This window comes from Leptodactylus fuscus, chromosome 2 (assembly GCF_031893055.1).
Source record: "Leptodactylus fuscus isolate aLepFus1 chromosome 2, aLepFus1.hap2, whole genome shotgun sequence".
In the NCBI taxonomy this organism is placed as follows: Eukaryota; Metazoa; Chordata; class Amphibia; order Anura; family Leptodactylidae; genus Leptodactylus; species Leptodactylus fuscus.
Genome location: NC_134266.1, coordinates 232655683 through 232799861, shown reverse-complemented (window position 1 = coordinate 232799861; position 144179 = coordinate 232655683). Strand labels below are relative to the sequence as shown.

Here is a 144179-nt window from a genome sequence, read left to right as displayed (position 1 = left end):
AAAAAAAGAAAAGAAAAAAGGAAGAGATGGTTGAGGCACGCAGAAGCAGCGAAGGGAATATTTCACATGTCCGTGTCCCCCACCACTCGAGCCTCCTCATGGATGTCCACCTTGTAGATGCACCAGAGCCCTCGAGACAAAGTTCTGTGATGCACTGACTTCCACATACTCACAGCCTGAGTGTATAACAGAACTTCACCTCAAATGCCGACCGCCCTTAGATCACTTCCTACTTACCATAATGAAGGGTTCACTTATTTACAAGAACAGCTTTTTCATACATTAGGCTTCAGAGGAGAATGGATCCTGGAGAGAAAAGTCCTGCAAGCACTTATGTCTGGTGTCAAGCTTAGTATTACTTTAAAGAATTCGGTATGACCGCCATAGACTTCTATAGATGACGTATCTCAGCTCTATGAGCATGTGTAAGAGGTCTAGCTATTCTTTTATATAACCATTACACTTCCAGGAAAGCTGCCATGAGAAAGATGCAATTTTGGGGATAAAAATGAAGAGTCTCCTAAAGCCCATTCCCGGCTGCTGCATATGGAGTATCTGTAGAACATTCTTCAGACATCCATACTTCTTCCAAGTGTAATATTCGGAAGAGTCACACACAAAGCTATGAATATAGAGCAGGTGGTGGAGAGCGGTTCTGGGCACTGAACTGAAGAAAATGAGTCCATAAACAATATGCGGCAGAAACGGATGTGTAGATATTAGTTTAATGTTAATGCGAGGTTCAACTTTCTACTCTGCCATTCTGGAAAGTACTACAACTTATTCCTGAATTTTCTATACTGTAAAATTAGCTTTTATTATCTATTTCCATGATGTAACATGCCTGAAGAATATTTTCTGGGAGCTTTGCTTTGTACTATTCTCCTATAAATCCTACTAGAAATTTAAAGGGATTGTCCAGATTTAAATTAAAAATAAATAAATGCAAAAAAAAAAAAAAAGTAAATACAGATGTAGCAGACATTTTTTTCTCGATAACACTTAGGAATAGCCTTAAGAAAGGCTATTCTTCTCCTACCTTTAGATGTCTTCTCCACGCTGCCGTTCGGTAGAAATACCGGTTTTCTTCGGTATGCAAATGAGTTCTCACAGCACTGGGGGCGTCCCTAATGCTGCGAGAGAAATCTCCAGCAATGCCTCTATCTTCGCCTGGAACGGGCTCTTCCGGCGCTGGGGGTCACACTTCTAGGCACGCGCAAGTCAGCTCTGCCATCGGGCCTCAGGCAGTGCCGTCTGCACATGTGCGCGGCCATTTTCTTGTGGCTGACCCCAGCTTACTGTGTAAGCGGTCACAAGAAAATGGAGACTTACACCAGGCGGGCATGCGCAGACGGCTCTGCCCGAGGCCCGATACAGGTTTGAAGCTGAAAGAATACACAGGAAGAGGCCATTCCAGAAGAAGATGGAGGCGGCACTGGAGAGTTCTCTTGCAGCATTGGGGACCGCCCCCAGTGCTGCGAGACAACTCGTTTGCATACCGAAGAAAACCCGGATTTCAACGGAATGGCGGCGGGGAGAAGACAACTAAAGGTAGGAGAAGAATAGCCTTTCTTAAGTCTATTCCTACGTGTCAACCAGAAAAAAAAAAATGTTTTAATGGTAGAAACCCTTTAACTTACCGCAGCATGATATCTGATTAGAGGAAACAACAATAAACTGAAAAGTCATTGGAAAAACATTTATAATGGCTTTTCACAGGATTTTGTTGTCTTCTGTGATAAGCTATCATGCTGCAGCAAGTTAACCAACTGTAGGAGTTTGGATTAACTCTGCTACATCTGTACATTACAAGTTATACAGAAGCCAAGTTATATAAAATACCCATCAGATATTATAAGCGTGTACAATTTCCATCAAGAACTCCGGCTAAGCATTTTCCGGGCCAAGCTCCAGCCCTGTGCAAACCCCATTCATTACCAGGAGGCTTTTGTGTTAATGAATCAGAAATCTTCCCATTACTAATAAAGCGGGCGCAGCGATAGACTCCTTTTAATCATTTCACAAATCTATCGCTGGTGGGTCAGGACAGCTCCAACGTATGATTAATCTGACTCTGGCGATGGAAGATGAGTGATCTGGATGTGATGGGGGAAAGTAAGTAATTAATTCTTATGTGCGCATTATTTACTAGCGCTGCAATTACCTCTCAAAGGCTGATGGGAATAAATACTGACCTGGCCATTAAAGGCTGGACAGGCTATGACACTGGTGGATGACAGAGCAATAACCGTGTCTGGGGCTTCACATTACTCAGTTACATACCTGTAATGCAGACTTCATCGCCTCCTCCTATAGCCTACATGATCAGGTAGGTAAAGTCATAACTGGGAACACTACTTAAAAGGGATCAGTCAGGTCTAAAAAGCCTCCAAAATCAATTATAGTGTCTTGACGGGACTTTTAATAGGAGCAGAAACATACGTTTGTGGGTAGAAACTGAAAGTAACGCAGATCACCAGAAGAGGGGGAGGATTTTCTGAATTTGTCTACAGACAGCCTTAATTCAGAAAGACGAAAAAAAATAAAACCAATCTTGGCTAAGGGGGACGTTGTTGTGTGGCTTTTACAGATGAGACCCAGAGCACTGTTCATTGGCAATTCTAGAATTCTTGGGTCCGCCTACAGTGCACTTACAGGTTGAAGTGCATATCCCTAAAAGGATTATTTTTGCATTGCTTCATCTGTTTGTGGTCACAAAGATATGTTTCTAATCCTAGTAAAGGCCCCTACATGGCCATTATATTGGCTTTAGAGAGATTTTGGATCAGACAGACCCCCTTTAAATGATGACGTATCTAAGAGTTGCTGATGGCCTATGAACAGTGACTCAACCCAAAAGGAAACTATTAAAAACATTTGGTCTATGAAAGAGATGTAACAATAAGGTTTATATATGTAAACTGCACTTATATCCAGGGCCGCGGAGTCAGAGTCATGGCGGTGGGCAAAAAGGGGCCGACTCCAGCTTCAAAAGAAAATGATTATATTTGCAATTAATATTGTAGAATTAGATAGTTTGCTGCATATTTACTTTTATACAGAATCAATCACTAGCCTTTTGTGAACCACGGGAGCTTTACAGCATCTGTCTGACCTTGTCTGTCTGCCTATTGTGAAGGGGTTGGAGCAGGAGATGGGCTGTGGAAAAGAGATGGAGCTCTGCATTGTGCCATCCCTCTGTTAGTCCCCCTATACATTTATGAATACATTAACAAGTAGGTTTAACCAGTTGGGGGGGGGGTTGTCCCTAAGCAGTCTTTACATTGATCATTCTGGATTGAAATTCTAGAAGTCTTGTGAACTAGAATACAAATCTAGTGTGGACTTAAGCTATAACTCTGCCAGTGAGGGTGACAAAGCCTGACCAATAAAGAAGTTTATTGAGCCTAACTAGAAGAGAGATAATATGTTTTTTATAAGGGTGTGTTCATGTTTGCCTTAAAATGCCATATGGTATGGAGGTATTCCATCTGAGCATTTATGGTTATACCCATTGACGTGCCATAAATGGGGGTTCCACCTCTATGCAGCTTCCAGTGAATGCTGAAATGGGAATACCCCTTTAATATCAGTGAATAGCTATAATAGGTTGTCGCATCAGGACCAGCAGCTACCACTCCGATTTCCCTGATGGTGAACTGATCACCCAGGATCAGGCCTTTGGGACTCCCAGCCATCAAGAAGACAGCGCCGATGCACCCATATTCAGCAGTGCAAACACCTTAGCCATCATCCACTTAATAGAAGGACCCCAGAACAAGAGACGTTCTTTGATGATGCTCCATACATGCACATGATTGATGCAGTTGATCACTGGCCTCAGGAAGGGTGTGATGGACATATATTAGGCCTCATGCATGCAACAGCATTCAGAGGGGGATACCAAGGAAAATGGAACATGTTCACATTCGGCAGTGGAAACGCCTTAGCCACCATCCACTTAATGGAAGGGCCCCAGAAGAAAAGACTTTCTTTGATGCACCTCCATACATGCACATAACTGCTGGCCTTAGGAAGGGTGTGCGGACATATATTAGGCCTCATGGACACAACAACATTCAGAGGGAGATACTGAGGTCCTATCCAGCTCGGTGAAAACAGAACAAAATCCAACCCACCTCGAAATCAATGTTTCTCAGAAGGTACTCAGATGTTATCCAAGTGCCTTCTGTTCAAAATCGGAACAGCCTCGGCCTGTCCTCAGTCATATGCATGAAGCCTTACTGGCAGAAAAGTCAGTGTGTGAACCATATTGCCCGGGCTGAACTTGGCCATGTGCATACAGTATAACTCACTGCATCAGTCAATCGGGGTTCAGTGAGTTCCGGAAGAGCCTGATCACTTCTGTACTAAACTGACATAAAGCGGTCAGTTTATCCGATACAGTAGCGACTGGACCCTGGCCATTCAGGAGATCACTGCATAACTGACCATGATACAATGAGTTTTCTGCACAGGGCCAAAAGGAGTCTGAGAAATATGGTCCACATGGAGGGATCAGTTACAGAAGTCATGTGTCCCCTCCCCTCTCCATAGAGTTCTATTGCACAGATTTGATCAGGTGATAGGAAGAGGCAAAAAGTAAGGAAACAGGCACTTTTCTTGTATAAAGTAAATTACAAAATTTGTTAACTTCACCTGAACTTATGGGAAAAAATAAATGCTTCGTTATGTTTTAATCCCAGGTACACATCACACAGCAGACAAGAAAACCAGAACACAAACTGTAATATCAAAGGTGTGATTACAAATTACCCCATGGTATAGTCAAGGAAGGTAAGATGTAGGGAGCAGTCTGGTCCTCTCAGAGTAGAGCTGAGGTGCCTGCTTTACATTCCCTGTCAGACTAGGTTCACGTCTGCACCAGGATCTCCGCCAGGGGACCCAAACGACGAGAGCAGCGCTGCTAAAACAGCTGTTATCATGGATCACATCCATTTCTGTGGTCTCCAACGGATGTGAACTTAGCCTGACTGATCAATTACATGATATTTTGTGACTATCTTCAGTCTAAATGCTACACTAATGCCTCCAGTCTGTACCAGTCACTGCACTGGTCGCCTGCCCATTATAGAATACATTCTAATCTCATCACCTTCATCTCTGTCTACAACCCTACCCATGGTCCTTGCCCTGCCAGTAATCTAAGGCTATCATCCACTAGAACCTGAACCTTCCACTCTTGCCTCCAAAACTTCTCCCAAGTTGCACCAGTTGTCTGAAATGCTTTACCCCTGACAATCAGATCAATACTCAACTTCCATAGGTTCAAGTGTACTCTAAATACACACCTTATGGGCAAACCTACCACATTTTCTAATCTAACCCTCCCCTGTTCACTCCTCTACATTATACATAAGTGTATCCCTGTTTGCCCAGACACTTCAGATCTGACTGATGACCAGCTCATACAGTATTATTTATTAATATAACTCTCTCTGCACCACTGTATGGCCACGTCCACCTTATAGATTGTAAGCTCTTGTCAGCAGGACCATCAGTCCTATGGTGTGAATGGAGATATTACACAGTAATGTTCCATCTCCTCCCAAAGCCAATGATCTGTACAGTGATGCATAATATGATGCAGATCATTTATTGTATGGACCTACAGCCCCGCACAGCTCAGCTACTCCAGATCGCTGTAGTCACACACTCAGTTTCATCTTTTAAAGTGCAGAATTCCTTTAAGAAGCAATGTCTTTAGATATAGCCGGGCACCCCCTGATATACATTACAGCTCATACTCCATACAGCAGTATACTCTGTACCTGCACAGTCACCTGTGAAGAGACCTGCCAGCTGCTGAGGACATGGCCACCGCCTGCCGCCTCTATCATACAGTCACACACCATCCCAGACGCCATGTTCTTCCACAGCCCTGACGCTCCTCACACACACACAACACACCAGTCACCTTTCTATCCACATTCTGCGGCCTCACTCACCAGCAGCACCGCGTCCATCTTCCTCAGTCTTGCCGACGTGGAGCAAAAAACTGATTGGTTACCGCAGCTGTCAATCTGCAGAATAAGCTCCGCCCTGCCTAATTTCTCATTGGCTAAGGTCAGGAGGAAACCGGAACTATGCGCGCTCGGCTCTCCTATTGGTCTACACCTCCTGGCTCTGACAGAAAAAAAAGCACGTCTCTCCTAATAGACGGGCGGAAGTTGCGGTGATTGGTGCTCAATTTCTTAGGTGGGTCTCTAGTCCTTTGCTGATTGGCGGACGTATCGGGTAAAGCTCCGCCCATCATTTTCTGTTACGTTCGCCTCCGGTTTCTTTGGAATTGGTTGAGTTTCTATGAAGAAAGAAAGTTATAGCTTCTGATTGGTCAAGATTGTAGACCAATGGGAAAGGTTCCCTGTTGCTATGGTAACTGCTGGTTGAAGACGTGGCTTCCGCAGTTAGGTTCCGGCTAGTGTTGGCGCATCCGCCTGGCAGTAATTCAGTCAAGCAGACTATTATATGACATGGGCAACAGACTTGGTTACTAGATAGGCCAAACCCTGCTTACCAGGCCGAGGAGGGGCTCATATAACGTCTATTACATATCCTGGGTTACACCTAAAAAGTGGGCAGTAGTCAGCATAGAAAGGCCCAAAGGGGTATTGCAGTGTCACAAAGCACCCATAGGAGGCGCAGCTTCACCACAACGGTTTTGCGCCTTGCTGTATGCATCCAAATGTGGGCAAGTATGATTTAGGCTGTATTCACACTTACAGTGTATGAATACAAAGCAAAAACAATGGAATGCAAGGACCAAAGACTGCCAACAGACCCCACTGCTGTGCTGCGCCTCCTGACAAATATGGCGGATAATCAGTAACGTGAAGCTGCAGCGCCCAAATGCAGAATCTGTACTAATAATAATAATACGTTTTATTTATATAGCGCCAACATATTCCGCAGCGCTGTACAATTTGTAGGGTTCAAATACGGACAAAAAGATACATTACAAAGAAATAGTCACTGCACACAATGGGACTGAGGGCCCTGCTCGCAAGAGCTTACAATCTATGAGGTAGAGGGGGTGACACAAGAGTTAGCAGGGGCGGCATTGCTTATACAGTGGTCAGACAATTTTGTAATAGAAGTTACTGTCATTACACAAACATAAATCTTTATGAGCCGTCACCAGTCGTGTCCTTTAATATGTGGATGGTGCTTGGACATATAAAGTTAGCCTGAGATGGCATCATATCATGTGGGGTAATGTGGGAGCGGGGACAGAGGAGGGTTCATTTTATGGCTTCTAGTTACGCTACGGAAGGGTTTACATTAGGAACTGTGATAGGCCTGTCTGATAAGATGTGTCTTTAGTTTGCGTTTGAAACTGTGGAAATTGGGAGTTAATCTGATTGTCCGGGGTAGAGCATTCCAGAGAAGTGGTGCAACTCGGGAGAAGTCTTGTATACGAGCGTGGGAGGTTCTGATAATAGAGGATGTAAGTGTTAGGTCATTGAGTGAGCGGAGAGCACGGGTTGGGCAGTAGACAGAGATGAGGGAGGAAATGTAGGGAGATGCGGCATTATGGAGAGCCTTGTGGATAAGGGTGATAACTTTATATTTTATTCTATGATGAATAGGCAGCCAATGTAGCAACTGGCACAGACCAGAGGCATCGCTGTAGCGTCTAGCCTGATAGATGAGCCTGGCCGCTGCATTCAGAATAGATTGTAGAGGGGAGAGTTTAGTGAGGGGAAGACCGATTAGTAAGGAGTTACAGTAGTCAAGGCGAGAATGAATCAGAGAGACAGTAAGTGTCTTTAGTGTATCTCTGGTGAGGAAAGGGCGTATTCTGGAGATGTTTTTGAGGTGGAGGTGACATGAACGTGCGAGTGATTCAATATGGGGAGTGAAGGAAAGGTCTGTGTCAAACATGACCCCAAGGTAGCGGGCCTGCTGCCTAGGAGTTATAGTAAGGCCTGAGACTACAATGGATATATCAGGGACAGATCTGTTAGATGGTGGAAACAGTAGTAGTTCAGTCTTACAGAGATTTAGTTTCAGATAGAGCGAGGACATGATATTTGAGACAGCAGAGAGACAGCCACTGGTGTTCTATATTAGTGCAGGGGTGACGTCACGGGAAGATGTGTATAATTGGGTGTCATCAGCATAAAGATGGTACCTGAAGCCAAATCTGGCGATGGTTTGTCCATTGGGGGCTGTGTAGAGAGAAAAGAGCAGGGGGCCTAGGACCGACCCCTGAGAAACCCCAACAGCAAGAGAAAGAGGGGAAGAAACAGAGCCTGCAAATGATACACTGAAAGTGCGGTCTGAGAGATAGGAGAACCAGGAGAGCGCCGTGTCATTGAGGCCGACTGAGCGGAGCATAGTGAGGAGGAGATGATGGTCAACAGTGTCAAAAGCTGCAGAGAGGTCCAGAAGAATAAGAAGAGAGAAGAACTATAATGTATCAATTATAGGACAAATCTACACATATTAGATGGAGATATTTTATGAGCCACCTAAGGCTCATGGGCCTGGGTGTGACTTTAGTTGAATACTTCGCAAAGGTGTAACTTAAGGGTGTGCAGAGAATGCTGTCGCGCATCCAGGACCCTTAGGAGTCCCATAAAACTGAACTGAGTTATCTGGGTGGCCACAAAAAAGGATGTTGTAGTAATCTAGACAGGAGATAATAGGCATGGACTAGAATTTTTGTAGACTCCGGGATTTAGCAGAAAGGAGAAGTATAATGTGTAGCCTCAGATTCAGTCTTAACTTGCCTTCTTGTCATAGATTTAGTCATATTTGCAAGAAAGAATAGTGCAGAACACCTCACTATTTGCTTTAGTCCAAAGACAGACATTGTGTTGGATTCCAAAGGGCCCCAATACAGTTCAGTGGGGTCTGCTGGTTGCTGTTGTTGTCTGTCATGTGACTGTCACAACTTAATATATTATTATTATTGTTTACTTATATAGCACCATTATTTTCATGGTGCTTTACATTTGAGGGTTTACATACACTACACAAAATATACAGGTAGATATCATACTAAGAATGACCAATTGGCACAGTGGGATAGAGGGCCCTGCTCGCAAGGGCTTACAATCTATGAATATAGTTTTTCTGCTCTTTGTGACAACAGCAACACCCTCTTTGCTCCAAAGAGCTTATTTGGATATTGACAAAAATCACAATATTTTGTCAACTTTGGCACCAACTCACAAGTCAAAAAATAGTAATTGATTGAGGTGACCTGACATATCTACAGTGGGGAAAATAAGTATTTGATGCACTGGCGATTTTGCAAGTTTTCCCACCTACAAAGAATGGAGCGGTCTGTCATTTTTTATCGTAAATACACTTCAACTGTGAGAGGCATTATCTAAAAAAATCTAGAAAATCACATTGTATGATTTCTAAGTAATGCATTTTCATTTTATTGCATGAAATAAGTATTTGATCACCTACCAACCAGCAAGAATTCTGTCTCTCACAGACCTGTTAGTATTTCTTTAAGAAGCCATCCTACTCTGCACTCATTACATGTATTGCTTCCATCTGTTTGTCCTCCTTAACTTTATAAGACACCTGTCTATACACTCAATCAATCACACTCCTACCTCTCCACCATGGCCAAGACCAAAGAGCTGTCTAAGGACACCAGGGACAAAGTTGTAGATCTGCACAATGCTGGGTGTAGCCCATCCCAGGACAATAGGCAATCAGCTTGGTGAGAAGGCAACAAAAGTTGGCGCAATTAATGGAAAATGGAAGAAACACAAAATGACTGCCAATCTTCCTTGGAATGAGGCTCCATGCAAGATCGTGTCTTGTGGGGTGAGGATGATTCTGAGAAAGGTCAGGAATCAGCCCAGAACTACATGGGAGGACCTGGTCAATGAGCTGAAGAGAGCTGGGATCACAGTCTCCAAGATTACCGCTAGTAACACAGTATGCCGTCATGGATTAAAATCCTGCAGGGCATGCAAGGTCTCCCTGCTCAGGCCAGCGCATGTCCAAGTCCAATTGAAGTTTGCCAATGACCATCTGGATGATTCAGAGGTGGCATGGGAGAAGATCATGTGGTTAGATGAAACCAAAATAGAACGTTTTGGTATCAACTCCATTCACCATGTTTGGAGGAAGAAGAAGGATGAGTACAACCCCAAGAACAACACCCCAACTATGAAGTATGGGGATGGGAACGTACTTTGGGAGTGCTTTTCTGCAAAGGGGACAGGAAGACTGCACCATATTGAAGGGAGGATGGATGAGGCCAAATTGTGAGATTTTCGCCAACAACCTCCTTCGCTCAGTAAGAACATAGAAGATGGGTCTTGGCTGGGTCTTCCAGTATGACAATGACCCGAAACACACAGCCAGTGCAACAAAGGAGTGGCTCCATAAGAAGCATTTCAAGGTCGTGGAGTGGACAGCCCCAAACCCTGGAAGATCTGTTTGGAAGAATGGAAAAAATCAGTGGTACCGCACACTATTTTTGTTTTATGTGGTGCTAACAAAAATGGTCCTTCGACCCCTTAGTATCAGTAAGGAATAAATTTGTTGCACACACTGTTTGAATTCGTGAAAAGAATAGTGTTTTATTTATACAAAAATTGTTAACACCATTGACACATTGCAAAAGAATGCTGATAATGAACTAGATCCGCAATCTTATTTGACGTTTCGGTTCTTAGACCTTCCTCAGAAATTATCTTTATGGTGTAGAGGTAGAATTTCAGGCAAAAGCACGGGGTGGGTGTGATCTAGTATGATGGAGCTAGCATAGCAGGAGGACAGGAGTAGTGTCAAGGCGTGGTGTGTGCAACAAATTTATTCCTTACTGTATGGAAGAATGGGCCAAAATCCTTGCTGCAGTGTATGCAAACCTCGTCAACATTTACAGGAAACGTCTTACCTCTGTAATTGTAAACAAAGGTTTCTGTACCAAATATGACCCTAGGCTGTACGGACCGCCTTTCTGACAGTGGGGAGATGTCTCCAGAACCGGGGCGCATACCTGGAAAGTCGACAGTGTGCTGAACTCTTATGTCACTTTCAGGAACGTATCATTGGAGGTATAAAAAAAAGTTACAAACATGAGGTTGGTGACCTTTTTTACATCAGAGGTTTGGTGTACCCCCGATAATAAATCTCTACCAATGAGTTCATGGCCAGAATTGTTCCAATGTGACTTCAGTATCTATACTGAATACCATACTCTTGTGACAACAGGTCTGATATGAGAACCATATGTATTCCGCATCTTGTTTCTTAAGCTCAAACAGTTTTTTGGCACTAAATAAAATTTTGGAGTGGAAAGAGGATGTAATACGTTCTGGTTACAACGTCTGAGAGCTGAACTGCGGTCTGCCATGGAGAAGTTAGAAAGTTATTGTAAATTGCAAAATTACTACAAACGTTCTCAGAGCTAAATCAGGGTCCATTTCACAATTACCTTGAATTCTGAACAACCCGGTGGTCACAGCTGCTTTCAGCCTTGTATTATTTGGAAATCAGCTCTACTGCAAATTCAAGGCTCAGTTTAAGGTGCAAATGCTTCTTTTAAGCTTGATATGCTATTTGGACACAGGGAATGAATTTACTTGCCAAAATATCTTCTTTTGGTGCATCCTACCTTACCACGAGTAGCCAATATCAGAGGTGGCCAACAGTTTGGGCAGTCAAGGCAGGCGCTATCTGAGGACCTAGAGCAAAATGTCTTTTTAGCTTGTACGAAGCTTCAAATCTTCTGCTTTACCTTAACAAAAACTAGCTTTTTGGTTCACATTAAATTCACAATAAATGGATCATACATGGTAAAATATTTGGTGTCCTTTTTTATCTTTCTTCCGATTTCCTGTCCTCTCTATTACAGTAAAAACTAGTGTTTCACATTCTATTCTTGAGCCCTGAAGTTGAGGTGAACTTAATTAAACAGAGACATATACCTTCTAAGGCCAGGGTTCTATATTGCTAAATTCAGTGTTTTACATCGCCTGCAAAGTGGATGGGATTCTGTCTAATCCCAACCACACATTCCAGAAAAAATCTTGCATTTTTAAAATTAACAGCATGTCAATTATACCTAGGTTTTAACATTAAGAATTTTATTGAAGAAAATTTTTTTATACGGGTACATTCAAGGGAATAGTAAAACAATGGTAACAAGGGAATAAGGGAAAGGACAGGTATGGTGAGATGGAAGGGAGGGAAAACAAGAAACGGCATGTGGAAACAGGAGGGGGACATGGGGGGGAGAAGGGGAACAAGAGCTCTGATGCAGCAGAGCCACATAATTATTTCAAAATAAGAATAAAAAGTAAATGAAGACACAATCCAAATGTCATGAGAAAACTAAGCTAACAACCTGTATGAAGAAGAGGTAAGTCGGTGGTGAAAAAGAGAAGAGGAGGTCATGGGGACATAGAAGGAAAAGTAGGACGGAGATCAGCGGAATAGTAAAAATGGTTCCACAAGAGCCACGTACGCTGGTGTACACTGTCATCACATTGCAGTTCTGCCAACAGAGTTTCCATGGGGCGTATATTCAGAATTTCCTAGAGCCAAGGGATGGAGGAGTTGTGGATTTCCACAGAATGCTACTAGCAGGAAACCCAACAGTCTGCGGACATGCTTTCGGATCTTACCGGGAAAAATAGGAGCAGGGTAGGGTGATCCTGCAGGGCGACACCAGTAATCTAAACAACCCGACAGACACCTGACCAAAAGGGGCGAAGGAGAGAACATCCCCACCAGAAGTGTGTCATCGTTCCCCGACTAGCATTACATCTCCAACTCTGGTCCGTAACAGAGGGGTAAATCTCATGGAGGACAGAGGGAACCCTGTACTATCTAGAGAGGATCTTATAATTCATTTTCTGAGCCTTGCAGAATATGGAAAACTTATGGCACGCCTGGAAAGCTGAAGACCACACGTCTGGTGGGAACGAGACTCCCAGCACTCTTTCCCAACTATGCGTAAACGTGGGGAGATCATTAGCAGAATCCTCCATGAGCATACCATAAATGAGAGAGACCATGTGAGAGGGAGCACTAGGTGCGAGGCATAAGCACTCAAAAGGTAATGATGGCATATGGAGATTATGGTATGTCTTAAGCGTAGTGTAGAAATGGGTGAGTTGAACATACTGCCAGTGAGCGGTAGCAGACTCAGGATGGGAGAACTGGGCAAGCAGCTCAAGATGTGAGCAATGGGAGGGACCTGAGAGGACCGCCTGGAACCTAAGGGTGGGTCGGCCCGTGGAATGAGAGAGAAAAAAGGAGCAAAGGCCGGGAGGGAAGTCTGGGTTGCCCGATATCGTAGTCATAGGGCTGTCATTACAGAAGAGCTTCCACGCCATAGCGGCGACAAGAGCCAAGGGTCTGTTGCGTGACGTAGGGGAGTATTTAAGTCGAACTGTCCAACCAAAGGTGTTTGTGTAGTCATGGGAGGGCAGTGAGAGGAAAGGAGCTCAAAGATTCTTCCAGGGCAATCTAGAGCTTGGAGCACACACAATGATTCTAGTCAAGGATAAGTGTCACGACCGCCGCCAGGAAATACTTAGAGCATCTGGCAATGCCAGCCCCTCTTTCCCTTTAGGCCGCACCAGGACACTTTTAGCTAAGTTACGAACACGTAGGCCCTGAATATCCGGGTTATTCCTAATGGCCACCAATAAGTGCTCCATCACCAAAGAATATAGGAGCGGTGACAAGGGGCAGTCTTGTCGGGTGCCATTACGAATGGTAAGGGGGAGGGAAAGTGAGCCATTTACCTGAATTTGCGCACAGGGGGATTTATAGAGTGAGATAATGCAGGTGAGCATATTAGGACCAAGACCTATCTGCAACAGAGTGGCCTCCAAGTTCCTCCAGTCCACTATATCAAAGGCCTTGATCAATGAGATTGGTCTGTAACTTGGGCAGAGTAAGGGGTCCTTACCCTCCTTAAAAATAACTGTGATGTGTGCATGTAAAAAAGATGGGGGAAGTGGGAGTCAGGGGAGATGGAGTTGAAGAACTTCAGTAGGAGAGGCGCTAATTCAGGTTGCAGGAACTTATAGAACCGAGCCGTGAAGCCGTCTGGGTTAGGGCTCTTGCCCGCCAGTAAGGAGGAGATGCCTGTTTCTAACTCTTGGGCCGAGAACAGTGCCTCAAGGTGAGAGATATGCTCAGGTACAAGCAAGGGAAGGGCTGTGCTGGCAATATACTGTGAGAGGGAAAGAGGCGGATGAGGTGCCAGATTAACTGCTGTTTATGCTAGAGCAAGGATTTCAATTCCTGACGTGTTGCTGTCAGAGAGGCTAGAGTAGTTTGTTGGAGGGGCTGCTTATGTTGTACCTCCAGTGCGGCTAAATCTCGGAGGAGCAAGTGAAATCTCAAGCCAGCCTCCTTTTTAAAGGGGTTGTCCCATCACAGGGATCCTATCTATACTGCTTGTTAATGTGGATTTAAGACTTTTCCTAAATACACTGCTTCAGCAAAACTGCTTTCTTTGGCCACTATCTTACTTTATTCAATTCATTGTTGACACAGCCCTTGACTTATCTGCTCAAAAGTCAAGTGATGTATCTGCTGCTCTCAGGGGAGGGAGGAGGGGCTAAGTGCAGGGAGCGAGCCTGTGTATCTAGCTATTCCTGTGTCTACACCACGTGACCTAGCTTCCTGCTTTCAGATAGAGGAGAGGAGCTGCTTTCATTTCTGAATGTCTTCTGTTCTCCCAGTTATCAGGCTAGCTAATTCAATTGTGTTCATTATGGCAGAGACAGGCAGTCTCTGTATGTAACACAGAATGGAGTTGCTCCTGCCTGTACTTCATAGTCCAATATTGTGCATATAGTGTTTAAGGACCTTTTGATGACATCACAGGCCCTTCAGCCGCCCCATAGGATCTTAGTATGTGATGGGCGGAGCTACATACATATTTGGGGCGGAGCTAAACAGCAGGTTGCACGTGAAACCCCGCCCACCAAATGATGGAAGAAAGAAGATTTTACAGCAGTGAAGATTGGTGAGTATGCGACGTGGGAATACCCCTTTAAGTCGCGCTCCATGTTTCGTCAACACCCCCTGAAGCACGTATTTTAGGGCTTCCCACTGTATTAGCAGGGTGGTGGTGTCACATGAATGATCCTGCACAAAATGAGAGAAAGAGAGTTTAAGATCAGCCAATTTGGGTCCAAAAAAAGACTTTAACCCCTTAGCGACCTTTGACGTACTATTACGTCATGGACGCGAGGTACTTCGCGCACCATGAAGTAATAGTACATCATGGTGATTCCGCCCGCTCACTAGCTGAGCGGGCGGAATCGGAACGGGGTGATGGCTGTTACTGACAGCTATTACCCTTTTCCATAACCTCCGGTCAGTACTTTTACCGATCGGAGGTTTTAACCCTTTGATTGCGATGGTCAAACATGACCACCGCAAACAAAGGGTGCCGCGATCTCTCCCCCCCCCCCCCCTCCGGCACCCCCTGCGGCGAGATCGGGGGGTGCCGGTATCTGTAATACGTAGTCTGGGGTCTGGTTAGTGACCCCAGACAGCCCTGAGCACTCACTTACCTGGTGATGCTCCCGGCGTCTTCTGGAAGTGAGTCTGTGCCGTCCGCACAGCTCACTTCCTGTTTCTCGAGTGAGACACGTGCAGGCTGTCACTGCAGCCTGTGTCTCAGTCTAGAGTAGAGAATCAGTGATGCAATCATCACTGATCCATGTGCCCCATAGGGACACAAGAACAAGTAAAAAAAAAGTGTAAAAAAAAAATAAAGTATTTGAAAACAATTAATAAAGTTATAAAGTCCCAAAAATCCCTTTTTTCTATAAAAAATGAATTATGTAAAAAAAACACAAAAAATTTATAAAAACAATACATATTTGGTATTGTCGCGTCCGTAACAACCTGTACAACAAAACTGAAACAATATTTAATGTACACAGTGAACGGCGGTAAAAAATAACGGAAAAAACCCGCCAGAAGTAATGATTTTTCGCCATCTCACCTTACAAAATGTGCTATAAAAAGTGATCAAAAAGTCATATGCACCCCAAAATAGTACCAATAAAATTCACAGGTTGTCCCGCAAAAAATAAGCCCTCAACCAACACTGTCAAGCGAAAAATAAAAATGTTACGCCTCTCAGAAGATGGCGATGCAAAAATCACTGATTTATGTCCCCAAATGTGTTTTTGTTCTGCAGACTTAGTATCGCATAAAAAAATAACATAAATGAGGTATCGCCGTAACCGTACCGACCCGCAGAATAAAGGTCACATGTTACTTATACTGTACGCTGCATGGCGAAAAATGTAAAAGGTAAAACTCAATACCAGAATTGATTTTTTCTCTTTTAAATCCAGCAAAAAAAGAGTTAATAAAATGTAATCAGTAAGTTTTAGGCACCCCAAGATGGTGTCATTACAAAATACATCGCATCCCGCAAACAACAAGCCCTTATATGGCCACGTCAGCAGAAAAATAAAGAAAATATAGCCTCTACCAATGTGAAGACAAAATCACGCAAAATCGCCAAATCATTAGAACACAACTGGGTGCGGCAGGCAGGGAATGTATAAGCTGTGCGAGCGAATTTCAGGGGACACCCTATATTTACAGCTTATGAGGGAACATATACCAGAAGTGACCCCCAAAGTGACCCCAGTGTGACTTCCCCAATCATAGGAGCTACTGGGGGTACAGTAGGGAATTTAGTGTCTGCAATGTCCTCCGCACCGCTTATACATTCCCTCTTCGCCATCCGCTGTGCAGTTACGTCCGGGATACTAATACTACACTACACCCCCTGATAAATTCTTTTAGGGGTGCAGTTTTCAAACTGCGGTCACTCCTTTGGGGAATCCACTTTTCTGGTACCTTACAGGCTCTACAAACATGACATGGCGTCTAGATACCAAACATCTGAATCTGTACTCCAAAAGCCGCATCGCGCTCCTTCCCTTCTGCCCCCTGCTGTGTGCCCAAACTGCAGTTTATGCCACATGTATGACACATGTATGACACTGGTGTAACCGGGGTAATGTCATATGTGAGTATAAACTGATATTAGGGCACATGTATGACACTGGTGTACCCCGGATAACGTACGTAATGTCATATGTGGGTATAAACTGATATTAGGGCCCAGCCAGACACAGAAGGGAAGAAGGTTATTTGGTTTTTGGAGCACAGACTTAGACGGTTTGGTTTTTGGATGCCATGGCACTTTTGCAGAGACTCTAAAATTTCACCTACAAAATGGGGTCACTTCTTGGGGAATTCCAGTTTACTGGCACCTCCAGGGCTCTGCAAAAACAACATGGCACCCAGAAAGTCCCTCTAAATCTGTACCCCAAAAGCTATAAAGCGCAGTGCTCCTTCCCTTCTGAGCCCTGCTGTGCGCCCAAGCAGCAGTTTATACCCACATATATAATTTTTTTGCCCCTCGGGAAGGCCCACTTAATAGTTTTAGGAGTGCAGGTCTATGACAATATAAAGTGGGTGCAATGCATTGGATACCAAAATGGCATATTTCTTTAAAAATTTCAAATTTTGGGAAGCATTTTTAGTCTCAAAATCATAATACCACTTGATACATTCCTTGATGGGTGTAGTTTCTAAAATGGGGTCACTTTTGAGGGGTTTCTATTGTATTGATACTTTAGGGGCTCAGCAAATGCAACATGGCACCTCAAAACTATTCCAGCAATATATGCCCTCCAAAATCCAAATAGCGCTCTTTCCATTCTGAGCCCCACCATGTTCCCATACAGCAGATTATGATCCCATATGGGGTATTGCCGTGTTCAGGGGAAATTGTGTAACAAACTGTGGGGGGCTCTTAATTCTCTAACTACTTGCAAAAATTAAAAATATGGCGCTAAATGGACGATTTATTGGAAAAAAAGTAATTTTTCATTTTCACATCTCAATGGTAAAAAAATCTGTGAAACACCTGTAGGGTCCAAGTGCTCACTAAACCCCTTGATAAATTCCTTGAGGGGTCTAGTTTTCAAAATGGGGTCGTTTTTTTTTGGGGGGGGGGGTTTCCACTGTTCTAGCACTTCAGGGGCTCTCCAAATGCAACATGGTGCCTGAAACAGATTTCAGCTAAATTTGCCCTCCAAAATCCCAATAGCGATCCTTCAGCTCTGGACTTTACAGTGTGCCCATACATCACTTTACATCCACATGTGGGGCATTTCTGTAGTTGGGGCAAAGTGCTTGACAATTTGTGGGGTGCATTTTCTTTTTTAACCCCTTGTGGAAATGCATAATTTGGGGTTAAAGCTACATTTTATAGCAAAAAATGTCACTTTTCCTTTTGTTGGGCCAATTCTGTTACACTCCTGTAGGGTCAAAGGGCTCACTAAACCCCTTGGTAAATTCCTTGAGGGGTATAGTTTCCAAAATGGGGTGACATTTTGGGGGTTTCCACTGTTTTGGCACATTGGGGGCTCTGCAAAAGGGACATGGTGCCTGAAAAGTATTCTAGTAAAATCTGGCCTACAAAATCCAATTAGCGCTCTATCCATTCTGAGAGCGACCGTGTGCCCGTACATTAGGGTACCAGCACATATGGGGTATTGTCGTGTTCAGGAGAAATTGTGTAACAAAATGTGGGGTGCAGTTTCTCCTTTAACCCTTTGTGAAGATGAAAAATTTGGGGCTACAGTGACATTTTGTTATAAAAAAAGTAATTTTTCATTTTTACATCTCAATGGTAAAAAAATCTGTGAAACACCTGTAGGGTCCAAGTGCTCACTATACCCCTTGATAAATTCCTTGAGGGGTCTAGTTTCCAAAATGGGGTGACATTTTGGGGTTTTCCACTGTTTTGGCACCTTGGGGGCTTTGCAATCGGGGCATGGCGCCTGAAAAATATTCTAGCAAAATCTGGCCTACAAAATCCAATTAGTGCTCCATCTGTTCTGAGAGCGACCGTGTGCCCGTACATTAGGGTACCAGCACATATGGGGTATTGTCGTGTTCGGGAGAAATTGTGTAACAAAATGTGGGGTGCAGTTTCTCCTTTAAACCTTAGTAAATGTGTAAATTCTAGGGCTAAATGAATATATTAGTGACAGAAATTGAAAAATGTAAATTTGACTTCCATTTTGTTTTAATTGTTGTGAAATGCTGAAAGGGTTAAGAAACTTTCTAACTGCTGTTTTAGATTCTTTCAGGAGTGCAGTTTTTAGAATGGGGTGACTTTTGGGGGGTTTTATTAGAGAGGCCTTTCAAGTTCCCTTCAGAACTGAACTGGTCCCTTGAAAAATGTGTTTTGGAAATTTTCTTGAAAATTTGGAAAATTACTGCTTGACTTGTAAGCCTTATAATATCTGAAAAAAATGAAAGGGTGCTTAAAATTTGATTGCTACATAAATCAGAGACATGGTTAATTATATTTATGAAAAAATTTGGGTAGTATGACTTTCTATTTGAAAGGCTTGCAATTTCAAAGTTTGAAAACTGCATTTTTTTCAAAATTTTCACCAAATTTCCTATTTTTTCATAATTAAAGACAAAACATATTGACGAAAATTTACTACTGACATGAAGTACAATGTGTTACGAAAAAACAGTCTCAGAATCACTTGTGTAAGTTAAAGCGTCTCAAAGTTATCGCCATTTAAAGTGACACATGTCAGATTTGAAAAAAGAGGCCTGGTCCTTAAGTCACTTTTGGGCTGTGTCTCTAAGGGGTTAATAAATTAGCACCTGCAGTGTGTGAAACAGAATCTCAAACCTATGCCATGTAGGAGAAGATTCTGGTATAAATTTCAGCAAGTCTGCTTGGTCATGATGGCCACACCCTTTCCACTAAGCCCATGTCTTGACATGCCAATTTTTCAGTAAAGTGGGGTGCAAATAGACAGAAAGTTGCCCTTTTTGGCCATGCACCAAAAATTGCAACTTTTTATCTCCAGAAACCAGCATAAAATAAATTATGAATTGTGGTTTGGCAGTCTCAGACAATTGCATGCTCTTGGTTGGTCTATCTAAGGGCTAGTTCACACGTGAACAAAGGGGCGGATTTTGACAGCGGATTTCGCTTCAAAATCCGCCCCTTTACAATGGTGGTCTATGTAGACCACCGGGCTTTTTTTTTCCGCTAGCGGCGGGCCGCCGCTAGCGGAGAAAAGAAAGGACATGCCCTATTTTCAGGCGGAAGCCGCGCGGGCTCAGCTGCGCGGCTTCCGCCCCCGGCAGCTCCCTCCTATGTCGGCTCATTCATTTGAGCCGACAGCGGAGGGGAAAGCCGCGACTGCGATTGTCACGGCAGGCGGGTTTTGACAAGAGAGAGACACGGCTCACCGCGTCTCTCTCGGTGTCAAAACCTGCGTGGGCAGTTCACGTGTGAACTGACCCTAAGGGTGGGGTAGAATCTCAGACTACTCTCTGTATACTGGGACATATTTATTAAGACTGGCATTTTGAACGTCAGATTTTAATAAAGGCCCTGACAGGTGCAAGGTGTGACTACTGATTCATTGAAAGGCTCTGGCCACCAAATAAATCAGGTGCAATTTTTATGCACCAGAATGGGGATCTACATCAGTTAGGAACTGGCAAAGATTTTGTGTAAAATTCAAGGCAGAAAAATTAGTTATACAGTAAGTTGCAAGAAATATATGGGGCTGAGGGTTATCCAGACGTCCAACTCCACCCACATTTACAGAAAGTGGCGAGCGACACACATAACCGAGGATGTGGTGCACATTTGGTGCTGGAAAAGAAAAAGTGCTTTGATAGTCTTAGACACCCTTCCATCTGATCCATCACATGAAAGTTGTGATAGAAATCTTCAGGTCAGAATGGAAAATTATTGAATTTCGAGACCAAAGTTGTTACCTAAAGGAAATATGTTATCAGGAAAATCAACATCAAACCATTCACAGTGCATTGTAGGGGACCTTATTCTGATTACCATTATACCTTTAGTTAGCACAATAGATGTGGCAGTTCCAGTGGCGTAACTAAAGTCTTGTGGGTCCGAGTGCAAACTTTTGTCCGGGGCCCCCTACCCCCTTCGTAGAGCTAATTCTTGATAGTTGCAGTTATGGGCACTGAAGCAATATCTCAGATACTTGAAAGGGGTATAGCTTTAGTACCCACCACTGCAGTTATCAAGAATATGGTGAGTGAGCAGTGCAGCGCCTGGCATGTAAACAATACTGGGACAGATTGCATGCTTCACAGTAGACCCCACATAGTATTACATGCTCCACAGTGGACCCCACACAGTATTATGTGCTCCACAGTGGCCCACACACAGTATTATGTGCTCACCAGTGCCCCCCCCCAGTATTATATGCTCATAGTGGCCCTACAGAGAATTATATGCTCCACAGTGGCCCCCACACAATATTATATGCTCACAGTGGCCCCCACACAGCATTATGTGCTAACAGTGCCCACACCCCACCAGAGCCTAAATTCCCCATTCCCCCCTCTTGCTCAAACACAGCCTACACCCCATACACCCATCTTGCTCATACACAGCCTGTACCCCCAATCCCCCCTCTTGCTCACATGCAGCCTGCACCCCCATGTCCCCTCTTGCTCACACATGTTCTCTTCTCTCCTCCTTACCTTCCATCAGTCTCGTTCCCAGCAGCTTTCACATTGTCCTGTACAATCCCGAATACTTCCACACAAGAGTCTGCACATATCCTAGTGGGCTAAAGGACCTTTGATACAGTCATCAAAGGTCCTTTAACCCACTAGGATTTAGCATCTACCGCAGGAAGAGCCCTGGAGCAGATGCTCAACCTAGGACAGGTAAGTATATGTATTTTTTTATTCTTATACACATCCCCTGGGCTGGCATTTAATGGTAAGGTGCCCAGTCAGGCCCCTTTCCATTAATAATATGTATAGCGGTCAGGGAACAAGGCTTTCCCAGACAACTATGGTCCGGGGCTCTGGCCATTTCCAGCTGGCCGTGAGCCCCGTACCCGTCCAGGCCCGGTAGCAGTCGCCCTCCCTGTAACCACGATTGCTATGCCACTGGCCCGTTCCTTTATATGGTTCTAGTGCAATGGGGGCATGCCAGAGCCTCCAAAGGCTTCAATTGGGAAATGCCAGGTATTTGCAGGAATCTAACAAGCCACATCATAGCTGTTGGATAGGAAGATGCTGTAAATGAAGTGTACAGGGTTGTTATGGTAAATTTTAAATGTAGGCATGAATCAAGTAAATGGCTAAAGTTTTGGATTGCTTCTTACACAACAATTACCTCAGGGTTGTTGCCACTATCTAAGGAAATCTCATCACAGAGAATTGTCTTTATCTGATCTTTTGTATCTGTATCTGGTATAGATCCTCTACAACTACCTTTAAATGTCAAGTCATAAACTTATATACTTAACACTCAGAGGTGCATGCTTGATTTATTCTAAGTTGAAAAACTGGTGTAAGAATACATTCACATGGGGCAAAAATACATCAGATATCCAATCGCCAATAATTGCTAAGCTGTCAAGCAGGCACATACACCATTACAATGGACTTAGTTACCAGATCGGGATCGTAAACACCATGTACGCATGGCTCACAAGGAGGGCATGTACAGTAGAACGAAGGAGATACTTAGTAGCTCCTAAATGGCTCTACTGTGGACAGGCTAGAGCCAAGAATCATGGCTTTAAAATAAGACCAAGATCATGTCTGTAGCCAACCTAGATTCTGAGATATTACTGGTTAAAGGGGAGCAGCTTATACTTGCAGCTTTCACTTCAACCTATGTAGCTGCAGGGAGAGAAGGTTTCACAATTCTCCTGTCTCTGTCACTTCAGATGACCCCAGGGGAAGGACTACCTTGGATTTTTATCAAAACCTCTTCCCCCTCCCTGCCTTTAGCAATTAGAAAGAAACGCACAACTGGTATCACCACATTCATAACAACTAGAGATGAGCCAACACTACTCGAAACGGCCGTTTCGAATAGCACGCTCCCATAGAAATGAATGGCAGCGGCCGACACGCAGACTTTGCTGGCGGCCAGCCGCTTAACCCCCCGCGCAGTGCCTCCCATGAGGCGACCTGAAGCAACCGCTTCAGGCGGCGCTATGCCAGGGCCCCAGGGAGGGCGGCATTTTTGCTTACCTAAGCCAGTCCAGGACAAACTGTCCTGGACTGGCTTAGCACCGAGCGGTGGATTGGAGAGGCCGCTGGAACAGCGCTGCTCCAGCTGCCTCCCCTAACGCTCAGGCAGAGAGCAGGTCCCCTCCGTGCCTGCTCTCTGCCTGCGAACGCCGCTAAGCCCCCCCCTTTCACTTAGCCCCGCCCCTCCGCTTAGCTCCGCACCCTCCTCCGGGAGGGGCGGCTTTCTGTCATTCGCCTCGGGCGGTGAAAGGGGTAGGTTCACTCCTGCCCCCACGTGCCGGCTACATCCATTCATTTCTATGGGAGCGTGCTATTCGAAACAGCCGTTTCGAGTAGTGTTCACTCATCTCTAATAACAACCCCTAAAATAAACTTAGTACATTATTTATTCAACATGATAAATACCATAAACCTCAAAATTCAGAGACCAGAATTGATGTTTTCTGTTCTTCTCACCTCTCAAAAACAAAAAGTAATAAAAACTGATTAAAAAGTGTTATGTACCCACAAAATACAAGGTCTTGTAGAGCTACATTCAAATAAAATGTGAAAAGTTGTGAAATCAGGAATGCAGAGAGGGATAAAATATTACTATTTAAGGCTAAAATGCATTAGATTTCTAAAGATGTAAAATGTGCCAGCAATATTTATATGAGCCATAAATTCTAAACCTGTAATAAAAAAGTAACATTTTCAGGTTTTTACAAATTTAATGTGACTGTTAGGAAGTTAAATTGAGCTGTAAATGCATAAAACATACAGAAAATTTTGTTACTGATGTAAACACATGAACCCTGCATACTCTGCCACCGGCCATGCCTTATATCCTGAAGGCACTAAAGTATAATACAACAAGTCTTGTTGATGTGTAGGTGTAAGTACACAGTCCAAGCACAATAGTTCAGGACTAGAACGAACCTGGTAGACAGTTGCTTATAGCACCATTGGGCAAGGAGCACAATTTATAGGTGATACAAACACTTAGGCTACATTCACATTGTGCAGAGTCTCTGTTCAGAGTCCCTGTCACAATGTTCATCAACAATCACTGGACAAAAAAGTGCTGCAAGCCTGACTTTTTCTTTGGCGATATCATTTACAAAAAATGAACATCGAAGAGACACTCGATGGGCCCCATTATAGTCATGTCATGTAGTTACCGTCTGTCACATTGACCTTCCGAGACTGGAATTAGAGGCACATGCCCTAATAGAGGAATGTTTGAAATGTCCTTAAAAACAGGAAGTAAAGCACAGTAGGTAGCATACCGCAGGTCATGTATAGTAGACAAAAATAATTTACCGGGTTGGAACAAGATACACAGGTTATATGTGTTTTATTCAGTGGGAGTCCCACGGCTAGAAACTACACTGTTGGGTTTGCTTGTTGGGGTGGCAGCAATGGTGTAACTAAAGACTTGTGGGCCCGGTGCCATCTTTTGTCCGGGGCCCCCTACCTCATCCCTACAGTGAATTCTTGATAGTGATGGTTACGGGTGCTAAGGAGTTTAACCCTTCTTAGTGTGGTTAGAGTAATTTGTGGTCTCCTTGGCTTATGGGCCAGAAGGAAACTGCAATCTCAATACTGATGCCAGTGCTTATGGGCCCCCTAAGGCTCCTGGGGCCTGGTGTGACTGCACCCTCTGCACCCCTTGGTGGCTGTCATCATGTAGGCTTCTTCCATTCTTCTCTATGTGCCTACTGAAAGTCAGCAGAGTACAGTGCTTGCCTATCGTCGCCATCAATATACATGAAGCTTGTATAAAATTCTTTATGTCTATTATATTTTACCATAGTGGTTTCTCTGCTAGTAGATACTTTATGCGGAAGACTGAAACTTAAGATAAACTCTTCAGGGAGAGCTTGTGGGACTTGGTTACAAATGTGGTCAATGTACAAGAAGTTTATATTCCTATAAAACCACATTACATCCTGAGTGGCAAATTCATTGTGCAATGTATTCTCTGGCGGAAGGACATGTGAGTCTCCAAGAGTTCTGGGCTGTATGCAGGCAACCTACTGCAATGATGCAACCACCAGGAGAGAATATGCTCTTTCCATACATTACTGCTTAACCATGTAACATATTGTCCACCAAATAACACCATTAGATTAGATGTCATGGTGCATATGTCACCAGTTTTCTAGATTAACTATATACACAGGTATATGGTAACACAAACTGCGACATATTAAAACTCAGACACATACACTCCCAGTCAGGCACAGATAAGCGCGCTCTGAACTAATGGGCTTTAACTGTGCTGATAATATGGCTTTATCTATGGCTAGCAGTGTGAACATGCCACCCCAATGACGGGCTCTAGACACAGGTTAACATACTGCAGCAGTAGTAGTAGTATCCATTAACACCAAGCAATAAACTGCCATGTCTATGACCAATACATGTAACCATCTGCCACACATGCATATAAGTTTATTCTACCAATACACATATTAAAAAGTGCAATGATATTAATAACTTATTGGGAACTTGTATACATTGTGCTTTGTGTATATGCATGTCATTGCTAGTTTTCTTCTTTTTCACAATATTGCCTCTGTTCCTGTTCCTGATTGTATCATATGATTGATTGCCTGACTTGCTGACTTATACCTGCTCCTAGGGTGAATCGGCAGACAGCTTCTCTAAACACATCAATGAGATTTGCATTGTCTTACACTGGGGCAGATGTATTATGCGTGTAACCAGATTTCTGACATACAACACATGAATTTTTATTTATTTTTTTTAATCAGGTTTATTTGAAAAGATGTGTAACTTTTCTGTATTGTACCACTTCCATTACTTTTCTGGAAGGAGACATGGCAAGGGGTGTGGCATGGTCAGGGGAACATCTCCACCCTCGTCTAATGAAAGAAAACCAACAATGGTCACAGAAACAACTTGAATCTGACAAAGTAATAATAAATAAAAATTCTATGAAAATGAACAAATGAAAGTCAGACATTGTTTTTCAACCATGCTTCAACAGATTTTTTTTTTTAAATCAAGGAGTGTCAACTAATTAGCATCACAGGTGTCTACATTCTTGTAACAAAAGAGCCCAAAAAAACTTCTAAAGGGGGCATTCACACAGAGTATTTTGGTGCGGATTCTGATGCGGACTCCTCATGGAAAAAAAAGCCTCACATTGACTTCATTGGGTTCTGTTTTCCACGCAGAACCCATTGAAATCAATGGGAGGCTTTATTTCTGCGCAGATGCTCATGCGAATTCTGCATCAGAATCAGTGCACGGAAACTCCATGTGAATACCACCAAAGAGATTAAAGGTGATCTTCAAGCTGAAGGGACATCAGTGTCAAATCGCACCATCTGTCGTTGTTTGAGCCAAAGTGGATTTCATGGGAGACAGCGATGGAGGACACCATTGTTGAAAACAAATTACAAAGCCACAAAGCTTCTGGGAGAATGTCCTATGGACAGATGAGACAAAAATCGAACTTTTTTGGCAAGGGACATCAGCTCTATATTCACATATGGAAAAATGAAGTATATCTTGAAAAGGACACTGTCCCCTACTGTGAAACATGGAGGAGGCTCTGTTATGTTTTGGGGCTGATTTGCTGCATCTGGCACAGGATGTCTTGAATCTGTGCAGGGTACAATGAAATCTCAAGACTATCAATTCTAGAGAGAAGTGTGCTGCATAGTGTCAGAAAGCTCGGTCTCAGTCGCAGGTCATGAGTCTTGCAAAAGGATAATGACCCAAAACGCACAGCTAAAAACACCCAAGAATGGCTAAGAGGAAAACATTGGGCTATTCTGAAGTGGCCTCCTATGAGCCTTGACCTAAATCCTATTGAGCATTTTTGGAAGGAGCTGAAACATGTCGTCTGGAAAAGGCCCTTCAAATCCGAGACAACTGGAGCAGTTTGCTCATGAGGAGTGGGCCAGTATACCCGGTGAGAGGGGCAGAAGTCTCATGGACAGTTACAGGAATCGTGTGATCGCAGCAATTGCCTCAAAAGGTTGTGCAACAAAATATTAAGTTATAGGAGCCATCGTTTCTGTCCAGGGCTGTTTCATGACGTTTATTTAAAAAAAAATTCTGTTGAAGTGAAAAGCAATGTCTGACTTTCATTAGTTCATTTTCATAGAATTTTTAATTACTATTACTTTTGTCAGACTCAAGTTATTTCTGTGACCATTGTGGGTTTTTCTTTCATTAAACGAGATACCAACAATTTTGTCCACGTGTGTAAGCGATTCCAGAAATCTGCAGTAGCTACAAGCTACCATAAATTTCAGAGCAGGCACACAGCCTATGATATGAAGACTAGCATTGAAAATTCCACTCTTCATAATTTGCCTCACTGACGCTAAATTCACACTAGTTTTTTTGGTCTCCATTGTTTGTGTCCGCCAGGGGACCCAAATGACGGAGAGCTGGACCACTAAAATAGTGGTTACATGCGGACCCCACTGACTATAATAGGGTGCACTGGGTGTCCGCCATTTTCAAGTTGAAAGTAGTGGAGAGAAAAGTTCTCCATGCATTCTCTCTACCGATTTTGTGCGTTTCTATGGCACAGGTGTGAACCCAGCCTGAGTCAGTCCTCACATCAGGGGCTCCATGAATCAGAAAGTATGATTGCTGTTCAAGTGACACAACAGTGGATCTGATCTGAGGTTGTATTGCATAAAAGAAGCATCAGATGAGCAAATTAACCATAATAATATAACCATATTTAAATTTGTACACAATTAAAAGTTCAACATTGTTGCAAATATAAATAATCCAAAATTTTGGAGGGTTTTAAATATTTTCTCTAACCATCTTAGTGGTGACAGTCTGTTGTCTTGATCGATTGCTAATGGATATGACCATGAATGCAGGAGCTTTATAAGGTATGGTATTTGTCAGAAACCCGGCCATGATTTCCTTATTGTACATGTAGTGTCACTGCCTCATGATCTATCAACACTAAGGAGAACATTGCTGGGTTTGTGACAAGTACCAGACCATGGAAAGTTGCAAAAATATTTAATTTTTGATTCTCTACAAATTTAAATATTGTTTTATTCATGGGAAAACCCTTTAAGTGTTTCTTGTGGAAGGACCTAATAGGAACATAGCCATAATACAGTTGAGTTTTGCAGTTTACGGTAAAATCGATTCAATATTCACATGCTCAAAAAGAAATTAAAATTAATTGTAATATTTTGGAAAAATATAAAAATAATAAACAAAATAATTTAAAAATTTATATTCTTCATTTTACAGATACAATGAATTTAACAAAAAAAAAAAAAGAAAAGAATTGTTGGTATTGAAAATGTCCAAACCAATTCAGTATAAAATGCCATAATGGAAAAAATTAAACTGCCCGATGTTTGTTGGCTTATTGCTGTCTACATTATGTAGTTGGCTTCAGGAAAACTGATGCTGATAGATGGAGTATTCCACTGGGCCCGGGAGATCTTCCAGGACTCCAGGAGGTCAATTCTCTCTTTCGAAGCCTCCCAGACATTCCATGACAATTGCCAAGTATGAGTTAGGGCATTATTTACACAGGGAGCAAATGGCACAGCCTGGCTTCTAAAAACAACAAAGCACAAGTATGAAGAGACAGCCAGAAACAAATATTATTGGCATGAAATCAGAAATGAATAACAAATTACCTAAAATTATACACTATATGGGACATCTACACAATACACCTACAGGACCTTTTAATGACATCCCATTCTATATCCATAAGCATTAATATAGAGTTGCTTTCTCTTTTCCAGCTGAAAAAGCTTCCACTCTTTTTTAAGGCTTACTATAAGATTTTTTTTTTCCATTGATCCAGAAGAGGTCAAACATGTTTGTGAGGTTGTACAATGAGGACCTAGATCGTAATCTCCTTTAAGCGAAGGTCCAACGTTGCAGAAATGCATTGTTCTTTGTTGCAGATTTTGCTGCATTTTTTTGTAACCAAAGTGAGGAGTATATTTAATAGAAAGGAAACATCTAACTGCTCGTTCACATCTGCGCCTGGGCCTCCGTTATCCATGTTTCCGTTTCCTGCATGAAACAGGGCAGGAGACGGAAACCTGCAGGCATCTTTCAAACCCATTCATTTGAATGGGTTTGAAAAGTGTCCGGCCATGAGCACCGGTGAGCGTTTTATGCTCTCCGCAGCGAAACCGGGTTTTTTTTAACCGGACACAGAGTCGGACATGCAGGACCCTGTGTCCAGTTTTAAAAAAACGGTTTCGCCGCAGAGAGCATAAAACACTCACCGGCGCTCACGGCCGGACTCGGCATGACAGGTTTCCGTCTTCTGCATGCAGAAGACGGAAACTGAAAGCGGAGACCCGAACGCTGGTGTGAACCCAGCGTAAGAGTTTCCTTTAAATTTCTATTCCATTTCAAGCCACTCCTGCAGCAAAAACTGCAACAAAAAATGTCTTTTTTATGCCACCATTCGGGCAGAGCCGACTGCACATGCCCATGGCTATTTTTTTGTGTCCACTTACGCGAGCGTACTGCGCATGCGCTGTATGCTCCTGTAGTTCAACGGAGCACAGAGCATAAGTGGCCACAAAAAAATGGCCACGGGCATGTGCAGTCGGCTCTGCCCGAATGTGGTGTAAAAAAAGACATTTAAAGGTGGGAGAAGAATAGCCTTTCTTAAGGCTATTCCTACATGTTAGTGAGAACAAAAATAGCATTTTAATGATAGAATCCCTTTAAAGTGTGTCTGGAAAATAACAAAATAGCAAAATGGTCATGCTCCAAAAAATGCACCACTTTTATGCCACAAACCTGGCATGCTCAGTTTAATAAATTTCCCACATCATGTTTTATTGTAACAATTTGCTACCCTTACTTTCTATCATTGAACCCTTAGTAATATATCTGCAAATGATGTCCTATGTTATTAATGTAAGATCTACCTTCTTTCTGAATCTTCCTGGTACGAAGGATGCCCACCTCACAGATGGCATATTTCGGTATGGTGCAGCAACAGGCATGCTTGTTTCACCACCTAATATTTGTAATTTCCTAGTCTTTCATCAGGTTAGAACCTAATATCTTCCTATTATGGAGCAGCTACTGGTTACATACTAATTCCACTTCACTTTTCTATAATCTATTAACAATAACAACCTTGCTGCTGTGCATGCACCTCTCAGATCCCTCCTTGTGTATATTCTTATTCATCTTTCTCCATACTTGTTATTGGTGACCTTAATGTTATAAATATCATATATCCATACATTATCCATCTTAAAGGGAACCTGTCAAGTAGTTTTACCAACATAAACTTGCCCCATCATATGCAGAATGAAGTACTTACCCTTCCATTGGTGCCCTCTGTAATCTTTCTGTTATAAATGTTTCAAAACAAAAAAAAATTCATATGTAAATTATCCTAAATAGTCAGGTGGGCGGGGAGCAACTTCAGCCTAGTCACCACATCCACTTGCTAATCGTGATTGACATCTCTCTCATGATGTCAGGGAGGGAGGGGACTATGACGTAGAAGTCAGTTACACCCAGGAGGTGTCATTATCCAGCAGACCACGGGACAAGATCCCTTTAACAGACTCTCTCATAACTTTAATGGGGCAGTGTTGCACTACCTAAGTCACTGCTACACTTTGTATGATGAGCAAGCAGCCCGTTCCTGTCATGTATATGTTACCAGGAGGCGCACTGTCTTGCCACAGCCGATTTGCAGGGTTCCTGGCAGTCAGACCCAGGGGCGTAACTTGAAGGGGTGCAGAGGGTGCAGTCTCACCAGGGCCCAGGAGCCTTAGGGGGCCCATAAGCACTGCCATCAGTATTGAGATTGCAGCTTCCATCTGGCCCATAAGACAACGAGACCCACAGATTACCCTAACCACACTAAGGCTGGATTCACACTGAGTTTTTAGACTGGATTTTGAGGCGGAGGCCCCCTCAGAATACAGTCCAAAAAACGTCTAGCTGAGACTGGATACTAGTTCAGAACACCGGCATCCAGTCGCGGCATTGCGCTACCGATTAGGCCCAAATGAATGGGCCTAGTCGGGAGGGAGTGTTCGTACCGCGGAATCCACCTCAAGAAAGGGAATGTTGCTTCTTTTTTTCCGCGATCGGGAACAAACTGCTCGCGGAAAAAGGAACCCATTGAATTCAATGGGAAGCGGTTTTTTGAGCTGGATTTTGACACGGATTCCACGCCAAAATCCTGACCAAAAAAACACAGTGTGAACCCAGCTTAAGGTTGATTAAACTCAGCATACGTAACCATCACTATACAGAATTCACTATAGGGATGAGGTAGGGGGCCCCGGACAAAAGATTGCACCGGGCCCACAAGATTTTAGTTACACCTCTGGTCAGACCCCTGCATATATCACATTGATGGCCTACCCCAAGGATGGGCCTTGAATATTACAAAGTGGATAACCAGTCACACCTCCATTAGTACCTTGTAGTACATCTCATTTGTTGTCCAACGAAAATTAAGATTTATTACCAATTTAAATTGTGTGCTTTGAGTCAAGGGAAAGGAAAACTAACAGAACAAATAAAGCCATTAGTGTTAGCAGGGCTGAAGGATTTCAATCCTGGTATAGGGGCTGTGTTGCATTGTGGATAGCTTGACTTATTCTATAAGTTCCTTGTCCCTTTGACTTGTAATTTTTGGGAATTATAAGTACATCGTTGGGCAAAACATGAGATTCACTGTGGAGTACTGATGGTGGTTTTGGGGCTGGAATTAAGCTGAAAGGTCCCTTTAACGGGAGTCTAAAGCCACCAAAATTGTTTCTAAACCACTTACATGTTGTTGTAAGGAAGGTTAGTGGTATACAGTTAAGGTGGCCATATACTTTTGGCAGCAAGTTATCTCATGTGAGAACAACGAGTAGGGTATGTTGAAATCCAACCTGTCTGATCCTTCTTTTCCTTGTCATCTACCTTTAGGGAACAGTCAGGACATACTAGATATTGGGCTGCTGTTTTTGACCACTATAAGTTAAGGCTTTGTTCACATTGCATTATTAAAGAGAACCTTTCACCACCTACACTAACTCCAACTCCTTGCATTGCTTCGTTCGCAGATTCTGGCACAGTTGAACTTTTTTCTCTAGCCCCACTGTTTCTAAATAATAATCCTTATCAGTATGCTAATTAGTGTCAAGTGGGTGGTCTCGAGCTGTTTGTTCTAGTCCTGGACCACCCACTGGACAGTAGACAGCATAATTGGGTGCTGAAATGAAAAGCATTGTTTGCCCAAAACCAGAAAGAGCGAGTGAGAAAAATCCAACTGCAGCCAAAGCAGTGGTGCGGCACCTGTGGAAGGAGCTGGAATTGATGGACGTGGTGATAGATCCTCCTTAGGGATACTGAAAATATATATGTTATACATTTGGATCCAAGAATTGCTATTGGTTCATATTTTGATGATTGCCCTCCAGGATATCAGTGAACTTTTGATAACTTTTTTATACGTCACTGCAAGTATCTGTAGTGCATCATATCAAGGCAATGTCTGAATACTGGTCATATAAGGATGATTATTTGCAGCATTACTGCGGCTCTGAACTGCATAGGGGAGCTAACATACAAGTTCTTTTTTATCTGACTTGAACAACTGTCCCTAATCTTTACCCATGGCCCTCAGTTACAGGGAAGGAGGTAGCTGCGATCAGGAGGGTGGGGGAAAGAGGGTGGGGAGAGGATGCCACTGTCTGAAGTTTGTGGTTTTGCAGTAGCAAGTGTGGATAAACAGGGTAGGACTATGTACAGAGGCCACTTCCAGTGATATGACAGGATGGGGACAGGAAGGTAAGAAAAGGAAAAGGAGCGCATGAAAATGTGAGGGAGCACATGCGACAAGGAGACTATGAATTTTAAGGTGAGAAGATGGGTCTTTTAGACAGTGGTCATTGAAACAGGTCTGAAATAAGAAGAGAACAAAGTGGTAGAGATAGGACAGAAGAACCTCAGATGGCTATTCAACATAGAGAACTTGGCATGATCGACACAGAGGAATAGATATTTTTGAAGGCAACCAAGTGATGAGATCTTCTATAGATCTGGAAGAAGATCACAGATTGGACTCTATGAAATCCAGATTTCTACATTGTATACTACATGTGGTCAAGTCAACCGCACATCAGGTAAGACCATGAAGTTAATTTGTTTTTTTACTGCAGATGCTGACAGTATAATACAGGAGATGTGACTCTGTAATTGCTATATGTCAACATATGTATGATCAAATATGTGAGAGTTGTGCTGAGTTGTGGTATGGATTCATTCCAGTTTTGCTTTCAATAATTTTAGCCTATGTTCACACCTGTGCTATAGCTTCAGCAACTATGGAAGTCACGGTGCTGACTTATAACGGGGCCTGTCCAGATTCTGGACAAGTGTCTTCTTCTTTGACCGCAAAAATGGGGCTTAGTTCTGAAGTCAAAAGTGACAGATACTCTCTAGGAACCCCAGGAATGATGTTGTAAATGTATATGTGAACACAGTCTTAAGAACAGTTGTACAGCTTGTGTTAGGAGATCTGTATTGTACTGATATCAGTGACGTTACCTGTGTCACGTCCAAATAAAAGCTGCCGCAAATGCATACATAATATCCTATTTGGGAAGTTAAGGAGGGTTCGCTGTTCAGGATTCTTATTCTTGGCCAGAAAGGAAAGCCTTAACAAAGAGCATCTCTCACTCTGGAGGACCTGTCTTGTCCTACATTATAAAGCCAACCCAATGATTAGCATGGTCACTGTATATTGCTTCATTTGCCCTGTGACGGCACAAGCTATCTGGTCCACAAGGTTGGATCTGCTCTTGTACACCAGAATACTAGCACAGTACATTATAGCTGGAGTTGCTGATGGACAGGGTTATATCATGTTCCCCTTGACCATTTTTGATTGTGAGTGGCATGCCATCAGAAAAGAAGACATAGAAAACCAACCAACGGTTTTACATACTAATGACCAATCTAGAAGATAGGTGACTTGAATTTGATCGTTGGGGATCTGACACTTTAACCTTACACCGATCATCCTATTTGGTTGCCTCCTGGCACTAGATACTACTAAGCTGGAAGCAGCCTTGCTCCTATTACTTAAATAGGAGCAGAGCTACTTTCAGCAAAATTCTTCTCTGTAGCTTCTGGTGCCCTGTTCATGCATCTCCCACTTTTCATGAAGGTGGTGTGCACAGTGTAAACCAACGAAACGTTGCACATTTTTGAGCAAAAATTGGCTTGCACAAAAATTTTTCAACATATTAGTATACTGGCATAGGGAGCAAAATAAATTCCCCCCATTATATATATGTGAAATGGCCAATCTCTTTAATGCTATTGTACATGCCAAGGCATTAGAACAAGATTCAGTGTAGTTAAGAGCAGCCCACAGCCATCAAGGACTTTAAGGCTAAGGCCCCACGGGCTGTAATCGCAGCGCTAAAGCGCTGCGGAAAGAACCGCGGTGTGAACGTACTATGGTTCTTTCAACAGAAAGTTCGCTGAGTTTTCCTCCACGGACTTTCTGTTACAATTATATCTATGGGAAAGCCGCCAGCGTTTCCGTAGATATAATTGACATGCTGTGATTTTCAAAACCGCAACGGTTTTGAAATTCGCAGCGTGTCCGCACTGCGCTTTTTTCCACAAAGTGGGCATGGGATTCGCATGAATTCCATCCCCTTTGCTTGCACTGTAAAACGCCGCGATTTTTCCTGCAGCGTTTCCGCCGCGGGCAAATCGCGGCGTTTACGTCCCGTGGGGCCCCGGCCTAAAGGGGTTATCTGGTTTCTAACACTGATGGCTTATCCTTAGGATAAGTCATCAACATAAGATCTATGGGGGTCCAACACAATGGTTAGAATGTAAAGTCCTGCATTATAATCATTTCGTGTGAAATTAGAGGTACACTTGTAGAAATTTATCAGAACGAAATTTTGGACCTGAAATTAAACTGTTCACATTTACTTCAAAGTCATTCCAGTCTGCTCAACAGTGTCTATTAGGAGAACTAAATGTTTACCTATTAAAGAGGGAGTCTGTCAGCACAAAATTAAGATATAAACTAATCCCAGTGCCTTGTAGGGCTGTCAGCACAGTTTACAATGATGTATTGCTTATTCAGGACAACTGCTCCATTCTTGTAAAAATCTGCTTTTTTTTAAATCCCTGTGCAAATGAGCAGAAAAGAGCTTTATGGGAGTTTTTTTTCCATCAATGAGCTGCATTATTTGCTGCTCCTAACTACTAGTTGACTGACATCTCTTTCCTCAACCTAAGCACACAGTACTAACTGTACTATGCATGTCTGATAATGATACCCTGCACCTTCAGCTGCCCCCATCTGAAGCCCCTTCCTTCACCTCGGGGTGCATAGTATAGTTAGTACTGTAGGCTGAGGAGAGAGATGTCTGTCAACTAGTAGTTAGGATCAGCAGATAGTGAAGCCCATTGATGGAAAGTAACGCCCCGAATGCCATTTTCTGCTCCTTTGCATAGGAATAAAAGGACAATTTTTACAAGAATGAAGCAATGATTCTGAATAAAAAAAATAAATCATGGTAAATTGTGCTGACAGCCCTACAATGTGCTGTGATTAGTTTATTTCTCAATTTAAGACAAAATACACCAAGCTTTATAACGGTTTTTCCCTTTTTTCTGGTTCATAATCCTACATGATTTTTCTTGCACCTATGGTATTGCTATGTGCTATATGTTGTCCCTGTAGCAGATATATTTGCATCCTTCTTAGTCAAGTCTTGAGTGTGTCACAACATTGCTAAAGGGTTATGTAATAACTGAAACCCTTGAATTTCCAGTACAGAGTGCAGGAGACTACATGCTCTAAGGCAGTGTTTCTCAACCTTTTCTCCCCCTCGTGAAAAAGTTCCAACCGAGTGCCCCCAACAGACACTGTGGTGGCCATCATATAACAGATTCTGCTTCTGATCTTAAATGGGAAAGAATAACTAGCACACCAAACATATCCTTTGCCTGTGAGGGCACCTGTGGTAGATGCACACTAAACGTTCTGAGGGCTTTTGTTTCCGACCTGCTTTTTACTCATCAGATCAGAAACTATTTGTCTGTTCAGCACAGACTACCCCCTTAACCCTGACCTAACGTCTTCTGATGCCTGCCATTGCTTGGCAGCCACTGTGTCTCAGTATTTGAAGATGATGAGGGGTTTCGGTGGCACTAACCCTCCAGGAGCCTCAGAACTTGAGCATAAATCTATCACTTCCAGAGCAATGGTTCTCAGCCATGGCCTGTACCCCCAAGACTGCCAAGCGTACCCTCTGGGGTACATGTACCACAGGTTGAGAACCACTGCTCTAAGGTAAATGAAGATGGCCAGTCTCTTATCAGACAAACCACACACAGAGAATATTGACAAAGTTCTAAAAAGGTCAGTAAGTGAAGAATATCCACGTTGCGTAGCAACATCTCTGATACAACCTCAATATAAGTTTATACACCAGTGATATGCATGTCTTTAGATATACTTTAGAGCAGGGGGGGGGGGTCAAATTAATTTTTGCGTGAGGGCCATATCATATTTTTGTCTTTAAAGGGCCATCAGTAGTTGGCAACTGCATATACTGTATAAGTGTAGTTACATTTATAGCTCGTTGAAAGCAACAATAAGGCTGATCTTAACATATACTTATTACACCTACGTAATAGTGTCCTAATTATCTCCCCCTTATAGGTCCCCCCCATAAGTAATAGAGGCCTTTTTGTCCTCCCACATAGATACTGGGATACAGGTAATAGTTCTCCCCACCCTACATCATATTACATCACATACAGTCCAGGTCACCCAACTCAGGTGAATTTCATACTTACCTCTTCTTACTCCAAAGTGCTGATGTGGTGCCCGGTTGTGCACATTTTGTATTTCCCTGTCGGCTACCCTGTTACTTGCTGCAAGCGATACCATAGAGAGGACCACAGCATGGCCAGAAGGACATTTAAAGAGGTACATAGCTGGACGCCACATCAGTGCTTTGCAGGAAAAAGAGTATGGAAGGCCTCATGGAACTTAGTTTCAAGGGTGACCACTGTGACCCCTAGAGCTGTTTGCTCTGTCTTTGGCTGGAAGGTCCACAGTACTCCCCAGCTATACAATACTGCGAACCGTCCGGCTAAAGACACAACAAACTGATGTCATATAGTCTTGGGCTACAGGACACAAAACACAGGGCCAAGGGCCTTGTTTTTGACACCTGTGGTTGAGCATCAATATCAGATGGGTGGGGCCTGTCTACAGGCATCCCCACCAATCAGCTGCGGCATTCAAACAAGCGCTGCAGCCCAGTTAAAGCATGCCATGCACAGCACCGAACATTGCATAGTACTTGTTACTGCAGGTCAGTTACATTATTTGAAAAGGAATGAGCTGCAGCAAGACCGTATGACTACTGAACATGATGTCACTGACCTGAGAAGAGGAAATGGTGGTTGCCTGAGCACAATCTCTTGAGACATCTTGTAGTCAGTGGAGCTGCAACAGGTCTAACCTCCGCCAATCTCATATTGATGACCTATCCTAAGGAAAGGCCATCAATATCATAATCCTGAAAAACCCCTTTAGGCTGAAGCCCCACGTTGCAGAAATGCAGATTTTTTTGTTGCAGATTTTTTCTGAGGTTTTTTGAGCCAAAGCCAGGAGTGGATTGAGCAGAAGGTAGAATTATAAGAGCTTCGTACGTATTTCCCATTCCTTACGTAGGCTTTCCTAGCTTTGGCTCAAAAAAATGCAGCAAAATCTGCAACAAAAGAAGCTGCGTTTCTGTAACGTTGGGCCTCAGCCTTAGACTAGGTGAGATTTCAGCATGGCTCCCTGGCCCTGTCACTAAAACAAGGGAGGGGAGAAAGAGAGGAAATTAGAGCATTGTGGAGCAGAGCAGTTGGGAGAACAGGGGCTGCCCTTGGTGCTCCATGCTATTGATTTACATATTGTAAGATAAATGAATATCTCGGCAACCGATTTTTATGGGTAAAGAGCATAACATTCAGGTGAGTCTGACCTATCTAACTGTATGGGTGGCCTTAATATGCTCCACCCCGGTTGACAGACTCCCATTAAGCAATTATATTATCAGAACCTAATTTACAAAAAAATAATTTGTAATTAAATAATGAAATAATTTATTTGTACAATGGTGCAATAGGTTTCTCCAAATGCTATTAAATCCATGAGGTACAACTAATTCAGAGAGTTCCATAGGTACTATAGCTCTCTTTTGAATAGAGCCGTGGTAATACATGCAATATACCAGTCCATTGAACGTCTATGGGGCTGCTGGAGATAGACAATGGCTGTGTGCAGCTATCCTGTTAGCTCCATGGACCTGCATCATTCAGTTGGGAACATTGGACGGCTGTTTTTGTTATCAATGGAGGTCCCAGTATTCACCCCCCAGGAATCAGACCTATTGCTATCTATCCACTATATAGGTGACATATGCTTTTTCATGTATAAGACTTTTCTGGTAATAACTTTTCTGAACTATGGCCATTAGACTGTCTCAAGATCTGAACCACTAACATTCAATAGAGCGCTCAGCCGACTGCTATTACCTCTGATCCCTTCCTTACACATTGTGAACAGTGTTGCTCTCCCCAGACCTCCTGCGTGACCCCCTCCTTACAGATAGACATCATACAGCATGTTAGCCAGCCTATGTGTCCATATAATTTACCGGCTAGATCAGTGATGGCCAACCTTTTGAGCTCGGTGTGTCAGAATTCATTAAAAAAAAAAGTAGTTCTAATAACAAAAAGTTATATTCAATTGAAGGTTGGTATTTCATACACTTAAAGACCAGTGAAGTCTTGGCAAAGTTAACGCTCTCTGATGGGGTGTTCTCTTCCCCCAGTATTGCTGAGCAATAACTGTGGTGGGTACACTGGCAGCAGGGTGAAATTTTGGTAGCTGCTTTCAGATAATGTCCAGGGTGTAAGGCCTCGTTCACATCTGCGTCTGTATTCAGTCCAGGACAGTCCGCATGAAGACCCCCCCCCGAACGGAATACCGAACACAACTGCAAGCGGTGTGCCAGTGAAAGCACACGGATCCCCATATATTATAATGGGGTCCATGTGCTTGCCTCCAGATCTCTGCAGGGATCATGTGGACAGGAAAGTAGTTCACAATCTACTTTGCTGTCCGCATGATTCGTGCGGGTGGCGCGTGGTAAGCACACCATAGTCTATGGGGTCCGTGTGCTTTCACTGCACACCACTTGCAGTTGCATTCGGTATTCCATTCAGGGGGTCCTCATGCTGATTCCCCGAACGGAATATCGAATGCAGATGTGAACAAAGGGTAAGGAGCACACGCGCATGAGATGACCCTCCTAACCCCTGCAGCCATCTGTCGCTGACAGAACAACTGTGGGACACAGTTCTTGTGTTCCCAGCTTTCTGGGTGCAAATCTGTAATAAATTTAGTGCAGATGGGAGCTCTGGCTTCACTGCTTAACCCTAACACCAACTTCATTAACAGAGGTAAGATGGCCACCATTCGCGCAGCGCTCTCAGCAGGATAGTTGTTCCGCCTCTGGATGCTGTCAGCTTGCTGCATGTCAGCAAAAATGTCTCAGCGTGTCACCTGTGATACATGTGTCATAGGTCAGCCATCAGGGGGCTCGATGATTTAAAGAGGACCTTTCATCAGATCGGGCACAGGCAGTTCCATATACTGCTGGAAAGCTGACAGTGCGCTGAATTCAGCACACTATCGGCTTTCCCGATCTGTGCCCGGTGTAAAGCGCTATCGGTCCCGGTACCGTAGGGCTTTACAGTCAGAAGGGCGTTTCTGACAGTTAGCCAGGGACGCCCTTCTGCCCAGCAGCGCCTATCGCGCTGTACTGTGTGAGCGTGGAGAGAAACGCCCCCTCCCTCTGCTCACACAGCTTGTCCATAGACGAGTATTATTAGGAGGGGAGGGCGCGTTCCTCCCCGCTCACACTGTACAGCGCGATAGGCGCTGCTGGGCAGAAGGACGTCCCTGGCTAACTGTCAGAAACGCCCTTCTGACTGTAAAGCCCTACGGTACCGGGACCGATAGCGCTTTACACCGGGCACAGATCGGGTAAGCCGATAGTGCGCTGAATTCAGCGCACTGTCCGCTTTCCAGCAGTATATAAAACTGCCTGTGCCCGATCTGATGAAACCTCTTTAACAAACCACCTAGATTATTATTATATATACAGTGAGATGACATCTGGGTACAGAGGCCGGCAAACCCGTATCTCCCCTCCGTGTTCCCAGCTTATCAAAATTTCTGCAGTGGCCCCAGACCATAATCATATTGCTACTGCCTGAGACCTATTGCTGGTCTGCATTTGGAACCAAGACACACTCAAAGTCTTCAGATTCAGACCTTTTGGATTAACCTGTACATATAACGCACCTGAACTGAAGATAACTATCAACTTGTGTTTTAGCAATTATATATCATACATAGTACATATGGTTCTCTATTTCCATCATTTTGGAGCAGGAGTACTGCATGTCCCCAGATAAGTTTTATCTACTGCGTGCAGCAAGTGCAGAGGAAGAGAGGGAAGGAAAAAAGGCCTTGAAGGGAAAGTACGCAGCTTGAAATGGAAGACTCAGTTTCAGAATGTACAAAAAGTTAAAAACACATTTGAGTCGGATAAGCGCTGCTTGGCCGAGGTGGAAGACACATGAGAGGTAGTAGTAGGAAATAATGTATTATTTAATTCAGACCATGTTAGATAGATAGATAGATAGATAGATAGATAGATAGATAGATAGATAGATAAAGATAGATAGATAAAGATAGATAGATAAAGATAGATAGATAGATAGATAGATAGATAGATAGATAGATAATATACCAATAAAACTAACAAATAAATAGTGATGTAATAACACATAATGTATAACTTGGGAAATACTCCAAACCTATTTTATATTAATCCCTATTGTTTTGCTTTCCTTTTTTCAGAGTTACAGAGAACTACTGTGAGCTCTCCCTTTTCTGCACTCCCAATATAATGCCTGTATTCCTCAATGTAGAGCCTGGATTTGGAACATTCCTTTCATAAACAAGAGACCAGTGCACCCAAAGAGACATGGATCTCACTTGGCAAGAGATCTTCTCTATCACTGAACTACAGGTTAGTGTATATTGGTCCTCATAGCAATCTTACAAGCTTCGCACTTTTTGTTAAAGAACTTTATCAGTCACATGATTTCTTCTGCCTTATCTTAAAGCAGGGTGTGATAAAGAGAGAGAAGCTGGATTATGTTATATATTGGTTTATATGATTTGAGCAAACAATAGAAAGGCTAGCACATAGATCAGTGAAAGGCCGTGGAGACCCCCCAGGAGGAGAAATGGCCATACGCCCCCCTTTTAAGTACATCAGCATCCTTAGAAAGCAGATGTAGTTGAATAGAACGGTACAGCAGGAAGGCTTTAGCTGCCTGCTCTAGCAGGAAGGCATCAGCTAGTGATGCCTGCCGAAGACCTGCTGCATCGAACTGCAGATAAGAAGTAGGAAGAACTCAGAGCTTTGGGGGACCGAGGATGGGTATTTGGTGTTTTTCATTTCTATAGCACAACTAAAGCGTGGGGTTACTGGGGGACAATATTAGGTGACTGGGGAACTATTACTAATACTGGGGAATTTTAAGTTGTGTGGCAGCTGGTGGGAGACATTTATTTGCCTGGGGGCCACTAGGGGACATTATTACTTGTCTGGGGGCCAGTATTATTGTCTAAGAGCCACTGGGTGGGTCATTATTAGTTGTCTTGGGGTCACTGGGGGACATTATTGCTTATCTGGGGACCACTGGATGGCATTATTACTTGCCTGGGGGCCACTTGAGAGCATTAGCAGGTGCCTGGAGGCCACTGGAGAGCGCTATTACGTTTCTTGGGCCCAATCATATAAACAAATATATATCATAGAGCTCAGCTTGTTTCTATTATATTTTGCACTTAGATATTACCTGTCAGATTCACGCATAATTTAACTGAAAATATCTTTTACAAGCACAAATGACAAACCATAATGCCGATGTAATACAACAGTCTTGTACACTGTATCTACTGGAAAACAAATCCAGATATTCAGGATTATACTATATGACACATCTTGCGATGGGTGCATGGTCTATTACGGATTTAGAAAAATTGTGATCCCCATATGATGGGCTTAATGGATGGGTACAATTTCTGTGTAAAGAACAAAGGCAAATGGAGACTATGTTCATTTCTGTCAGAGAGCCTGTAAGGTGAAGCGTGGGCGGCATTACTTTTCCCATCATAATGTTGTTCTCCTCTGCAGAATGACGAATACCATTATACAGTAGGATAATAAGATGTAACATTTTATTTCACCCTAACTTCCATTAGCAACAGTGTTTGTAAGCCAAGACTGCATAAAAATAAGGTATAAAGGAAAGATCGGCACCTGTTCTGCAGTTTTTAGTAGTACCTGGAGTTCCTGGTTTGGGCTGACCAAGTTACTGATGTGTGAATAAAGCCTCAGACTGAACTGGAATTCTGTAGATTTCACTTATATGAAACCTTATGTAATAAGATCAACTGGAAAGGAGCCTAAATTTTTCTCATTCTGATTAAAAAGCGGTAGAGCCATTTTTCACTGATGTCAAAAACAGACTTAACCAAGGACAACGCTTGCGGTCAGTGAAGAACAATGGCAGCACACGTCCATTAAAACAGATGTATGAATAAGGCTTCATTGTTGTATAGATGTTGCACAAAAGTGGAGCTTTCCTTTAAAGAAGACCTTTCGTGTCCTCGGGCACATGCGGTTTTATATACCGCCAGAAAGCCGACAGTGCTGAATTCAGTGTACTGTCGGCTTTCCCGGAGCAAGAGATATGGGTGCAGTTACCGATACCTCTTCACTGTCAGAAGGGCACTTCTGACAGTCTAGCCGGGTTGTGAAGAACGCCCCTCCTGGCAGTACTCACTCATAGACTAGTACTGGGGGGAGGATCGCGTTCCTCACAGCTTAGCGTCATGGCTGGGGGCTAAGGAACTCCTCTGACAGTACAGAACTATGGACGAGTACTGTCTGGAGGGATGTTCTTCACAGCCCAGCTAGACTGCACCCATATCTCTTGCGCTGCTCCAGCGGCCTCCCCAATCCACCGCTCGGTGCTAAGCCAGTCAAGGACAGCTTGTCCTGGACTGGCTTAGGTAAGCAAAAATGCCACCCTCCCTTGGGCCCTGACATAGCGCCACCTGAAGCGGTCGCTTCAGGTCGCCTCATGGGAGGTACGGCGCTGTAATAACCTCAATGCATCTTATGTTTTTCTGGCAAAATGTTAGTGCGAATGTTTACTAAATTATATTAGCATCCAATTCTAACTGTAAGATTTACCTTCTTTTGTGATCCAGGGTTTGGATTTACACCCAGATTCCCAATATGAAGCTGAGGCTGGATATCAAACACCCATGTTGCCCATTCCAGGATGCAATTTTAATAGTTTTGCAAAAGATGGTACTGTACCAATTGCCAACAACATGCCAATCTGTAATCGATCTTACATGGATTGTCAAGCCCAGAATATGTCTGGCTATGGTCCACCATCATATACAGGAATGTTAATGTCATCAAGTATCTCCCAGATGGGGGCAATAAACCACTGTCCATCAAAGCATATACCATCTAGTACAATGAGTACACCCGGAGACCAGGCAACCATGGTAGAGCCTTACATGGGCAGTGTGAATCCTCTGCACCTTCCCTCCAAAAGCCATGATGATTTTGAATCCGATTCTGGTTTGTCTCTGAACTTCAGCGATGGCGAATCAATAGAAATCGAGAATCTAGATGGCCATAGGCTTCGTCCAGAATACATGGAAATAATTCCACAACATGCCTACCAAAACCAATATCCTATGGCACCAAACCTTACACAACCTGCTATGGAAAACAACATGTGTGAAAGCCAAACCTACTATGGATCACGGACTCAAGAACTTGTCTGCAGTAGGGATGAGCGAAGGGCAGCTGCAATGCAGATCCCATTCCCCACAGACAGGATAGTCAATCTTCCTGTAGAGGATTTTAATGAACTTCTGTCTCGCTACACATTGACTGAATCTCAACTGGCTTTGGTCAGAGACATCCGAAGACGTGGCAAGAATAAAGTAGCTGCTCAGAACTGTCGCAAGCGCAAGATGGAGAACATTGCCATCTTGGAGAAAGAAATTGGGCAGCTCAAGTCAGAACGGGAAGGATTACATAGAGAACGAGAAGAGGTCGAAAGAATCATGTCTGAACTGAAAAACAACATGAAAGTACTTCAGGAAGAAGTTTATAGTGTTTTAAAAAACCAAGACAACCATCACTACCCAGCAGACATTTTGCTTCATCAGACACCAAATAGTCATTTTTCTTTCTCGGTGGCGTAGGATCAATTGTCCATTTTCAGACTGATTTTACTAGATGGAAGGACAAGATGCTGAAAACTTGTAATTTTATTTCTGTACATATCATTGCGTTATGGTGAATGTATACTGGTTTTCAAAACTGCGGCCTATGGCTAATGATTTATTCTCTCATCTTCAGTGACTGTATAAACCAGAGAAGACATAAAGGCAGGAGAGCTCACGTTGCAGTGTGTACGAGCTCAGACTCTGCATAGTAGAACCATTATTAGACATTAATTGCTACTGTGTTTTTCCTTCCCTTATTAAATCTACAGGATAAATGCTTGTGTTTCTATATCATTTCCTAAGCGGGGGGGGGGGGGGGGGGGTCTTATTAGCCTTAAGTTGATAGATTAGACACAAAGTTTGTTCATAAGGTGGACCTGGAGCCCTCTGGTTGTGGCCTGAATTACAGCTGTAGAAGCCAAATTTTTAATAAAACCCAATTATGAAATTAGCCCAAAATATAATATTTGCTGTAAATCTGTATTAATACATACATTTTTAATGTTTTTCACTGTTAAAAGCACCAACAAGATGGTAGTGTTTTTTTTTTTTTTTAACCCATTTCGTGGCATTTTTTGCACCAATTAAAACAATATTGTGTGAGGGAGACCTGACTCGAGACATACAGTATTTGCTTTACTATCAACTTGTAAAATTTGTATTTGAAAGTAATTTGTGTTGGAGACTAATGATAGATTGCTTTATTAAATGAAATTATTTTCAGCTGAAATGTATATGTATCTTACTCTTGGAAAGACGCTAACCTTTGACTGATCAGTAATACAAGATAACAGAATTTGGTAGCTAATTCTCATCGTACATAATCATTTTATGCTACTTAAAGGGATTGTTCCATCTCAAGGATCCTATCTAAACTGCTAGCTTATGTGGACTTGAGACTTTTCCTAAACACATTGCTTCAGCAAAACTGCTTTGTTTGGCCACTATCTGACATTATTCACTTCATTGTTTACACTGTGTTTCCATAACCACAGACCTGGGGATGATTTTATCTCTCCGCCCAGGATAAGTGACATAGCTACTCTCAGGAGGGGAAGGGGAGCTGAGTGCTCGTATTTGAGTTGTTTATATCTCTTTTCCAGTTATCAGTCTGCTAATTGAATTTTGCTGATAAGGGCTGAGACGGGGAGCCCGTTACCCCTGTATGTAAAAACATTCCTAAGTGCCCCTTCACACGGCGTAAGCACGCCGCTTCAAAACAGAGCCCATTGATTTCAATGGGAAGCGCGCGTATATTGGCATGTACGCACGTTTCCCATTGAAATCAATGGACTCTGTTTTGAAGCGCCACGCTCGGACACATGCATACGTGTCTAAATGAGCGGCACGCTTACACCGTGTGAAGGGGCCCTAAAAGGGAGTACATTGCAAGCTGACTCTTGGTCTTGTAGCATGTAAATCTGGGGTTCTCAGCACCTATCAGATCCAGCTCTGCTACATCAGCTTCATATTGTACATCTTCGTGATATTGTGCTAATTTATTTACAACCATCCCTCATTACTAACTGCAAACATATACTGCTATGAAGAGAGCTAGCAGAGCAAGTGAAACCCTGCCCACCAATTCACTGAGAAAACCAGGAAGTGCAAAGCATAGAGCCTGCAAGTTGCTGAACAGGCGTGGTGGGAATACCCCTTTAAAAGGATTGCCCCATCTCAAGGATCATATCTACACTGTTAGCTTATGTAAACTGAAGACTTTTTCTGAATATATTGCTTTAGGGTATGGGGGCACTCGTTCACATTAGGGAGAGTGTTTGCCTACATAGGCAGTACGGAGACTTTCAAGTCATTCCTGCTCTGCTAGGGATTATGGGTAAAAAAAAAATATGCAAATCTGAGTCGTTCATGATGTTAAGGATGCTGCCCTTTATAGGGTGGTGTACAGAGTGCACTCTGTTCTCCTAATTCCATCCAGGAGAATAGATTTGCATATTTTTTTACCTATATTGCTTTAGAAATGCTGCTTTGTTTGCCTATTTGTTCTTCCACCTACTTTTTATAGAGCGTTTCCATGACGCCAGACCCGACGTCACTCACTGCTCTGCTGACAGGACAATCAGTTCAGCTAATTGCAGTTTGCTGATAAAGCTGTGATCTCTATGTAAACATACAGATACAGTGTACAGATACAGTGGGTATGGAAAGTATTCAGACCCCTTTAAATTTTCCTGTTTCATTGCAGTCATTTGCAAAAAAATGTTTATAAAAAAAAGTTAATTTCTCATTAATATATACTCAGTACCCCATCTTGACAGTGCAGGCATCGACCAGGGGCATTAGCGCTGGGTGTCTACAGTATAAAACAGTTAAACACCCAGCGTCCACTGTAGTAGTACAGCAGATGTTAGGAAGGGGTTAAGTGCGAGCCTGTCTGGATGTATGATGTGGGTGACAGGGAAAAGGTTAAAAAGCTATACCAGGAGTCATAAAAGCTTTTAACTGTGGAATATTACAAGTACACATTTTGACTGATCTTTATGTAACTACCGATGCCTTTAGATGCTCTTCAGCAGCAAACATGTCCCCCCCCCCTTCCACCACCATTTAGAAGCATCTAAAAGTATGACAAAATACAGACAACTGATGTTAAAAAAATTAAAAAGTTTAATTAAAAAAATGAATAAAAAAAAAAGTATTCTTGAATGAAGTAGGTTAACCAAGTTCATATCACCTGCAAAGAAAGTGGGAAAGGGATTAGACTTTGTATATATGTAACATGGGTCTTACATTTACTTATTTGTATAAACCGGCAAGGATTCTGCAATAGGTGACTCCAAAAGTATTAAGTGCAACTAAGAAGGAATGGCCATCAGCTACTAGGTATTAGACCAAACATTAGCGTATAAGCTTTATATTTCATTTAATAATCCTGATACAATAGACAGTTTCCGAGTTTGCAATCCAGAGAGACACCCCTTTCTGAACTCATCAGGCCATTTTCCTGCTCCACCTCCCCTTTGCTGAGGCAAAGATCAAACCTGCACTGGAGTGTTTTGGAGACGACCACAGAAGCCACCAGAAATCAGCAGAGCAAAGTCCTGCACGGAGGAATACTCGACTGTTTCAGCATAAAAACCAGCAGGTTATAGTCCATGAGGTCCATCTCTCCATTCAGATACTCCGGTGCACCCAGACTGAGCCATGTGCAGATGTAAACTTAGCCCTAAATTCTTATCACTGGCATCCACTGCTTTATCCATCTTAGACTAACATGACTCGAGGCTATGGTGGAGTGGAAGTGGGTAGAAAATGAAGGAAATTAAAGAACCAGGCTAAGAAGGTTTCACTTTAGCATCATATCCAAAGAACTATCCTCACATTATTACTTTATATGGCCTGCATGATCAGGTAACAGTGAGAATTACACAGCAGATTCTTCTCTACTCACTAACCCAGATCTACCATTGCATCTACAAAGTGGCCAGAGATATTCATCAATGTTTTTGGCACCATGGTTCCCTGCCCCCACTGTGCAGCACCTAAGCTCCACCCAACAGTTTGGATAAATGCAAATTAGACATTTAACCTGCAGGAGGACCCTATGAAATAAAGCAAACTATAAGTCATAGGCTAGGCTCAGGTAGCAAGCTGTCAAAGTCACCTAAAACCTGCAAGCCTAGCTTATTCATCTGACAATTTCAGTTAAAAGCAGCAGACACTAGAAAACCTTAATGGGTCACTTGGGTTCTGCTAGAACCAAGTAAAGGATTCGGTTTTCACGTCTTGTTGTATGAACTGAAAACCACACATATATGGAGCTTGCTATAATAGACGGAAGTAGGGTTACGCCTCAAACTAGTATGCTTTAACATCTAGTAGGGCCAGTCATACGACTAGGCCATCAATGTTACTAGATACAAGTGACAGTACCTTGGGGCGAGTTTATCTCTAGTTATCTTACACTGGTATCATCACTAAGAACTCACCATAAAACCCATAAACCACAGTGTCTAACGTCCAGCACTGTAGTGTCATGTCAGAAGCATGCCGAGTCCTCAGCCTGAGTAGTCACCTGTGAGCCAATACAAGGAACAGATTTACATTTCATATACTCATGCCCATACAGAGTAATGTTACAACAACTCGAGACTAGATTCGCAGATTGAAGGTCCATCCTAGAGCTGGGTGGTACGCGTCCAGCTCTCCTTAAGACAACCCCATAAACTTCAGGGGAAAAAAAAAAAAAAAAAAATCCTGTTAATTTTTTGGGAATCACAAGTTGTTGTAGGACTGCTGATAAAGGACTTCCCATACTTGTGATTGTCTGGAGAGTATAGAGTCAATGACTCCATACCATCTATAGATCTTGCGAGGCTTGGGTGACGTAGCGCTTTACTGCAGGTGGTTATAATTGCAGTAGTAAGCAGCACATGTATGTAATGAGCATTAAAGGGAAAAAAAAAAAACTATTGAATTCCTGCTTGTTAGCAAACAGATGATGCTGGGTTAGAGTTACAGTTAGAGTCTCAGTTGTTCAGGTCTATATGGGAACCTGAAAGAGGTCTCACTAAATAAGCAGTTACCTCACAGGCAGATTCTAATGGGGCAACACTGATATTATATGGAAACCAGCAGAGAACTTCTCCATGTGAAACTTCTCTCCACTGAGTATAGACTGAATTGGCAGCAGATGTGAACCTAGTCTTAGATGCATAGTAACATGTTCTACTATTACAACTGCATGCAATCCATGACCCCCCCCCCCTCAAAATCCTCTATGTAAAAGCCTAAAAGTCCAAGCCTTCAAAACAGAGTGCCAAATAAAAATTATACTAAAAACCTGCTGCTAGAGGCAGAGGGGATGAGGAAAATAGAATGAGCTAAAGTAGTATCTTCCTTACAAGATCAACTGCATGTACCAAGCCACCAGCATAGACATTGCTGCTGCTGCAAATCAGGGCTCAGTCCATTTTCTCTTCCAACCTACGTACCTAGAGCAGTACAACTTTCACAATGTCATTTTCAAAGTCTAACCAGTTCATCTATAAAGTGATATTCTCATGAGATAAGAATACCAGTCTCCAACTCTGCATTTAGTTGCCTCCATAAGTCCTGAGCATAGTAGTTGGAAGCCCCATGCAAGCAAAGGGGAATTATGAAGATAGTGTGACCCACTGTACCGAGTCCTGTTTGTCTACAGATACGATTTAGATCTTAAGACGTCCCAAAAACTTGGGACAGATGGGAGAGTGGTTGCAGAATAAGACTATGCACAGTAGTTAGACATATACATTGCGTTTAAGATGGATCTAAGAAAATAAAAGTATATGTAATATATATATTTATATATTATAGGAGCCAGTCAGGTCCAAGGGCTGTACATAGTATATAAGACATTTATAGCAGTCTGTTGTGCATTTGCGTAATTGTGTGAAGTTACATGATAAGAGTAGTCAGAAAGGAGGTAAATGCTACTCAGAACGCTTCTTCCCTCCAGGTACCGATATTTCTTTCATACAAGAATCACTGGACTCCTTGCTGACCAAATGCTGCAAACTTAAGTGTTAAAAACCTCTTCACAAATAGGACCAAGTGACAGATCACCGAATTCAACGTGTACATAACTATTTTGTACAGATCTTGAACCTGAGTGGTTTCCAAAAACTTGTATTTTTTAGTATTAGGTTCTGATTTTGTCTAGGCCTTTTGCCTCTATGGAGGAGAACATTGGCAACAGTTAAATAAGTCAGCTTACCTGGCCTCTAAATCACGCACCCTGCAAAGCCGATGTCACAAAATAGTACATGACATAAGAAAAGTCTGTTCTTACCTACAAGCAAGGTAACAAAACTGCCCCTTCTGGCTGGTACTGCATTCTAGGCTTAACATGAAGGCTCTGTACTCTGGTCTGACTCCTTCCGATGTGCTGAGGAATTCCCTTCATCTTGCTAGTTGTAAAAGTGTCAGCTTATCTTACTGGATGTCAGCTAGGCTTAGCTGGAGAGTACATCTTTCTTGCTAGCCGTCTCTGGACTCATTAGCTATTGTAGCTCAGTTCCTGAACTGTCTTCATCTTCCAGTGCCAAGCTAGCTCACCTTGTACATAGGTCTAGCTTTCTTTGCCTGCTGGACATTAACACCTTCAAGAAGAACCAACTCAAAAATTGAGGTTCACAAGAGCACTACCCCATTGCTGCGCTGTCACCAGCAGCTTTAGTTACTAACCTCAAAGCCTTCTCTTGACCCATATGAAACATTGAGAGCTTTGGCTGTCAGATCACATCTTCAGTGATGTTTGACTAGAATATACAGTTCTCCAGTGCAACTGTGCGTTTAGGTGAAATTCTCCTTTATGGCCGTGACCCTTGCGAGTAAGGTAACTAAGAAGGTAGCCGCCTTTTGTTGGCTGAGAGTCAATTTGCATACATTTCTCCCAGGGAACCTCACCCATCTGTTAACTGGAATTCGCTGCAAGTAGAAGTCTCATCCCCGGGGGCAAGTAAAGAGAAAAATCCACTTTTGCATTTGCAAAGTTTACATAACTAAAGTTCGTCCTTACAGGTATAGCACCCCATTTACAGGATTTAAACGGGTTTGCAATTCAAAAAGAAAAGGCCTACTCTCAGAATAGGCCATCAATATTAGATGGGAGCGTAGAATCGACCCCTGCCCTCTAAACAAGCAGCTGTTTGAAGGGGTGCAAGCTCTATGGCCTATTCAAATAACTTCATATGCACACAGGGCTAGACTCCACTGATCTAATACTCTGAGGTCTCAGTGTTAGGTCATTGGAGGAAGAATTAAAAAAAATAAAAGTGTACTAGTTTTAATTCTATAGAGCGCTGGTGGCACAGCTATTAAAAATTAGGATTGCCAAGCTCTTAATTTTGAGCCATGAAAGGTCACATGCACAAGAAATTAAACCCCAGTCAGTGACAGGCAGACTTCAGTCTAAATTCTAGTTCTCGCACAAGCTCTAACAAACCCGATGGGACACCTGCCTAGAATCCCACTACAAGTGTCATGACAGTGACAATTTAGCAAAAGAGCCTCAATCTCAGAGGAAGGGGAGAAGAATTATTTTTTAAATAATATTTAGGCCATTTTGTTAATTCTATTTGCACGTAAGCCAAAGTTGACGAACTGCATTCTGAGACCAGTGTGGAATGCCACTCCAATGCAGACTACAGATCTTATATCCTCATTTCAAGCTGAGATTCCACCCCCCCCCCCTACAAAAAAGGAAGGTCTTAAATACAGACTTCTAAAAAAGGACACATTTATTAAGTCATGACAGTTTACAGTTTGAACAGCCAAAAAAAAAAAGAATTTTTTTTAATATAAAAGTCCTATACAATAAAACCCACTCCTAGGAATGCTTGACACTTTCACAAAAACTCAAAAGTCTTCATAATTAAATCATGAATAGTCCTGTGTTTTCCTCACACGTAATTCTGATTTGCTAACATTTCTTCATGTAGCAGCTATGCCCTGCCACAACTGTTTGGCTGAATTCAACTTGTGTAGTAACCTGTCGCTTGCCTGGCTTTCCTCTCTTTCCTTTCCTCTAAGCATAGTTTCCTGTTGAATAATATGGGACAAGTATGTTAATCTACACATACTGTGACATCCGAAATGTAAAGGCAGTTTCCTATTCTGCACAAAGCAACATGAAGCAGCTGATAAAATTGCTTGGACACATACCTCATTAGAACCGTCTGCCGCTTCCATAGTTGCCGCTTCCACTGCCACCACCATAGCCACCTAGAGCAAAGCAATAGTTTAAGATAAAATATCTTCCTGCAAGAATCTCAGAACTAGCACAAGGAGTGAAGAGGTCAGTGATCATTAAGCCATAGCATTCCTACTACAAAGCACTGACTGCACAATGGCCTACATCAGACAGGAGCAGAAAAGGTCTTCTCAGCCAGTGTCAAGAAGGAACACGGAGCAGAGATCTAGCAGCAAAGTACACCCCTTTAACAGGAAACACAGCATTACTTACCACCGCCGCCACCACCACCACCATAAGGTCCAGAGTTCCTTCCACTGTAGTTTCCTCCTTTCATGGGTCCAAAGTTGGAAGATGACTGGTTATTGTAGTTACCAAAGTCATTGTAACCACCACCGCCTCCTCCACCTCCGCTGTTGCCTCCAAAGTTACCTAAAACAAGACAAGCAGTTTAAGAATCCCAGAGAGCACCATCTCTGACACCACATTTAAAACGTCAGAACATCCACTTACCATTGCCTCCACCAAATCCACTGCCACCTCCGCCGCCATTGTTGTAGCCATCATAACCGCCGCCTCCACCGCCATTTCCTCCATATCCACCACCCTGGCCTCCTCCATAACCTTGGTTTCCACCATATCCACGGCTACCACCATAAGGTGGGTTATTGCCATAACCATCATTGTTGTTATTGAACCCATTGTTGTAGCTATCTCCTCCATATCCACCACGGCCACCAAAGCCACCTAGTGAGAAAAGATTGTGATTAGATTACATGGTCTTGATGTGAGGTTTTTTTTGGAGGGTGGGGGTTTGGAGATATTCTAATACTTACCACCACCACCGCCTCCTCCTCTACCACCGAAGTTGCCTCCACGTCCTCCTCCATAGTTGTCATTTCCACCAAAGCCACCACGTCCACCGAAGTTTCCTCCTCCTCCGCCACCACCACGTCCTAAAATAAATAAATCATTTATATGTTCGCTCACTGACCATCTCCATTACAGTGCTCAGTTGGGCTGCCAACCAGACACTTATCAATCAAGCTATGGCTAACTAAGAATGCTTTGTGGGAAAACTCCTTGGACAGCGACTTAGACTCTCTTGACTCCTCTACAGTGATCTTTCTAAATACAAGATAGCAGTGAGATTCTAATGCAACACTAGTTACACTGCTGAAATAACTCAGCATATTATGTGGTGCCTGTTCAGATGCCTGGGATTAGAAATATTCTCTTCCACAGAAATCACATCCATAAAATGGCAATTCTAACCGAGCAGAAACTCACCTCTTTGGCTGGCAGATGCTACTGCCATTTCTTGCTTGGACAGTGCCTTTCTTACTTCACAGTTGTGATCATTGACCGTGTGATATTTCTGAACTAAGATGACAGAAGGTGGGGTTAGAATGCAAATAGAGCAAAAAAACAAAAAAACAAACACCCCACACCAAACTAAAAAGTTGCACTTACTAACAATCTTGTCAACTGAATCGTGGTCCTCAAATGTAATAAAAGCAAATCCCCTTTTCTTGCCATTGGCCCGATCTGTCATTATCTCTACCACTTCAATCTTTCCATACTTCTCAAAATAGTCCCTCAAATGATGTTCTTCTGTGTCCTCTTTTATACCCCCAACAAAGATTTTCTTAACTGTGAGGTGCGCTCCAGGTCTTTGAGAGTCCTAAAAAAAAAATCAATGAGTTGTTAGAGCAAGCACTAGGAGATCCAAGCCAGAAATACAAACAGAAAGCACAATTACCTCTCTGGAGACGGCACGTTTGGGTTCCACTACACGGCCATCTACCCGGTGAGGTCTGGCATCCATAGCGGCATCAACTTCTGATGCTGAAGAATATGTGACAAAGCCAAAACCACGGGATCGTTTTGTACCGGGATCTCTCATGACCTAAAATAAATGTATAGGGAAATTAAAAAGTCCAGACAAGTTTTGAAGAGTTTTCCGACATAAAAAGACTAGGGACTCCAATGCTTCAGGATAGGTAACCAAAGATTAGTAGGTGCTTAACAGCTGGGACCCCCAGAATCACCTGTTTGAGGTGACACAACAGGCCATGTGAGACCCTGTTCGTTGGTCACAGAAAACAGTCACAGCTCAGTTCCATTCAAGTGATTGTGGCTCAGCTGTAATAGACACAGTGTACAGTATTGAGCCTGGCTTTGTGGCAAGAATCTTCCAAACTCCGCAGTCTCTTCATACAGAGCAGCCTTAGTGCCGGACCACCACCAATCCTCAAGTGATTCTAAGGACTGAGTTTTCAACTGACAAGCCCCCAAAACCCACTTTTAAAGAATCATAATTAAAGCTCTAGAGGTGGGTGCTTAGTTTGAGCCCCTGTACCCTCCATGTATTAGGCGGGGGATATGGGTAAGAGCATCCAGAAGCTTTACAGACAGCCCAATGATTCTACTGACTAGAGTATTCCTTTGCTGATCGTATTTGATGGAGAAAAGCTGCCCGCCCATTTTCTACAGGCTTCTAACTGTAGTCAGAGATATGACAGCAGCCATAGGAACACACAGGAGAAGCATCTTCGGGAACTTGGAGAAATCCCTAAACATCCCAAGATGGCCACCTACATCCAGACAGGGCTGGCTATACTTGGTCACTCTCCAGTATCAGGGGAAGAGGTTAGTATGGGCTAGGCTCATATCTATGGACACACATACTGTATTCCACCATTGCTGAGGTCACTTACCACACAGTCTGTCAGGGTTCCCCATTGTTCAAAATGGTTGCGGAGACTTTCGTCTGTAGTCTCAAAGCTTAAACCGCCAATGAAGAGCTTGCGGAGCTGTTCCGGCTCTTTAGGCGACTGAAATGAAAAAAAAAACAAAAACCATACGTTGCACTCTATATACACACACAAAAAAAAACCCACACCAAACAACCAATCTGGACATTTTCATATAAAAAAAAAAAAAAAAAAAAAAAAAAAAAAAGTGATGTGATTTATATATTAGGGATTGCCGGTGGCATAACTAAAGTCTTGTAGGTCCTCAGTGCAATCTATTGTCCGGGGCCCCTACCTCATTCCTGCAGCTAATTCTTGTTATGGGTACTAAGGAGTTCATTCACCCTTAGTGTGGTTCGGGTAATCTGTGGGTCTCCTTGTGGATAGGCCCAGACGGAAGCTGCACTCTGAATACTGATGCCAGTGCTTATGGGCCCCCTAAGGCTCCTGGGCACCCTCTGACGTTACTCCCCTGCGGACCGCTCTCCGCCGGGCCTAGTACAGTAGGTCCCCCGAGCCTGACTAAAGAGGTGTCCATACAGTATAAGACGAGACAAGGCCGCTGATACAGCCGAGAGTCAGGCCTCAGCACACGTGGAGAAGACTAGGCCGCACAAGATGGCGGCGGACAAAGCCGGCCTACAACCCTGCTGACTCATTCACCCTGCATATTCACTCCGCGACCGCGTAAACAATCGGCCGATTTACGGACCATAACGTGCACCGCCCACAAAACGGATACATAAAAAACGGCGCAACTAACAAGAGCTACGAAAGGAAGAGCATAAAAGGTGAAAATCTCCCCCGTCACCGTGTATATAATAGACTGAGAGCGCTATCCGCGCATATAATTACCTCAAAGTCCCTCACCTCTGACTTATGCATGATGCCGGGCCGCGATGTGTCGTCCTCGGCGCCGCTGACCAGAAAGAGACGACACCTCCTAGTTTCGATGCTAAAGACCAGACAAAAACCCACTTATTTAGCCTGCCTGGACACGCCCACGGGCCTTCCCATTGGACATTTTCGATTTCCGCCGCTTGTGAATGGCTAAAGCGAAACGCCATCTCTGTCTGTGATTGGCGGAGCAGCGGATACCCGCCCCTTCCCTGCGGTCAAAAGGACGTTAATCACGCCCACTTATGCCTCGCAGTCTGATTGGTCCAGTGACGTGTCAGTCAATGTTTATTCGTTCGGCTTTTGTGTGCTATAGGGCGCAGAGTGAGACTTTCGCTAAGTATGTCTGGCATTCCCGCCGCGGGGTGTCCTGTCAGGGCCCTGTACAATACATCCGGGCGGTGGGAGCCTTCCTGCATTGTTAGGATACAGTACCGGGGGAGGGAGTTTGGAGGGGAGGGATTACGCATGCGCTGCTTAGGTTGTTTTTGGCGGGGTTTGGTCGCTGCGCAGAGCCCTTTCCGATAGCGGCAGTGGCATTCCTTTGCGATCGCTTTATACGGTTGACGTTGGGCGAGGTGAGTTAGCAGCACGTACGCGGTCACTCCGGTAATAAACCAGCTCTTATCTCCGGCTCATTGAAAGGAGACGGTGCCGGTACCTAGTGTAGAGGGGATCGTGACTGATAAGGACGAGGAGCCAATCACAGGGCGGCATTATAAGCGGCGCCTATCACAAGGGGGCGGGGCATAGAGCGGCTGCCGGTGCCAGGGAGAAGGCGTGCAGACGGCAGGTACCGGGGCCTCCGGGGTGTATGCCGGGCTTAGAGCAGGGGACGGGGCTGACATCCGTGTATTGTCTGTATGTCGGTGTGTGTGCGCTCCATGTGTGTCCTGTACCCAGACAGCACGTAGACACAGACAGCATAGGATGCAGCTGTGATATTGGAGAACTACTACTCCCATCATGGCGCGCAGCACAGCCACAGGTTCCCCGCAGCCTTAGGGTCAATTCACACATGGCAGATTTGTTATATAATCCTGCTGGACATGGAGTTCTATAAGCCGCATCCATAGGTAGGAGCAGCTGTGCGATTGTCTATCACAGATCTGCAGCATGTGCACTGCTTCTTATATACAGACCAGCTGGTTATTCTTCATAGAATTGTATGACATTCCCTTGATGTCTGTAGAGTTGCAGGACGTGAATGACTTGTAGATTTGGCTTTTTACAGTTGTGCCACTTGCACATGCCATCATTCCAATGGCCTGCTTGTCCTGTGGTCATCAGCTGCTAAAATCCCATCTTGATGTGTAAGTGAAGGGCCAAGTCTATGGCCAGGGTTGGCGGCTGTCACGCTGCTTTGCAGTGTAGGGCTCCATGCACACATGTACTTTGTCAGTGTGCTAGCCGTGTTTAGCACTAGCCCAGTGCCCCGTTATTTTCTATGGCTTTACACATGCTTGTACATGAGCACAGCTTTTTGTGTGTGGCCGTGAGCCTGGGGCAAAACTCAAGGCAGGGCTTATTTAGAGATGAGCGAGTACTGTTCGGATCAGCCGATCCGAACAGCACGCTCCATAGAAATGAATGGATGCACCTGGTACTTCCGCTTTGACGGCGGCCGGCCGCTTAACCCCCGCGTGCTGGCTACGTCCATTCATTTCTATGCGAGCATGCAGTTCGGATCGGCTGATCCGAACAGTACTCGCTCATCTCTAGTCTTATTCCTGTCCATTTTGCTTCGAGCTCACTGAAGAAAATGAATGGGGCCAAGGAGTCATGGGTGGCACACGGATATCCTACATGTACTATCCATGCCACTTTACCAGCACAGGCTCCTCATGGATATCAAATGTATGCCGTCCATACTGTCTTACCACATATGTGTTTAAGGCTAGGACCACAGAGCGAGATTGGCATAAATTCCACTAAATGTGGCCCTCTGCTTCACAATATGACTCCATTCACTAACATGAGTGCAGAAGTCCCAGAGCGGTCCTGCAATCCTTGGTTGTGTGATGGGAGTCATGGCCAGAAAAGCTGTAAGCGCTAGCCTCATGGTGGGAGAGCAACCATTTACCTAATGGAGGCCAAAAGGTTCCACTGATATTGGAATATTGTGGCGTACAGCTATCTCCTGTGCTCTTCTATTCAGAGGAATCCAAGTTTAAAAGAAAACAAAACACTTCAGTGTGTTTTTGTTTTTAACTTGGTGCCTAGTGGGCAAAGGACGCTACTGTGTATGCAGCAGCCCCAATATGTCTGTACTTCTACTGAAACCGTCATCCTGGAGGATCTCGGCAAAGCTCAGGCTTGGAAACGTCGGCCGTGTATTGTCTACACTTACCGACCTGAACTCGGTGTAGCCTTTTAATTCAGCTTGTTCAGGCCGGTACATCCAGCCAAGCTTATATATTGTATGAAACCAGCCTCGGACTGTCTACACTGTGTCTGAGTTTTCCATCCTTAGTTAGGGAGATCTCCCAATGTTTACCTCTGATGTACTGTATGTCCCCATATGAACATGCAGTGACATGTCACCTATTGGGTCCCACTGTAGAAAAGCATTATACCATGGACCTCTGTATAAGAAGTACATTCTGCTGCGCTTTGCTATAGGGATGCTGAAGGGTTATGCCAGCATCCCTATACCACACTGATGGAGACTAAAAGGACACTCTTGACCTCTGGCAGGTGAATGGCCCCCTATGCTTATGGCTAATGCATATTCCAGGAGCTTTTTACAATGTATAACATACAGTAAGGTGAATTTAAAATAAAGGGAATTTTGAAAGTTTGTTTTGCTTTCTGATGTTTGCATTGACATAGTTTGCAACAATTTTATCAAACACTGCACATTGTCTGATAAATTTGCTACATTTGTACTTGTAAGAGTATGTTTACATGGTGGAATTTGGATTGGAATATGAGGTGATCTTCTACATGAAAATCTTCACCTGTGGCAGAAAGCGGAGATTAATCCTTGAAAATAACCTGAGGCAGATAAGGGCTGATATTTGAAGGTTTTTTTTTTTTTTTTTTAATGTAGATTGTGAGCGCCATATAGGGCTCACAATGTACTTTTTTTTTTTTTTTTATCCGTATGTCTTTGTACTATGAGATGAAATCCACGCAAGCATGGGGAGAACATACAAGCTCCTTGCAGATGTTGTTCCTGGTGGGATTTGGACCCAGGACTCCAGTGCTGACCACTGAGCCACCGCATTGCCCCAGTTTGAAGAAGATTTTTGAGACAGGACACTGCCTCAAACTTTTTCAAATTTCCCCTCGTGTACATACCCTCACATTTTTTTTTTTTTATGTAGATTGTGAGCCCCACATAGAGCTCACAATGTACATTTTTCCCTATCAGTATGTCTTTTTGGAATATGGGATGGAAATCCATGCAAACACGGGGGAGAACATACAAACTCCTTGCAGATGGTTTTTTGCCCTTGGCGGGATTTGAACATCAGGACTCCAGCGCTGCAAGGCTGCAGTGCTAACCACTGAACCACCGTGTGGCCCCCAGACCCTCACATTTCTGTTGTAAGATGTTACTCCACTGTCTAAATCACTACTTTACTAGAATGAATTGCGGTAAGGTTTGTGGCTTTAAAGAGGCCGTTTCATGTCCTCGGGCACCTGCGGTTTTATAAACTGCTACAAAGCCAACAGTGCGCTAAATTCAGTGCAGTGTCGGCTTTCCCGTTGTGTGCCCCGGAGCTTGAGATATCTGCTGTTATAATGACACCGATCTCTTCCCACTCCCAGAAGGTGCGTTCCTGACAGTTTACCTCGGTTATGAGGAACACCCCCTGTACTAGTCTATGGACAGATACAGTCGGGGGGGATCATTCCACGCAGCTTAGCGTACTTTCTGAGTGGTAAGGAATGCCCCCTTTGAGACTACAGGGCTATGCACAAGTACATTTAGGGCGGTTGTTCCTCACAGCCCAGCTAGACAGTCAGGAACGCCCTTCTGACAGTGGACAGAGATCGGTAACGGAACTGATTTCTCCAGCCCGGGGGCACCTTTCGGAAAAGCCGACCATGCACTGAATTCAGCGTCCTGTCATCTTTCTAGTGGTATATAGAACCGCATGTGCCTGAGTGCATGAAAGGTCCTCTTTAAAAAGTTGCATTTAGAATCTGGACAGATAAGGCTACGCTTAAAATATGCGGAGAGAAAAGTCCTGCAAGCAGCATTTTTCTTTCTGCTGATTTTGGACGGAAACCCAACAGACCCCATTATAGTCTGCCAGTAACCGCTTTTTTAGCTGTTAGGGTTTCATTTTTTTTCCGGTGCCCAAGCGGACCTGGAGAATGGAAACCTGAAGGCTAGTGTGTACCTAGCATTAGACTACCTACACCCTTTGACAACTTTTCAAAAGTGTGTTGAATGTATAAAAATGCAAAAAGTTGCAAATCCCTATTTTGTTTTGCTGTCTTACTCAAGGATTGTGGAGTGCATGGCTTGTTAAATCTCCTTATTGCAGTAAACATGTTTATGTGGCTGAGTGGTTTTATTAATAGGGATTGAGTGGAAAAATTGCGCACAAAAACTATGGTACATCCAGGGATTGTCCCATTTAAAAAAAAAAACAAAAAAAAAAAACACTTTTTCCCTTTCCAAAAAGTGGCATCTCTCTGGGGTTCTCCCACTGATCATAGGAATGAAATGGAGCATTGGTCACACGTGTGTGTTGCTATTGCTTTGAGACTATGGAGCATATCCATACACTGTACCATAGAGTTAAATAGAGCCGCAACATCTGTGGATAGGTGAGGAGTGTTTAGTGGGACAGTCTCTACTGTTATAGGAAGCGCTAGGAACCAAAGTGACAAAACCTGGATACATATATTAATAGTTAAAGGGATCCTATCATTGGATATCTTTTTTTTCTTGATCACACATAGGAATAGCCTTAAGAAAGGCTATTCTTCTCCTACCTTTAGATGTCTTCTCCGCGCCGCTGTTCAGTAGAAATCCGGGTTTTCTTTGGAATGCAAATGAGTTCTCTCGCAGCATTGTGGGCGGTCCCCAGTGTTCAAACTGCACTAGGGGCCGTCCCTAATGCTTCGAGAGAAATCTCCAGCAACGCCTTTATCTTTTTCTGGAACGCCCTCTCCCAAGAAAATGGCAACTTACACCAGCGTACTGTGTAAGCAGCCATGTTCTTGTAGCCTGGGCATGCGCAGTTGGCTCTGCCCGAGGCCTAGAAGATTGAAAGCCAGGACGGAAGAAGACACAGGGAGAGGGCATTCCAGAAGAAGATGGAGGCGTCGCTGGAGATTTCTCTTGCAACATTGGGGACACCCCCTGTGCTGCAAGAGAACTCATTTGCATACCGAAGAAAACTGGGATTTGTACTGAACGGCGGCGCAGAGAAGACATCTATAGGTAGGAGAAGAATAGCTTTTCTTAAGGCTATTCCTACGTGTGATTGAGAAAAAAAGGGTATCCAATGATAGGATCCCTTTAATGTCTTTCTGCTTTCTTGTAATGGGATCCCATGGGGTTCTTCACACAAAATCAATAGTAAAACTTCTCTATAGCTCAGTGTTTCCATTGCAGAATTTTTTCTGTTTACACACAGCTATTTTGTTGGATTGTAACCATTGTCCTAAAAATTAAAGCTTCCTAGAAGTCACGATGGACTGAGATGACTAGCCGCACGCTGCACTTGTAGGGCCAATACACATTAAGAGAAGTAGGAAAAGCACTTGCATGGAATTGATGTCAGATTTACATGCACAGGTTTTGCACATTTGCAGGTTCTTTTTTTAAAACGGGTCGCTAGCATTAGATCAGGAGTCAATTCCTCTTGCCACCTTTTAGGCTAGGTGCACATGTAAAAGTGGTTTCTGTAGATTTTTATTTTTACACATGTCCTCCCTCTTATTTAAAAATTGTGAAATCTGCAACATATACTTACCCTTACTATTGCAATACAGGAGTGTAGAAGATGTAGTCAATATGCCGACAGATGTTGGTGGGTTACCCTGAGGATGAGTTCATTGCGTGTGGTCTGGCTGCTGTACCCCATATGGTCAATGATCATTAGGTAGAAAGTTCCCTTATTCATTTCTTCTGTGCTCATTGTAAAGGGGATATTGTCACTCCTTAGGGAGAGACCACCATGTAGGTGTGTGTAGTCTTATTAAGCCATTTACGCTCCACTGTGAGGGATCATGGCAAGAATATGCAAATCTGTCTCCAGCAAAGGCCTCTGGGAAGGTCAGGCATGAGGTTAAAGGGAGCGCCCCCTAGTGTACAGCATGACTGAGGCGTTGTCCTCATTGTAGTCAGTATAGATTGAAATAACGCACAGATATGCTATACCCATCAAGGCACTGGTAAATTTTTTAATTTTTTTTTTGCACCCATATCTCCTGTAGTTAAAGGGGTTTTTTTGGCGAGATATATAATGAACTATTATTAGGAGAGGACGTTGATATGTTGTCAGTCAGCATCCACTTCAAGAGATCAGCGGCTCGAGTGAGAAACACTTCTTCTTCACAGGCCAGTGACCTATCCATTTATCATGTGGCCTGTTTGTGGCTCAGACCTATTCAAGTGAATGGTACTGAGCTAAAATACCCAGCATATCCCTGCACCATGTACAACCCTGTGCTTTGTATTGAAGAGATCACAATACTCACCAAAATGCTGCAGCTGATCGGTGAGGGTTCTGCGTAGAGTTGGGCAATTGGAAATTTTACCCCGATTACGATTAATGGCAATCATTTAGGTCACGCCCCCTTTAAAAAATGAGCATTTCTTTATTCTCACGGGCTCCGGCATGGCTCCCTGTTTTGTTCAGCCCTTCTGCCTTACACTGACATCTGTGATTGGATTACATGGGCTGCGCAGTGTCATATCACTCTGTGTCACAACGCTCTGTTGGTCCATGACATAAGGCAGACGTTCCGGAGCCAAGGAGAGGCGAGTAACGCGTTATGTTTGCTCACCTTCCCTGGGCTACCACTTACTATATACTGTGGGGTCTGAAGATTTGGACATGTTCAGTCGAAAAAAAACTGCAGCTAAAACCTTGTATATGTTGTAACAACCAAAATAATCGGCATGAACAAAATCACGTTGCTTATCCTGGTTGATGTTTGGTTTTGGTTATTTGTCAAGGAATCTCCCAGCCCTAGTTGTGATTATGGGCCCCCACCAATGTGATTCAGATCAGTGTTATGACCTTGGAAACCCCTTTAACAGAACGAGTGTGTGCCATAGAAATTTATGAGGTTTTGACAGGAGATCTTGGGCTAAAAGTTACCCATATTATGCCCATCTGAGATTAACCTAAAAGAGGATCAGCCATTCATAAAGGAGTTGAGCTCTGGAAAAATAGAGAAGTTTGTCTTTGGTAAATCCTTTACATCCCAAATGTAAAGCACCATGGAATGAATGGTGCCATATAAATAAGCAATAATAATACATGTGAGCATACCCTTATTGTCTGCCTCTGCTACATCACTAGCTGGACACAAGTTTGCTCACAATGTGCTAGTTGCGCATAGCGTGGCCAGCATGAGGTTTCCATGTCTTTGTTATACGTGGCATGTGTTAGACTAGGAGTGTGGGGTGTTTATTTGGTGTATTGTATCTTTCTCATTATATATGTGTTATTGTAGCATGTCGTGTTGTTTATTGGGAGTCTGGTTCTATCCATAAGATTTATTCATTCCTTGCTTGCACCTCACCAAGGGGCATTTTCACCCCACCCAAATATTCACTCACATGTTAAACTTGTGAATAGAGCTTGGTTTATTAACAGGAAGCCTAAAAGCAGTCCAATGGGATATAATAAGGTTTCGGTCAGCTACATTTGCAGGACAGAAGACTCTGGGCTCGTTCACATCTGTGTTCGGGGTCTCCATTATGCAGGTTTCCGTTTCTTGCACGAAACTGGGCAGGAGACAGAAACCTGCCGGCATGTTTCAAACCCATTAATTTGAATGGGTTTGAGAAATGTCCGGCCGTGAGCGTTTTATGCTCTCCGCGGCGAAACCGGTTTCTTTTAACCAGACACAGAGTCGGACATGCAGTACTCTGTCCGGTTTAAAAAAAAAAAAACAGTTTTGCCGCAGAGAGCATAAAACGCTCACCGGTTCTCACGGCCGGACACTGTCTGACGGCAGAAGACGGAAACCTGATACGGAGACCCAAACACTGGTGTGAACCCAGCACCTAGATTAAAGTTTCGGCCGGACATAGTCTTCAATAGTTGGGCTTTTGTTTATATAGCTGCTGTTTGTACCTTACCAATGAAGGAGACTGACTTTACCTGTAGTAACAGAGGTGGCCTCATATCTGATGTATTTTACTGTATGTCTTATAAAGTGGCGCTCTGACTTGGAGTCATTTTAATTACCATCATTTATATGGGAATTTCATTGCAAGCCATCTTCCTGATAAGGCCTCGTGCACACTGTGAAGCTTGGAGCCTGTATGGCGGTACACGGTGTCCCTACAGTTCCGAATTATGGCGCTGTAATCACCATATCGGGAGATCTATGCAACAGCCTCATAAGTGACCAATCACAGCGCAGCTTTCATTTCTTACAGCACTGTTAATAGCAGAAAGTTGTGCTGTGATTGGCTGCAATAGCTACAAAGACCCTTTTCATAAATCTGCCCATATGTATGCTGCCATATAGTGACCCCTGTGGCATTGTATTGTTCCTCTAGGGTAGAACAAGCCGCATAAAGGTACAGTATGGACATTATATTATAGGTCTGTGCATCATATATCCTTGCTACAGTCTTGTGCTTGAGACCTAGATGGAAGAACTTCTAGTAAATCTGGTGAGTATTGATGGGGAAAGCCGTCCAGTTAAAGGGGTATCCCTCATCTTTCACATTTATGGTCCATCCTGTGGATTGTCCATAAATGTCTGAAAGATACAGATCCCATCTCTGGGACCGATACCTATCCCAAGAACAGGGACCTGCTATGGATAGAGAGGTGACCAGGGGACCTGTATTCTGGAAATAGGTTTCGGTCCAGGGGGTGAGCTCCACATACCCTATGGACGATTCTTATATTCCCCACCAATAACATTCATGTAATGTAATTCTCATATAAGCGGCTCCAAACTAGAGCACCAGTTTTACATATGATGTCCTGATGCAGTTCACATGTATATCTGTCAAATGTTTTTCTTTCTCTTACAACTTAAGTTTTCCGGCTCAACCCATATCAGACGTAGATAATGGACGTCACTGAGACTTCTACAGGTACAACAAACTGGCTGCAGATATGTTTCAATGCTTTGTAAACTGGTTGTGTTTCTCTTCTATATCTGTGCAACCATGAATATAGATGTGAGAATTGGTCTGATCTTGTCTTGTATATAATAAAGTTGTGTTCACACTATGTTTTTGCCTCCCCTTTTAGACAAAAAATGTATGTTAAGCAGTGAAAAATGAAAATTTAGCTTTATTTGGCCTTGTTCACATAAGCAAAAAAACATGGATACACGCCACTCTCTTGGCTGACTATATCAAACTTGTCATTTTCGATATGTCTGAATTGCTTTTTTTTAACCTGTAGGATCATGAATGGCTAAAGGTTGCGATATGGGAGGTAGTGTTGGTAATGTGTGTCCCCATAACGTTCACACTAGCACGTCCCTAGAGGTATTAGTACGGGGACAGCAGTCAGTAAAGTGGGCGGGCAGAACTGATGACATCACTCTCTTCAGTCTGCTCACCTACTGTGGTGTGATGGGGTGGGCCGTAAGGAATGGAGGTGAGGTGAGTATTATTAGAAGCGTTTTTTATTTTCTTATTATAGAAAGCTATGTACTGCTGATCGGCAGATGTCATCACGGTTCAAGTAGCATGAAAGTCATGTCAGGTGAGGGGGCGCTCACACTACCGTTGGATTCTGTCAGCAGTGTCCGTGGCTATTGTCCGTACAAGATTTTACCAACGGACACGAGCTGGTCCGTCTGAAATTTCAATTCATTTCAATGGGATTTTGTCTTGTGTCTGTTTACACCCATGTCCGTTTTTTCAAGTGAACAGAAAAATCCCACCTGCAGGAGTTCTCTGTCCGTTAGAAAAGAACTGACGGCAAGTGTCCGTTATTTTTTATCATTGAGGTCTATGGGCAACGGACTTCTAACGGACAGTAACTGATAGCCATACATAGGTGTCCGGTGTCCGTGTTTTTTTTTTTTTATTATTGTTTTTTTTACGGACATCTTCTGAACAGAATCCCGTGGTAGTGTGAACTCTACCTTAATGTGCGTTTTTGCTCTTCTTTGGTTCAGATGGCTTTTTATTGATAACAGTTGGATCTGTTTAGAGGTAATTTTCTCTCTAAGTGCTCGTTCACACAACTCTGTCCACGTGTGAGCCATATTTTTGCTGACTTGGCGCAGTATGCCAGGACCCCGGACTCCTATAGTTAGCCATCATGCTAGGAGTCCCTGCCTCCCAGGTGAATACTCTTCTATAGTGAGTACAGGACAGTATATCACTATAATGCTAGGAGTCCTTCTACCACCATCAGGCCTATAAAGGCGCAATAGACAATCATAAATGACAACAAAGGAGGCCATACATGTTAGCCAAAAAATATTCACCTGACAACGGGCACCTATTCCTCCTGACTCCGTTACATACAATTGTGCGGTCAGTTGAGTATGCCTGCCTTTTCAATGGGAATAGTGAAATCCTGACATGGGACAACTTTGTCAGTGGGCTACCTCATGTGGAAACGGATGAAGCAGCCAGGTTGAAATCCAACATAAATCTCTCTTGAAATTTGTCATTGTGTAATATTCGAGACCCTCCATACACATAAAATAGTAGTTGCCCCTAAAATCAATGGGTTTGGTTGCTCATGTGTATGGTTCTCCCCTAGTCTGTAATCTTCCTTTGCATTTTTTAGCGCTATACTCTATAAGTATACATGTTGGTAAAATCTTTACCTGGGATATCACTGCCAAGCGCTGCGGTACAAATCATCTTCTATTTGGATTTACCCTATTTGTTCTATTATACATATTCTATTGACAATTCTCATTCTGTACATTTTCCTTGTATACATTATGTGTAGTTATAGAATTATTGGTGAGGAAACCGGCAAGGTCACGAGACAATGCCTCCTTTATACTGACAAGAACCTACAGAGCTCAGGCTCAAGGAGCAAACAATGATCTCTGTTGTTACTTTCCTACAGTCAGGGGTTGTCTGATTTACACAGGGTCCCATTTTTTTTTGAACCCGTTCAATTCATAGACATGGCAAAGCCAGGCACACAACCCTGAAGGTCTCCTAGGTGAGAATACCTCCATAATACAACTTGTGCTGGAACATGCTGCTATTTTTGTTTTCTGCATGCCTTTATGTAAAATCTGAGGCATACGGACATACAATATGGGGCCACAACACACTATGGGCACCAGGTTATGAGACAGATCTGTAATCTGGTCATATATATGAGCGCTAGTGCTGTGCTAATATGTGCACATATGTAGAAGGCGTCCATGTGTCCAACCTAGCTTTTGGAATTGTTCAACTAGGACTACATAGAGAACTTGGCTGTGATATCTCATGGAAAGTGAATGTGGTTGTACCACAATACAACAATCTCCACCAACACCTTTACTTTCCCTGGTTATATTGCAGACAGTCTGACACTGCAATCTTTATTGTACGGCCAAAGTCATTGTGCAGCCCTAGATTCACTAGGTCGGCTAGCCAATATGGATGCATACATAGATTTTTATTTTTTTTTTTGCTTGTTTTTGTAATGTTGGTTTAAACCTACATTTGTTTTTTCATAATTAAATTTATAATTTTTTTTTTTTAATTCATATTTCTTTTTTTCATTTTTCACACGCTATATTTTCTGGTTGGGGACATGCACGGCTTCTGACGACCTAGTCTTGTACATGTCTGGATTTGCTGACTACACTATGGCTATATAGATTTTCTATCCTCACTAGAGGCTGTATGTGTATCTGCTATATCTATTTCCTTTCCCTCCCCCCACCAACGTGTGGGGGAGGGGAGGCTCAGCCTCTTCTGCAGCTCTTCTCTCCTGCTTCTGTGCAGCTTTACAGCCAGATGGAGGAGGAGGGGAACATCCAGCTTAACCCTTTGTGTCCTGGAAAGACAATTCTAGAGAAGGGAATACATATTAACTTCTTAATGCAAGACGTATTGCAGTTGAAAGTTAGAGCAATTCTACCTTCCATGCTTTCATATCTAGTCTACCGTGTGTTCACAATTTGGCTTTTCTCTTCCACATGCTTTGATACCACGTTATATATATTATATACTGTATGTGATGTTACATCTGAGATGTCACAGTCAATCCAACGATCTCATTAACCCTATACACAGATAGGGAAGTGATAGTCACACCGTACAGAATGATCAATATGTCTGATCTCTGTCTATAACATCCCACAAAAATACTAGGAAGTGTGCACAGTGAAGAAACATCCCTGCATTCAGATAGCAAGAGGATATAGTGCAGATATCTCCAACACGTTGGAACAAAATACATTTATTGTATATATTTACAAGGTGTATTCATAAAAATTAAAAAAAAAAATTCTCTGGATAAAATGTGTCCTATAGGGTATAGCACAACCCTGGATATCACTAGTTGACTATGAAATAAGGGAGCATTCACACTACCGTCAGTGTCCGACAGGTAGTGTCCGCTGCCAATGTCCGTTCAAAGTCTTGCGCGGACATTAGTATCAGACACTAGTTGTGTCTGTGACATTTTGCATTCATTTAAATGGACGTGGGGTGCGTTCTTTTACTGTCCGTGGGTGTCTTCTGTTCCCAAAGATGTCCGACTTTTCAAGCGGACAGCAAAACCCGACATGTAGGTTTTTGCTGTCCCACTTGAAAAGTCGGACATCTTTGGGAACGGACACTTAAGGACAGGCACGGACAGTAAAAGAACGCACCCCATGTCCATTTAAATGAATGCAAAATGTCACGGACACAGCTTGTGTCTGATACTAATGTCCGCGCAAGATTTTGAACGGACATTAGCAGCGGACACTAGCTGTCAAACTTCAACAGTAGTGTGAACGCTCCCTAAGGAAGAACAATGCTCTTGTATCTGCTCTAGTGGCTCTGCTATCCCAGTTTCTCATGGTACCTCAGAGGCGTGATTTTTGAGACTAACAGTAAAAATTCCACATGGATTGTTTTTTTTTTTTTTTTTGTTTTTTTTTTATGTAGATTGTGAGCCCCACATAGAGCTCACAATGTACATTTTTCCCTATCAGTATGTCTTTTTTGGAATATGGGATGGAAATCCATGCAAACACGGGGAGAACATACAAACTCCTTGCAGATGGTTTTTTTTTTTGCCCTTGGCGGGATTTGAACACCAGGACTCCAGCGCTACAAGGCTGCAGTGCTAACCACTGAGCCACCGTGTGGCCCCCACATGGATTGTTTTTGTAATGTTTTAGCTTTTTCTTCCCTCCCCTTCTCTTATGTAATATTATGTGTCTCGCTTTGCTGTTGTAGTTGTTCTCTCTATTGATTCGCTTTATTTGCTTGTTTGTCTAGAGGAGAGAGAGAATAGCAATAACAACATGGGGAAAAAGACCAAAGACGTGTCCGATGGCTCCTCTTCCTCTGAAGAAGAAGAATATGTGGTAGAAAAAGTTCTCGACCGAAGAGTAGTAAAAGGACAAGTAGAATATCTCCTCAAATGGAAAGGTTTCTCAGAGTAAGTGACCCCCAATAGGAACTTCTTAAAAGGCATTGTCCAGAAGGTGATGAAATAAAAGCAGTCCTCACACTTACCAGTGCTCCGCTGCTCCCATTCTGACTCTGCCCCAATCCTCCGTAGGTCTCTACTTATGCTGAACTTTCACTCAATACACAAGAAATACTACTCAGTCAGTTTCTGAGATGGGTCAATGCCGTGGCCAATGACTGGCTGAGTCTTCATTTCCTGTGTGTTGAAAGGGATTCGGAAGTAGAGATAGGTGAGGGATTTGTGTAGAATTGGAGCAGGAGCAATGGGGGATAGTTGAAGGGTGTCTACCACCTATCCTAAGCTTATTCAACTGTTACACAGTGCATTACACAGATAAATAACATCCCCTTGCTATGTATGTCACTCATGTAGGTTTGGCAGAGAAACAACTTTGAAGTTTTATGCAAACGAGGCAGTTGGTGCACTGGGGGCGGGGCCTTCGGCTCACTGGAACTTTGCTGTTGCCACTCTATTATCTACAGTCTGTGCCACCCTGTGCAGTGAGAAATGATCCTCCCACTATGACATCACCCATCCTACTTGATCAGCAAGAGCAGCCCCCCGGACTGAAGGCCCGCCCCCATTGCACCAAATGTCTTGTTTGCATGAAATTTCATGAGGCCTTTCCTGCAGCTGCCTTCAGTTGCTGCTTGCTTGTGGGTCATTTTGTTTTCAGCATTGTCTTTAGGCCCTGTTCAAACGGGGCACGGGACTGCATATTTTGGTCTCAATTTTGACGCGGGAAGCCGCATCAGAATAGGACCAAAATGCACCTGCCTTGACTGTTGCGGCTTCCCGCTTTGGAGTAGACCCAAATGAATGGCCCTAGAGTAGAGGGTGCTGCCGCGAGGCAGATGCCGGGGCCTAAATCAGCCGCGGAATCAACCTTAAGAAAGGGCAGCTTGCTTCTTTTTTCCGTGAGCAGGAACAAACCACTCACGGAAAAAAGGAATCTAGCGGTCTACATAGACCTCTATTGTGAGGGGACGGGTTCTGAGGTGGATTCGGCGTCAAAATCCGCCCCCTCTTGCCCCGTGTCAACAAGCCCTCAGTAGTCTACATCTAGATACCTTAGATTGTTTCCTGTTACTTCGGTCTGCAGTCACATCACTAACACTAGTTGACCCCATTGCCCATACCATAACACTTCACCCAGCACATGATCTGGGATACTTTGGATCATAAGTCTTTTCCATACTGTTCTCTTCTGCTGGAACTTCATCTTTGTTTAACCGGTTAAGGACCGCTGGCCGTAAATTTACGGCCAGCAGTCCTGGTCTCTAAGACCAGCCGATAGTAAATTTACGGCCGGTCTTCAGAGACTCACTAGGCAGGGGGTGGGGCGGGGGGAGGGCAGGGGTTAGGTGTTACTAACACCTAACCACCCCCTCAACAACGTTCAGTCGGACTCAGTTCCGACTGAACGTTTTAACCCTTTCGATCGTGCCGTGAAACATCACGGCGCGATCGAAAGGGATCCGCCGCAAATTGAAGCTGATCGGCACCCCCCGCGGCGAGATCGGGGGGTGCCGATGTCAGTAGAAGGTAGTCTGGGGTCTGGCCAGTGACCCCAGACTACCGGAGCCCCCACATACCTGGTTGATCCTGCCGACCGATGGAGGAAGTGAGCGATGCAGCTCACTTCCTCTGTAGCTTACAGGACACGAGCAGGCTTGTGTCCTGCTCGTGTCCTGTCTGCTATTGTGCAGATTCAGTTGATGCTTTCATGAAAGCATCAACTGATTGAAGTGTCCTAAATGGACACATGAAAAAGTAAAAAAAAAAAAAAAGTTAAAAAAAAATAAAGTGTATGAAAAAAGTAATAAAGTTATAAAGCCCAAAAATCCCTTTTTCTCTATACAAAATGAATTATATAAAAAAAGTACTAAAAATTAATAAAAACAATGCATATTTGGTATCGCCGCATCCGTAACAACCTGTACAATAAAACTGAAATAATATTTAATGTATACGGTGTACAGCTGAAAAAAAAAACGGAAAAAACCCGCCAGAAGTAATGATTTTTCACCATATCACCTTACAAAATATGCTATAAAAAGTGATCAAAAAATCATATGCACCCCACAACAGTACCAATAAAAAGCGCAGGTTGTCCCGCAAAAAATAAGCCCTCAACCAACACTGTCAACCGAAAAATAAAAATGTTACGCCTCTCAGAAGATGGCGATGCAAAAATCACTGATTTATGTCCCCAAATGTGTTTTTGTTCTGCAGAATTAGTATCGCATAAAAAAATACTATAAATGAGGTATCGCCGTAACCGTACCGACCCGCAGAATAAAGGCTACATGTTACTTATACTGTACGCTGCATGGCGCAAAATTTAAAGGGTACAACTCAATGCCAGGATTGATTTTTTTTTTTTTTTTTTTTTTTTTTAAATCCAGCAAGAAAGAGTTAATAAAATGTATTCAGTATGTTGTAGGGACCCAAAAATGGTGTCATTACAAAATACATCACATCCCGCAAACAACAAGCCCTTATATGGCCACGTCACCAAAAGAATAAAGAAAATATAGCATCTACAATGTGAAGACAAAAAAAACCAAAATCGCCAAATTATTAGAATACAACTGGCGGCGGCAGGCAGGGAATGTATAAGCTGTGCGAGCGAATATCAGTGGACACCCCAGATTTACAGCTTATGAGGGAACAGACACCAGAAGTGACCCCCAAAGTGACCCCCAGAGTGACTCCCCCAATCATAGGAGCTACTGGGACATAGTAGGGAATTTGGTGTCTGCAATGTTCTCCGCACTGCTTATATATTCCCTCTTCGCCATCCGCTGTGCAGTCACGTCCGGATACTAATACTAACTACACCCCCTGATAAATTCTTTGAGGGGTGCAGTTTTCAAAATGGGGTCACTCCTTTGGGGAATCCACTTTTCTGGTACCTTACAGGCTCTACAAACATGACATGGCGTCTAGATACCAAACATCTGAATCTGTACTCCAAAAGCCTCATCGCGCTCCTTCCCTTCTGCGCCCTGCTGTGCGCCCAAACTGCAGTTTATGACACATGTATAACACATGTATGACACTGGTGTACCCGGGATAACGGACGTAATGTCATATGTGGGAATAAACTGATATTAGGGCACAGCCAGACACAGAAGGGAAGAAGGGTTATTGGGTTTTTGGAGCGCAGACGGTTTGGTTTTTGGATGCCATGACACTTTTGCAGAGCTGAAGCGCCAGTAAAGTGGAATCCCCTGATATGAGACCCTATTTTGGAAACTACACCCCTGAAGGATTTATCCAGGGGTACAGAGAGCATTTTTAGCCCCCAAGTTTTGCTATAACTTATTATCCATAAATGAATACGAAGCTGATTGTGAGAGGTGAAAATGACCATTTTTCCAGGAATACATCATTTCAGTGCGTAATATATTGTGCCTGACTTGTATCAGAGATGAACGCTCTGAAAGCTGTTGTGCCCGGGATACCCGCTTACCAGTTTTTGGAGTGTCTCTGATGACATAAGTTGGGTACAACATATCGGGCACTGAAATGGCGAATCTCTGGAAATTTTTCATTTTTAACTTCTCATTATCAGTTGCGATTTCATTTCTGGAAACTAAATAAATGCAACACTCAAGGGTTAAAAATTCTCGCTACGCCACTTGATAAATCCCATCAGTGGGCTAGTGTCCAAAATAGGGTGACATGTCTGCGGATTCCACTTTATTGACAATTCAGGGGCTTTGCAAAAGTGACGTCCAAAAACCAAACTGTGCTCCAGAAACCAAAATAGCGCTCCTTCCCTTCTGCGCCCTGCTGTGTGCCCAAACTACAGTTTATGACACATGTATGACACTGGTGTACCCGGGATAACGGACGTAATGTCATAAGTGGTTATAAACTGATATTAGGGCACAGACGGACACAGAAGGGTTATTGGGTTTATGGAGCACAGATGGTTTGGTTTTTGGATGCCATGACACTTTTGCAGAGACCCTAAACTTGCCCCTACAAAATGGGGTTTACAGTTACCTCCAGGTCTCTCCAAAAGGAACATGGCCCCCAGAAAGTCCCTCTAAATCTGTACCCCAAAAGCTAAAAAGCGCAGTGCTCCTTCCCTTCTGAGCCCTGCTGTGTGCCCAAGCAGCAGTTTACACCCACATATATATTTTTTTGCCCCTCGGGATGGCCCCTTAATAGTTTTAGGAGTGCAGGTCTCTGACAACACAAAGTGGGTGCAACGTATTGGGCACCGAAATGGCATATTTCTTTCAAAATTTCAATTTTCATTTTGGACATTCATTTTTTGGAAGCATTTTAGGCACAAAATGATAATACCCCTTGATTCATTCCATGACAGGTGTAGTTTATAAAATGGGGTCACTTTTGAGGGGTTTCCATTGTATTGGTACTTTAGGGGCTCAGCAAATGCGACATGGCACCTCAAAACTATTCCCTCCAAAATCCAAATACCTCTCTTTCCATTCTGAGCCCCACCATGTACCCATACAGCAGATTATGGCCACATATGGGGTATTGCCGTGTTCAGGAGAAATTGTGTAACAAACTGTGGGGGGCTTTTAATTCTTTAACTACTTGCAAAATTAAAAATATGGCGCTAAATGGACGATTCATTGGGAAAAAAAAGTAATTTTTCATTTTTACGTCCCAATGTTAATAAAATCTGTGAAACAGCTGTGAGGCCAAAATGCTCACCAAACCCCTAGATAAATTCTATGAGGGGTGTAGTTTCCAAAATGGGGTCACTTTTAGGGGTTTCCACTATATTGATACTTTAGGGGCTCTGCAAATGCGACATGGGACTTGAAAAATATTCCAGCAAAATCTGTCCTTCAAAATTAAAATAGCGCTCTTTCCATTCTGAGCCCCACCATGTTCCCATACAGCAGATTATGGCCACATATGGGGCATTTCTGTGTTCAGGAGAAATTGTTTAACGAACTTTATGGAGCTTTTTCCCCTTTATCCTCTTGTGAAAATGAAAAATTTGGGGCTAAATTGACAGTTTATTGGAAAAAAAAGTAATTTTTCATTTTCATGCCCCAATGTTAATAAAATCTGTGAAACAGCTGTAGGGTCAAAATGCTCACTATACCCTTTCATATGTTCTGTGGGGGGTGTAGTTTCCAAAATGGGGTCACTTTTAGGGGGTTTCCACTGTATTGGTACTCTAGGGGCTCTGCTAATGCGACATGGCACCTAAAATTATTCCAGCAAAATCTGCCATCCAAAAGCCAAATAGCGCTCCTTCCATTCTGAGCCCCGCCATGTTCCCATACAGCAGAATATGGCCACACATGGGGTATTGCCGTGTTCAGGAGAAATTTTTTAACAAACTGTGGGGGGCTTTTACTCCTTTATCCCCTTGTGAAAATTAAAACTTTGGGGATAAAGTGACATTTTAGTAATTTTTCATTTACACATCCCAATGTTAGTAAAATCTGTGGAACAACTGTAGGGTCAAAATGCTGACTATACCCCTTGATGAATGCTGTGAGGGGTGTAGATTCTAAAATGGGGTCACTTTTGGAGGGTTTCCATTGTTTTGGTACTCTAGGGGCTCTGCAAATGAGGCATGGTGCCTGAAAATTATTCCAGCAAAATCTGCTGTTCAAACACCCAGTGTCGCTCCTTCCCTTCCATGCACTGCTGTGTACCCAAAAATCAGTTTACGCCCACATGTGGGGTATTTCTGTGTACGGGAGAAATTGCATAACAAAATGTGAGATGCATTTTCTCCTTTAACCCTTTGTGAATGTGTTAATTTTAGGTCTAAATGAATGTATTAATGAAAAAAAATGAAATGTCTAAATTTCACTTCCATATTATGTTTATTCTTATGAAAAACTTAAAGGGTTAACAAACATCCCAAATGCTGTTTTGAATAATTTGAGGGGTGTAGTTTTGAAAATGGGGTGATTTATGGGGGTTTCTATTATATAGGCCTTTATAATTCCTTACAGAACTGAAGCGGTCCCTAAAAAATTGGTTTGGAGAATTTTCTTGCAAATCTAGAAAATCGCTGTTACACTTGTAAGCCTTGTAACGTCCAAAATAAATTAAAAGACAATCAAAAGATGATGTCGATATAAAGCAGAGATATGGGAGATAATATTTATTCATGTATTTGGGTGGTATGACTATCTGCCTGAAAAGCAGAGAATTTCACATTTTGAAAATTGCAATTTTTTCAAAATTTCCATCAAATTTCCTAGTTTTTTTATAAATAAATGCAAAAATATTGATTAATATTTACCACTAACATGAAGTATAATGTGTTACGAAAAAAACAATCTCAAAATCATTTGTGTAAGTTAAACCGTCTCAAAGTTATTGCCATTTAAAGTGACACATGTCAGTTTTGAAAAAAAAGGCCTGGTCTTTAACATACTTTTGGGCCTGGTCCTTAACCGGTTAATTTGGCAAAAGAATAATGTAAGTTTTGTTTGTTCCTAATAAACTCTAAAGTATACACACTGTCACGTCTTCCTCACCTGCTTCATATCCATTGTTAGGGTGTCTAAGAGAGTCTAAGTTGAGAAATTTTTCTTACTGTACCAGGTACTTTTCTGCCCGATTCCTAAAGCATAATTTGCACAAGAAGATTCTTATTAGATACGTTCATGTCTTACTGAAATATCAGTCATGTAGCACTGCAGGGTATATTCAAGTGAATGAGCCAGATGCAGTACTCTACAATGGCTGCTATTACATAGACAATATGCAGGTATTGATGCTTGGCTGAGCGATCTGTTCCATTTACGCAGCTGATCAGTAGGGGTGCTGAGAGACAGTCTCCCACCAGTCTGATATTGATGGCCTATACCAAGTTCATCAATATCTTGATCCTGGAAAACCCTGTTGAAGCTTTGTGTGCAGGAAATGTAGGCCATACAGCAGCCTATATTTTATTAATACACTTCAGAAAGCGAAGCCTCTTAGACTGTTTTATTGAATTAGCAATACAGTTACACGGCAATGATGCCACTTATTTACTTTCTAAAGCGGTGACATTTTGACTTCCCCCTTCTTGTTCTTTTCCCATTTCAGTGTAGTGCAAACAGGATACTTTACATGTAGTGTTGAGCGAATAGTATTCGATTGAATACCTCGCTCCCATAGGAATGCATGTAAGCGGCCGAACACCAAGGGGTTAACCGCATCAAATATTCACTGCGCTTAACCCCATGGTGTTTGGCCGCTTACACGCATTCCTATGGGAGCGAGGTATTCGATTGAATACTAATCGCTTATCTCTATTTACATGCATCTTCATTAAAGGGGCTCTATCATTGGAAAAAGTCATTTTTAACTAAGCACATCCTTGCATAGCCTTTAGAAAGGCTATCGCACACATAGCTTTTGTATGTAAATTGTCTCTGTAGATTTTGAATAAGTCCACTTTGAATAAGTCCGTTTTTATTAATATGCTAATTAGTAGAGATGAGCGAGTACTATTCGAAACGGCAGTTTCGAATAGCACGCACCCATAGCAATGAATGGAGCCGGCCGGCATGCAGACGGGGCCAGCGTCCTGCCGCTTAACCCCCTGCATGCCAGCTGCGTCCATTCATTCCTATGGGTGCCGTTTCGAATACTACTCGCTCATCTCTACTAATTAGCTTCTCTGTGCACCCTGGAAGTCTCTTCGTGCACTGTCTCCTGTATATACAGCACAAGCTGCTGCTGACTCCTCCTCCCTGCTCTCGCACACAGCATAGAGAGGAGAGCTGGCTGACAACTTCCGTGCATGCAAAAGCTAATTAGCATATGAATAAAAACTGACTTATTCAAAAACTGCTGGGACAATTTACATACAAAGGTACGTGTGGAATAGCATTTCTAAAGGCTATGCAAGGATGTGATTAGTTAAAAATGACAGTGATTGAGCTCCTTTACAGAGTTAGTCTGAGAGTATAAAAAGTGACACTTGGCACATTTTCTGGAATAAAGGCAATCTATGTTTCTAATCTCTTATAACTGCTTTAGGGGATTTCAGTACTAGGAAATGATGAATCAGTTCCTAGTAGGTAGAACTATTGCAGCTGGCATTAAAAATTGAGTGTATGGGTATAAACAATAGCTACCATTGAACATCATCATAGTTTTCATGGAGAGCTGAAGTTATATACCTCAAGCTATTTGTTATATAGCTTGTTTATCTGTGCATATTAAGGGCTAGTTCACACGGGGGCAAAGAGGCTGATTTTGACAGCAGATTTCGCTTCAAAATCAGCCCCTTTACGATAGTGGTCTATGTAGACTGCCAGCTTTTTTTTTTTCTGCTAGCAGAAAAAAAGAAGCGACATGACCTTTCTTCAGGCGTTTTCCGCCTGAAGAAAGCAATAGAAGTGAATGGGAGGCGAAAAACGCCTAGCTTTTTTTTCTGCAAAAAAAAGCGACCGAAACGGCGAGGCTTTTTTTTCGGCCCATTCACTTTACGGGAGGGGAAAACAGCCTGGCTTTTTTTGAAGCTGTTTTCCTCTGTGTGAATGGGCCCTAAGAATTGTATAGCCTCTATTAGACTGAGATCCCACTTTTTTTTTTTTTTTCAAATATTGATGTGGCTTTTTTAGCCAATGTTTAGTGTGGATTTAAAAGGAATGGGAAATTTAGAGAAGGAACGTGAAATATGGAGGAAGTTCTTATCCTTCTGTTAAATCCACGTCAAGCTTTGGCTCAAAAATACGTATTTTTCAGTACAGTTTTTGTGCTGAAAAAGCCCCCCTCTGCTTATACTCGAGTCAATGAGAAAAAAACTATAATAAAAAAATAAAGTAAATAAATCCCTCCTTTCCCTAAAATACATATAAAAGTAGAAAATGACTGTGAAACACAAGCACATTAGGTATCCCTGTGTCTGACAGTGCCCGGTCTACTGAATATAGGGGATCTGCAGTGCTCCTGTTCCGACGGGAAGGGGTTAATAGGAGCACTGCAGATACCCTATAGTCAGCCAGGCTGAATTACAAGTGGGGGAAAAAAACCTCAGTCCTCAAGCTCAGGGAAGGGGCAGACAGACAACCAAAACACCCCCTCCCCTTCCCCAGCACCCAGCATCTACTGCACCCAAAAACTCCAACCATTTTAATTTTTGAAATTTTCCAGTAGTTGCTGCATTTCCCCCCTAGGCTTATACTCGAGTCAATAAGTTTTCCCAGTTTTTTGTGGTAAAATTAGGGGGGTCGGCTTATACTCGAGTATATACGGTAACTGCAAAATCTGCAAGAAAAAACTTTTCCGCAACACGAGGCCTCAGCCTAAAAGTGATAAAAAAAAAAAAAAAAAAATCTGCTTTTTTACTTACTGTGCTAGTTCTGTGCTTTATCCCTCATGATGTTGCTCCCTACTCCATAGACTTCTACATAACCTGATCTCTCTGTGAATCCTCAGTGAATTGAGCAGTCTAGCAGGCAGGAGAAGAGCTGGTAACAGGAGCATTTCCATCTGATAAGATATATTACATAGTTTCTCATATTCCCCTGAAATATTCATTTGGCACATATTAAAACCACAGATTCTCTTTAATATTTATTTAATGTGAGAGTTCCCCTTTGCCCTTTGATATGCATTAATGGGAAGGGGGGGTTAGATCAAATGTTGTGTTCTTCAGAATAGATGGTCCTGTCTTGAGTTTTCATCTGTAGTAATATTCTCTACCTCTTTCTTTCTTCAGAGAACACAACACATGGGAGCCTGAAAGAAACCTGGACTGCCCAGAGCTGATCTCTGAGTTCATGAAAAAGTACAAGAAGGCCAAAGAGGCAGAACCGAAATCCAAGACAGAAACCACCAAAAGAAAAGCTGGAAGTGATGACATTCGGGCAAAAAGGAGAAGAGAGGTGAAGCCATATGTTTATACTCTGCAGCGTAATGTCAGTCTTAGGGTGCATACACACGGAGGAAAATGGCACTGAATTTGGTGTGGAATCCGCGTCAGATTCACCGCTGGAAAAAAAAGCCTCCTATTAACTTCAATGGGTTCCTTAAAAATGGATTTTTTCTCAGCGCTGACTCTGACGTGGATTCCACACCAAATTCGGCGCCATTTTCCTCCGTCTGAATGCACCCTTAAAGAGTGGCTTTCAGTAGTTTTGACCACACAGGTGCTGAGCTAAATAGGAGTCCCCGAGTCCTATGTAAACATCACTTTCAGGTTGCTGTTAGGAGCAAAACTTTCAAGCTGACACCTACTATTGCTAGAAAGGTGGTCTTGTTACTCTAAATATCTCTCCGCTCTTTGCACTAAGATGCCTCACAATCCCGTTTTTCTGTGCAGAGTATTTCAGGATGTGGAAATACACTGTTGTATTTGTGGAGAGCTCCTGTTTTCAGGGGGCACAATGCAAAGGAACAAGCGAAGCTCTGTATGTTGAGTAGTAGACGGGAAAGGTTCTACAAGCTCCTTTTTCTTTACTAATGATAGGTCATCAGTATTAAATTCCTGTAATAGCCCTTTAACGCACCAGCTTACAAATATACTTATTAGAAATAAATAGAATTATTAAGTATCTACACATTAGAACTTAATAGCAGTGCAGAGCGGGAGGCCTGGGGAGATCCTCTCATCTGTGAGACCTACCCCTGTCAGATATGTATGGCATATCCTCTGGAAATGACATAAATGTTTAGCTTGGGAATACCCCTATCAAGTGAAGAAAGTGAATGGTTGTGTGTTCAGTTCTAGCTGAGGAGTAGGGTTGAGTGATCGGGATCGGAAAAGATTGGATTCCGATCGGTGATTGAGTAAATTTCACGATCGGAATTCCGACCCGATCTTTTCCAGCGGGATCGAGATCAGAGATTCTTTCAAGATCGGCTCAACCCTCAAGTGACTTTTCCCATAGAGAAGCATTGACTAGGGTTGAGGATCGGGATCGGAAAAGATCGGATCCTGATCGGCAATCGGGCAAATTTCACAATCGGGATCGGCCGGAAAATAATCGGATTATGAAATCGATCCTGATATCTCAAGATCGGCTCAATCCTACTGAGGAGCTGTCTTATGATGCAGTCTTTGTTTGACCGGATCCTGGTCTGTAGGATTTTTTTTTTATTTTTATAGATTTTCTATTTTCTACTCTTTTGTAGAGCAACGATATCGCACGAGGATTTGAAAGAGGACTTGAGCCTGAAAAGATTATTGGGGCCACAGATTCCTGTGGTGAGCTGATGTTTTTAATGAAATGGTAAGTATATGCCGTCTGATCTATCCATCCACTGATTTGTATATAGTAAATAGAATCGGTTACATCGCCTATTCTCATCGATTTTAGGGCATGTTGTGGTTTCAGAATAGGGGGATGCTAGAGCATGGGAATTGTGCTGTTCTATGTTAGATAACATGAATGGATGTTTGTTAAACTACCCATTACAACTATAAGGTTAATGAATATAATGTAAATGAATGTATACAGCATTGTGCAAAATGTTAGGTAGGTGTGGAACAAAGACTACAAAGTGTTAATAGTTTATTAAAACAAAATGCAAAGTGAACAAATGAACCAAATCTAAATTAAATCAATATTTAGTGTGAACACTAGAGATGAGCAAGTACTATTCGAAACGGCCGAAAAGTAGCACGCAGACTTTTGCCGGCGGCCGGCCATTTAACCCCCTGCGTGCCGGCTGCGTCCATTCATTCCTATGGGTGGGTGCTATTAGAAACGGAAGTTTCGAATAGTACTCGCTCATCTCTAACGAACACCTTAATCCTTCTAACACTTCATGTAATCCCAGACAGACTGGACGATGAGATCAGGGTTCCGCGGAGGATATTTCCTCACGTCCAGGACTTCCACTTCCAAATAATGTGACTCCAAATAATGATGGGATTTAGATTAATCTCTTGTTCATTCACTCGTTTATTTTTGACAATTAACACAATTATTAAAACTTCTATATTTGAAAGCATTATTACTTATATATGCAGTATATAGTCGTATATCTAGTGCGTTTTGTGGTTAATGGGGGTGTCCAGATATTTGTAATTTATGACCTATCTTCATGAAAAGTCAGCCTGTGGCACAGATCAGCTGCATGGTGCTGCCCAAACTACACAGCAAATGGGCCAGTAGCAGTTGTTTTTGCTCCTTTGTATAGTGTCTACACATAGGTACTCACATCTGCTTCAATGGGAGTTCAGCTACAGTATGCCACCCAGCTACTATACTGGGCACAGAGCCAACCGCTTCTCATCCCGCGTTGTGTATAGTACAGGCATTGGAAGTGGCCCCGTACTAAGGATAGGTCATAATTTTCAATTCCTGGGCACCCATTTTTAAAGGGGTTTTGTCCCAGCTCAAGGATCCTATCTATACTGCTAGCTTGTGTGGATTTAAGACTTCTCCTAAATACATTGCTTCAGCAAAACTGCTTTGTTTGGCTGCTATCTAAGATTATTCACTTCATTGTTTACACTGCGTTTCCATAACCACTGACCTGAGGATGGTCTTATCTCTCCTCCCAGGACAAGTGACATAGCTCCCTGCTCTCAGGAGGGAGGGGGAGCTGAGTGCTCAGAGCAGCTTGTATTTCTGAGCTCTTTATCTCCAGCTCTTCCAGTTATCAATCTGCTAATTGAATTTTGCTGATAAAGGTTGAGACAGGGAGTCTTGTTTTAAGTCTGTCTTTAGATACAGAGGTAACAGAGTTTATTGCAAGCTGACTTGTGGTCCTGTAGCATGTAAGTTTGGTATTCTCATCACCTATCAAATCCAGCTCTGGTATATCAGCTTCATATTGTGCAATTGTGCATCTTCCAGTGATACTGTGCTAATTTATTTACAACCATCCCTCGTTACTGACTGCAAACATGTACTGCTATGAAGAGAGATAGCAGAGCAAGTGAAACCCCGCCCACCAATTCACTGAGAAAACCAGGAAGTGAACAGAGCACACAGCCTGCAAGGTGGTGAACAGGCGAGTTGGGAATACTCTAACTACTGCATAGTTATAACCTGCCTGTTTTGCATTGCAGGAAGGATTCTGATGAAGCAGACCTTGTACTAGCAAAAGAAGCCAATGTGAAGTGTCCACAAATAGTTATTGCTTTTTACGAGGAGAGACTGACTTGGCACGCATACCCGGAAGACACAGAAAACAAAGAAAAAGAAGCTGTGAAAAGCTAAAATGCCATTTATGTGTATGTGTGTGTCTAATATACCTCCCCTCATGTAAACACACACACATTCTCCCCACACTCCTCATCCGCCCTGGTCCAAGTGTTATCAAAAGAGGGAGGGAATTTTGCCTTTCATAGATTATTTTTGATGTACACTTAACCCCTGTACCCCGAAACACTCCACAAGTGGCACCTGCACAAGACCTGGCTGCCACACGTTACAAGAGGGGGCAGCCATATTGACCACTCATGGAGGAAAGCACTGTATACTTTGCTTGCTAAGTGCTGCTAAACTTTCTCTACCAGTTAAATTATTGAGAGGAAGGAAGAGCTGCAGTGGTGGGTAAAGGGTTACATCAGTAAAGGGTTACAGTGTCTGGTAAGTACAGCCCGGGGTAACTTGTGAAAGGACCTCCCTCAATTCCCAGTGACCAAGCATATACTGTACTAGGAAGGGAACGTTGCTGCTTTCTCCTGTTCTTGGACGCTTGTACTTTGAGGGAGAAGACTTTGTGTTTTAATGGTTTTATTTTTTATCTATCTGTATCTACCTTGATCTGGGTCTCTCTGCGTATTACTTGTTTTTGTATCTGAAGATATTTGCTAAAGACAACAAGGAACTTCTCAAGTGACAAGTGTCTGAACTCGGGAGTATTTATATAGTCATATCCAAAGTGTCAATGGAAAAAAAAAAAAAGCACTTTGACAAAGACACTGTGTGAGTGCGTATGTGTGTGGGGGTCCCACCACCTGCACTTTAAAGAAGACCTCATCAGTCATTTGTACGGGGTGTTATGAGACTGTGCGGCTTTTGTATGTGGTGTTCATTCATTGTGCCATATTCAGTAACCGAATGTCACGTGTGAGGCAGAAATCCTGCCATACAGTATTGATCCCAAGTCCAATGCTGAAGTGATGCTTGTTAGCGTTTTATATATATATACCAATATATACTATTTCCATCTGTAATAAATTGAAACCACTTTGAGGGTTTTGATACAAATTTTCTTAAAGGGGAAAATACAAATGACACATTTTACTTGTCAGTAACAAAATGGATTTATGTATAGTACAGTAAAAAAAAAAGTTTTCTTTTAATACTAGTTTGATCTGTTTTTATGTTAAAGGGTCTCAAAAGTGTTGCTGGTTGTATTTCAGTTTCTCTGGGTGTAAATTCTTTAAAATAATTTTTAATTGTAGATATTACTTCTATATGTGTTTTGGGTTTCTTTATATATAAAAATCCAGGGCAGCACGGTGTCTCAGTGGTTAGCACTGCAGCCTTGCAGCACTGGAGTTCTGGGTTTGAATCCTACCAAGGACAAGATCTGCAAGGAGTTTGTATGTTCTGCCTGTGTTTGTGTGGATTTCTTCCCATACTCCAAAGACATACTAATAGGGGAAAAAAGTAGATTGTGAGCCCTATATGGGGCTCAACCTACATGAAAAAAAAAATAAAAAATCTATGGCCGATAACCCCATCCACCAACTATTAGGTTTAAATAACTATTTGCTGCAGGAAAAAAATACCTATTTGCATATGATCATGGAAACTAATTGATGGGATTTTTGCAGTAAAATCCTCTTTAGTATTTAGTTTTATGGTCTAGTAATTGATCATACATAATATAATCCCTCTATTTATAGGAGTTATCAGGATCCGAATATTGATGGCCTCTCATTAGTATGTAGTTCTTTGTACCCCTGCATTTATCTTGTTTGAGACCAAGGCCATATGCTGCTGAATTTTTATAGGGGAGCATGTTCTCAGGCAATCTGCCATATAAGGGTCCATTCACACAGAGGAAAATGGCGCTTTATTTGGCACTGAAAAAAAAAAGCCTCCTATTGACTTCAATGGGCGCCGCTAGCTTTTTTTTCCCCGCTAGCAGAACCCATTGAAATCAATAGAAGGCTTTTTTTTTTTTTTCAGCGTGGAAAATTCCGCTAGTGGGGGAAAAAAAAAGCAAAATCCATTGAAATCAATGGGAGGCTTTTTTAGTTTTTTTTTTTTCAGCGCTGAAATTCCTCACCATTTTCCTCTGTGTGAATGCACCCTAAAAAATTCACTCACAATCTGATGTTTTTGTTGTAGTGCCAGACAATATACTGTGGGTTAAATCTCATCTGTTCAAAACTAGGGCTACATGGCGACGTGTCACACGACAAAAACGGCACGTGTATGAACCATTAGAGGATGCGACAGTTGCAGACGATCCAGAACGTGTTGGTTTTTGTTCACAAGGATGTGAATTTTTATTTTTTTTCTTTAAATCAAAAGCTTCAATGGAGGTTGACTGAAACTCGAATGTGACCTGTCTGTGATCGGATACTGACCTTTTAGTTTCCGTTCCCACGGAGTGACGCGCCGCTCATTCTGACACGTAAACACATGTCAGAGTGAGCACTGTAAAAAAATCCCATTGACTTCAATGGGTGCCGTCTTGCGCACACTACACATTGAAATCAATAGGTTAAAAAGCATCCCATTGATTTCAATATGTAGCGCACGTAAGACGGCACCCATTGAAGTCAATGGGATTCTGTTTTACAGCGCTCACTCTGCCACGTGTTTATGTGTCAGAATGAGCGGAGCGTTATTCCGTGGCAACGGAGCCTAACAGTCAGATTTCAACTGCACAACAGTAAGTGGGTGTTCTAGACTCAATCTCACCCACTTTGTAGCTGTGTTCTTTAGGAGAAGCAATCACTGGCCTAAGGCTCCACCACTGACTGTACCGCCCCAGGAGGCTCTGAAGCTTTGTTCTGTTCCAAATATTCTAGAACATATCCTATCCAGGTTTAGAACCACCTATTGAAATCATTGTGACAGCCCTTCATACAGATCAACCGCAATTAACCATAAACGATTACCCGATGATACTCCAATCAAATCAATTGTGCATATCTATGTACTGCACATAGAACAGTCCACACTGGAGAAGAAAGGTATGGTCACAATCTGTATGTTTAAGTGCCAAAATGGGGGGAACTGTATATGGGACAATGTCTGTAAAGTGCTGTGGAATATGGTGGTGCTACACAAATAAATTAAATAGCTGTATATTCCCAGTGCACCCTGAGCTCTACTGTTGTATCCCCAGCAAAATGGCACCCACAAGCAGTACTAGATTCTATTCCTTATTCATACCCCAGTCCTTCCTATCCATTCTAACGTGTTTCTTCTTTTAGTTACCTGTACTTCTCACCGGATATTCAAGGAACAAGGATGCATACTCTAGGTCAGAGGTCAACAACCCCTGGTACCTGTGCTAACGTCGGCACCTCAGTGATCTCTCTAAATGTCTAAAATGCTACTTATCCATGTAACCCCTCTCTCGAGGACCATGTAAACCCAGTCGGAGGGGAGGAAGCAGTAAGGTGGAAAGCATGAGGCATGGCATCCCAGTGTCCGGGCTATGAGTTTGCTTAAAGGGGCTCTATCATTGGGAAAAAAATCATTTTTAACTAAACACATCCTTGCATAGTCTTTAGAAAGGCTATTCCACACCTACCTTTAGTATGTAAATCGCCTCAGTGGTTTTTGAATGAGCCTGTTTTTATTCATATGCTAATTATCCTGTTGGTGCACCCTGGAATTCTCATTGTGCACCCTCTGCTATTCTTTCCTATGTATGTGTACAGCACAGGCTGCTGCTACTGATGACTTCCTGTTTGTACACACAGGAGAGAATAGCAGAGAGGAGGCTGCTGGGAACTTCCTGTGCTGGCTGGAAGCTCATTAGCATATGAATAAAACGGGCTCATTCAAAAACCACTGAGGCAATTTACTTACAAAAGGTAGATGTGGAAGAGCATTTCTAAAGGCTATGCATGTACAGTATTTTCCCAATGCTAGAGCCCCTTTAATCTGAAGGCAGTATATGCCTCTGCAGTAAAAGTAGTGTCTATGTCAGCTGAACTATCTAAAGTAGGCGTTTATTCATTTCAACAAGACTGGACAGATTTGTATGGGGTTATGTAACAAAAACCACACAGGCTATGTGAGGGACATCCTCTGCCCCCACAAATCTGGCTTATCTCATATCACTGAGTACTGTGTTCAGCTGAAAGTTGTATCCACCAGAGAAAAAAAAACATATTTGTACAAAAAGGAAAAAAAAAAGACCTGGACAAAGATCACATTGAAATAGAAGTATCATAAACCAGGTATTGGTTACAATTATGGTGTAAAAATCAGGGCAGGATACAAAAAAGGTTGGTTCATCTCTGCTCTAGATACTGAGTTTTGTCTCGTATGAATAGGGAATAGAATCGGGTACTGTCCTTGTAAGCACGAGTCATTTTGCTGGGGATACTACTTGGGGTCCATCTTGGCACTTGCCTATAGTAACTGTGACTACTTACCCTTATAATCTCAGGAACCACAGGTAAGACCGTTCCTTTCTCTTCTGGTGTCCACAGTTATATCTGCAGTACATTGTAAACCACAGTTGTTTTGGTTGGACTATTACCTACAGTTTATATTCAATCACCATTGATCTGTATGATTAGATTGAATATTGGAGTCTGATCATCTTATGCTTATGTTTTTTAGGTTTTTGTTGACTTTTTTACTTTAAAGTTAAAGCAGACCTTTCACCATCTCCAACAATCCAAGTTTTTATTATCTGCTAATAGGTGCTCCTTCACTGATTCCAGTGGAATTTCCTCTCTAGCCCCCACCATTTCCAAGCAACAAGTGCAGGTAGTTTTGGTGCCTGATGTGCTTTGCAAGCTCTGTAATGTCAGAAGGGCAGGGTCAGGCAGAGGTGTGATTCAGAGGCAGCCAGTGTCAGAGTTCAGAATCACACCCCTTGTCTGCTTCTGCCTGACACCGCCATCTTGACAGTACATAGTGTAAATAGCATATCAGGCACTGCAAGTAACAGCATTGGTTGCTTGTGTGTTTTGAGACAAAGCCAAGACTGGATTAAGGAGTAGGCGAGAAGGATTATTGTATCCTTTATATTTCCCCATTCCGTTTCAAGTTGCTTTTGTCTTTGCCTTGAAGAGAAGAAAAATAGATAAGCACAGCAAAATGTGCAACAAAACCTAGCTTTTCCACAATGTGTGGCCAAATTCACTGTTTTACATGAATAGGATGAATCTGCAGGACCCTTTACTGCTGCCCCTTCAAACAGCTGATCATTGGGTGTTCTGAGTGTTTGCCCCTTAGGGTAAGTTCATACAGGGTTTTTTGGTCAGGATTTTGAGGCCGTATCCGCCTCAAAATCCTGACCAAAAAGACATCTCCCATTGAAATCAATGGGAGCCGGTCAGTTCTTTTTTCCGGGAGCCGTTTTGTTCCGGCTCCGGGACAAATAAGCGACATGCTCATTCTTTCAGGCGGATTCGCCTGAAGACACTCCCTCCCAATTAGGCCCATTCATTGGGCCTAATCCGGAGTGAAGTGCGCAACTGGATGCCGGTGCGCATCCAGTCGCAGTTACCCGTATTTTGGACTGGAGCCTGAGGCGGCCTCCACCTCAGCTTCCAATAAAAAAAAAACAAAAAAAACCCTGCGACCTTACCCCCCCCCCCCCCCCCAATGATCTCATTGATAGCCTATCTTAACAATAGATCATTAATGTTCTGATCTCAGTGCGCTTTAATCTGTACCGTCCTCAACATTGAAACTGCAACACCAAGAAGGGAAAGTCTTGGAATTATGGAAATCACAGAATTGATAGATATAGAAAGGGGTTGTCTACAGTAAATTAACTTTTTAAATTAGGCCAGGGGGAGGTGAAAAAACAGCAAAAATATATACTCACCTGTCCTCGGTGCCTTCTGGTGCAGTTCTGCTACTCTCATGGTATTTTTTTTTTTTTTTCTTTTTTTTTTTTTTCCACCTCCTAGGGCCTAATAAAAAAAAAAAAAAAAAAAAATTAAAATCCTGAAAACCCCTTAAATATGCAATTGAATTAGAAAAAAAAAAAAAAAAATCGAAAAAAACCCCATTCAAAATATCTTGATTTTTTTTTTTAGCATCAAAAAATGAATGTGACACACAGGACGATGCGGAGTTACAAGCCTGTAATGGTTATCTGAGGAAGGTTATGCCAGGCTAAATGCACTTGGGCACAAAATCATCATGATTAGAAGCTGGCAGATCTCTGCAATTGCCAACCAATGATGTCCCAGAAGTGCTTGATGGGAAATAAGCCTGGAGATACTGCAGACAATGTTAACACATTTGAGCCAAGCAGGTTACTCACAATAGCACGAGCAACATGTAGCCCACATTGTTCCGTGGGAAACATTACTTCTATAACGCTGGAGAAAAGATCATAACCAGGTCAACATAATGCTGAGCTGTCAGTGTACCTGAAATAAAGACTAGAGGAGCTCGGCTCCTGTACATTCTGCCACCACCCGCACCATATTCCCAGGTGTGAGACATTTCCTTGTGAAGGCCTCTAAATAGTGGTGCCCACGTCCTCTAGACAAACCTCTGGCTATCATTACATTTAAGGCAAAAGCGGGAGTCACTGCTGAAGAGGATAGACCTCCATCGCAGTCTTGCTGTGTGCCATGATAGCTGTTGATAGATGTGGCATCAGATTAGTAGAACACTTGCAGCTGGATGTTTGGCTCACAGTCCAGCGTCTTGCAACACCTTATGATGGTTTGTATCCATACTGTTTGCCACTCGCACGGTAGACACAGGAACAATCAGGTCTTTGGAGATGCACTTGTAGCCTTGAGATTGCTCATGCTTCCTCACAATTTTGCTTCTCAAGTCCTCAGACAGTTCTTTGGTCTTCTTTCTTTTCTCCATGCTCAATGTGGTACACACAAGGACACAGGACAGAGGTTGAGTCAACTTTAATCCATTTCAACTGGTTGCACGTGTGATTTAGTTATTGCCACCACCTGTTAGGTGCCTCAGGTAAGTAACAGGTGCTGTTAATTACACAAATTAGAGAAGCATCACATGATTTTTCAAACAGTGCCAATACTTTTGTCTACCCTCTTTTTTATGTTTGGTGTGGAATTATATCCAATTTGGCTTTTTGACAATTCTTTTTGTAGTTTTCCATTGAAGACAAATTAAATGAAGATAATAACACCAAAGAATTTGTGATTGCAATCATTTTCTGGACGAAAATGAGTATTATCTGACAGAATTGCAGGGGTGTCAATACTTTTGGCCAACACTGTATATCGACAGATAGGGTGACTGTAGGAGCATTATACTGTGTGGGGTCTTCTCCTTCTTTACCAATCATATTTATTGTACTTTTTTTTACCATCCCATGTAATGTATTAAACGTTTGCTGCATGTGTACAACGTTCTATAGTAAATTATACCAATATACAATATTGTCAGTCAGCAGTAAACCATTTTTTAACATTTGCTAATTCTATTAGATAAAGTTGAAGTACATATTTTCAGCGATACAGCCTAGAAATACACCATTGTTATGTTTAATTATTTTTTGTTAGGAAATTTCCTGATAAAAAATATCAAACAACATTTAAGGCATTGACTAGTAATTCAGGAATAAAAAAAAAACAAAAAACATTAAGATAAAGAACAGAAGACCTGAGCATAAGGAAAAACAATAACAACGATATTAAGAAAAATAATAAGAAAAAAATACTTATGTCCTGGACACTACATGTCAGAGTAAATAAGAGTATAGGAGCACCTAAGCTCAGGAATATAACACTGACTGTGACAGGACAGTGGCGGCGCATGTTCACAGCAACACACTCACTGAGAAGGCCGCTGGCGGAGCCAGGAGAGGAGCCAAGGAAGTGGGGGAACTGACCCGAGCAAGCTCCATGATAGGGGAACCAGAGACAAGCATGGGGAGGAGGAGACAACCAAAACAAAACCACAAAGAGGAGGAACAGCAGGGAAGAAGGGCAAAAACGACTAGGCTAAAAACGGAGGGGAAGAAAGCCAAAAGGAGACCAGAGACAAAGTTAAAAGGTAATCAGGAAAAGACCTCAGAGTATAATATTAGTTCTTGGGTCGTGTACCCTCAAAATTTCGGGTTCTGCTGAACCTGACATGTTTGCAATAGCTGTAACAAAGACCATAGAGACCACTGTGGAACATTATAATGTGTGGAGGGGCCACTATATGACATTATACTGTGTGGAGGGGCCACTATGGGACATTATATTGTGTGGAGGGGCCGCTATGGGACATTATATTGTGTGGAGGGGCCGCTATGAGATATTGTACTGTGTGGAGGGGCCACTATAGGACATTATACTGTGTGAAGGAGGGACTATGGGACATTATACTGTGTGGAGGGGTCACTATGGGGCATTATACTGTGTGGAGGGGCCACTATGGGACATTATATTGTGTGGAGGGGCCGCTATGAGATATTGTACTGTGTGGAGGGGCCACTATAGGACATTATACTGTGTGAAGGAGGGACTATGGGACATAATACTGTGTGGAGGGGTCACTATGGGGCATTATACTGTGTGGAGGGGTCACTATGGGGCATTATACTGTGTGCAGAGACCACTATGGGACATTATACTGTGTGGAGGGGTCACTATGGGGCATTATACTGTGTGGATGGGTCACTATGGGGCATTATACTGTGTGCAGAGACCACTATGGGACATTATACTGTGTGGAGGGGTCACTATGGGGCATTATACTGTGTGGAGGGGTCACTATGGGGCATTATACTGTGTGGAGGGGCCACTATAAGACATTATAATGTGTGGAGGGGCCACTATAAGACATTATACTGTGTGAAGGAGGGACTATGGGACATTATACTGTGTGGAGGGGTCACTATGAGACATTATACTGTGTGAAGGAGGGACTATGGGACATTATACTGGGTGGATGGGCCGCTATGGGACATTATACTGTTTTAAGGGGCGGCTATGGAACATTACACTGTGTGTAGGGCCTGCAATGGGATATTATACTCTGTGGAAGCCACTTTGGTACATTATAGTGTGTGTAATAGGACATTATACCATGTGGGGGCCAGGAAAGGGGGCCCTATGTTGTGAGGTTGCCCCGAATCAAAACTTTGCTATGGGGCCCAGTTTTTGCTGGTTAAGTCTCTACATCTGTAGCAGCAGGTTGGCTCAAAGCTACCACTGACTTATCTCTTTTCTAAGTGTTTTGATCACACTTGTAGAATTATTTTCAGATAAGACTGTTGTTTCTTCTCTTTTTGGATGATATCACGGTAAATTCCACTAATATATTGCAACCATTTTACAAATGTTAGCAAATTTGGATCAGGAATACCAATTATAGAGTATATATTAAACAGGGGTACCCTCAAATTGGTTTGGCCCCTCTCCCGTTCTATCTCGGATACAGGGGAAGTTGGTGTTCTTATTTGCCTGATGCACACAATAGGTCTTTTTATTGTATGGGGCCGATGCTGGCTCTATTTGTTAACGTATAAGTTACATTTTATCTTGTTATTTTGAGGGTACCCCTGTTTAATATATACATTTTACAAATGTTAGACTGAAAATCAAATAATCTGCTAAAATTAATAATCTACCTTGTTAGATCTTTGGTCCAATCACTGATTTTATTGGTATACCAAAGCATAAATGAATAACTGAATGGTCAACCAGACGTCTCATGATTTTTACCTAGTTTCTATAGTGATCACCAGTGTCCCATTTATGGAGCTAAAGATCCCATATCTTTGGTTGTTGGTTCACTTTTTATTTATATAGTCTTATATTATATCCCATGCTTGTGGGATTGGGATGTCAAGATCTTCACTAATCCAACATGAAAGTCTAGCTTCTATCCCAGCCGGCACTGGGGTGGATACTAGAAGCTGGCACACAATGTTTTGGGGGGTAGCTCTTCTCCCTTAAAAATGGCCATACATAGATATACATAAGATGAGTATGACAGGACTGACCAACCATCTAATATGTATGAGGCCTCCCAACTCTCCCCAATGGCAGATGCCAGGGGCGATAAGGATTGGGCTGTTGGATTTAAGATGCCCAATTCTTATTTTCGGCCATTGCTCCCATTAGTTTATTTCTATGGTCAATAAATATAATCCGCAGATTTGGATCTGTATAAATCTAAGTTTATTAATAAATTTTGGCTGATATTTTTGCTATTTCACTATATTTGCATATAGCTCTTGTTACTGTGACTAGAACAAAGCCGCACACGTGTTTAAGAGATCTTTATCGCCACCTAGTGTTCAAGCATTGGCTTGCATGCTCTAACTAGACCAGAGGGCCCTAACACCTGCGTGCATGCAAACCATGCTAAAATATAAGAAGTGGTGTAGAACAATACTAAATATTACAAGGAGAAAAGTCTCTGGAATACTAAGGTCAAGCTCAGGATTTTGAAAGTGATTGAAAGGAATATCTAGTATTTCTAGTGTGCTATTTATTATCTGTGTTGGTCTAGGACGGCTTAGTAATCAACACTTAAGGCAGGCCATCCGCGTTGCGAAAACGCAGTGTTTTATATTACCTGCAAAGTGGATAAAATTCTGCACAATCCCATTCACACATTGCAGAAAAAAATCTGCACCAGAAATGCTGTGATATCAAAAACGCCTTCATTCTTGTACATTGCAGCTTGTCTACTAGACCTACGGAAATGCCGGTGTTTACTGTATAGATATAATGGGGCAGAAAGTCCACAGAGGAAAACTCCGCAGGGACTTTCTGTGAAAAATACTGCAGAAAAAAAGGGATGCATTTCCATCGCGCTTTGTTCTGCAGCGTTCCTGGGCTGCAGCTTGCTACGTGGGGCCTTAACCTTAAGAGGACTTATTAATTGTAACTAGAGATGAGCGAGTACTGTTCGGATCAGCCGATCCGAACAGCACGCTCGCATAGAAATGAATGGACGTAGCCGGCACGCAGAGGGTTAAGCGGCCGGCTACGTCCAAGCGGAAGTACCAGGTGCATCCATTCATTTCTATGCGAGCGTGCTGTTCGGATCGGCTGATCCGAATAGTACTCGCTCATCTCTAATTGTGACCTACTCTTCGGAAACTCACTAAGGGCTAGTTCACACGGGGCACAGGACTGCGTATTTTGGTCCTGATTTTGATGTGGGAAGCCGTGTCAGAATAGGACCAAAATGCGTCTGCGGCTTCCCGCTCCGGAGTAGGCCCAAATCAATGGGCCTAGTCCGCAGGCTGCTGTCGTGAGGCGGACGCTGGGGCTGAATCAGCTGCGGAATCCGCCTGAAGAAAGGGCAGCTCGCTTCTTTTTTCCGTGAGCCGGAACAAACTACTCACGGAAAAAAGGAAGCTAGCGGTCTACATAGAGCTCTATTGTGAGGGGGCAGATTCTGAGATGGATTCAGCATCAAAATCAGCCCCCTCTTGCCCCATGTGAATGAACCCTAAGACTAAGTTCACATCAGGCTCTCCGTTTTCCAGTGGACACAAACGGCGGACGTCATGCGCAGATATGAATCTAGCCTAAGCGGAAAAGTTGAAGAATCTTGTGGCATCTGTTGGATCTATATAAGATCCTTAGGCCCGGTTCACATCTGCGTTCGGGCTATTCCGTTCCCCTATCCGCATGATATATGTGGAGAGAAAAGTGCTGCTTGTATTTTTCATGCAGAAACTGAGCGGAAACAACATGGACCCCATTTTAGTCTATAGGGTCCGTGGGTTTCCTTAGGTAACCACTTTTTTATGCGGTTCTGAGGAAACCTGAACGCAAATGTGAACTGGACCTTAGTTTATTAAGTTGCTGCTGGACACAGGATAACAGGTAAAACAACAGAGTCTATGGATATTTCACATTACAATGTGCTTTCTGCTACTTCCAATAGCTGGGATCCCATATGTAACTCCCAAGCCGCTGGTTGATGATAGACTCTGATGATACCCCGTGGCCCATACTAGCCCTCCCAGAATAGGTCACTGCTGTAGGAAACAGAGTAGCTCACATAGATGTGTCTGGTGAAAGAATACAGAAAAACTTTGCCTAATAAGTTATGTCCAAACTGTTAAGAAAAAGAACTTTCTGCAGTTTATATGGTCTACTTAATAAATATTGCATTTTCGGTTTAAAATTTTTAGCAAAATGCTGCAGGTATAACACGGACCCAGGAGCAATAGTGTAATAAGTGTTCCCTAATCGTGAAATATTCAGGAACATAAAAAAGACAGGTTGTCAGCGACCTTACGCTGCACTTCTAAAAGAGCGCCACCGCTTCCATGACTTGTGTCATAGCACCACCAAGTGGCCAAAAGGCTCATGTCATTATGCACAATAACCACAGATAAAGTATCCTATGCAAGGGATTTTTTTTTTTTAAGTTTTCTAGTAAGATTTATTTTTTAATAAAACACTTTCTAGAACACTTTGTCGTAGTCATCTACATTAGACTTCATAGTCTTTTACACTGTAATAGTTTCCTAACAAAGCGCAAGAAACCGGAAGTGTCATGTCACTGACATATCATCATTTTTGTGGAGTCCTCTATTGGAGATTGAAATGATGATATACAGATAGACCGATCCGTCCAATATTCCATAAATGCCGGGTAATTGGAAGGCCATAAAGCACTGAAATGTCAATATTAGCCTGGGGCCATCATTATCCATGCCTACACTGTAAGAGCCTATTCAGACAATGGAGTTCATCAGCGCCATGATTCGTGAAAAAATTCAGCATGCTCTATTTTTTCACAGTCTGCACTATTGGGATTATTCGCACTGACCTTTATCTTTGAGGTGAATGGGTCTGTGAAAAAAAACGGATATCACATGGATCCTGCAGTCGCCGGAGTATAACGTCACTACAGTGCAATGAACGTCGCCATCTTGTATACAAGTTATAGGGTGATGTTTCTGATCTCATCCAGTATATGGGATGGTACGCAATATGTTTTGTATCTAGCACTGGGTGAGATTGTAAAGTCATTAAGCATAGAATCCAGTATACAGCATTATGGTATAGTAATCTATATAGAATAATAGACATAATCTTACAAAACTATGTAAATATTTCCTGCACTTTTCATGTCTGAATACCAGATCTTGTATAAAGACAGTCAAATGGATTTTCCAGTTTCCATAATTATTTTGCAATATTGAATAAAGAATTTTTTTTTATTTGCACATTTAGAGAAATTATTTGTAGTTTAATAGAAATGAGAAATGACAGATTTGTTATTGCTTCTCTGATTCTTCTTATAGATTGAGGTTTTTGAATATTTTTGTAAAATTCAGTCCTTAGGTTTCTCTAAATGTACAATAACCAGCAATACATAAAATAATCAAACAGTACTAACTAGAGGATAGAGGGGAAAACACATAGATATACAAATAATAAGACTCAAAATTACCCCAATCTAATCCCTTCAAGATTACAATATTATATTATATATATTTTTCCAACTCTATCAGATATATATATATATATATATATATATATATATATATCTCGAGAATAGTCTCTGTGTTTTTGATTTTAAGCATTTAGAATTTCAAAAAAATCTATATCCTTTTGATGTAGCTGTGTTTTTTTATTATCTTCCATATTTTAATTAATTGTTTTATTATTATTATTATGATTATTATTATTATTATTATTATTATTATTATTATTATTATTTATAATATTATTTTCATACTCACCACTTTGAATCTTTTCTTTACAAGGTCCTTTACCCATCTACTAAAACACTAAGTAATGACAATGTAATTATATCCCACCATACAATTTCATGAACCGCAATATATATATATATATATATATATATATATATATATACACTTTCAATTGATTAGGAATTCATTTCTTATGCAAGTTTTAAAATAAAAAAAACATCTATACTTTTTCTACTATCCAGCATGTAATTTTATACTGCTCAGAGAATGGAGGAAATTGTATCAGGTCCTTCTATCTCCTGTTTTATTGTTTTTCTTATGTTTGTAGAACAATATTAATTGTAGGTTGTTTTATACTGTTTATTAATATTTTGTATATATTTACACCCCATCAATAGATTATGTTGGCACCTTTTATATTAAAGAGAACACATTTTTGTTATTATTTGTATTAATTTAACAATTATTATAATCATTATTTCTTATAATTCATTTCCAGAATACTGTGGTGAAATATAAGGCAGAATATGTGTTAGTAATTGGTAGCTTATTGCTACAGATACTGTAATGTTATGTTTTGAAGTAGTTATAAAGATATTGTCTATCTATCTATCTATCTATCTATCTCCTATCTATCTATCTATCTATCTATCTATCTATCTATCTATCTATCTATCTATCTATCTCCTATCTATCTATTTATTATCTATCTATCTATCTATCTATCTATCTATCTATCTATCTATCTATCTAGTATTTCTCTTAGTGTAGATCAAACTTTTACCTAATAAAATATTATCTGTTTCTATCACTCTATGTGTCTCATATTTTGTGTGTATGTATATAATAATATATATATATATATATATATATATATATATATATATATATATATATATATATATACACACACACACAAATGGGGCAAAATGCTAGGACTCACAATTGTAAAACCACAGCCAAAATCTATATTTATCTATCTAGTATTTCTGTATCTCAATGTAGATAAATGTCCAATATAGTACATATCTCTGTCTCTATTTATGTCTCGTCTCTAATATCTATCTATCTATCTATCTATCTATCTATCTATCTATCTATCTATCTATCTATCTATCTCATACTTGTATATTTAGCTATCATCTATCTATCTAGTGCTTTTCTATGTTGATGTAGATCAATGTCCACCTAATTATATATCCTGTTACCCTCTTCTCTATATGCACGTACATTGTTATATTGGTTAATAATGAATATAATTTTATGTATTTTGCACTTTTTGCTATTAGCTTTTTTTTTGGTGTTTTTTCTCTCTCTGCTTTCCTTCCATCCACATCAGTCTATCTATCTATCTATCTATCTATCTATCTATCTATCTATCTATCTATCTATCTATCTATCTATGTACAGTATCTATATCTATCATCTATCTATCTATTTATCTATCTATCTATCTATCTATCTATCTATCTGTAGTCATGATAATGACTACAGGTCAGACAATATCTGTATCTATACACTGTTGTCTTTAAATATTCTGATTTGTGGGTTTGAATCTGACACATTTAGTAAATTCCTTTAGCCATCTTATTTTTAAAATTATAATATATATACATACATTTTTCCAGTGATTATATGTTCAGTGTAGCTCAAACTAAAGTGAAAAAATAAAGAGATCAAAGATCATCTACAAACATAAAATGAGCTGAAATTAATACAATTTTCACTTAAACAATCTTCAGATTTATGTAGCAAAGCAGAAAAATATTTAAAGGAAAAAATACCAAAAACAGCCACAGGGTGGCGCTGTTATTGAAATGGTTCAGGAATTCAGATTGCAAAACCTTACAAACGTGTTTGCATTTCTACGTTCAGGAGCCACATAGACAGTTTTATAGGATAGACAAGGGGTAACTGCAGTCTGTGCTATCAGACAGCCATATTAGAAGATTGGCTGGCAGTAGATGCCAGCCTGTAACAAGGCACATATCCTATAAGTATGTGGGACAGAAGTGCATGATGGAGCTGTATCACTATATACTATAAGTAGGCAGTACAGCGGTGTATGATGGAGCTGTATCACTATATACTATAAGTAGGCAGGACAGCGGTGTATGATGGAGCTGTATCACTATCAGTGGCGTAACTAGGAATGGTGGGGCCCCGTGGTGAACTTTTGACATGGCACCCCCTCCCCCCGACCGACCTCGTCCTACTTCAATGACGTCAGACTTCACATGACCCGGGGCGCAGGCTGGGGTCATGAGACGTCAGATGGCCAGGCCTGAAGCCTGCCCGAATCGTGGAGAGGTAAGTAACAGTGTTTTTTATGTTTCTTACCTCTCCCGAGCCTCTGATCTGATAAGACCCCCGAGTATAATGATAGTGTTTGTGGGGCCCAGTACGTGAAGTCTCGTCTTCCTCTTAGTTGGTGACCGCTATATGGGGAGGTGGGGGTGGGTGGTTTGGGGTATAACAGTCCGTGGAGTCTCATCTTCCTCTTGTTTGGTGACAGCTGAACACATATTGGGCAGCAATCTCCACAGTGGCCTCTTCTTCTCCCAGTAGGCAGTACATGGGTGTATGATGGAGCTGTATCACTATATACTATAAGTAGACAGTACATGGGTGTATGATGAAGCTGTATCACTATATACTATAAGTAGTCAGGACATGGGTGTATGATGGAGCTGTATCACTATATACTATAAGTAGTCAGGACATGGGTGTATGATGGAGCTGTATCACTATACTATAAGTAGGCAGTACATGGTTGTATGATGGAGCTGTATCACTATATACTATAAGTAGACAATATATGGGTGTATGATGGAGCTGTATCACTATATACTATAAGTAGACAGTATATGGGTGTATGATGGAGCTGTATCACTATATACTATAAGTAGGAAGTACATGGATACATGATGGAGCTGTAACACTACATACTACAAGTAGACAGGACAGAGGTTTATGATGGAGCTGGCAAACTACGAGATGCAGGCAGGACAGAGATGTATGATGGATCTGTTATGGTATATACAAGCAGGACATGGGTATATGGTGGAGCTGCCACAATATATACTTATTGCTATATTAAATATATCCTTTACAGTATGTGCATATACTGTGATCCATAGGTTAGGTGGAGAGCACAGGTACAGCTTTTGCACAAGGATGCAGGAGTTTTTGGCTACACGTTATGTAATAACATAACAAGGTGTCCATTGTGTTGAATTATATGTATTAAAGTGGTGGTCTCATAGGGCATACTGACACCATAAAGTGGGGGCTATTACTTGACAGTCCAGCCCTTCAGGGAATTGATTGTCAAGGTGGGACAACCAAATACATAATATCAACATTTCACGAGTATCTTCTGGATGGTAGGAAAGTGCTAACTTTCCCACACATCAGCCCCTTTTGTTGGCGGGTCCTCCTTTATGCCATATGCTAGTGCCCCCTCAATGTGCCCTTGGGTGCCAGGCTTGGCCTGATAACGTAGCATGCCAGCAGCACTCACATAACATGACCTTGGCGTGCTGCAGGAGGCTTGTGTTGCTCCCTGGAGATCTGCTAACATTGCTAAGAGGAATACTTCTTCTTTTAGGATTTTAACCCATTGTGAGCCTGTTTCGTACTGTATAATCTTTTTTGGGTGGCTATTCATTGTGTTGGTATACTCCAGCACAACCTGGACCTAAGACAGTAACTGTAAATGGGTAGGAATAGCTCTGGAGATAAGCGGTATCAGATGTGTTTGACAGCCACTTATCCCCTTATCTATAAATTGCATCACTGTTGATTTTTGGTAATTTAATCACCTCTTGGTGTAAATCACCCCCCATAAATTCATTTCAGGCCTATATGGAATTTGGTATCCTGCAATATTTAGAGCTATATTATACAAGCTCTACGTGATATGTCAGGAACTTCTCCTAGTCCCAGTTTTCGCAACGTACATAATTTAAAGAGTGTGAGAAATATGTGTAGCCCCCTCACTAGACCTTGTCACTGACAGACGTGATTCATGATCGCTACTGAGGAGCATGTCAGGGTTCTTGGTACTGCCAGGAACTGTTTTTCACTCAATCTGCCTTCTCCTGAATGAGTATGTACCTAAAGTTCCTGCAGGTAAACTCTGACCGACCCTCTCAATGGTGACATCACACTGGCTGCAGAGCTCCGGAGTGGTGTAGCTAAAAATATACAGATTTTCATGTAGTTATTAAAGGGAACTTAAAGGGAATTAAAGGCAACTTATACACTATACACCAGAGCTCGCATAGAGATGAATGGAGCCGCAGTGCAAAGCATTGTAGGGATTGGTGGGGGTCATAGTGATCAAATCCCACAAGAATCTAAAACGTATCCCCATCTGGTGGACAAAGGATATATTGTACTTGTGGACAAACCCTTTAAGGCTTCTAATGTGATCTAATGTAATCCAATATGAGGAAACCAAAACTTTAAACAATTATATTTGGGGGGCCTAGTACAGATTTTACATTGGGGCCCAGCGTCACATGATGGAGCCTTTTCACAAATTCCTAGAACTGCGCTGACACACATTTTTTTCAGTAGTAGCTCAGTCCTTGCCCCTGGATTGTTTCTGTCCTGAGAGCGCTCTCAGTATATATAGGTGTCATCTTAGCCGTCCATTATATGAACACATAGCATGGCTGAGATACTGTATGCTGCCTTATCTTTATATAAGATAAGATAATCCTTTAATAGTCCCACAGTGGGGAAATGGTATAATGAATGTACTCCCATATGCTCTGTGTGTGCAGGATCGGGCCACTAGGGGCCTACTATGGTTCAGGGACACACCTGGCGACCTGCCCCCCTGAGGTCCAATGACGTGGTGGTCACAAATGTGCACTGCAGCTCCATTCACAGAGGAGACTCAGACTTCTTGTGGGATCCCAATGGTCAGACTTTGCTCGGTCATACATTTCTGATATATTTATGGGAATTCCTTAGCAAGAAGTTTTAGTATAAGTATTTAACACTTTCTTGGCTAGGAATGATTTAAGACTGAGCTATGTAAAGTATCCAGTATTAGATATGTAAAGTATCCAGTACTGCCACAGGGAGGCTCTGTTGCTCACGCCTAGCTGCAGGACTGGCCTATATACAGGATTACAGTAGCACGGTGCTATATCTATATTTATAATGGTACACGCTATACACGTCTGACATGTATCAGGAGTAGGTTATGGTAGCTTCTCTGTAACAAAGGACATTTAAGGAGAGAAGTTGTTCTTGGAAAACGTATTGTATTCTCCTTTAAGAAATGGATGGGAGCAGATGCTAGTAGTCTCTGAAGCATGTAAGGTTGGGTTTACAGCACACTCCGCAGATCATGGCTCATAAAATCCCTCTGCCTTTACAGATGTCTTCATAACATTTTATGGGGCCATGCTGTGTTTCCCATAATTCAACTGGGGCAGACAGAGCGCTGGCAACAGGGACTATCAGAATGCCAGTGCTGCTAATACACACCACATGCTATACCGCTTTCTGCCAGCAGAGGGCTTTATCTCTGATCACATTCAGCCTATCAGCAGGTTGTGAATCTCTCACTTGATGGTGACACTGATCTGATTTTCTCAGAGGACTGTGAAACTGATCTGGCTCATTTTCCCTGGCCCTCATCTTTCAGGGTCAGCAGCAATGCTCAGAGTCTCGCTCCAGCAGAGTATTAGAACTGTGACTTCAATCTTTCTCTGCAAGGCAGAGGCACAGGGCATCGGCGGCACTTTGTGACACTTTGTACACTTGGCACCGGTGTTCCCTTTGTCTTGGGCTGTGTGTACATTTTATATTCACTATTAGAGATGAGTGAGTATATTTGATCGCATAGTTGGGTGTAAAAAAAAAAAAAGCGCCAGGGAGGTGGGAGGGGAATCGAATGTTTACCGCATGGTATTCGACCCAGTACACCAGTAACTATGCAAAGTTATAGTATACTATTATTCAATCGAATACTACTCGCTCATCTCTATTCACTATGTTAATGTATTTATTTATGTGTTAATATATCAGAATATACAAACGGTTCCAAAATGACGGTAATATGTATGTGCACGTTGTCTGACAACTCGATTTTTTTCTCCTGGCAGTTACAGTTAAAAAAATGGATACACAACGGACAACCAAAGACAATGGGACAATATAGTCAATGGGTTTCCTTGGGCTCCGTTTGTGTCCATCAAAGAACAAATCCAATGGTGCCTATTTATCAATTAGTCGCTCAGTTCAGATGGGGCATATGGGATTCCAATGGGGTCACACTTATTATCCCCTATCCATAGGATAGATATGTTAGATATAGATATAGTTGATTATAGGACAATCCCTTTGAATACCTCCGTGTTATGTGCAATCTGTTGCACAACTAAAAGTTATCATATGGCAGCTGCGACTTACAAGCAATGGTGTCACATCCTGTTCTTGCTCAGCATCAGTCCCATCACCAGTCATGTCACATAGAGTGATTCTCCTGAAATAAAAAAAATGAGAAATCTACATTAAATCCTCAGAATCCTCAGAATGTCCTCATACATAAACCATAATGCATTTCATTCAATTACCGAGCTTTTCCAGGCTCCTGAATGGGAAATCTGTCTGTATAGCCTTTACAAGACCTGTGGGAACAGAAACACGTATAATATCATATATCTTCACAGGAGCCCAAATTATATATATATATATATATATATATATATATATATATATATATATTTTTTTTTTTTTTACAGAATCCAGTTTCTCTTCCCATAGACACAGATTTACAGAGGACCTTTACAGTCCTCTAACATGGTACATGTTATCTACATTATATATGTTGAATTCAGTGCACTGTCAGCTTTGCCGGTATCTGCCCCAGTCGCAGAGATATCGGCAAAGGTAGATCAGCGCTGTACTTGGCTATGTCCTATAGACCAGGGGTCAACAACCTTTGGCACGCCAGCTGCTGTGAAACTACAACTCCAAACATGCTCTCCAGTCACTTCCATGGGAGTTCCAAGAACAACAAAGCAATTCTGCATGCTGGGAGTTGTACAACACCTGGATGCCGAAGGTTGCCTACCCCTGCTGTAGACTTGGGATGGCAGTGGGCATATGTGACCGTTAACCTATGCTTTCAGTAAACTTCTTGGCTCCCCATAGTGGAATTTCAACCCCTAGAAATAAATCTATATAATGATTCAATCAGCAGAGGACTTTGATAAACAAATATTAATATTCCAGCTTTGTTACATTATTGTATAATTATTATAAAACATTCCAGCAGAGCTATGGTCACTCAATATCATGAAAATAACCCTTGTCAGTAAGATTCAGGGTAGTCTAGGAAGGTTCCTGATGTCTTCTCTGGAGCATGTAATGAACATGTGAGAAAAGACACCTTAGATTTGAGCTACAAATCCCTGGAGAAGTGAGATATTGGCGAGAGCCAGACATGAGCAGATAAATTATTTAAAATGTGTGGGCATAGAGTCTTAGAAGCGGCAGTCATCTCCATACGCTGCCAGGGATTGTATTTCTATTTACACAGCACCAGGCGGATTCACTTTACCCATTAACCTCCTGCCCCATCCGAAAAGGGGCCAAGGGGTGATAATAATCACTGGATGCTGTGGCTGTGTTCATGGTATAACAACATAGATGACAGTATCGTCTTCCACTGTGTGTATAGTTGTATAGAAAACTTTTTTCTGGGTTCTGTAGAGCTCAATGATTCCTTGAGATATACATATATATATATATATATATATATATATATATATATATATATATATAGTGTATGCCTGATACCGCAACTATAGCAACATGGTCATAACTTGAGGGGGTGCAGAGGGTGCAGTCACACCGGGGCCCAGGAGCCTTAGGGGGCCCATAAGCACTGGCATCAGTATTGAGATTGCAGCTTCCATCTGGCCCATAAGTCAAGGAGACACACAGATTACCCTAACCATACTAAGGTTGATTAAACTCCTTAGCACCCGTATCCATCACTATCAAGAATTCGCTGTAGGATGAGGTAGGGGGCCCCGGACAAAAGATTGCACCGGGGCCCACAAGACTTTAGTTACGCCACCGTATTAGCAGCAATAACAACTTTAGGAAGCTCATCCGTTTAAGTCTAATCTTATCACTTATTCACAGGATAGGTGTTTGATCACCGAGAGTTCCACCCATGGAGCATGCACCTATCACGAGCAGGGACATAGTTATAGGGGGTGCAGTGAGAGCATTTGCTACTGGACCCAAAGGTTAAAAATTACAGTTTTTCTTAAAAATTCCATTCAAAATATCATAATTCTAAATGTCACTAGGTAGGTTGTGGCCCCATAACAAGTTTTCAATTGGGTTCCAAGAGCATTAACTCCACTGATCCACAAGGTCAAATATTCAATGCCCTGCCTTTGCACTGCCGCTCTGTTTAATGTCTATAGGACTGACAATGATGGCCATGCACTGTGCTAACCAAAGATCTCTTTGGCTCAGATTTCGTATCAAAGGATAATTTAGATCCCTGGACATTTGCCTTAATGTGGTCTTATGTTTCTTATAAGAGATCTTTAGAGTAGTGTCAAATGAGATTTGGGTCTCTTTTGATTTGGAAGTCATTGGAGGACGTAGACCTCACCGCTGTTATCACCTAATGTGACAAATTTCTTCTTTAAGGGTCCATAGACATAACAATAATCATCAATGATCCATAAACATTGATCGCTAACAATAATGGTGATGTATGCAGTACTAAAAAAATTGATTCTTGTATTCTCATCTTCTAATGTAATGGCGTATAACTAGGATATGCTGTAACGCTCAGATTGGTGGAGGTTAGAGCTCTGGGGCTGACCCTAAAAATTGAAATACTGAGACCCCTTCAGTTTCTCCCATACAACGTTGGTGCTGGCTACTCACTCTGTAGAACTCATCTCTATTCAAGTGAATGGGGCTATGTTGCAGAATAAAACAGGATCAGGGCGTAGCTATAGGAGGTGCTGAGCCCTGGACCCTGAGGGGCACCCAAAGGTCCCTCTGCTGCTTAAATTATACTGCTATCCTAAAGGGCACAGAGTATTTACAGGCCCCATTATAGTTTTTGCACTGGGGCAGAGAAGTTTCATGTTACGCCTCTGAACAGGATCTGCGGGGGTTCCAGCAGTTGGACCACCATTGGTCTGGAATATCCAAGCGATATAACATCAGTTTCCGTGGTGGGAAGTCCTCAATGACCAGAATGAGAGGCCATATTGGAATGCCGGTGGCCGCTATATGAAGTACATACATATAAAGACAAACATATCCTGTCATATCCTAGAATTCAGCACCTTGGGATGAAAATGTAGCCCTGACCCTAACGGGAGAGTCAGAGGATGCGCCAACATTTACTAGGCCGCACTAGGTGACTACAGAGAAATTCAATGGGATGATGAACAGGAAGTCTGATGTGTCCTATCCAATGTCTTCCCCATCAACGCTCACTGTAGTCTTCAGTCTCTCCAGCTATTACAATGTCTATAAGAATCCATGTTATACACTGCATTCAATAGGTTAATAAAACCGCCTATTACATGGGGAAGGGCAATATCTAGATTAGATCTCTGCGTAATCTTTCCATGACAATGAAAGGCATACTTGCATATATTTAATGGGTTAAAAGGAATATATTCAGGTTAGGTTTTCACTGCTGAAACGCTACGTTGTGTATTACTGAGGGCAATGAACGCCGTGCTTCATAGCACTACGGAGAGGGGGAGGGGAGACAAAGGCATTGTCTCCCTCTCAGACAGGTGCACACAGCATGAGGCATCAGGCTTTTGAATTTTTATTAGATGTTATATCCTCCCAGTCTTCATAGCCCCCCCCCCCCCATGTCGCCAGCCGTCTCTCTCGCCCCCCTTTTCTGTTATTTTATTAGCCATGCATATTTCGCATACTCTATCAATACGAGTACATATCCAAATATTAACCTTTTACTCTATGTACAGTACATCCATTCTGCTACCCCCTCCTTCGCATTCAGCTCTTGCTCTCGATATTGGCTACAAGGCACCACCGGCCTGTGCTTTACAGTCTAATTCAATTTTCCATGTCCTGACACACTGCCAAAAGTTGTATTTGCTTAGTGGGCAAACATAAGAGATCCTTAAAATCCCTCACGTTTGAGGTCTGAACTTTCTATGAAAATATACAACAAAAATGAGCTATATACACCAGATTACCCAAGTGAGCCCAATACAATGTCCTGTAAAGATATGCTACTATATATTACACTCGTCTCTAGATGTGAGAAGCAGTATGCTTGATCTGGATGGAGATAGGGCTGGTCTGTGTGTGTCTAAAGGTGCAGACATCTTTATGTCATAATAACTACTTAAAGGGGCTCTATAGGGGCTTCCTAGGATAGGCCTTGTATGTTTCAACAGAGCTAGGGAAACAATTGAGACCTATCATTATGCTGCTGTTCCAGAAGTCGGACCTTCACGACCCCATAGCAAAACTTGTGATGGGTCCCGGTTCTACAATGACCACCAAAAGCAGCATGCTCAGAACTTAAAATGTGTACAGTTACTTTGGTCTCTTTTATAAATACGGACAATATACATGGCGATTCTACAGAACAGATAATGCACCCAGTGATGAAGGGGTAATAGTGATGTCACAGAACAGGGAGGGATAATAGACACAGTGATGTCACAGTACAGGGATAATAGACACAGTGATGTCACAGTACAGGGATAATATACACAGTGATGTCACAGTACAGGGATAATAGACACAGTGATGTCACATTACAGGGATAATACACAGTGATGTCATAGTACAGGGATAATAGACACAGTGATGTCATAGTACAGGGATAATATACACACAGTGATGTCACAGAACAGGGAGGCATAATAGACACAGCGATGTCACAGTACAGGAATAATAAACACAGTGATGTCACAGTACAGGGATAATAGACACAGTGATGTCACTGTACAGGGATAATATACACAGTGATGTCACAGTACAGGGATAATACACACAGTGATGTCCCAGTACAGGGATAATAAACACAGTGATGTCACAGTACAGGGATAATAGACACAGTGATGTCACAGTACAGGGATAATACACACAGTGATGTTACAGTGTAGGGATAATAGACCCATTGATTATGTCACAATACATGGATAATAAACCCGGTGATATCACTATACAGGGATAATGCACACTGTAACGTTACAGTGCAGGTAAAATAAACACAGTGATCTCACAGTTAAGGGGTGATAGACACAATGATATCACATTCCAGGGATAATACACACAGTGATGTCACAGTACAGAGATAATACACACAGTGATGTCACAGTACAGGGATAATACACACAGTGATGTCACAGTACAGGGATAATACACACAGTGATGTCACAGTACAGGGATAATACACACAATGTTGTAACAGTGCAGTGATAATAGACCCATTTATCATGTCACAGTCTCTTTAAAGTCTTCAGTAGTTGATACCTTTTTTAATGGCTAACTAATAATGATGGTAGATTACAACGTTTCGAAGCTCCCGGCTTCTTCTTCAGGTATATCAGGTATATCTTCTTCAGGTATAGTCTCTTTAAGGGAGACTGCCCTTGCAGACAACCTTATGAAATGTAGAGTTTAACAGACCATGCATGATGTCATAGTATAGGGACAATGATGTTACAGTACAGAGATAATATACACAGTGTTGTCACATTACAGAGATCGCGGATGTTTGAAAAAGCCACGGCACTCCTAATAACTTGGTTGGTGCACTTGATAGGGTTTCATCCCAGACTTCAAAATCAACCAGAATTCTTTAGTTGTGCAAAAAAATTGGAGCTTTATTCCGGAAATATGCAATCCACTAAAATAGGGTAAAACGTTTTTCGGTCTATATTAGACCTTCATCAGATCAGGATTGCCATGCAAGAAGAATCAAAGAAGAAAAGAAAGCGTCAGTGTAGCAGTAGTTTAGGAGAATAATCTCCAAATGAGTACGTAGACGCACATCAGGGAAGCTGCTATGCTACAGTATGATGTTTTTGCACAACTAAAGAATTCTGGTTGATTTTGAGTGCCTGAATATATTTTTCTACATTACAGAGATCACGTCCATTATGGCATCAAAGCACAGGGCTAATGCCCCTATAACACAAGGGAAATGCACACACAGACAGATCACTGTGTACAGAGACATTGCAGCAGAGAGTAATTATAATGATAATTATATGATAGTCTGCTCTTGCAGTCATGTATTATATCCTTTCATCCTTGATTTTTACTAATATGCAGACACTAGAAGAGAGGACAGATGGAAGGGTCTAATATATGAGATCAGAGATCCTAGTTTACTAGTATTTATTTACTATGCTTACTTGTATAGCGCCATCATATTTCGCAGCGCTTTACAGACATTGTCAGTCACGGTTCCATAGAGGGATCACAATCTATATTCCCTATCAGTATGTCTTTGGAGTGTGGTAGGAAACCCACACAAACATGGGGAGAACATACAAACTCCTTGCAGATGTTGTCCTTGGCAGGATACGAATCCAGGACTTTAGCGCTGCAAGCTGCAGTGCTAACCACTGAGCCACCGTAGCTTACTAGTAGTCTATAACCATTATGACAATCAAGACTTTTTGTAAAGTTTGTTTATTTCTATTTTAGGTACATTTTATTAATTTGAATCATTACCTGTAATGGAGAACATGTCCTTTAAACATACTATTTGTAATTTACTTCTACATTTTTATATTTATGTCAGAAAGTCAATACTGATCGAGAACATCCCATCATTAGAATGAGAGTGCACTTGAATGCCCATTAAATGATAATAACTTTTTGAAAATTAAGGATGGTAAGGCAGCCACGGATATCCTTTGTTTCCATTGGATGACTGTAGTCCTCCGGTCGCTGATAAGGAACATAGTCTTGAGGTGCAACTTATACCAGTGAGTACATATGGTGTGTTTCTGGACTGTAATATTGCTTTCATTAGATTATCATAATTTGATCTTTGGGGGTTTATATCCCAGAACACCCACTGATTAGCGAAGTTTACTTTTTACCCAAGTACCACACCTACTGCACTCAGTCTCATTCAAGTGAATAAGACTTATCTACAGTTCCAGGCACAGCCACGATTACATGTACAGTGATGTACCTAGTTAAAGGGACACAGTACCATAGCCACTTCACTCAGTTGATCAGTTGAGAGTCAGACCCCCATCATAGAATATTATCAATATTACAGTCCCAAAAAAACCCTCTAGGCTAAGGCCCATATAACACGCCGCAGCAAAAAAAAGCGCTGCAGTAAAAAGCGCAGCAGAAATGCATCACATTTTCAATTATACCTATAGGGAAACCACCCAGCATTTCCATAGGTATACGGTAATTTACATACCACAATTTTCCAAAAAGCAATGTTTTTTTCCGCAATTTGCAGGGACTGTAAAATGCTGCGTTTTTTGCTGTGGCATTTATGCTGCAGCGAAACCGTGGCGTTTACGCTACATGGGGCCCCGTCCTTAAGCTGGGGTCAGAGCTATAGGAAATGTAGGCATAGCAGTGACACTTGGGCTCTGGTCTTAGGTCACCAGGCACATAAAAATAAGTAGCACATGGTAGGTGAGGGCTCTGTGTCATATTTTGCATTGGGGCCCAGCTATCTCAACTTCCACCTCTGCCTTTAAAGGGTATTCCAGGATTGTAATATATATTATCTATCTGTAGATATCAGGTTGGTGGTGGTCCTATACCTGGCACCTCCACTGATCAGATGAGACCATTGCAGCCTATTCACTGAATACCAAGTACAGCGCTGTACATGGCATAGTGTCCATGCTGCAAACAGGCCATGTGATGAATGAACATGACGTCACCGGCCAGTAGTGTGCAGTGTCTCTCACCCAAGTGCCACTTTGAGCAGCTGATCTGTGGGGGTCCCAGGTGTCAGATATTGATAACCTATGCAAAGGACAGGTCATCAATATTTAACACCTAGAAAACCTTTTAAGTGTCCATTCACACCGAGCAAAATGGCGCTGTTTATGGCGCCGAATCTTCCGTGCGGAAAAAAAGAGCATCCCATTGACTTCAATGGGTGCCACTCGCCTTTTTTTTATACGTGCGGAATTTACTGCTAGCCATTTTGCGCCGTGTGAATGGACCCTTAGGCCGAGGCACCATGTTGTTGCAGATTTTCTTGCATTTATTTTGAGTCAAAGCCTATACATGGAATGGGGAATATAGAGGAAGTTTTTATACTTCAACTGTCTTTATAAAATATTTAAAGCAAGTTTCCACTTTTGGTGAAGAGATCCTTGCACAATAAATACATCAATGTGTACATGAAATACAGAGGTCTAATCTGTTCCCTACTAAAGCCCGCGTCCACTAGTTCCAATAGAATGTCATGTGTCACTGCTTTTCACGCACTATTATGGAAGTGTTTGCTCTTGGGGGCAGTAATGAAGTGCGCTCGCGTGCTTGTAACATTCAGTGTAAAGTGCTACCCACTATATATTATATCTATGGACTAATGGAGGCTCAATGGCTTATAGGCAGAGATCATTCACCAGCACAGTAGAATCAAAAGGTAGGGATGGCTGAGTTATGGAAGTTCCTGACGTTGAAGTGGGAGTCACAGTGATTATTAACTGCTCCCAAGAAGCATAATGGGGAGCTATAATTCAGCTTCTTTCTGCTTTATCATTACATCTAAGATGACATTCCCAATTAATTTCCATGACCTCATCCACGGTTATGGGATGCAATATGCATTTTCGGAATCACGGCAAAGCTGCCAAGTTTCATGTGTTGCTAGACGTTTTGTCCAAAGTTCTCATCGTATTTAACTCTGAATTTCCTGGGAGATGTCTTGTCCTTTATCGAACTTATGTAGGGGTAGGAGAGTCTGGGTAGACCTCACAGGACTGTCTGTAGACTAGCATCTTAAGGTGCTGTCTGTTTCGTCCACAGTGTAGAACTTCAATATGAAGGGTATTTATGGCACGGCCTTATTCTGTATAAGAACTGCACAGACATTTTTGCCGTGTAAACATCATTCCCATATTGACGTCCACAATCAGATCTGCTCTTCATCCCTTTGTCTTTCTCCTCTCCCCTGCTGCAGTCCGGGAAGTAGGAGATATATCTTCATGGGGACAGTAACTGCTGGTGGTGTCACTCCCCTATAAATCTTGGTGTGATTGCTGGGAGTCTGGAATAAGGAGGAAAACAGAAGCCCCGGCAATGTAGCTCTTGGCCTTCTAGTATTTTTACATATTACCTTCATTCAGAAAACAGAGACCAAAGTTATGTGGAGATATCTATCAATCCCATAAACTTCAAGTTCTTGTGACTGTCATATCTACTGCCGCCATATGTGACTTATCTTTTATGATATCCTTGGTTTGTGTAGACAAGCTTGGTTATCCTTTTATGTACTGTATTTCAGAAATAGGATTATTGCGGAGCCTACAAAGTCCAAGATATTATGGGTTACAGTGCTAAATAATGCAATGAAACTACATTGAGACTCTGTTCACACTGTTGCCTTGTTTCCTGTGTTAGGGCAAAGACCCCTTACGTATGCTGACGTAGGTCTAATTTAAATATGCAAGCTTGGAGAAGTCACGGATACGCACACACAGTGTAGTGTATTAAGTGAGTTCTGATTTATTGTTACAAAAAAAGGCAATATTTATACAGACACAAGCAGGTTGGACTTATGACATAACATAACATACTAGGATTGGATGTGGAATGGTAGCCTCTATCCATTGGCTAAAGCATTACATTCCATCAGGAAGCTAACCCCCTACAGTTACTGTATCTCAAGGCTCAGAAGATAATTACACATCAAAGACTTTTGTGTCACTTCTTGGATCTAACTTCCAGTGTTTCTATAGACCTCCTGTGTTCATATCCCCCCTTGGAGACAATTAGTGTTACCATTCTATTTCCTTATCACCTTAGGTGTTAGGGCTTCCCGTCTTTGATCTTTTATGTCCAACAATCCTATCAATGCCCATTCTCTTCCTGACTCTTTTTCTCTTTGTGTATTCAACAAATACACAACACATGGCCAGTTTTAACCGGTTCCCAAAGGAAGAGACATCTCGTCCCTGAGATGAGATGGAGATATAACAGCATAAGCCCCCACCTTTTTATACTTAATTTTTCCAAAGATATCATTGTTCCCCCACAATTCCCCCATTAAGACATTTATTATTTTTCATATCAGATGAGTACGTTCACTTAGTTCCCTAAATGCCAGCCCTGCTGGATTCCCCATCTGATATGTTTTGTTTTTTTTTTTTTATAAATGTCTACCACTTATATCTATCTTTATCATAACATCTATTAAAACATATCAAAATTAACTTGAAAAAACAATATATAAACAATATGACTATGGCAATTTGTACAATGATTTGTAATATCCCCGTTATCCATCCACCTATTCCCTTGAACCAATTAACAGGATTCAGAAAGGAAAAAGTGTCGGACCACCAGCTATCTTCATTTTTCCCCACCTCCTTCTCATATTCTTCCCTTAATTTGTATATATTCTCTAATTCTTGTTTTCCTTTGATATTACCTTCTGGATCGATATAATGGCAACAGGTAGGTCCCACCACCTGACACATCCCACCCTGGGCCGCAGTAACATAATCTAGTACCAGGGTGTGTTGGTTGGTGACTATGATCAGCTGATTTTGTACTGCTATGGTGGTGTTAAGTACGCCTAATATACCCCATATTTGATCATCTAAGTAATCGGTGGCTTCTACTAGCTTATCCCAGGTTTGCGTTATCATTGGATAAACAAGGACTGTACTGACTATTTTGTTTCCTGTACTCATTTGGACCAGGTGGGGTCTACCACTTCTCCTAGGGGTGTTGTCAGCTGCTCTCTTGTACAGAGTGTGCTTAGGTATGGCTTTTGCATTTAGTCTATCAACTATAAAGGTGGCAGGAGTAAGTCTTACTATTGTACATGTACCTTTTACCCCCACCGGTAACCACTTGTATGCATTGTTGCCACATGCCCAGTACATCTGAGGAGGTAGAGCAAAGAAGGCTGAGTGTTGGGTAATAAGTTTGTGCACAAGATCCACAAAGCTGGATACATTTTTTTAACATACACCAAGATGGTTGTTTACCCAGGGCCCCACAATATCCAAAATCTCGATTTCCACAAACAAAGTTGAGGTTCTTTTTCCTATAAAGTCTTTCTTCAATTGTCTCATTTACACATTCTATATTCCCGGGTATCTCCTTACATGTGTGATTATTCCCTTCTATGAATAGATGAGCATGTTCCCAGGACGTGTTGTGTAATGTTCTTTCTATGACCCAAGGTGTCCAAAAATCCCCTCTCTTTTTCCCATCATCAGCAAAACTTATCTGTAGTCGGGCTTGGGGAATTTCTCCTAACCGATTAACAGTGGATTTCTTTTGGGTAACCCATCTATCTCCATTATACGTCACATATTGGATATTCTCATTATCCCCAGTAAGGTTACCTTGCCACCATGGGTAATCTGTCCATCCCACTATTGGTATCCCCACAGTAACATTTGCCCACAATTTCCACACTGATTCTTTCGTATTGTGGGTGTGATCCATACAACCAGACCAGTCGATCAGTTCTTCCATGGGGACAGGCACAGCTATGAACGGTAGACTGGAGGAGGAAATGGGTGAGTGAGTGCATATCCAACAATTTTTGAGGGCCTTATTGAACCCTTCTACCATTATAAGATGATGTCTGACAAATTTATTGTCAACTTCTCTAGGTCCCTGAAGAGATTTCCAGGCTCCACTGATTGTGAGTCCTTTTAGAAAGCATAAAACAAGTAATGTCCATCTCTTCATTCCTGCCGTGGTTCAGGAACCTTTTTACAATGGGAAGCGTGTATCCAGGTAGATTTTCCTTCCAATTTGACTGAAGTGGCAGTTGTCAGCAATACTTGGGAGGGACCATCATATCTGGGTTCAAGAGGCTTCCTGGTATGTCTTTTCACGACCACCCAATCACCAGGCTGCAAGCTATGTGTTCCTGAAAAATCAGAAGGGTCTGGAATAGAAGAAAACACCTGCTCATGTGTTACTTTCAATCTTTGACACAAGTTCTGGACATAGCTGGCAGTGCTGTCATAATTAAGTTGTAAAGTCTGGGGAAAATATAACCCTAGTCTAGGCACACTTCCAAAAAGCACCTCGAATGGTGACAGACCTGTCTTTTTATTAGGAGTGGTCCTCACTGAGTATAATGCTAGAGATAGGCACTCTGGCCAGGGCCTTCCTGTCTCTGCCATGGCTTTCTGGATTTTTAACTTTAGTGTGCCATTCAACCTTTCCACTTTGCCTGAACTCTGGGGATGGTAGGGTGTGTGGAAAGCTTGCTCAATCCCTAATGCAGACATTATTTCCCTCATTATTTCACCTGTGAAATGTGTACCTCTATCAGACTCTATCACCTCAGGTATCCCGAATCTACACACAAGCTCAGACATCAATTTCTTGGCAGTTACCTGTGCAGTTGCTCGGCTGACCGGATAAGCCTCCACCCAACCTGAGAACAAATCCACACAGACCAACACATTTTCATACGTTCCAGACTTAGGCAATTGTATGTAGTCTACTTGTAACCTTTGAAATGGATACAGGGATTTTGGTGTGCATTTGGTAGGTGTTTTAACTACCTGTCCTGGATTGTGTAGAGCACATATGTGACATGCTTTTACGTGATTACCTGCAGCCCTTCCAAAACCTGGGGCAAACCATAGTTTACCCACTAGTGACTCCATGGCATTTCGAGAGGCATGCACCTTACCGTGGGCCAAACCAGCCATTTGGGGGTATACTGCTGCGGGCAGACACAGTCTATCCCCCATTTTCCACATTCCTTCACATTCTCTGGCACCAGCCTTTGCCCATTTCTCAACTTCCTCACCAGTCACCTTAGCGTACAGCCCCTTGGGGTCTGCTAGGTCAATATCCATCTTGCTCACCTGGTTGAGACCCTTCCATGGCAGTAGTGCCGCTGCTTTTGCTGCTCGATCAGCCTTCTCATTTCCGATACTCTCAGGGTCTCTTCCCCTTGTGTGAGCTCTGACTTTCACAATTGCCAACTGCTTAGGGAGCAATATGGCTTCCATTAGCTGACTTACTAAGTTTCCATTCTTAATTGGCTTACCCTGTGCCGTCAGGAAGTTCCTGGACCTCCATATTGGGCCATAATCATGTGCAATGCCATACGCATACCTGGAGTCAGTGTAAATGTTTGCTGTGCTATCCTTTGCTACTTTGCAGGCTTCTATAAGGGCTTTTAGTTCAGCCTCTTGTGCTGACATGTGTGGTGGAAGGGCTTCTTGTACTATGGTGTCATGTGTAGTGACTACAGCATACCCTGTAACAAATTTGCCTTTTTCTGTTAAGTACCTAGAACCGTCCACAAACATCTCATAGTCAGGATTCTCCAATGGGGCATCAGTAACATGACTGAAGCCGACTGTCTCTTGAGACATCAGGTCAACACAGTCATGCTGATGTTGGTTGTCAAATAAGTCACCTTCTGAGAGGGAGTTTAAAAATATCTCATCCTCTATTCCCTCCTTTGAATCATGCACTCCTATTGGTAAAAGAGTTGCAGGATTCAGAGTTAAACAACGCTGAAATGAGATGTTGGAGGAGGATTGTAGAGCAAATTCCATTTTGCTCTGTCTCGCCAAAGAAAGATGACGTCTGTCTACCTGTGTGAGGATTGCATGGATGTCATGTGGTGTGTATACCACTAGGGGGTGGTCTAGGACAATGTCTGAGCTTTTCTCCAGCAGGGCCTGTACGGAGAGTACAACCCTTACACAAGAGGGCGTTCCTCTTGCGACAGCATCCAAACGTGCACTATAGTATGCCACGGGACGCTTTCTATCTCCATGTTGTTGTGTGAGAACTGCAGTAGCATGTCCCATCATCTCAGTGACATAGATTTGAAAAGGCTTCTGATAGTCAGGCAGGCCTAAGGCAGGTGCGCTGACTATCTGGAGCTTAAGTTGATAAAATGCGTCCAAAGCCTCTGGTGTCAGACTGAATGGTTTAGAGGAGAGACAGTCATACAAGGGCTGCATGGTCAGGGATGCAGACCTGATCCATGGCCTACAGTATGACACCAGACCCAAAAAGGTACGTAACTGAGCATGGGAGGTTGGCACCTGCATTTCCCTTACCACTTTGGTCCGTTCATCTGAAAGATGTTTGGTACCTTGGCTCAGACAATGTCCTAAGAACACCACCTTTTGCTTACAAAATTGCAGCTTGTCTTTACTGGCCTTACACCCGTTCTGGTAGAGGAAACACAGCAGGCTTATGGTCGCGGCTTCACATGTCTGTTTATCTGGGGCACAAAGAAGAAGATCGTCAACATATTGCAATAAGACAACATCATCAGAGGGAGGGTCCCAGGCATTCATGATCAGTGTGAGACACCTTGTGAACTGATTTGGACTATTTTGTGCCCCCTGTGGCAGGACTGTCCAAGTGTATTGTTTACCTCTAAAAGTGAAGGCAAATAGGTATTGGCAATCGGGGTGCAGGGGCACACTGAAATAAGCATTACAGAGATCCACGACACTATAATACGTGGTCCCTGTAGGAATTGCAGACAGTAAAGTATGAGGGTTGGGCACTACCGGGGTCTCTAGCAAGGTGACTTTGTTCAACTCTCTTAGGTCATGGACCATGCGGTAAGTATCTGGTTCACCCTTTTTGCCCTTCTTTTTAACAGGGAACAGTGGTGTGTTGGCCACTGACGTACATTCTTTTAGAGCCTTAGCTTTTAGCAATTCTACTATAGTTGTGGCTATAGCATCTTCTTGGGCATGTGTCAGTGGATACTGTTTGATTCTAGGTGGCTGGGCTCCTGGTTTCAAGTTCACCATAACAGGAGGAACATCTAACTTGCCCAAATCCGTTTTACTTATTGCCCACAGACCTTCTGGAACCTTAGACAATAACACACTTTCTTCCTCAGTGAGGGTGAATACTAAATGTGGAGTATTCACTGCTGCAGATACTAAACAAAGTATCTCGTGATTGGTATGTGTGGTTTGTACATAAGCTTCACCAGAGGGGTGCAGCATGATGTTACAACCCAGTACTCCCATCACATCAGTACCTAGAATATTGTCTGAGGTTTCAGAGACAAGGAATCTAGTCAAAATCCTGCTCCCCTGAAAGGACGTTTCTATGGGCTTTGTCTGGTAAAACGGGGTAGGGGGACCTGATACTCCCTGAACTAACTGACTCTCACCAGACAAGGGTAAATCAAAATGAGTAACAATGTCTTTGCTGACACAAGATTTAGTTGCCCCAGTGTCTATGAGGAACGGCACCTCCTTTCCATTAATCAATACAGGTTGGAAAATTTGTATACCTCTTTCTGCTGAAGATAAGAGGGATACTGGGGCTGGAGGGCCTGACCTTCATTGTGAGTTGTCCTGAACCTGAGTAGGGGCAGGTGCTCTATAATTGTCCCTTTGGTTTGGGCACAAACAATCTCTGGCCAGATGTCCCGGTTTTCTACAATTAAAACATATTTGAATGCCCCTCTGCCCTTGTTGTCTATGGCGGGTGCCCTGTCGGCCTTGATTCCTTGGATTTCCCGGGTTTATGGTACCAGAATTGGTGTAATTTTTTACTGGAGCGACTGCCTTTCTCTCTCTCTCATCTACAGCAAACCCAACAGCCTTAGCATACAAATCATCTGGGTTTGTGCGTCTCCAATCTGGGGTGCAGCCTCTGATCTTTTCGGCCATATTTGGTCCGATTCCTTGCATGAATGCTTCAGCAATCATGGTATTTTTCAAAGCACCAGGGGCCTGCTCCCACCCAGAGTCTACTACCTTGGTGAGTAGTCTGCCATAATACGCTTCAATAGACTCTCCCTTTTCCCTTCTACAAGTAGTTAAAGCAGTACGTCTGGTTTCTGCTTGTTTGTCACACCATAATTGTAATCTATCCAAGAACTCGTCCCCGCTCCCAGTGGTTTCTGTACTGCTAGGCTGATGTCTACCAAACTGGGCAGTAAGATTGATGGTTCCCATCAGTCCCTCAGTACATTTGACCTGTAGAAGGGCCATAAGATCCTTCCAGCTAGCTTTATAATTCATCTGGATCATTTTCATTTTTCTAAGAAAGGCACTGGGCTCTAGCTGAGGGTCTGGCAACTGTTGGCAAAGGGCCAATTGTTCACTGGGGGTCCAGGGTCGCCATTCAACTGTGGTAGTAGTGATGTTTTGACTACCTGTCTCCCCCCCTCCTCTTTGCGGAGTTCGGGATGTCCCTTCTTTTGAATTATTTTCAATCTCAGTCCCTGTCTCTCCATGGGGGTCCTGGACACCCAAGGTTCTCCTTGTCTGGGACCTTGTCAACACTGGGTACAAGTGTTGTGTTGGCTCTGGTGAAGGTGGAAGGGCCTCATCATCGGGTGGTTGTAACATTTTTACTTGTTGTACGTGGGGGCGATGAGCTCCACACGCCAGACAAGTTTCTCTGTAGTAAAGATTTTGCTGACTACAAACCCTACAAGTCCATCCCTCTGGACCTCCATATGGTGGGGGTGCAGAGGGTGGATTTTGCCGTCCTGTTTGATTTAAAATCACGGCGGAGGGTAAAGCATATAGTACAACCTTCTTATTACCCGATTTCTGAGGCCAGTCCCCCTTCTCTGCCCTGTTACTACTTTCAATCAGAGCATATATCCCTCTTTGTAACTTATGCTCCCGTATCTGTCCTGCATGATCTAATCTCCATTGGTCCCAAAATCTACTATCAAACAGTCCTGTCTTGGGGACACCTGCTCTTTTAAAAATTGTTTTTACTTCGGCAGCAACCTCTTTTCCTTCTCCCATCTCTATTAGTTCATATGGGGTGTACCATATCTTAGAGGATCCCTTCCCCATTTTTCGCTGATGGCCAAATCTGCTGAGAGCTTCCCACCCCTCTAGGGCAATTAAGACAATAAAGGATCACACAGATCTCTCTGGGGGTCACCCAGATCCCCCAAACTTCACACAGATTTCACACAGATCTCTCTGGGGGTCACACAGATCCCCAAACTTCACACAGATTTCACACAGATCTCTCTGGGGGTCACACAGATCCCCAAACTTCACACAGATTTCACACAGATCTCTCTGGGGGTCACACAGATCCCCAAACTTCACACAGATTTCACACAGATCTCTCTGGGGGTCACACAGATCCCCAAACTTCACACAGATTTCACACAGATCTCTCTTAATGGGAACTCTCAACAGTCACTACTCTGTTTTCACTGAACTAATCTCTAATGTGCAAAATTCTGGTGTAGTGCTCAGGATAAAACCTCATTCGGTTTCCATAGACTCAACTTTCTGTCTATGCCCCTTTACATAAACACACCTGAATCTTTGCACGTACTTGCGCGGATTCTACTCAGTCCTTAGTGCTACTACTCGGGTCTCATTCGACCCTGACCGTCCAGGCACGGCTGGAGGCTAGTGTTCTTAAACAAGGACTTTTCAATCACTCAGTACTTTTTGATTAAGGATAGAGACTGCACTAATCTCTAATGTACCGCCTTATATACTTTATAACAGATGTATCAATCAAATGACAGCATGGACAGTATACAAAGAATGAGGTATAACATTCCCACCCCGCTACAACAACATACGTTTTTCGTTCTTCCGAGCTATATAAAAATGGTATCGATTGTTATAAAACGATATGCAACACTAACCTCACACATCAACACACAGGATCCGGGACACGTGGGAACTCAGATTACTTATATGGTAAAACAAAGGCTTACCTACAGCGCTGTTTTATTCATCTGAGGTCCTCCGGGCCCGTCTCCTTAGTCGGTTGATGGATGGGTTGGTATTCTATTGGTTGCACATCAAACGATCATCGATGCCCCACGTTGGGCGCCAATTTCTGTTAGGGCAAAGACCCCTTACGTATGCTGACGTAGGTCTAATTTAAATATGCAAGCTTGGAGAAGTCACGGATACGCACACACAGTGTAGTGTATTAAGTGAGTTCTGATTTATTGTTACAAAAAAAGGCAATATTTATACAGACACAAGCAGGTTGGACTTATGACATAACATAACATACTAGGATTGGATGTGGAATGGTAGCCTCTATCCATTGGCTAAAGCATTACATTCCATCAGGAAGCTAACCCCCTACAGTTACTGTATCTCAAGGCTCAGAAGATAATTACACATCAAAGACTTTTGTGTCACTTCTTGGATCTAACTTCCAGTGTTTCTATAGACCTCCTGTGTTCATATCCCCCCTTGGAGACAATTAGTGTTACCATTCTATTTCCTTATCACCTTAGGTGTTAGGGCTTCCCGTCTTTGATCTTTTATGTCCAACAATCCTATCAATGCCCATTCTCTTCCTGACTCTTTTTCTCTTTGTGTATTCAACAAATACACAACACATGGCCAGTTTTAACCGGTTCCCAAAGGAAGAGACATCTCGTCCCTGAGATGAGATGGAGATATAACAGCATAAGCCCCCACCTTTTTATACTTAATTTTTCCAAAGATATCATTGTTCCCCCACACCTGCTATATCAGAAACTATGAATATCAGTGTCGGGGACCATTACACCATAGTAGTCTGGGAGCTCCCGGAAAAAAGAACTGACCGGCTCCCACTGATGTCAATGGGAGTCGTCTTTTTGGTCAGGATTTTGAGGCGGGTATGACCTCAAAATCCTGTCCAAAAAACTCCGTGTGAACTAACCCTAATATATAGTCAAAAATTGTAGCGTTTCACAGTCACTGCAAAGTGGATAGGATTCTAGTGAATACGAAAAATACAGTGGAAATACTACGATTTCCAAAACCGTTTCTGTTTTAGAAGTCGCAGCATGTCAATTGTAGCCTTGAAAACACTTGCGCTTTCCTGTAGGTATGATTTCTGTGAAAAGCACTGCAAGAAAGACCATGTGTTGCTGCTTCTTTGCTGCGGCCCCTTATGTGGGCCCTTAGCCTTATACAGTTTTTGCACCCCATGAAATGAATAGGAAAATGCCTGAAAAAATGCTAGACCAAGAGCAAAATTTTTAAAAAAAGTCATGAAATGTGACGTGGCTGAAAGGCTTGCACATCATTTTTACCAGTAAAAATAACACAGCAAAAAACACTGTTCTTATCGCTCAAAACACACACACACAAAAAGCTTGGGCGAAAGCATCTTCATTCAGGTTTTTTTGTTGCAGTTTTTGGAGCCGCAACCAGGAGTAGATTGAGCAGAAGGTAGAAGTATAAGAGATTTCTAGATATTTCCCATTCTTTTGTAGTCATTCTTGGCTTTGGCTCAAAGAAACCACAGCAAAATCTGCAACAAAAAAGCTGCAATTCTGCAATATGGCGCTATTGGTGGTTGCATATATAACAATCTGACTATAAATACCTATAATACATTTCCTGTACATAATACATTGATAACAGCCTTGTACAGAAATTGTCATCACTCCCGGTTCCTAACACTGGATTCACAGTGCGATCATACATCCATATTACGTGTGTGCAAATGCACCTATAATACAATCCTTTTAATACTGACATATAAGGCTGTGTGAATCCATCCTAGTGGAAAATCTAATCTAACATACATACACACACACTAGGACCAATTTTATGGAAATCCTATTAAACCGTCGGTATGATAATTTCATAACCCAAGACGGCGATCACGTTCAGACTCCATTTTGCCTTAATATAAGCCGGACTGTCTGCAGTCAGATTTTGATCAGGTTCCCGGCATTCCTGCTCACAGACTCTGCAATTTGAAGCTAATTAAAACCGTGTAATTGGCCATTAAAGTGCAGCATGTATGAGCTGCCTCACCCCGAACAACCGAAAAGACTTAGACTTTATGCCGGTGTTTATTTATGAAGCATCTGACAGTAAAGCTGGAAGGACAAACAGTGCGTTCTATGGTCATATATTAAAGCATAGTAAAATATTTATAGGATACAGTCTCTTTTTATAGTCAATTCCACCTCTATATCTTTCCTTCCAGGAGAAGCCTATTTACTCTCTATAGAGAATCTCCTACATAGGGTATTACACAGACATCTATGGGGAGTTCCCATGCATGCGTTTCACTGATTAATAGGGTTCTATAAGATTACGGAAAGATGGTATATTATTTATAGAAACAGTGCCACCCTTGTTCTTAGGCTGTGTCTGGTATTGTAACTGAGACTTCTTTCACATCAATGATCTTTTGGGACACAGAGGGAAGAAATCTTTAGATATCTCTTATTTTTTAAAAAATTGTAGAATGGGATCCAATAAGACCAGAGAATAGAAAATTAATGGAGGAAGTTCTGGAAAGCTATTTGGCATTTTGTAGCCTTAGGGTAAGATCAGACGGAGTTTTTTGGACCGGAAACTGAGGCAGAGGCCGCCTCAGGTTCCAGTCCAAAAACCATGTAGCCACAACTGAAAGCATCCAGCCGCGCACTTTGTTCCAGATTAGGCCCAATGAATGGGCCTAGTCTGGAGCAGGGAGTTTCTTCAGGCCGAATTGAGAGGCGAAATGGCCTGAAGAATGAGCAAACGGCTCCCGGAAAAAACTCCTGAGTTTGAAATCAATGGGAGCCGTCTTTTTGGTCAGGATTTTGATGCAGATACGGCCTCAAAATCGTGACCAAAAATCTCCATGTGAACTTATCCTTTGTGCTCCATTAAATAAATGGTGCTGAGCTGCAATACCAGACAAATCCATTGACAATAGTGTGGCACTGTTTCTGATATAAAGTAGCTATGTTTTCCACTCTCAAACAACACCTTTAGGCTGGGTTCACACGGGTTTTTTGGGCCCGATTTTGACGCAGAATCCGCATCAGAATCTGGCTAAAAAAAAAAAAGGCTCCCATTGAAATCAATGGGAGCTGGTCATTTCCTTTTTCTGCGGGCGGTTTGTTCCCGTGAGCAGAAAAAAGAAGTCACCTGCCCTTTCTTCAGGTGGAGCGGAATGCCACGACTGGATGCCGGTGCACTGTATGCACTGTATCGGCATCCAATCGTGGCTAGCCTTTTTTTGGATCGGATTCTGAGGAGGCCACCGCATCAAAATCTGGTCCAAAAAACTCCTGTGTGAACCCAGCCTTAATATAAAAGTCACTTTAACTAGAATCACAGGTTGTTAATATCATGTGTTCTCTTCCCTGGTCTACCCCTTAGGGCAATAAGAGCAAATATTTTTTTACTGGATGGCAGAAAACAAATTCTCTCTGACCTGACAAGGGCAACCAGATAAATCCCATGACCCAAAATGTCTCCATACTTGTAATTATGAATATTACATAGTTATTGCATCGCGTTCTATTTTTATTCAGTGAGAATCCTGGAATTAGATTGGAGGCGTCCCAATGTCATCCTGTATGCTCGTGTCTTGAGCCTGAGGTTGAAGTCACTGCTATTTCTGAAGAAGGAAATTCTACATTGACCATGGAGCACGGCACAGCCAAGTTATGTCAGGCAGGGCACACTGAACCTTTCATTTTCCGGCACCAGCCAAACATATCACAGACTTGTCCGTCAGCATGCAGGTCAAAATTAAGGTCCAATTTGGCTACACATGTAAGAATTTTAGTTGGAAACGTTCCAGTCATTCGGCACATGGACCATACCGTTGGACCTTTTCCATCATCCCAGAGAACACACATTATGTTCCAGCTCATTCCTTTAAAGTGTCACGAAAGCAAAAACATATGCTGCCTTACATAAGAAAGACGTAAGAAGGCTGCTAAAGACATTCACACACATACAGCGTCATTTACCCCATGTATATGGGCGCGTGCTCACAAATGTTCACCTTTGTGCCCCTAATAAAATTCCTTTGTCATGTACTCGTGTAGTTTTTGTTATTTAGTAACCAGGCAGTATGGCCATATTTATTTCTATATTACAGAATTCATATCATAGCGAGTCCATGCAGCCCTGTTAGGCCTATGAGGAGATAGACCCACCCCAGGGTACCCCTGTCCCCATTTCCTATTGAGCAGCCATCACAGAACTGCATAGAGGACATCTCTCCGTCTGACCCCATTATAGTGGTGTGCGCTGATGTTCGTGGGTAACAGCACAGATGCGAACCTAGCCTAATCTTTGCAAACAAATGGGAATTGTTTTTTTAAAATTTCCCGTTACTTATATAGTGCTAACATATTTCGTACGCAGTCCCTGTCCCTATTGTGCTTTTACTTCCTATCTCAGAAATGGACATATCGGCCAATTTCATAGGAAGCCAACTCACCTCTATCAGTAGGGGTCAAAACCAGAGTAGCTGGCGGAGAAGATACATACACCATGTAGATGTTGCCTCTCGGACAGACAGGCACCTTATATGTGTTCCCAAACCACCTTGGTGAAAGATGTTGGGTGTCCTGGGACATCCACCCGAATAATTGAAATAGGGACCCAAGTGTTATGTTCAATTCCCCACTCAGGGATGGTGGACAGAAGCAGAGACGATATAACAACTCAAGGAAGTTATTCTTAAGAAGAGACGCGGATCTTGGTGGTTACACATTAAAGAGGCACCTGCTGTATGGTTATAGTTTCTTGTTCGACAGGACAAAAATCGTTGTCTTCTCTGTCTAATAAGGGATCTGCTGCCAACAGATAATGACGGGGGAATGACTGCTTTAGCAATGGGTCCTCCTCCATGTCCTCTGCATTGGGCTGTGCAATCTGGCCAGTATAGGACAAACGCTGATCGGCACGGTTTGTAGCTGATCATCGCTCGATCTAAAAAATCTGCTTGCCTCATACTACCTTTATACCTCAATCTGATGTGTCTGTATCTCTCACACAGCGGCCGCACACCTCTTGTCTCCTGTGGCTCTCACCAGCAATAGCCCTGAGGATGGAGGGGACATATCTGGCTTGTGTCTTTCTCACATCCACATCCATATTCAGCGCTGCAGAATATGTTGTCGCTATATAAATAAAATGTATTATTATTATTATTATTATTATTATCCAATGGCTAACTAACCCACAGCTCAGCACTTTTCTTCTCTCCATCTTCTGACCTCTACTGGTGAAAAAAACTGTCATTTATGCTTTTCCTTGCATCACACTTTTCTCATGGGGTCCTGGACAAACTTACCACACTAGAGGCTAAGGCCCCACGTAGCAAAACGCAGCTACAGTAACACATCACATATTTTCTGCACTATTTTTCACAGCGTTTTTGCTGAGTTTTTCTTCCTTTACTAAACCTATAGGATAAATGCCAGTGTTTCAACAGGTATAGTTGACATGCTGCGATTTTCAAAAACGCAGCTTTTCCGTAGCAGGTTTTTTTTCTGCCATGTGTGGATGGGATTAGCCAGAATCTTATTCAATTTGCAGGTAATGAAAGATGCCGCATTTTTATCCGCAGTAGGAGAAACGCTGCATTTTTGCAACGTGGGGCTTTAGCCTTATCTTAATGTTGGAACCTCATTTTGTGTAATCCCTACCTAGTGGTATCCTGAATTAGGGATTTCTATGATCAGAGTCGATTCAGCCCATAAGACAATAGATGAGAAGAACAACAAGCACCATGTCGCCTTTTTTTCATGTTGGTAGATGCGACAGTATTATAGCATGAACCGATCAGGGTTGAAATTTTTATTTTATTTTATCTCTTCTTCCATATTCGCTATTAATATCCTTAGCATGACTATTTATTAATTAATGTATTTATTTACTTATATATTTATTTATTATGCTTTCTTATATGGCGCCATCATATTTCACAATGCTTTTACAAGGTATTGTCAGTCACTGTTCCAAATACGGTTCACAATCTAAATTCCCTATCAGTCTTTGGAGATTAAGAGGAAGCTGGAGTACCCCAAGGAAACCCACACAAACACGGGGAGAACATACAAACTCCTTGCAGATGTCCTTGGCTGAATTTGAACCCGGGGCTCCAGTGCTGCAAGGCATCACTGCTAACCACTGCTGACTATAAGTATGTCAAAGGCTGAAATTTACAAATGGAATATATTAATATATCTTAAGGATCATTTTATTCACAGAATTAACATTTGTACCGTAATTTTACATCCAGACATGCAGTACCAACATTGAACAGCAGAGTGCATCACACTCTTAGTGAATACTATAGGAAAGCAACTTCTATCTGTTCTATTGGCTGTGATGCATAACAAAGGGCACAAATAAATAGGTGGAGTTTTGGTGACAATATCAGACAATGGTTACGTCTTATATAGACTGGAATGTTTATGTGCAGAATTTTCTGTTTTTGTGGAATGATTAAACTGCTATGTTACCAACAGCTTTATAGAAATAATAGAAATGTTAGCTATAATGTCTCTAAAAGTGAAGACAAAAATACAAACAAGAATAAATTGTTCTGAAACATGTATATATTATTTTAAAAAGTGCCATATGTTATAGCAATATGTATACAATGGGTAGCAAAATGTTAAGATATTAGGTGATAGGGCTTAATGTCATGCCAAGTATATATAGTGATTAAAAGATGTCTGATGCAATACTGTACACACTTGTCACATGATCATATATAGTATATGTGTTTAAGGTCCCACCTTAGACGCTGTTCACATCTGCTATGTACACTCAGTGGCCAAAAGTCACAGGAAGGCATGTCCTAGTGCCATTTGTGTCGGATATGACGCTCAAACAGTGTGACGCGATGCAGCCTATGGCGCTAGTGACGCCAGGATATCTGAGCAGTCTGATGCAGACAGGTGTCTCATGAACATGGCAGCACGTCGCGAGTTAAGTGACTTTGAACGTGGGATGATAATCGGTGCAAGACGCATGGGGCATAGCATTTTGGAGATTACCCGGGAATCTGGGTTTTTGAGGTCAGCAGTGTCTCGAGTGGACCTGCAATATTTTCTGCGTAAACCAGTGCACCGGTCGACCACGATGAACGGGCATCATGTCACCTACACAGAGTCATATGGGGCTCTCGACGGTCTAATGTGGGTCAAATCGCCGCCAATGTGGGGCGTCAGGACCCCATTTCCACCAGGACTGTACGCCAAGAACTGCACCATATAGCGTATAGGCTTCAACAGTCAATGTCCGATCCGTATCCCTTTGCTGACGCCGCAACACAGAGCTCGAAAACTGGCATGAGCCCGTGACCATCGTCATTGGACCATGGAACAATGGCGGCATGTGGCATGGTCTGATGAATTACGGTTCCAGTTGTACAGAGCCGATGGGCTTGTGAGAGAGTGTGGAATATGCCCCATGAAGCCATGGATCCTGCATGCCAACAGGGATGTGTCCAGGTGGGAGGTGGCTCCGTCATGGTCTGGGCCACATTCACATGGTCGCAATTGGACCCCATTGTACAGGTGCAGGGATCAATGACTGGTGCTTGATACGTGCAACTTAGGGCAGACCATCTGCACCCCTTTCTGGTGTTGGAGTTCCCTGATGGGGATGCTGTGTACCAACAAGACAATACAACATGTCATCACTCAGTGGCATAGGAGGGGAACACACAGTGACCTCACGACCCTCGATTGGCCTGCCCGCTCGCCCAACCTCAACCCCATACAGCATTTATGGGATGCTGTGGATACCAGTGTCTGCTCCATGGAGCCAGCGCCAACTACACAGGACCAATTGTGGGCTACAGTGCAGACTGTGTGTATCAATATCCCTCCAGAACTCTTCCAACACCTTGTGGAGTCCATGCCTTATCGTCTTATTGCAGTTATCAGGGCTCGCGGAGGGGTGACCCACTATTAACTGCACATCCGGTACCTTCCCATGACTTCTGGCCACTCAGTGTATATGGAAGGACACTAAATTCTTATACTTGTAGAATACCTGAGAAAATTCATGATATGTATCATGTATTGCAATCAATAATTATTTCAATATTTTAAGAAGGTTGTCCAAACAAATATTTCCTCCAAATCTGACATTACGCATACAGAAATGAAACTGGGTCATAAGATTACTGATGCGGCCATTCTTCACCCATCATTCATTGTGCAAGTCATACTCTGTAAAATAGGACCTTTTCCCAATTTTCAGAGCGTTGCTTTGGCCCTTTTACATCCATTATGATATGTAAAGCGCTGAGGAATATGATGGCACTATATAAATAAAAATTGTTATTATTACAATTAGACTGGGTTGGAGTATATGACTGGACAACCCCTTTAAAGAAGCATTCCCCTTTAATAACGTCAGCTGATACATATTTCATTCTCTGCCTTATATAGATTTAGTGCCAAAGACAGGAAGAGATTACAGAAGGAAATATAAGAAGCTTTAGTTTGGTTTATCGTCTTCCCTCTGCAGGGATCCATTCCCATCCTTGGCCAAAAATATTCTATGGGAACACAGACCAAAAATATAGCCCTTACATTGCAGCCTGCAGAGGACAGTAAATAAACAATTTTCCTAAAAAAACTTCTAACAGTATTTCAAAAAGCAGATAAAAGTGAAGGAGAAAGCTCCTCGAGATGACATATGACCCATAAGTGTCTTCCGAGTTGGGTTACCCGGCAGTAGGGTCACACTGACATTACTTAATACTACTTCAAACTGTGAGATCTTATTGCAGTACTTTCAGCTACTTGATCACAAAGTACAGATGTGAGCGGCCTGACTTGATTTATCTGAGTGTAGGAGAAGTCAGGAGAACGTGCTTATATATTTTGACATGACATGTTGTCTTCTTCTGCCTCCTGACAGTGTCTCTCTCCATCATCATTCAGACTGAAAAGAACTTTCCTCCCCCACTTCTTGTTCCTAGATACATGTGAAGGGGCTGCTCCTGCCCAAGGCTCTACAGGACAAATGGGTTTTGGAAGGAGAACATATCCCTTGAGGGAAGAACACCAGCATTGCAGGTGCGTACATAATGGGAGAAGGCAGGTACAGGAGGAGTGTACGGAAACACAGAGAGATTAGGGAGAAGAAATAACAAATGATCTGAGCTTGTGAACATAACTAAATAGAAAGAGTACTAAAGTTATCTAGTTAAATTCTGCCCCGCAGGCCTTATGTAGCGTCAGACCTACCACAATGAGTCACAGTCCCTTCCTAGGGGTCATCTCTTGATGTATTATATATATATGACATTGTAATATGTATCAACTAATCTAACAAAATCCCTCTAGTTCCTCCATAATGATAAAATCTTACTTAAACTCCATGTAGCAGTAACTTGAAACTCCTCGGCCCTGTGCACACCTTCCGACTGCTTTTGAAGTCACTTACTATCGCAAATAACATTGAAAAGAGCACTTTTAGATAGGTTGGTGATCTCAAAGAAGATGGCCGTAATATAAGGTGGATCTCAAAATCTGGGTAAGGGTAATTCTGAGTAAGGGTATACAGTATATCAGCCAACTAGATGCCTGTATTATCACACAGTACACAAATTGTCCACACTGCAGTACAACCAGACAACAACACTGTAATGTACAACTATACAGTCCTAAAATAAGAATATAGTGCTCATATAATACTGCCATCCTGTACATAAATAATATACAGTAGCTCAAACTGTGACATGTCACAAAGGGGTTATGGAGGCCTCAGGGCATTTGCTTCTTTCTTTCCTCCCAAGTACACACATTTATCGCTGGCTGAGTAATGGCAGAAGACCACGGTGTAAATAAATGACACCATTCAAGATATTACTTCTTGGCGGATTTGCTGCTTTGCTAAGTAGATCCATATGTTACTGGATGTAACAATAAGCAATAAGCCTAGTTACAAAGTGTTACCAGTGAAATATAACTGTAAAGGTGTCATGCACATAGTCGTATTCAGCTGTCCTCCATAGTCCTCTGATTTTATATAGAAGCTTGCGTGGGTTTTTTCTTTTAGATTTTATACAAATCCAACAAAAAATTGTGCATGCTTTTCTAGTGTACATATAACCCATGCCATGAGTAAGGGATAGATATCCCGAAACGCGTAGGATTCTTGTGTTGGGATGTCATGCACATACGTGATGTGAGTTTGTCCATATTTTTTTTATTCCCCTTGTCTGATGCATGTTTTTTCTGCTTTTTGTTTTTTCTTCTTTTTTTATTTTTTACGGAATATGTTTCCTGAATAAAATGTGAAGTTTTATTGAATATTGCCCTTTGTGCTGGAACTTTTTCTACTTATGCTACATATAACCCATGATGGAGCCAATATGGCAGCATGCAGAGACTAGAATAGGGAGCTCTGCAGAGTGCATGGGATATATGCTTTTTTAAAAAAAATTCTGAGTTTATTGAGTTTTACAATTTTTACAATTGAAGTTCACAGAAAAAATATTTTTTGAAACAAGAACATTTGTCAATAAACAGCAATCAATCTAAAAGGACAGTTGGTAGATGCTAATAGATTGCTCAACAAGAAAAGAACATACTATTCCATAATAAAGTGTTTAACATCGGTGTTTTTTTTTACTGAAATTAACAAACAGAGAAAACATATAAAAGCTACCAGCATGGGATATATGCTGTCAGAAGAAGGACAAGGGTCAATACTTTGGGAAATCTGACTGTGTCTCTGCATCTTATATGCTTATGCTATGTTACCAGGGGCATAACAAGTAACCATGGGGCCCTATTCTGTCATGGCCACCTTAAGTAGCAAGTACACTGATGAGACAAATATACAATTATTTTGGCCTCTTTTATACACAGTGATAAGACCCATATTGATTTTACAGTGCAGATAATGCACACAGTGATGTCACAGAATAGGAATAATGCACATATGGATACTGAACACAGTGAGGTCATAGTACAGGGGTAATAAACACAGTGATGTCATAGTATATGGATAATGTACTCAGTGATGTCACAGTATAGGGATTATACACACAGTGAGGTCACAGTACAGGGCACAGTATAGAGATAATGTACATAAGGGTGTCCCAGTATGGGGGTAATAAACAGTAATGTCACAGTACAGAGATAATTTACACAATGATGTCACTGTACAGGGATCATAAACACAGTGATGTCACAGTATAGAGATAATATACACAGTGATGTCACAGTACAGGGATAATATATACAGGGATGTCCCAGTGCAGGGATAATATACACAATGATGCCGCAGTACAGGGACTACAAACGTAGTGATGTCACAGCGGAGGAATAATGCACATGCAGGCATTATGATGTCCCAGTAAAAGTAATGGTGGTGCCTTCACTTCTCTCCATCCCCTTCTATCGTCCATGGTTATCACTAATCATACCCCTTAGGGCTCGTTCACATCTGCGCCGGCACTCCGTACTTGAGGTTTCCGTTTCCTGCCTAAAACAGAGGCAGGAGACGGAAACCTGCAGGAGGCTTTCTCACCCTTTCATTTGAATGGGTGAGAAAGCTGTCCGGCCGTGAGCGGCAGTGAGCGTTTTGCGCTCTCCGCCGCGAAACCGGGTTTTATAATCCGGACACAGAGTCGGACATGCAGTACTCTGTGTCCGGATAAAAAAATACGGTTTCGCGGCGGAGAGCCTAAAACGCTCACCGCCGCTCACGGCCGGACCCGGTCTATGGTTTCCGTCTTCTGGCATGCAAAAGACGGAAACCATAGAACGGAAGGCTGAACGCAGGTGTGAACCTAGCGTTAGTTGTGGGCCCCATAGCAGCTGCTGTGTCATCTACCCTGATAATTACAAAGGCCCTAAAGTATGAAGATCTGCTTTTTGCTATAGGTCCTTGTACTCTGAAAAGTGACAGCAAAACCATAAAGAAGAGAGGAATGAGAACATTTCATAAGTGGTTAGTAATGAAACATCTTACTACGTCTTACTACATCTCATTATATGAGTTGATGAATGAATCAATGAGTGAATGAATCCACTGCTCACCCTGCACCAAGATGATCCAGGATCGATGGAGATGACACATTAGGACCCAGGAGCTTCTGCCTATGACCATGTATAGCACTATTTTTTCATAGTTGGCTCTGCCCCAGAGGAGCTTACAATCTAATTTATACCTGAAGGATGCAGATGACAATGAATGCCTTCACATGTCATGTACTATTTATAATCATTAGGTGGGTTTAATATATACTTGGGGTAATTAATATTTACTTGGGAGTTATAATAAAGGAGTTAAATTAAGAAGAGAATCCAGTATTAATACAGAGTCCGGATTAATTTACAATATCTGACGTACATCTCAGGGATTAAAATGAGGGTAATTTATTCATTTGAAGCCTGTGAAATTAATTTTGGGAAGTCAGATTAATTTGGCTTACCATTCATTTGTATTGTTTACATCCATTTCTGGTGATTGATATGTAATAGCGGAGGGGCGAGAAGATTATTATTCTCGTGGTACTATCCTCCATTTTCAAATTAGCAACTTGGGAGGTGTGGTGGTATTTGTAAGTGAAAGTAATGGATAGATGGAAGGCATTTCTCATATACAAAAGAGCGTTTTACAAGGAGAAGGGATCGCCCCGATTGCCTTTGTTTTTCTCTCCTTCATAAATTATGGAGGTCTTATTCTAACACCTAATTCTATTAGCTTAGTTTTAATGTGTTCTTTGGTCGAGGCCAAACCAACACTTTAGTACATAAAGGATGACACTTCAGGACAGAGTATTGGTGGATTACAGTAAATTGATAGGGGAAATATTATAGTTGCTATAAATTTAGTAAAAGGCAAACAAACGGCATTCAGTACAGTACAGCGTTATCGGCAATAAAACACAATAAAACACAAAACTCTATTGTAATATATATTATAAAAATATTCCTCTAATGGTAGTAGTTTGGAGAGGTATAAAACAGGAAAATAGCTCATCTTCTGTATACATCACTGTGCGTGGGAAAGCAGGAAGGCGTCCCCCTTGCCACCCATAGGCAACATGGACCAGCAGGAAGACGTCCCCCTTGCCACCCATAGGCAACATGGACCAGTTCCTATGTATTTTTATTAATATGTAGCACACTTGTATAAAATTGGATGCGTATATGCTTTAAAGAGAACCTTTCACAACTCCATCTCTTTGCATCAAATAATAGCTTCTTCTGGCACAGTTGGAATTTTTTCTCTATTCCCTGATAAACTATGTAGATTCTGTACTGTCAGGAGGGCGGTGTCAAACAAGAGCTGCCTCTAATTGGAGTTCTGTATCACGCCCCCTGCCTGACACCGCTCTTCTGATAGTGTCAGATTAAATAACCCTTCAGGTACCAAAAGTAAGGCTCCGTTCTTAAGGAGTAATATGCCGCTCATTTAGGCGTGTATACATGTGTCAAAGCGTGGCACTTCAAAACAGATCCCATAGACTTCAATGTGTGCCGTCTTACGCGCGATACACATTGAAATCAATGGGAGGCTTTGTAACTCATTGATTTCAATGTGTATCACGCGTAAGCCGGCACACATTGAAGTCTATGGGATCTGTTTTGAAGCACCGCGCTCTGATACGTGTATACGTGTCTAAATGAGCAGCGTGTTACTCCGTGAGAACGGAGCCTAAATGCGCTTGTTGCTCAGGAATGGTGGGGGCTAGAGAGAAAATTCTGTGCTAGAATGAGTGGAGCAGCGCATAACAGGTGCTAAGAACTTGATTTGTGGAGGTAGTGAAAGGTCTTCTTTAAAGGCAAAGTTAGTGTCCTTTTTGTCATCATATAATGTGTGTAGCTTCTACTACCACACCGTACACATAAACAATGCAGTCATACTGTGTGTGCAGCATACAAAAAACAAGTCAGCACAATTAACAGTACTATTAGCATGAATGAAAAAACAGTCAAAAATATTTTTTTCTGATACACAGCAACAAATCCCCTGCATTCCAAACACAGCTATTTAATTATGCGAATAAATACTGGTTGTCTGAAATATTATGCAACTTAGATCAAAGTGAACTGATATGCAGAAGTAAATCCTTACATTTTCTCATGACTGAACAATTTCTTATATTTTTTAGAATGGTTTAATCTCTGTTTTTGGTACCAGTAGGGGAACTTAAGTGTCCCCCCGCATAGCGTTATATTAGTGAGTTCCAATTATAAACAGTATGCAGTTAGCTCCTATAAGCTCCCCCTGCTGGCCGACAATCAGAATTTTAATTCTAATTTTATGCAAAGCGCTATATGAGAAAATCACATCTTTATAAAGGAATCTTCAAAGAATGTTGGATATAGTCAAAATAAAGAAGAAAATGGTGTTCAGGTGTAACAGACGTTACAACTTTGTCAGCTGTGGCTATATTGTGAGAACACTGGCTACCAAATGGACCTTCACACCTGAAGTGTGAACAGCTGCTGACGGGAGATTACAGAACACATGTGAAATAAATGATAGCTTTGCACCAATACAGTTTACAATGTGTTCCTATCATCCGCCATTACCAGTTTAGTAATTTCTAAGATAAAGAAACACATCTGCACCGGCGTCTTCACATCTGGTAAGTGAAGGGGACACTTGAGAACAACTGATAAATGTCCACTTTTCCTAATAATTTACCCAAACTGATGGAGAAGAGAGTGTTGAACTTTGCACCCCTGGTAAGACCTGTAGGGCTTGCTCTGGTCTAGACGCAGTTCATCTAATTATAGTGGAAGTTCCTGGGCTCTCCTAGACAGAAATACATCTGTAATGTGCCAATAGCAGCCTATGGGGGTAGGAGCAGATGGCCATAGCATTATTTCAGCTGTCACCTTGTCAATTAACAATTTGCATGTCTCCGCCCGTTATTTCATAATGAGGATAAAAGGGGTGTTCCCATCTCGGACATGAATGGCTTATCCACAGGAACTCGCATCTACCCCAAACCCCTCCTCACTGCCCCTGTAAGTACAGAGGTGATATATCTCTTTATATCCACTAGTTACAATAATAGCAAAGATGGGAATAATCCTTTAACTTCCCTGTTGTGTATTCATATTTTTTATTGACTATTAATGTTATACCTTTTTTTTTTAAATATAAATTATACAAATTTTCTATGCAATTTATATACTAAAAAAATGAAAATAAAATTAAATAACTTAGCTTATGGTCTTTACCTTCCCATTAGTATAGTCATAATATTCATTTATTTCGCTTAGCCTGGGTTCACATCTGCATCAGAGACTCCGCTGAAAATTCACATTAGACTTTTCTCTTTGCCAGTTTCTGTATAAAACTGTTAGGGTAAGTTCAAACGGCGACACCTCGCGACACCACCCTCCATACTAGGCCCATTCATTTGGGCCCATTCACACAGTTTTTTTTCCGAGGATTTTGGCGCTGAATCTGTGTCAGAATCCACGTGGAAAAAAATGCATCCCTATAAACCTGTAACGCTTCTTATTCCTAGGAGCCGGAAGAAACGGCTCCCGGAAAAAACTCCTGAGCGGCTCCCATTGATTTCAATGGGAGCTGTCATTTTGGTCAGGGTTTTGAGGCGGATACGGCCTCAAAATCCTGACCCAAAAACTCTGTGTGAACTTACCCTTAGAAACCCAACGGACACCTGGCGGGCTCTATTATAGTCTATGGGGTAACTGCTGTTTTAGCAGACGGCCTTTCCATCTTTTGGGTCCTCCGAATGACAGAGAGCCCGGCGCCAGTGTGAACCTAGCCTAATTTATGTAGCGCCATCATATTCTACTGATGTATTATTATATTGAGAGAGATATTGTGATGTAAGCTAAGTAAATAAATACAATAATATATGAATAAAATTTATTTGAAATTTCTATTTTTACCAGAATGAATAAAGTTAATTTACTGGGATATTAAAATAAAATTCAAGTCATTTTTCTGACTTTCTCTCATTGATTTCCATTGTGTAAGTGTAATGGATTATAAAATGGACGCATTGAGTTGCTATTGAAGAAAGTATTTTTATCACTTTTGTTATTGCTGGCAAACTTTGTGAATCTATGAATAAATATACTATAAATATACCGGTAATAAATATATATATATATATATATATATATATATATATATAATGCTTATATGTTTGCATAGAGGTTGTTGTGCCATACAGTACTATGCGTAGGCAAGAAAGAACATTACTTAAATCTCTGCAATAAATACCAAAGCTCCTTTCTCTAGGGGGTTGTAACACAGAAGGGGGTGGAAGGGTTTTTTTCTGAACTTTTGGGGAATGTCGTCTGGGCAGGAATGGGTTAAGCACAGAGGAATGTCTCAAATACTGACCCTTGACTTTTGCAATTACACCTGCAAAACTAAAAGGATTTATGACTGTCTGAGGACAAGGGCACTGCAGAAAACCCATACACAAATAAATAGAGGCCTGGAGAGAGACACAGACACACAGACACACACATATACAGAACAACACAGACGCACAAAGATCCATATATCACCTTCACAGACTAAAACAGTCAATAGGTTATTTTCTAAAGTTCCAATTTCCAGCACAGTAAAATATCCTGCTGGTCAATGAGGCTGATTTCTCATATTAGCCGCTCGCTGTTCTGTACACGAGACGCTTCTTTACAATTCGTGCATTCTCGTCCTATTACTGTAGGATCCTTCTCTTCTAAGATTATCAATAAGACACTAAATAATGTGAAAGGAAAAGTACAGACAACATAGCGGGTTAAAGGGCAGCAATGTTCAATACGTCTTAGGACTCAGTCTCAGTACAACTATACATATGGCTTATGTCGCCATATGGTGATTCGTAATACTTCCATAGTTCCATAAAAAAAACTCATAGACTTCATTGGTGCACTACTGTATCTCCGGATGCTTCTTAGGCTGTGTTCACATGCGCGCCTGAGTCTGATGGAGACTGAGTTGCAGTGTCCACTGAAAATCATTAGAGGAAAAGGTTGTGCATGGAGGAATTTTTCCTCCACTGCTTTCAGTTTAAAAACAGCAGATCCCATTATAATCAATGGGGTCCCCGGGACTCATTGTGCAGCTGCAGTTTTAGCAGCCCGCTTCTCCATTGTTCAAGTCCCTTGACATACCCAAACAACGGAGAGGCGATACTAGTATGAACCGAGTCAAATTTTATACAAAGGCATACACAAGTACAGTAGGGCACATAGAAGTCTATGGATATGTTCACACAGAGGAATTTGGCAGATCCCACCTCAAAATTGACTACAAATTCTGCTTGAAATCAGCCACCATTACTTTCAATGGGAGACAGGCGCTGATTTCTATCTCTAGCAGATTTTTTCAGTTAGCAGTTTTAGGGCTAGTTCACACGGGGCAAAATGGTCAGGAATTTGATGCGGAATCCGTCATAATCCTGCTAAAAAAACCTGCCTAACATTGAAATCAATGGGAGCTGGTCATTTCCTTTTCCGCAAGTGGTTTGTTTGCGCTCGCGGGAAATAGAAGAGAGCTGCCCTTTCTTCAGGCGGATTGCGCGGCTGATTCAGCTGCGGACGTCCGCCTCGCGGCACAACCCTCCATACTAGGCCCATTCACACAGTTTTTTTCCGAGGATTTTGGCGCTGAATCCGTGTCAGAATCCACGTGGAAAAAATGCATCCCTATAAAGTTCTATGGGTTCTGCTAGCAGAAAAAAAAGGTTCCTTCATGCGGATTCCATCTGAAAAAACCAATGCAGTTAATGGGAGGTGGAAATCCACTTGGGATTGGCAAAAACCATGTGGAAAAACCACTAGCGTTTTTTTCAAGGGCCGTACACTGTACTGGTAGAAAAAATAATTTCCTAATTCTTGAAGCAGATTTTTTCCTCGCCAAAATCCTTGCCATAAAACTCAGTGTGAATGGACCCTTAGGGCTAGTTCACACGTGATTCCGCGTGAGCACATTTTGTCGCGGCTGCCACGACGGGATGCTGGTGCTGTGTACTGACATCCCATCATGGCTCTCCGCTCCAGATCAGGCCCAAATGAATGGGCCTAGTCTGGTGGATGGTGTCGCGAGGCGGACGCCATGGCTGAATCAGCCGCGGAATCCATCTGAAGAAAGGGCAGCTCGCGTCTTTTTTCCGTGAGCGGGAACAAATCGCTCGCAGAAAAAAGAAATGACTGCCTCCCATTGATTTCAATGGGAGGCAGCAGGATTTTGACGCAGATTCCACGTCAAAATAATGACCATTTTGCCCTGTGTGAACTAGTCCTTATACTCCATTTTCAGGTAGATTCCACCTGAGAACTCCGACTGAATGAACAGGAGGCAACAAATTCTGCCAGACTGGTATAGAATTGTACAGCTATAATGATGAATATTCCTTGGTGGGTTTGGTAAAGTGGAAAGATTCTGCTTCTGAATTCATGAAGTTAAACTCCTCCCTTTGAATATAGCCTAATGGTGCCAGATTACAGATCTATATATTTCTAAGATTTCACAAAATTATAGATTTATATAATTCTAAGATTTTACAATGCTGTATGTCTGTGTGCATGAGTACTAACTGTGAATTATTATTTGCATTTTCCACAGGATAGATTGTTAGCCCCCTCACGGATCAGTTTATAGCCCCTGTACCGATCAGCTTGTCTGGCCAATTCCTTGCACCGTAAGCTACTCCACAGGCACAGTAAGGCCGGGCCCCACTGGGAAAAATCGCAGCGATTTACAGTGCAAGCAAAGGGGATGGGATTCATGCGAATTCCATGCCCACTTTGCAGAAAAAAACACAGTGCAGACACGCTGCGATTTGCAAAGCCATTGTGGATTTGTAAATCGCAAGCATGTCAATTATATCTACAGAAACACCGGCGGCTTTCCCGTAGATATAATGTTAAGAGAAAGTCCACAGAGGAAAACTCCGTGGACTTTCTCTTAAAAGTGCTAGGAGCTGGAAAACCCCTTTAAGCTAAGGCTTCGCATTGCGGAACACTGCTAAAAACCGTAGCAGAAATGCATCTAACGTGTTTTCCCTGCGTTTTTCTCTGCGGATTGTCTTCCCTTATTAAGACCAGGGCCCCATGTTGTGAAAACGCAGCAGCAAAAAAGCGCGGCGTGTTATATAACGTGTAAAGTGGATGAGATTCTAGCTAATCCCATCTACACATCGCAGAAAAAAATCCACAGCGTAAATGCTGTGATTTCAAAACCCCTTACGTTATTGTAAATGCAGCAGGTCAATTATACCTACAGGAACGCTGGCGGTTTCCATTTAGGTATAACACAGGCAGAAAGTCCGCAGAGGAAAACTCTGTGTACTTTCTGTGAAAACCAATGTGAAAAAAATGTGATGCATTTCCGGCACGGTCTTTTCCACAACATTTTCTTTGCACGATTCGCTACGTGGAGCCGTAGCTTAAATCTGTAGAGAAAACGCAAGGTAGAATTGACATGCCGCGTTTTTTTCCACTTCGTTTCTGCAATGAAAGTTGACTACCACTTGGAATTCACTTCACATAATAGTTTGAATTAAAAACAAACAAAAAAAGTTATTCAAATATTAAATTTATTTATTTATTTTTAAATCAGTTTTTATTTATTAATTTTTAATTGAATTCATGAAAGAAAAAAACCAATCAGTATGACATAAAGGAATATAATAAAGGAATCTTCATCTGACTTCACAATGGCGCATTCACTTAGCGGATTTCACCCCCGAATCGGGGGCAGATTCCTCTCGGAATCCGCCTCCAATTGTTTTCAATGGGAAACAGAGATTACAGCAGGACACAGAAAATAGAAGCGCCCTGCTCGATCTTTCCATGGACACCGCATTTGATTCAGCCATGGAGTCTGCGGCTGAAGATTCCCTGCAGATTAGGCCCATTCATGAGTTTCCACTACCTGTTACTGAAATATAGCATTTTTTGGGAAAAAACGGCTGGGTTTTACAGTACCAGAACATAGCGGGAAAAAAAAGTTGCAGACAAGCTGTCTCTCTGAAAATTGCAGGATGTTAATTTGAGCTGCGGAATTTAAAGCGTTTTCCCTATAGAATTATAGATTTACGCAGAAGACGTAAGCAAGAATTCTCGTACATTCAGCTTTGTAAATCTGGCCTGTTATTTAAAGGGGTTACAAGTATTTACCTGAAGGAACGGTGAGAGCTCTTCTTTAAATCATGTCTATGTTAAAGGGATTTACTGGAAGAAAATGTCCTATTTGGTGATAAATTACCTTTAAATTTATACAAAGAACACAACAATGATGTAGATTGGGCAGGCAGTGCAATACCTTTGGCTCAAACACACAGAAGCCATATGCCGTGTCTGTTGTCTAGCTAAACAATTCGCGGATTAAAAAAAAAAAAAGACAAAACAACAAGTGCGATGTATTTTTGCTGAATAAGCATTTTTTTCTGCTAAGCAAGCAGGCTGCATTCTGTCCAATATTTTACTTGAATAATGTAAAAAGCATAAACTACTCTAAAATTATAAAGGAGTTGCATTGTTACTACTATCAGAATACATCACTAAATATATGCAATTCTTACTACGTTATTGGTCTATCTTTTGTACAGTTTTTTGTTATTACATAATTGTTATTAATATTTATTTTCTTGTAAGCCCCCTCACCCCACCCATCTCTCTATAAGGCTAGATTCACATCTGCACCTCTTCTACGTTCAGGGTTTTTGTTCCCGAGTCCGCATTTCTCACTGCTCAGTGTCATGGCTGGGCGGTAATGATCGCCCCCTCTGACAGTACAGCGCTATGGACACTACTGTCAGGAGGGGCATTCCTCATAGACTGTCAGAAACGCCCTTCTGACAGTGAAGAGGTACGGTAACGGCACCGATAGCTCTTCACCGGGGGCACATAACGAGAAAGCCGACTGTCGGCTTTCTAGCAGTGTATTACACCATATGTGCCCGAGGACATGAAAGATCCTCTTTAATAAATCACCTGTGACATCTACCTGCAGTGTTTTTGGCTGCCTTCACATGGAGTAATGCTCCGCTCATTCTGACACGTAAACACGTGTCAGAGTGAGCGGAGTAAAACAGAATCCCATTGACTTCAATGGGTTCTGTCTTGCACGTGTTACCCATTGAAGTCAATGGGAGGCTTTTTTACCTATTTGCTTTCAAAGTGATACGCGCGTATTTTGGACCGGAACCTGAGGTGGCCTCCGCCTCAGGTTCCGATCCAAAAAACCCTGTGTGAACTTACCCTAAAGCTAAGGGGTAGTCCAGAGGAGGACTTACCCTAAAGCTAAGGGGCCTAGTCCGGAGTCTGTTAATGGGACCCTATCAAGAATCTATAATGGTAGAGCGAGAGAAGCAGAGCTCTGGGATACAGAGGTTTATATGATTAGCAAAAGGATTTCTGAGCAAATCCTAACAGGACTCCTAGGAGAGACAGTGAGAGTCCTGGTGACCCCGGCCCTGCAGTCATTGACAGCTCTTCCTGCATTAGTGTGTAAACAGCAGGTTGTCAATCAATACATGGTGGTGGGATAATCTGGACTCTCACTGTCTCTTCTAGGAGTCCTGTCAGGATTTACTCCAAGCCATAGAAAACTATATATCACAGAGCTCAGCTTCTCTCCCTCTGCCATATCCTGCTTTCAGATGGTGTGGCAGAAATCACCTTGACGAGTTCGGCTTAAGCTGAGGCCTCACGTTGCGGAAATGCAGCTTTTTTTTTTTTTTTTTTGTTGCAGATATTGCTGCGTGTTTTTGACTCAAATCCAAAAATGGCTACAAATGGAATTGGAAATATATAGGAAATATTGTACTTCTCCCTTCTGCTCAACCCACTCCTAACTTTGACCACATCATTTTACAGTCCCTGCAAAGTGGATGGGATTCTGGTTATATCCAGCTACACAGTGCAGAAAAAAATCTGCTGTTTTTGTAAATTGCAGCGTGTTAATTATACCTGTGGAAATTATGGCACTTAATAGCTATAATAGAAATGGAAATTCCACAGAGGAAAACTTTGTGGACTTTCTATGAAAAGCGCTGCAGGACAATCTGCGGTGGAAACACATCACGCTTTTTAGGTGCGGTTTGCTACGTGGGGTCTTAGCCTAAAAAGTATTTTCCGCAAAACTAAAAGACAATATTGATCGCTCTTCTGCCAAGTTTTTAAAAATCCTGTTCAACCATTTTTTGGGGAAAATCTGTAGGGCCATCACTGCAGGTCTCACATGGTTTATCACCCAACTTTCCAAGAGCTTCAAACTACAAATTTTCCTAATGTTACACAGCTTTCTATAATTGTTCTCTGCTATGTCAGGAAACATCTGGAGTAAACTGAGATTATGGGTACTGACAACCTCTAGTAATATCTGACGACACATGATACAATCCACGATGCTCCAGCTTCTCTGAATTTTCACGTACTTCTTATAATATTAGTGTACTGATGATGGTGTATGTATTTGATCTAAGACTATATGCCCCTTTAAATATATGATACCTACCCCATATATTCCCTATAGATTTATCTCACACATATTAGCAATACAAAGCTATAACTAGTCATTTCTCCACCACAAGATGGCGATGTGCATTATGTCTCTACTATAGAGCTGCATTAGCTTTGGATGAAGTGCTATGGCCTTCTATGGCAGCTCTATAAAGTGCAAGAAAGTTTGGTGTTAGTTAGAGAGCATATGTTTTTAGTCTAGCTTTTTTTAGCTCTCACTAGAGTAGTTGAAGACCCCCTCCTCCTGACTTGTTCCTGTTCAGTGATCTGCTCACTCCAGCAACACATTTAACAGTCCTATTTCTCTCCCCTAAAGAAATGAAAGGTGACTTTCAAATATCAGGTAGCAGCTGTCAGAGTGTTCAGGAGCGTGGCGGGGACTGGCAGCAGTGGTGGATCACTGCACAGGGATATACGAGGAAAACTTTTCCAGAATAACTTATGAACATTGAATGTCAGGGCTGAATGTAAGGATGACATAACTTTTTATAGCGGAGGCAGATGAGTATTGTCGCCTGAGGCAACACGTAACCATGCGGCCCCATAGCAAAACTTGTAATGGGGCCCCTCTCTACCATCACCACCTTATTCAGCAGGTTCAGAACTTCAAAAGTGTACAATTATTTTGGTCTTTTTTACAATACAGATAATACTCATGATGTAAGAATGCCAAGATAGTGCACACAGTGATGTCACAGTACAGGGATATTATACACAGTGATGTCAAAGTACAGGGATAATATACAAACAGTGATGTCACAGTACAGGGATAATATACACAGTGATGTCACAGTACAGGGATAATACACACAGTGATGTCACAGTAAAAGGACAATACACACAGTAACATCACAGTACAGGGATAATATACAAAGTGATGTCACAGTACAGGGATAATACACACAATGACATCACAGTACAAGGATAATACACACAGTGACATCACAGTAAAGGGATAATACACACAGTGACATCACAGTACAGGGATAATAGACACAGTGACGTCACAGTACAGGGATAATATACACAGTGACGTCACAGTACAGGGATAATACACACAGTGCCATCACAGTACAGGGATAATACACACAGCATACCTCCCAACTTTGGAACAACAGAAAGAGGGACAAAACGTGCAGAGCACATATTAGCTCTGCCCATTTTTATGTTGACGCCGCTCATTCTCATTCATGTCCCTTGACACAATATAATCCTCCTACAGTCACCCGTACATTATATGTCCTCACATTATAATGTTCCCTCCAACTGCCCCACAGTATTAAGTCCCTCTCCTGGTGCCCCAGTTTAAACATGAAACTGGAGAAGCTGGAGGGGACATTAGCAATAGGGGTAGTTGGAGGGGGCAATAAATAAATGCCAGATG

The 144179-nt window shown here is 42.2% G+C and overlaps 4 protein-coding genes and 1 pseudogene across 9 annotated transcripts in view; 2 read left to right on the top strand and 3 right to left on the bottom strand.

The window, feature by feature from the left end:
* The window catches only part of COPZ1 (coat protein complex I subunit zeta 1), a 20444-nt gene extending 14394 nt beyond the window's left edge, over positions 1–6050 (bottom strand). Inside the window, exon 1 of the mRNA XM_075265782.1 lies at positions 5970–6050. Within this exon, the coding sequence (XP_075121883.1) occupies positions 5970–5987 (18 nt within the window). The 5' untranslated portion in view covers positions 5988–6050. The remainder of the gene's footprint in view (positions 1–5969) is intronic.
* A 26771-nt stretch (positions 6051–32821) lies between these two features.
* Positions 32822–44802, top strand: NFE2 (nuclear factor, erythroid 2). 2 transcript variants are annotated; one of them, XM_075262913.1, is made up of 3 exons: positions 32822–33218; positions 41137–41237; positions 43496–44802. In XM_075262913.1, exons 2-3 carry the CDS (start codon positions 41193–41195, stop codon positions 44513–44515), a joined length of 1065 nt encoding a protein of 354 aa, XP_075119014.1. In that variant the 5' UTR covers positions 32822–33218; positions 41137–41192; the 3' UTR covers positions 44516–44802. The 2 variants fall into 2 exon arrangements, with proteins under 2 accessions (XP_075119014.1, XP_075119013.1); XM_075262912.1 differs by having other exon boundaries at positions 41066–41237.
* Positions 44803–51765: 6963 nt separating this feature from the next.
* Positions 51766–55969, bottom strand: HNRNPA1 (heterogeneous nuclear ribonucleoprotein A1). Of its 4 annotated transcripts, none has more exons than XM_075265844.1 (10): positions 55862–55969; positions 54956–55072; positions 53998–54144; positions 53709–53919; positions 53526–53618; positions 53072–53191; positions 52749–52982; positions 52509–52667; positions 52208–52267; positions 51766–52084 (listed from the first exon to the last, which is right to left on the bottom strand). In XM_075265844.1, the coding sequence occupies exons 1-9, from the start codon at positions 55874–55876 to the stop codon at positions 52212–52214; spliced, it is 1152 nt and encodes a 383-aa protein (XP_075121945.1). In that variant the 5' UTR covers positions 55877–55969; the 3' UTR covers positions 51766–52084; positions 52208–52211. The 4 variants fall into 4 exon arrangements, with proteins under 4 accessions (XP_075121945.1, XP_075121942.1, XP_075121944.1 ...); XM_075265841.1 differs by having other exon boundaries at positions 55847–55965; XM_075265843.1 differs by having other exon boundaries at positions 52512–52667; positions 55847–55965.
* A 401-nt stretch (positions 55970–56370) lies between these two features.
* CBX5 (chromobox 5) lies at positions 56371–83861 on the top strand. 2 transcript variants are annotated; one of them, XM_075265857.1, is made up of 6 exons: positions 56371–56466; positions 65091–65147; positions 69468–69630; positions 79346–79511; positions 80761–80858; positions 82649–83861. In XM_075265857.1, the coding sequence occupies exons 2-6, from the start codon at positions 65123–65125 to the stop codon at positions 82797–82799; spliced, it is 603 nt and encodes a 200-aa protein (XP_075121958.1). In that variant the 5' UTR covers positions 56371–56466; positions 65091–65122; the 3' UTR covers positions 82800–83861. The 2 variants fall into 2 exon arrangements, with proteins under 2 accessions (XP_075121958.1, XP_075121957.1); XM_075265856.1 differs by lacking the exon at positions 56371–56466 and adding an exon at positions 56479–56681.
* Positions 83862–99766: 15905 nt separating this feature from the next.
* On the bottom strand, positions 99767–115381 carry LOC142196200 (uncharacterized; annotated as a pseudogene).
* Between the last annotated feature and the right edge of the window lie 28798 nt (positions 115382–144179).

Bases quoted from the DNA above. Each gene is read 5' to 3' on its own strand.
- NFE2 (XM_075262913.1), top strand. From the start codon at position 41,193: ATGGATCTCACTTGGCAAGAGATCTTCTCTATCACTGAACTACAG. The intron at 41,238-43,495 runs GTTAGTGTATAT...TTTGTGATCCAG, and splicing joins TCTCTATCACTGAACTACAG to GGTTTGGATTTACACCCAGA.
- HNRNPA1 (XM_075265841.1), bottom strand. From the start codon at position 55,876: ATGCATAAGTCAGAGGTGAGGGACTTTGAG. The intron at 53,920-53,997 runs GTAATTGTGCTT...TTTTTTTTTTAG, and splicing joins AACGTGCCGTCTCCAGAGAG to GACTCTCAAAGACCTGGAGC. The intron at 52,268-52,508 runs GTAAGTAATGCT...GCTTTGCTCTAG, and splicing joins TGGTGGTGGTGGCGGCGGTG to GTGGCTATGGTGGTGGCAGT.
- CBX5 (XM_075265857.1), top strand. From the start codon at position 65,123: ATGGACGTCACTGAGACTTCTACAG. The intron at 65,148-69,467 runs GTACAACAAACT...TTGTTTGTCTAG, and splicing joins CGTCACTGAGACTTCTACAG to AGGAGAGAGAGAATAGCAAT. The intron at 79,512-80,760 runs GTGAAGCCATAT...ACTCTTTTGTAG, and splicing joins GGGCAAAAAGGAGAAGAGAG to AGCAACGATATCGCACGAGG.